Here is a 117,549-nt window from a genome sequence, read left to right as displayed (position 1 = left end):
GGGCCCCCCCGCTTCCCCCGCCCCCCCCCCCTTTCGGTCGGGCGAACGGAGGCGGGGGAAATCGGGCAGCGCCTCCCGGCCGGAGCGCGGCGCAACCGGAAAGTTTCCCGGGCGGGAGTGCGGCCGCGGTGCGGGGCGGGCGGTCACAGTGGGGTACGGCCCCCGGGGACCCCCGGGGCTGTTTTTTCTTCGTTCTTTTCCCTTCCCGACTTCACGAGGGCTGAAGGTGGTGGTGGTGGGCTTCTGGAGGAGCACGGTGCAGTATGCTTCCCCCCCCCCCCGGGGCGGGGCTGATGTAGGTAAAGGACGTAAAGCTCAAAAAAAAAAAAAAAGAGAAAAATAAAAAAATAAAGGAAAAATTATACCTCGCATACCGATTCTTTGGTAAAGCGCATCCCTGGTTGTTTTGGCAGGGAAATTACTTAAGCTTCTAAGTCTTTTCATCCTGTTTTTAATTAAAAATGTGCCCACGCTAACAGGTACCCCTTGCTGGCAGGCTGGGTGCTGTGGCCCACCCCAGATAAAGTTGTCAGATCGGGGTTCAGGTTTGTAATTCAGGTCTGACCTGCGACTGGCTAATCGCGAGTGCCTCTCGACTCTGGTTCCTATGTTAACGTCTCCCATGGTTGGTTTTTTTAACAGTGCATGTGGCCCTCTGCATGTATCAGGGTTATTCCGTGAATTTCATGTAGCATTTGACTCAGAGGGGTCTTGTTCTTTTGTGACTTTAAAACTTGAATGCTGGCCGAACCTCGGCAAGAATTTGAAGCGTTCTTTAGCTGAACAGCGTTTCTTCCCCTTGCTGTGAAGCAATGTTTGTTTCTGAGGAACATACCGCTACTGTTGTAGCAGCTCAACGTAGGAGAGTCAGACTTCTCTTTCATGAACTGCGGTAGTGGCCTTTGTAAAAACAAATTTTCATGGCCTAACCACGCGTGGTTTGTATCATCGGGAGTTCAGGCTGGTAACTTAATATGGAGGAATTTGAAAGGGCTCACTGGGTAGGAGCGAATGAAGAATTTCTGTTTGAAAGTACTTGTTTTGCCACTGCTTTTTAGGAACCTGAAGCAGTTAGCACCACATAGGTGATGTTAATGGTACTGTGTTTCCATTTTTAGGATTATAACTTCTGAAGTAAAATAATGTTGTTGCTTTGTAGAAATACTGATTTCACAACTCTGGAAATTGAAATCCTCTGTCTGACCCAAGTCAGCCTAAGCAGTTAAGCAGATCGCGTTGTCTTTGTAACTGACTTGCTTCTGGAGACTTTGACAGAAGATGTCACTTTCGGGAACAGTGAATAAGTGTAGAGATAGAAGGCACCTGTACCGAGAAGATCAAGACTGTAATTAGCAAATATTTTTATATAGGCCATGAAACAGATACAGACTCGTTATGATGTTAACTCTCATTGCTGTCGTTCTGTCATTGCAACGTTCGCTGTTGTATTGGCCTTTTACTGCTACCAGATGACATTTCTGATTGCTGTTGTCGTATAATGATCCACAAAATCTCTTTTGCTGTATTTTTCCAAAACCAACAGCAGAGTTACTCCTTGGTTGTCTGGATGGTCCTTTTTATTACATCCTTGCTACTGAATATACGATAAATTCAAAACTTCAGCCTTTGGCTTGTTACTGCAGTGGAAAGGGAACTTATTATCTCCCCTTCCTCTCTTTTCTTCTATAGTTTCCTGGCTAGCTGTGTGGGAGCATAAGGAAAGGTATTTGCTCTCTTATGTGTCACCTCGCATCTACTGTCAGCTAAAGAAGAGGGACAAGGTCAGCGGTGTCTGCTTCTTTTCCAGCCTTTGTTTTTTGTACCTTGTGTTGCTGTTGGCTTTGCAGAGCTCATGGCTTTCCTCAGTAGAAGCTGCAACAGTAGCAACTCAAAAAGCAATGCCCAGATAGCTTTGTTTGCTGGTCATGGTCTTGAGCAGCAGCGAAACTACCCAGAGTATCTGTGTTTTTCATGCTCCTTGAGCATAAAAGCTGCTTCCAGACTCATGGAGACAGGTGCTGTATCAATTTACTTGCTGCAGGTTTGAAATCAAAACCAAGGCATCTTTGAATCTGAAGCGTACGTTCTAGAAAATGTTTCCCGTTTGCATCGGACTGATGGTTTCTAAGCTGTGGATATTCCCCCCACCCCCCTGCTCTGTGTTTTGAGGAAGGGGGATTGCTGGTGGGGATTTATTAGAGGTGTTTGAAGGAGTTTTTAGATGGCTGAAAACTGGCTGTGAAACCAGATGTTATCGTGTTTCGGTTAGTTTAGTCAGACCCAGGGCAAGGTGCTGGGCGCTCGTCGCTGGACACCCTGCTTCCCTGAAGTAGGTCATCTGGCTTGTTGAAGAGGAGGAGAGTTGAGGCGCTCTGCAGGAAAGCTGCCTTCTACTTCTACTGAAATAATAAACTTAAAGGCAATACACTTTGTCCTTGTATTTACTAGGTATACAGAATGTCGCAGAACAATAGTTTCCACAGAGTGAAAGTCAAGAATCCTTATTAGTTCCTGGAGTGGAAGACCTTCAGAGAGAACCGGGGTGGTGTTTGTAATGTGGGAAGTAGCATTGTTTCTTCCTCCTAAAGCGTAGAAATGAGGCCTGTGCTGTTCGTTTAACCCATGCACCGTTGTTCAGCCTTCTGAAAAAGGTACTGCATGAGATCCTGGTGACTTACACCTTTTGAAAAATGACTTTTCTGTTTGTTTTGCTTTGCAAATTTATGAATGTCGGCCCAGGAATCCTAAGCTCATTTCTGTTTTAGGTAGTTCCATTTAAATTTTTCTTGCTGATTCATTTAGGCCCATTAGTTTCCTCATAATAACGTAGTCGTCGGTGTTCTGCCCAATTAAACCGTTGCTCTGTTCAGTGGTGGGTAAAGTAATTCTTTCAAGTGTTGAGTTGTTTTTTTTCTTGGAGTAATCTTTTTTTCCCCATCATAAGGATTCTTAATTGTTTCATAAATGCTAATGAAATGAGTAAATTGGAAGTGCATTGAAATATGAAATACACATTCTTATATTCCATTAAATATATGTGACACAACAAATGAATTTGTTTCTCACTGTTAATGAAGTGAGTTCATATTTTAAACCCAGCATAAATAACTTTGTGTGCAGTGGGGTGGCCTGGCAGTGTATGTTTTTAAGCTTTAATATGAGTATTGTAAATTTTAAGAATGCAGGTGCAGAGGAATAAATCTTGATTAGAGAATAGCAACCCATTGCATTTTAAATTACTGCAGCTATGCACAATAACCCAGTGTCAGTAAAGTTTTAGAAATACTCGTGCTAAAAAAACCATCTGTTAGAGTGGAAGCTCAGGTATGCTTGTATAGCCAGTATTTGTTCAAAGTTGTAGAAACAAACTTTGTGGCTTAGAGGCTTTTTTCCTCTGTAGGTTTGTTGTGCTGGATTTGGTCCGGATCTCATTAACAAGTATTAATATGGTGACATGTAACTAATATTGATTATTCTGTGAAGTAGACTGTGGGGTGAACATGCTGGGACTCTTGGTAGATGCCTGAATTCTCAAAAATGTTGCTTCTCTTACAATCATGACAGAATACAGATGCAAAATAAAATGCAATACAGGTGTGTTTTCAATTTAGGCTGGAGAAACTTGATCTAGTTTTCCTCAGCTCATCTAAGTTACTAACTGCAGAGTACACACAACTGTAGAAATAGGTGCAAAAACAGGTAGTGAGATACACCACAGATAGAGTATACCTGAAATTTTATTAGCTAAAACTGGTATATTTAGTATGTTTACAAAATCAGGTAGTAAACTTCTTGGGCAACCTCCTTTTTTTAAAAATTTTTTTTTAAATCAAATGAAATATAAACTTTGTTTCCAAGAAGATTTTTTAATTAAAAAAAAACCACAAACAAACCCCAAAATATGGTTACATGGTAACTCATTACTGTTGTGTTTCAGCAGGTTGTGCTCTTTTGATAGGTAGAGTGCTTTCTTCTTCTGTCGCTCCAGCGGGTATCTAACCTGTGGTCTTTGGAAGCGATGTGGATAGCGTTTGCTGTGTCAGGGCTGGACTCTTTAGCCAAAATGGATCAATAACCAAAAATAAATGAGCAGGCCTTCAGATTATTACTTCTTTCGAAAAAAGGCAGATTTTAGCCTTCCGAGCCATTTAAAGTTTCTGAGTTCTAGAAGTGATCAGAGTATTTGTGGGAGCCTTAATAAGGAGAAGTGACAGTGGTGTGGAAGTGGGTACCAAAGTTTAGCAAGAGGCTAGAGGCTGCGAATGCTCTTCCTGACACAGGTGAACTGGGTCATGTCCTCTTATGGTGTGAGAAGCTGCTTTTAGCTGAGTGCTGTCTCTTGGCTGTCTTTCCCTACGGGTTACACTGGATCAGCTCCATGTGAATACAGAGGAGCCATCAGACCCTGCAGGAGAATGGGAGGAGGGTTAGCAAAAGCAGGTGCTTTTCTGCTTATGTTGGGATGAGATTCTGGTTCTGCTAGCAGTGCAGCATTTAGGAAAAAAAACCAAACCAAAACCCAAAAAACCCCAACTTTTTATTTTTAAGAAAATAAAAGTAAGCTGTTTAAAAAAACCTAGGCTATTTCTCTCCTGATGTAACTATACTGTCCTTATTTATATTATTTTTAAAAAGTCATTAAACACTGTTTTAGAATCTTTCTTTCAAAATGAGAATAGAGGCTTGCAGGGTGGGAAGATTTAGAAAGGGAATGCATTAAGCACACAAAGTATAAGTTAAATATATTGGGATTTTCTAACTTGTCTTTCTTGTCAAATTTAAGTTGGCTGAAATAATCCTTTTTGTATACCAATTAAGTCTTTAGTTAACTATACAGTAAAACAAAGCAGTTCATGAGTAGTCCCTTCAGAGGTTTAGGGGAGAAGAGGAGCACTAAATCCTGTTAAAACTTCCTCTAAGTATGGAGAGTTAAATTGGTGTATTACTCTGAATTTCTTTAGGGCATTCTGAACTAATAAAACAATTCAAGGAACAGCAATAAATTAAGCCTCCTGTTTAGCAAACTGTGCCACTGATACCAGAGGAGAGGAGTCCCAAGCATCGATCGGACTGACCTCTTGGTTTTAATGGAATAGGAACACCCTCAGCATAGCACGGCTGCAAGGTTTTTCCTTCCTGTTGTTGCAGTAGCAGCGTATTCATCACACTCGTTTTCTCCCGCATCCATTGTGTGTTGGGCTTGGCTCCCAGTGCTGACCTGGGCTACCACTGTTCCAAGGGAGTTGACTTCTTAGTTGACACCCTAATGATATTTCGGATGACGATGAGGAAAGTATTTTTCAACCTTTTAATGCAGAAGGAGAGATACGTGGCTGTATGATGTGTTCTTGGGCTGAATTTTGATAGCTGTCATGACAACAAATCACACATTCATTTCCCTGAATGGATGGTGTCCCTCCAGACACACACAGAACGTTATCAAATTTGACAGATCTTGAATGATGACATGTCAAGGATTCTGGATTCCACCACAGGAGACTTGGGCTGCTGCAAATGCACGTTGCCGCCTGGCTTAGCAAAACTTACTTCAGGCTTTTTCTTGGTTTTGAGTTCAGGTGGAAAAACAAATGCCCTTTGGGTTTTTGTTTGTTTTGTTTTAAACAGATTTAGTGTGTGTTGAAAATTTAATTGGTAACTTTAGATTGAAAGTTTGCTTGCTAGATTGGTAGAAGAAAAAAAAAAGGTGTTTGGAATTGATCCAGCCACTTAAAAGGTGTGTATGATTTAGATGCTTTCAGTGTTTTTAGTAAGAACTTCAGCAAAACCAGAAGGACAAGTGTTGAGTATTTTTTAGGTCGGAAGTGAGCGCTTTATTCACTGATTTTTCATTCTGTGTTAGTGCTATCGGTTGGTGATGATACAAACACCCCATGCTAGTTCTGCTGTGGAGTGCAGGGACGGGAGCTGACACCTGTGTATATGGGCTGCGAACAGGGGCAGTGGCACAGATGGTTTGTTTGGCTTATTTTTAGCCTTGGCTGTTGTTTATTTGTAAAGTTGCAATTTCAGTTGGACAGCTGTTTCTGGTTTAACCAGACTGCAGAAGTCTTGTAAAGTTGGATAAAAACCTGTAAATACTGATTTTTTTTTTTCTTTTTTTTTTTTGTGTGTTTTGTATGGGAATGTTGTGCTGGGTTATGGTCCTTGAGTATCTAGCATTCTGGTAACTTTGACTTGGATGATCTGCGAACAGCAGTTTTACATGAGTGGGGTTGTATTTAATTATTTATTTATAGTTGTTAGTTATTTTTTGTTAGCAGTACTGTCTGGCTATACCTGTAACGTAAGTTAATTAAAAATTGGTACCATTTAGCTGCTGGAAAAAAGGTACCGTGTTTGTATCTTTAATTAGTCCTTTCTACCAGAACTCCTTGAAATCCTGTGCACGTAGCAACTTTGGAAATGCAAGTTAAGACGTAGTGTTTTTCCCAGTGAGTATTGAAATTTTGTAAAAGTCCCTGCTATTTTTGCAGCTTTGTGGTTTTAATTAAGAATGTTTTTGTTCCAGTTGTAAAAGAAATTGGGTATGGTATATCTTGCTTAAATGTGTTTTCCTTTTAATCATTGCGTGTTGAATACGAAAATATGTAGATGGCATTTATAGACGTATATTTCCACATCAAAAAAAGAGCGTAAGCCATTTAGAATATAAACATTGAGCTTCACCTTTCCTGTCTTTCAGAAAAAAGATTAAAAGAAAAATTGATGATCAATCTCCTTCCTTTAGACTTTCAGGTCTGTAGGCAGTCTTTCTGCTAGTGCTGCAGGGATAATATAGAAATAATTATATTGTGGACTATTCATAAATTCACACTGTTTTGAATTCCATTTAATTCAAATAGAGAAAGAAATTAATGCTAATATCCAAAATAATTAATGCTATAATAAAGGATCTGCCTTCCACTTGACACTGAATGACTTATGTTTCGTTACATCAGAAGACTTAAATCATTTTGAGCATTCAATATTAAAATTCTAGTTCATGAATATTAGAAATTTAATCAGATATCTCAGTAAGGACTGTGTAGATTGTATTGGGTTTAAACACTGGTAATAATAAAGCTTTGTGTTTAGCACAAGTATCAAAATATGACACATCGTTTTTATTGAGCTCTGAGGCTCTTAAGGGATGCATGGGGAATCGTAATGAACTGAAATGTTATAGACCTCCTATGACAGAAAACTATTAAAGTCTCTGTAATGTTGTTATTGCGGCGATGTGTGTCTTCTGCTGTTAGTCCTGTCTTGTAATACTGATGGTTGTATTCCTTTAGGATCTTTTCCGGTTCTGCTGACAGGAGATCCTGGATATTTATTTTGCTCAGATATTCCTTTTGCTGCTCTGGAACGTCAGGAAGATGCAACGTTGCGGCTTTGCCAAAATGTTCATTCTTTGTCTTGTATCCCAGCTTTTCCCACTGTTGCTGTGGCCCTGTGAAAATGCGAGCATGTGCTTAGTACCGCTAGTGGTCCTATTGGAACGAACATCTCTTATTTACGAAACATGAAGCTGAGCCATAAGTATGTCTTTTCAAGACAAGAACCACAATTACATTGCAGGTCAACTCTTTTTTAGTTATACATTCTTTAACTTGTCATGACATGTATGTTAAATTGCATGTTGAACTTCTGCCTGCAGTGTCACATAGCCAGCTTACTTTTACAGACAGACTTTGCACCTATACATTGTGTATTACGTTACTCTATCAGCAGTCCCATAGTGTCAGTGGGACTGCTAGTAGTTTAGCGTTGTTTAATGAATGATAATACTTGAGATGTTAAAGAACAGGGATGGATCAGGCAGTGCTTGGTATAATGCCTGCTTAAGTTGATGGAAAAAGGAGGTTAGTTCCTCATGGGGGAAAACAAGGAATGGTTTAGTTTGGTGTTTAATTTTAAAATACGGAAACCTAGAATTTAAAACAGAAAACCAGACTGTATGGAAGCAGAAAATTAAAATGCGATGCAGGAAAAGCCCTTAAATGCATTGAGGGTTATAATATCTGTTTTGGAGGAATCGAGGTTTGAAGATAAGTGTATTAATGCAGATCACCGAAATAAACAATTTTTAAAACTCTTCCCCCCCCCCATTTTAACTATAATAAATTGTTTAGCAATGCAACTAGACTTAGTTTCAATCTTCTATGATAAAAGTCATTTCAGCTTGCCCTTATGATTTATCTGTTCTGTTCTTTGATTTTTTTCTTCTTTCTGAATGGATAATTTTAGCGGTTAAGTAGTTGGTCATTTGGATTCCTTTGAGATAACATAAGTGACATACTCATGGTTAAAAGAAGATACCATACATAACTGCAATCTGAATTAATGGACATTGCCTTACTCTTCTGCAGCAATGGCATGCATACCATTACTGAGTGTACACAGCGTTAGAAGCAGCTTGGTATTCAGTAGATTATACTGTGCTTGCTAAGGAGGTAGTAAAATTTTAAATGCTTCATTCTTCAAAGATAGCAATCCTGAGTCTTATGTCAGTGAATTGTGAATGCAGGTGAGCCAAGGTGGAGTTACACTAGAGAGAAGGTAATTTTTCTGATGGTTGAGGTAGAGCACCTGTTGCTATACTATCAAGTCACTTCAGTTACAGAAAAACCTGGGAGGAGTCCATATGTATATATAGACCATAGATCAGCAAGATAATAATCAACTAACTTGTGCTCATACAGCCTTTTTCTTGTTGATTGTGTAGAGAACAGCTTGGCATTGCTAATTCCAGGTGCATTTGGCAGGTTAGAAATCGTTTTACAATGCCTGAACCGAACGTGTTTGGCAAAGGAGCTGGTAAGGATGAGGGAAGAGCTGGTGTCCCCCAGGTCTCCCATGCTCCACAGATACGTGGGGAGGGGTTGATAAAAGTGTAGGGCAGGGCTTCTAAACTGTGAGCAGCTCAAAACCCAGGAAAACGAAATGCGGTATCAAACAGCTCCAATCATGTCCCCTGGTTGGCTCTCATCCCAGCCAGGTGGGGGGAAAAAAATAAAAAAAAATAATCAGGTGTTGCCTTTCAAGCCCCAACCCTCAGGCAGCGCCCATCCTGCCTGCAGGTGAGTCCCTGCTCTGTCTGCCTGGGCAGTGCTGGCAGCAGGCAGCTGTGACCTCCCTCTGCCACCCCGCTGGTCCATCCTGCCTGCCCTGCCTGCTGCCTGCCCTGCCTGCTGCCTGCCTGGCAGCAGCCCTCGGCTCTCATTTCTGCTGGCTTCTGCCCCGTTTTTCTGGGACCAGCTTTTTGAATGGAAGCGATGTGCCCACCTTGCAAGACGCCGTGCCTGGTGTTAAGCAGGCAGGTTTCAGCGGGTTAAATTGCTGACACCGTCCTAAAATTGTGGTGCCTACTAGATGTAAGAAAACCCCAACAAACCCAACCCCCCAAAACCCCATCAACAATCCAAAACCCAGTAAGAATACTTGCCCCTGGTATCAATGTAATTCATAGTTTTGGTGGTTGTGTAGATGCACCTCTAGATTTTCTTAGGGAAATACCATTTTATTTTACAAAGTCTTAAATATTTGATCTTCATTCTAGAAAAACTTTAATTTAGTTGGCGCATACATTGATTGTCATGTTATCTAAGCAGATGGCGATCACCTCTGCTTTGTGGCTTTTTTAGTCTTTTTCCTCCTTTTCTGTTTTGCAGTGTTTTGTACATAGGATTGGGAATGGCCTTGATTGTGAGTGGATGTGTCTTTGTGTTGTCTGTAATCCATTCATATGGCAGAAATATTTCAGCAAATTAAAAAGAAAATTAGATAAAACTAAAAACCCCTGTATCCTGTCTAGCATGATTATGCTCATTTGGGAATAAAATGAGCAAGATTTGACTGAAATATTGCAGTTAAAAATGATGTTCAAAAATACAGTTGATGATGTTTCTGAAATGAGGACAGATTATCCACACTTGCGGACCCTCGCATAGAACATGTCTGCATAATTGTTTTAAACTTTCTTCTTCCATGACTACGTTCTGGCATTGCATTAGGGTATTGGTGTGGGCTCCCACATGTTTCAGTCAATAAATGTCTTTCACTAAATGAAAAGAAGCATTTTCACACAGAGAAAAGTCGTGAGCGAATGTTTTACATTGTTTTTGTATCATTTTCAGTACAGTTGTTTTAAAATATTGTAAATTTACGGAAGGCTAAAATGAAGGTGTGTAACCATCCTGTGGAGAAGTCTTTATGTTCCTGCAGCTTCTGTGTGAGAGTGATCATCATACATTGTCTTGAATCATGCCCTTGCTCTAATCTCTCTTTCAAAGCATCCGAATCTGCCTCCTTCCCCCCGTTTCCCTTCTGCTCTCTTTGCAGTACCAGGGGGCACTGGTCATTGCTGTAGAAATACATGTCTTCTTATTAATTCACTTTTTCCAAGCGACTTAGAGGCTGTCAGGTAGCTGAATGGCATCCAGCCGCTGCGTTATGAAGCCCCTTGTCTAACGGTCTGCTCTTTAAAGTTGCTGTGGAGGCTATTACTCATGTATTTTTCATGTTGAAAGAGTCTTTCCATTAAATTAACAGCTGTGAATAGGATTTGGATGGAGATGTTTTTGTTCTTGTTTTGTTGGCTCACTATTCTAAGCATGTAGTTGCATGAAATAAGGTTGTTTGCTTTATCTGCTCAGGCTGGGAGTAAGTACACGGTGCCTTACAGGTTATTCTGTTGAATATCATGTTTTCTTTTTCTGCCTACGTACGTATATGCCTGCAACCTGGTATTTGGGAATTACTCATTAAATCTGAACTTAATTTTTGAATACCACTGTAGTCTAAATTGGGGTAGGATTTACCAGCGTGAGCTGGCTTTGGACTAACATGAATTGTATGAAAATAGCACTGTACTTTTCTTCCCTATGCAGCATCTTCCTCCTGCTTGCCCACTCTTTAGCATGGGAGAGCTGCCCTAGTGCGAAGTATGTGATGAGGTCCTGCGCTGGATCTCGGTGTGATAGGGAGCTGGGGGACAGCAGAAGCAATCTAACTTTTCTGTTTCCCAATAGCTGGATATTCTCTTCTTAGTAATACTTCTCCAGAGCATTGCTGTTATGAAAAGTCTCTGTTCTTCTGTGCTGAAACGTAGCCTGGGGTTTTCGGCTTGCAGATGTGTGTGTAATATGATTTGTGACAACCACTGATTCTGAGGCTTTTATATGCAACGCCAGTCTGAAACTTTTAAATTTCTAAGGGTAGGTAAAGGAGAGTGAGTTGGGGAATAGAAATCGTGAGTTTAAGGAGAGTTGGACAAGGGATGCGTGATTTACAGCTAGTAGTATTGAATATGTATGTAGCTTTTTTGGAAGAAGAATGTTTATTTGGGCATGCTTCTAAGATTGTTTTTTAAAGTTGATTCTTTGCTTTTGCTGCAAAGTGGACATAATGGAGGTTGCTGAGTCATTGACCCTTGTAATCAACAATTTATATATCTTCAGCTTGTTTAGCTTCATACTAAGAAGCAGTAGAAAAGTGATTTTTATATGAAATCACTAGGTGAATAAACTTGTTCACCAAGGAAGGGCTTTAATTTTTCTCTGTTACGTCTAATTTTTTATCATTATGTGTGGACCTACAGAATATGCTCAGCTGAGATTGATCACTGGTGTGTGAAATGACCAAATTATAACAATGGAGAGTTTTCTGAGGTGGGTAATATATTTTCATATGTAGCTTCCAGCAATGAGTTTAATACACTGAAGGCCACATTTTCAATGCTTCTGTTATTGAAATGTAGTGCTCTGATCGTTTTTCTGCTGAACTTCAATTTAGAGCTTCATCTGGAAAACATCCAAGGAAAAAAGCATCAAAGCAAAATAATAAGAATTGTCTAGGAATGCAGGAAGATCTTTAAGTATAAAATTAAAATGTGCAGCAAGAGCTTGAAAAAGTGCATAGAACACCTTAAAGGCTAAATCTGTAAGTAAGAAAGGAAAATAGCTTTACTGGCACGTACCTTAAAGTTGTAATACTTTGCTAACCTTGGGTACAGGAAGTAAACTTCTATGTTCTTACTGTTTATAGCTTCATTTCCCATCTTGAATCTCTTGGCTTTGCTTTGGCTAAAGGATTGTTACCATTTTATTGATAGATCCCCAAGGAGTATATTACCACCTGCAGAGCTCTGCTTTGGTCCTCTGCTTCACTTCAAAGCCACCAGGCGAATTCTTCCAAATATTTAATCAACTGAGTTGTTACACTCAAGCTACTTACGAATATGTTTAGTTTACTTTTCTGAGGCTTAGATTTTGGATTTTGGCAAGAAAAACACATATGTGAAGAAGAAAACTGTGATTAAAAGAAGTGTATGTATAGTTGAGAATCAGTTCTTCTGTCTCTTCAGCGTTTTAGTTGTGACAATGTGAGAATTGCTATTGTAGATACTTTTGTCCATCTAAGGTAGTTTGTTAGGATTTGGGCAAATCCTAGATTGCTATCCTAGATCTAGCTACGCTAGTATCTGGTCATTGGCAGTGCCTGTTCACTTTTGCTTCAAAGGAAGGAAATCCTACAGACTAAAACCCTGTTTTAACAGGAAGACAATTATCTACCTGCTGTATAGGATTACTATACGAATGTATTCATTAAATGTTAATACTACAATCAAACCTTTCTTAACATTATTTTGTAAAACTTTGTCTGCTATCCTTATGTAGTTACTTCAGAGAGTCTTAGTACAGACAATTACTGCTGACTTACTGTCTTAGCAGGAGGTAACTGGTGACGACAGGGGTAAAACGTGGGGTTGCAGCTACATAGGTGTTCCTATATGGGCACATAGAGTTACAGCTATTACTGTTGCCAGTGTAGTAGTAGCAGTGGGAGGATGATAGAGTGTGTGTAACTTCAATAGCTGTTTTTCTGTTTTCTAGACCTAGATTTAAGAATATGATAAAAGTTGAATTTCAGACTGATGGCCAATGTTTTCTTGTAAGAATAATTAAAGAAGAAATTTCTTCTGAATTATCCAGGAATACCTCCATCTATCACACGGAAGTCATTCCCTCGCTTAGGCTTCCCATGTGGGATTTTTGTTTCTTTGCAGTAGGTCTGGACCTGTCAAACACAGACTTGTGTTCTTGGATTGTTCTGGCAGCATCACCAAGTGGTTTCCATGCAACCTGCAAAACATACAGAAAGTTCTGTAAAGTACAGATTTTGTAGGGTTTTTGTTTGTTTTTATTCTGCCTTGCAATGAATATTAAAATGTTCAGGAAATTTAGTGCACTTTATTTGTCTGCTGGGCACAGTAAAATTTTGCTGTAGCATGTGAAAGCAGCTTTTCATCCCACCCACAAGCTCAGTGTATGTAAAAAACCCAGGTATTGGCTGGAGATCTGCTCATCAACCTAAATCTTAGCAGACATGGGGATTTTCCTTACCTCTTTGTTACAGAGGACTCTTCTCCTTGCTTTAGTTTCTACACTGTCTTTCCAGCTCAGCCCACACGTTTTTCTTGCTTTTCTAGGAATAGCTTCCCTAGGTGGCAACACCAGTGGCTGGCGGCTCTGTGCTTGTTAAGCCTGGGGAAAAAGCCGTGGCTTTCTCGAAGCCCACTGCCTCTAGCAGAATGAGCAGATACGCTGTCATCATTAGGAGATGTGACTGGCAGATACGCAGTAGTCTTGTCACTGGATGGCTGAAACACTCATCAGCTGGAGCAGCTGAATGGATTCTGGTCTTGGATGAACATGATTGATTAGTATAGTGGAACAATGTCTGTGCTATGTTAAATATCCCAGTTGCTGCTGCCGTAAGTTTTTTTTTGTGGTGGGGTTTTTTTTAGGTGCTTGCAAGTATTCTCTCCCAGTTAGGGTGAAAATGGTCTTGATTTTCTTCCTTATATCTAGAAACCTTGCAGTAGGTCTGGATTAGACTCTGATTACAGAATCACCTGTACTTTCTTGCAGTCTTTCCGCTCACCTCCCCATGCTGGATAAATTGTATACATACACTGTCTTGAAAACAAATTTTGCTATGGAATATGCACACAGGAAGTTCTTCAGAGACTCTAGGATCCAACCCTCTGGAGTAAGATTTTTCTTGATTTCTGTGTGTGTTTCAAAATAAAGTACTACCCCCAAAGCAGTTCTTGTCAACAGAGTTACTACTTGCTGTTAATTTTTGTCCTTGGGGTAAAAAGATGTGTGCTAAGATAATTTAGTTTCAAGAGGCAACGTGAGGAGAAAGGAGAGGAAGGTAAAACTGAGCATGCCAGCAGAAAGGTGAATTATTCTCTGTTTCTCTTTCTCTGTATCTGTGTCAGAAAAGATCATGTTTTGTGATTCCAGCCTTGGAAGGGGGAAAGAAAAAAAAAAGAGGAAAGTTGTTCTGGTCATGTAATGTCATTTGACTGCTGCTTGCTAATCAACGTTTTCTTTCTTAGAAAAAGAAAAAGGATCATTTCATCACAGACTGCAAATAGTGGGAAGTAGATGACCTTGGAAAGTAGAAATTGTAGTAAAAGGATGAATTAGTTGCTTTCTACCTACAGCACAGGACTTGCTCATTTTGGCAACAGCAAGGTGTTTAGGTCAGCTCCACCCATTTTTTTTTTTTTTTTTTTTTTTTTGAAATCTCAGTCTAATTTACTGAGTTTGGAGACTGTGTTAATATTTCAGCCAGCAGGAGAGCCTTATTTCTTTTTCAGGTTTAAAAAAAAATAAAAATCTGTTTGCTAATTGTTCTGTTTTTTTTTTTTTTAACGTTTCTTCATAATGTGCACCATTAAACTCTGTATGCAGGAATGGGAAGAAGTAATTATTTCTTCTTCAGTTGGATCACACTGAAATAGCCATAAAACTCTTGATCCTGATTCACCGCTGTTTTGCAGCTTGTAAATCATTTATTTTGTGCTCCAAGTACAACGTGTTTGTGTAATTCTAGTATTGATGTTGATGTATTATTTCTACTTCAGTCTCACTTAAGGCAATTGTAAATAACTTTACAGAGTTGCAAAACAGTAGGGAAATGAGCCTCCACAAGCTAAGACATCAGATTTATTTTCTGGGGCAAATGAAGAGGTTCTTTGAAGCCTGATCAAAGCCCAGGCTCTCTAGTTGCATGTAGTATAAAGTTGGTGGCGTTTGAGCAGAACCTGTTGGCTTCAGGAGCTCTCTCCTTTATTTTTTTTTTTTTTTTTTTTTTTTTTTTTTGGGGCTTTATATCTTTGGAACCCATATTCAACATATTTCTGGAAATGACAAATGCACTGCCATATGGCACGCCAGATTTCAAGCCACTCCGAGGTGCATGTGTGAATTTTAGAGTGCCTGGAAGAAATGAATGAAAACCACATTCTCAATTTTATCTATTGCTGAGCTCTGTAGGCAGAGGAGGGGGGGAAGCTTTGAAGTAAATCCTGCTGGAGGGATTGCATGCTTATTTCTGAGCTTCTGTCCTAATGCAGCAAGGTGTAGATGTAATTTATGTTTCAAAATACGCACTAATTTCAGCAGGTCTGTCCGTTTACGTGCCACTGTGTTTGTTCTGGGAGATGCTAAGAAATACTGAGCATCCTTTTGCTGCTGGCAACTCTGTTACCATTTTCAATCCTTCATTTCCAACCCTTTTTGTGCCTAACCCTCTCTCTCTCAGGCTTTAATGCCTGAACTTAATTCTTAAGTATTGTTGAACTGTTATTTTTATATATGCTGTGTCTCCTTAAAAGGTTCTGTATTGATTGTACTTCATGTGCAGATTTCCTAAGCTTTTGTTGGTTAGTAAAAGCTGAGGAAGCATTACTGGAGATATTTGTACCAGGGTTATTTTTAATCCTGGAGACTCTATGAAAACTTTCTAAATGCAGAAAAGATGTTTGGGGAACTTGTGTCAGGTTTTGGTTAGAAAAAACATCTCCTTGCAAAGGGTAAAGTAATAAGGTAGTTCCTTATTAAGGTTAGTTGTGTTCATGTAAGCTTACACAGATTCTGTGAGTTTTCTTCAGAATCAAAGAATGAATTTTGAAATTTTCTTCATACAGAAAGAGGGGGGAAAAAAACTTACTTGTGACATACATAATTTGAGTGATTAGTAGTTGCTTAACTGGTAGAATTTGTTAAAATTAATTCTGTCTTCCTGTAGCAATAAGAGAGAGTTCACAGGGGAAATCATGTTACTCTACTAAATCATTTCCCTAAATTTTTCTTTTTAAAAGTGTTGTACCTTGATACGGTAATTGTTCATAACCGCTTCCAACCCACAGCCCTTATGCTCTTTGATTCATATGAAACCCCAAGGCTTTTGATAAGGTCGTGAGTTTCCTCCATGTTAGATTATCTCCGTAGTTCAGTTGAACTTGCCGTGTACCCATTAATTGCTGTTTCTGACCTTGAATGAAAGCGTGTGTTGTGCACTCCAGTTGCAATAAAAATGTGACAGCGAAGGGATGGTATTCAGTGATGTAAAGCAGCAGTTTTACATGTGTTTATAATTACCGACATTTCTGATGTTCTTAGTCACACAGCCTTCTGGTGGAAAAATGTTTTCCTTCCTCCTGGAAAACACCGATTCATTAGGCCACTCTTAATTAATAAATCAGTTTGGCGAGGATGGATCTTCTGGTGAGAGTCAATCACCAGCGGCAGGCAGGAGGGCCAGGAGCTGCACTTGGGATCTGGATGTGTGCGTTCCTGCTCTGAGCTATGGGGCAGCTCTCCCCTGTTAGAAATCATGGTCAGGAACATGAACGGGCACAGGGTGGGGGGTTCCTGATGCTGAGAGCATGTTCTTTTGTGGGGGGCAATGAGTAACTGTCTGAAGATTCAGGGAGATTTCTAGGAGGGGAAGACTATATCTTTTTTTTTTTTTTTTTTTTTTGAAATCCATCTTCAAATGATCTTCCTCTTTCTGAGACAAGGGATTTTTTTTTAATAATTTAAGTAAACTTCTTTTTTAACAGAATCTCAGTTGATATCTGTACTCCACTTAAAGACTTCCGGAGTATAAATAAAAAACCCCTAGGACATTGTTCTTTGCTCTTGAAATTCTGTAATACCGTATGTAGCAGTAAGCATGTACTCAATGTAATGTTTATTTGTGATCAAGGATTTGGCATTTCTGAAATCCAACTTCTGTTTTTTTTGGTAGGAATAAAATAAAAGACACTTCAGAGTTTTTAGCTTTACCTGTTTTCCACAGAAAACAACTTTTAGGCATAGCGTTCTGTGTCAGAATGGTAACATGCTTCTCAAATTTCCGTCCGTATAGAAACTGGTTTTGAAATGTTTTAAGAGGAGTATTAGTGGATTTGTTAGGCCTCTTTCTTCATATCTTCATTTGAAAACTCTTGTCCCACTTTCTCTAGAAATGCTGTGTGTATTCACACCTTTAAAGAAACTTTGGAAGGAAACTTTGAAGAATCACAAAATGAACACGTAGTCAGACATTTAAAGAATCCCTGTACGCTGAACCTTTTCATCTGGTGTCTTTGACTTGGGTCAGAATTAACAACAAAAATCTCCGCAATTCTTCCCGTTCCAAAAGACTGGTTCAAATTCACTGGGATTTTATTTTAGCTTTCAGGATTAGAGTTTAAGCTGTCAAATACAAAACCTTAACTAAAACCTGAGATCTTTTGGTGAGTACTCAGTGTAGATGGTCTGTTTCCCTTATTGTTTATAAATTTCCTTAAATTTATTATCTCTGAAATTTCAGTGTATCAGCCTAGGTGCAGACATCCTATTATCAGCCAACCCTTATTTTCTGTCAAATGGTTCTGAATACTTTAAAAAAATCTGTTAGAACTGATGGTTTGTCATCAGCTTAATTAAGAAAACTAAACTCTGCATAGCTCTTGTGTGTGTATTTTTCCTTCCCTGTCTGTGCAGCGAATTGCTAATTGTGTAAAATCTTTCTGCATCTCTCTGTTTTTCCTCTTACGTTTTGGCTGCTCTTGTCCTGTTTCTTCCTCTGCTTTTGCAGTGCTCAACCTTCTCAGGTGAGTTATCACACCAGCCTCCTGCTCCATATTGTGCGCAAGGCATGGAGTCTTTACCAGCCGCTTACTAAAAGACTACATCTGCTATCCAAGCTCTCCTTTTGAAGACACCAGTGAGGGGCAATTTGGCACATGTTTCTGCAATAAAATTAAGTTGTGATTGTATGCCCATCCAAGCTTTAATCTAGATATTGCAGGTAATGGCAGTAATGAAGATGTGATAGTGTGGTCTAGCAACCAGGATATATCCCTGGTAGATTTGTACTCTCGTTTACATGTTGGTACTGTTTGGAGAAGCTCTGTACACCTGAAGCAGAACTCATGCTGTCCTCAGGCCATCAATTTACACATACTTTTAGTTCTGCAAGTTTTCTTTGAAACCATAGGTGTGTGGGGTGGTTTTTTGTTTTGTTTTGGGTGGTGTTTTTGGTTGGTTTTTGTTTTTTTTGTTTTAGGGAAGAATTGTTTCGTAACATTTGGTGGTAATTAGCCTGAGTCAGTCTTTTGAGCTGTGGGGGAAATCCTGCCCTGCGGAGAATTACAGAAGTCCTGTGGTTGATTTTTGAGGACCCCACAGTCTCATTCTGTTTTCCAGTAAAGCTTTTCTATAGGTACACAAGATGCCTTCAGAGTTTGCGGATGTGTGTGTATTAGTCTGATGGCTCATTCTTTAATTTGACATCATAAATTTGACTGAGTAACATGTGCCAAGAACTTTTTAAAGCTGGTGTTTATGTCGGATTACCTACTCTTCTGCTTGCCAGCGTAACTCTTCTTCAAGTAGCAGGTCCAGGCAGTCCTCTTGCCTCGCAGCTCTGGGGAGAGCACTGATGGGAAAGAGAAGGTTTTTGCCTGTGGGTATATCAAAAGGCTGGAAGAAGAAACAATACCACCCTCCTTTGAGGTGATCCTTCCTGCAAGAATCTGAAGCTTTATTCAAACAGGAGGCGTTTTCGCTCTGTGATGGCTTTGAGTTTGGTTCTCAGACCCAGTGTGCTCATTTGAAGCTACCATCAGGTTGTATTCTGCAGAAAAGAGGAGTCATGTTTCTGTGGTGAAGCCAGCCAGCTTTTTTAGGTGGCAAAGACAAAATTGACTTCTGAAACTTAAGTTATGCAAAGTGTGTAACATTTAGCTTTGCAGTTTATAAGTGCAACACTCTGTTCTTCAGAACTGCATTAGTGATCAGTAATAGGCATAGAAGCCCATGCTAGGGCATTTTGGTTGGTATGTGCTCTGGAGGGTCGCTTTTTTTCGTGTCCTCTGTTTCCCTTGGCGTCTCACAAAGTGAGACAGTAATCTGTAATAAAAATAAGTAGACCCAAGTTGCTTTGTTCCATGTGTATTTTGAAATGCTGAATATTGATTGACCTGTCTTGAGCTCATTAATGCCCATCATCAGCAGGAAGGGTAAGGTAATTCTAGTCAAACAAGTAAGCTTACACATGTGAAGTTGCTACAAGTTAGGAAAATGTAAGGTGAGAATTGTTTTTTGGCAAAGGAATGAATTAATGGTGTACCCCATAAGGGGCAGAACCAGTACTAGATGATGCATCATGCTTTTTGTCCTTGGTATTGCTTCACTGTGGTATGTTTATTTCTGACTGTTGGACCATCACCAGAATTTTGAATCCTGTTTGCACAGGATGTCTGTTCCTGGACTGTTTTTTTTTTTTTTTCTGTAATTTTTTTGCTACCATATGTCAAATGTGCTAAGAACTTCGAGCTTGTTGAACTGCTTTCTTAAGGTACCTAGTGCTTCTAAAAATACAGTAGCTATAATTTAAGCACTTGATATGTTTGTAGTCTGTATTTAGGCTCCAGTTTTGAAAATTCTTCATTTTTACTGGGAACCGTTACTTTATATTTGTCAAGAAGAAAGGATTTGTGGCATCTGTGATATCGCTGTTTTAAATGGAAGGTTGCTGTAACTGATTTTTTGAAGAAAAATTGTGTGTAAGCTTTAGCAATCGACAGTGGGTTTCTGAGACTGTTACTCTTAGGTTTCATGGAAATAGGCTTTGTGTTCTGAAGCATGTGGGATGTTTGTGCTCTTTTGCAGCTCGAGAGGTGTAACTTCCCTAGAGGATAAGTTCTTGCTGTAGGAACCGTATTTGCCATCATAACCTACTGAAAGGAATGGTGAAATACAATGAAAGCAAATATAATTAAAATCCTGTAGAAAGGAGGAGAAATCGTTCTGCCTCCTTGAAGGTAAACCAGAATTTTCAAAATTGTTTAAGTTTACTAGTACAGTTTAGTGTTTTCAGTTCTTTATTAGCTTTAAAAACTAAGAGGTGATACTCTTAGCTTCATTTTCAGGCAAAGACATTTGGATCATGAAGCTGGCATCTTCATATTTTTGTAAGCGAAGCTTATGTTCCTTGAAGTCTGTTATATTGCTCAAAGTTGCAGGCAGAGTTAATTCAGGGTCTGTGGTCTTTGGCTTTTGTTGTTCCCTAATGTGGCCTGCTCATGGTTTTAGATATAAGATGAAGATAAACAGGAAAGACTTAAATGGGAGCAAAAGATAGACAAAGCACTGGTGAAGGCGTTTTAAAGAGCATGCAGAAGGAGCCCATGGAAATACACTAGAAAAGACCATGTGATTGAGTAATATGCATGGAAAAATGCCTCTGCCTTTTGATTCCTTTTCTAGCAAAAGGGAAAAACAATCAGTAATGTTACTGTCTTTATAATCTCTGCACAGAAAAAGCTTTGGCCCAAATCTTCTCATTCTAATTGCAGAATTGGAGCACAAACCTTGAAATGACTTAATTACTCTCCCTTCCCCCCATCAACATCCTCTCTCCCTCAACCTGGAACTTACCTATTTCTCATGGTTTTACTGACTATTGGTAGTAGGCATGTAAAGGACAAAAATTAATAAAATTATAAATAAATTTGTTTAATGGGATGACTGAAGTATTTGAAGTTCTTGAAACTTTGAACCTTTCTGTCCTAACAAGAAAGTGTCTGGGGACTGTGTTTGAAAGTGGACAGCATATGTTTTCCTGGCTTTTGTGCTTTAACAACAGACCATGTGTTTAAATGTCAGCATGACATTTTGATTTCTAGCCTGCATGAGGAAGATGATTTAGTCGGGTCAGCTATTAAGAAACGGCTATTCAACAAGGCTCTTATGCATCCTTCAGAGAAAGCTTTGACTGCGGCGACTGTTTACTACAAATGAGGGATTTTTTTGTTTGTTTTCTTTGGGTTTTTTTGCATTCCCAAAAGAAAGGCCAGTCCTGGACATCTGTAAACAGTAGTCGCTGGGTAGTGACACAAGCTTGGGAAATATTGTAATGAAGGTAGCGGGGACATGATTATAATATATGCATAAATTAACTCCACTGAAGTGGTGAGGTATTCAGAGCTTCTGAAAGTTGTGCAAATTTACTTTGCAGTATTTAGCAATGATAGGTTTTTTTATATCCAGATAGGATGAGAGCTTACTGAAAAAGGCCATCATCTTTTTAGTACCCTTCAGGCTGGTGGGGTTTTCTTTCACTCTCCCCTCCCTGCTTCCCAACCTGATGTTACCCTATGTCAAAGGGTTCCTTGCCTGGAAATTTACCCCCCCCCCCCAAAAAAAAAAAACCCCCAAAAACCAAACCCAACTGTGACACTTTTGGGAGTTAAATGTTGAATTCACTAGGTGGTGGTTGGTAGGGTTTGCATGTGCTTTTAAGCACTGAGCACCAGGACAAACTTCAGTGCTACAAGCAGAAGGCTCAGGTGTTTGAGAAGCATGAAATAGCGATGGCCAACTGGCTTCTTCAAGGGACAGTGGGAAGAAGGAGCATTTCCCAAGTATCCCTGAAACGCCTGGCAGAGAAAGAGAAAATTCAGAGCTACCTTCCTTGTAAATGAAATTTTATTAAGCTGTGATTGCCATCTATGTCATACTGTAAAGATGGTTGAAAAACGTGCTGATGCTCATTTCGTTTAGTTTATTGTCATACCGTATGGGATTTAAATGAGACCTAATAGAGTAGTAATTGGATTTGCAGTGCCTGTGTGACATAAAGGAGGATTCATGGTACTGTGTTCAGTGCGTTCCAGAGAGCAAATGCAAAAATGAAATCTCTTCTAATAAAGAACTGGCAACAAATGGATTCCTTGTATATATTCTTAAACTTAAAAAGAAAAAAAAATGAAGCTGAAGAAATTTGTTCTAGGCTTTGCCAGAACGTTTCTGGCAGCCTCGTTGACTACATGGTTCAATTGGAAGCTATTTTAAATAAACTGTGCGTATTTTCATTGTAAGAAAACACTCACAGTAAAGTATATTATTATCAAGTTTAGTTAAAATTATTTTGTCTGATATTTTAAGTTATGCTTTAACATCAGAAAATGTGGTGGGTTACTGATTTGAATTTGGTCCAAACTGGTAATATCCAAAATTGCTGGCTTGCAAAGGGATCTCTATGCATGCCTTTAGAAATGATTTTGAGATTAAATGCACTGAGCGGGTGAAGATGGTAGCTGGTCTTCATTGGTACTGCTTTGAATTAAGGCTACCTGGAGTTCTGGAGTGCAACCCTGCATTTGCGTATTACCCATTTCTTTGAATTTCTCTTTGAATTAGCTGTACTCTTTAGGCCAAAAATGCTTCTTATTTTCAGACTTTTCTGAATATCCCTAATGACTGTGCTCAGGAAAAAAAAAACCAAAACAAACCAACAACCCAACAGCAAGAAAAAACCCCCACCTCTAACTGTGTGAGTCTTGGTGTAAGAAGCACAGCCTGGAATGTGCAATCCTAAATATAGGCCCATTCATAATGAATGCTTTACTCTCTCCAGAATTTGATAGTGTGTTGATAGCAGAAGCACTCACAATATGTGTACAGTGAGTTATATCCTTCCCTTTGAAAGTGTTCTCTCCAGTGTACGGACAGATTGGGGTTAGAAACTTGTCTGAGCCTGCTATTTTTCATCATCATTCACTTATATTTATTTAAAGGTTTATTTATCTATTCGTAATAGAGATAAACATTTCTAGTTAGAATGTAGTTACTAACCAATACATATTACTTCAGTTATTTGGCACATGCAGTTTTTTCTTCAGTTTTGTAGCAGTCTCTTGAATAGTTTCATTTAAAAAACAGATAAATTTATCTGTAGCTTCAAAAGCAGTTACTTTAATATGCCTGCAAAGAAAGAAAACAACGATCCTTGTATTCTTTTCTTTGTTGAATTAAAAGGCTATTTTTCCCCCCACCTTGATTGTTGTCTTGTTTTAAAACCACAAATAAGCAGAATCTTGTGGCCAGGTTCAGCAAACTGAATTTGCCACATAATTAAGCAGTTACACAGACACTTCCAAGGCAAAAGGGAAACCAGTGGTTACGATGGTTTAAGGAAGGAAGCAAAAGCAGCAAGAAATAATACTCTTGAATGAAAAGCCCTGAATACCATTTGTCACTGCTGCCTAATATTTAAGTGAGGGAGAATATTATTTTCTTTTTTGTAGGTTTTAGATAAATTTAGTTTGTACTTCTAGGAAGTTGGCGTGTTCTACTACTGCTGTTAATATTTTGTCGGGAAAAAGAAGTTTTGGAAAAACCAAAGCGGTAGCGGAGGATGTAGAGGTAAACAGAAATCTTTTTAATTACTGGAGTCAATACATCTTTTTTTGAAGAAGTGAATGTGGAAGCTATTATCTTGGGGGGCAAATTTCGACAAGATAATTGGCTTTAACCTTTTGCCAGATGTGTAACAGTTCTTTTTCCCCTTTCCCTTGTGTCCAGATAAATGTCATGCCTTTAGGATTTTGTTCCCTTGTTCTGGTTTCAAGTGTGGAGCTGCTTATGTAGCTAATCTGCACTTAAAATTATTTCCACTTCTAACCCCAGTAGGACTCTCTTTTGGGGTATTCAGAAAGAATTGACATAATTGGATTTCTGCCCAGATACTGTATTTAGATAGCTTTGGAGATGTCATTAATTTGACAGCTGCCATAGGAAATCTTTGTTTTGACTATTGTTACAGGGCCTGCAATGTTTCTATTGCATTTTCATTTGTAGTCTGCCACTGAATTGGTGTGATTAAAATGAGTAGAATAAGACACCATCAAATGTGTACAAGACATGAAAGGGAGAAAATCAGTTCTGAAAACCTCAGAAGGTAGGCTGTTGCCAAATTTTATTTGGGTATTACGAGATTTTGGAATATCTAGTTATCTTTCAAACAGCAATAATAGCAGCGCCTGTGGCTAGGGCTGCTGTATGCTGTTGTGGAACCAAACCTGTGTTAACATTTCACTTCTTGTTGTCAACCCAAAGCAAAGTTTATGGGGCAGTTCAGGCAAAAACTACTTCAACAGTTTCTGGTGATTAACTTGGAAGAAAAAGGAGGTGTTTTGGGGGTCTCTCTGTTCTTGGGAAGTAGCAATCCTGGCAACTCAGGCGTTGGTTCCTTTTTGTGGATCTGAGGAACCTAGCAGTTTTGTTTCGACCTGCACATTGAAGGTGCTGACTTTAGGGACTGCCATTCTGCCATGTCCAAAGAGGACGGTCGCGGTACCACACATCACTGACTAGCATTTACTACCTACCAAGTCCTGTAGGAACCAAAGCTACTTCCAAGTTCTAAGTGTTTGTCTTCCACTTACCTTTGGGTCTTAGTTGTGAACCCCTCGTTGTGGTAGTTTTGTACTTGAACTGCATGAAGCTTGTTGTTTTTCTTCAGTGGGGTCATCAGAGGAGACTCAGAAAAACTTTAAATCTGGAATGCTGGTTTTTCCCAGCCTTTGATATACAAATATGTTGGGACAAAAATGTCTTGCTCCTCCCAGGGAAGATCATTTCCATTAGTGCATTACTGAATACTAACACCAGGTACCATTTGAGCATATTCCAGTTTTGGTAAGGGATTTTGTGTTGTGGTCATTGCTTTTTTCCCCTCCCTCAATTTTACTAATGGGTTCCAGTTTATGTTTGTGTGAGTTTGCAGCCCTGTGCTTTTCAACACTGTAAATGAAATACCAAGTTTGAGTAAACAGTAAATCTATCTACTCTTTCTGCTGGTGGTGGTTGAGAGAAATTTTTTCAACTTGCTCCCTCAGCTGAAGTCATTATAGATTTCTTCACATGAGGGCCAAGATGCCTGGACTTCTTCCTACCATCCCTTCGATATGAAATGGCTCTCATTTATGCTGACAGTACTTCAGATGCAGTTTGCCTGAACGGAATAGGGCAGAGCTTGCTTACTCTTCAGAATAAGATTACTCTACTTGGACAGTAATGCCTACAGCATCTTTTTATACCCGGTAGCTGTGCTCCTGGAGGCAGGGTAAAACCCAGAAACACCCTGAGCAAACAGGCTCAGGCACAGGGAGCGATCGCTGCAGCTGTTGGTGATGACAGCTTTTACAGCACGTGGGGAGTGCCCAGACCAGGTCTTGTTCTATTGGCGTAACATATCAAGTTGCCACTTGGCAGTTTGAGAGTTATCAAGAAGTTTCTGACAATGTTTTCCTCGAAGACGTCAGTCAGGATCTGCTCTGTGCATTTCATCCAACTCCTTCTATCTGCCTGGTGGTTTCAAAGACAACCACGGACCTTGACCTATCCCTCTTAAAATCACCTTATCCTTATATTTTAGCACTGAGACAGTAGTGGCACTATTATTTCAAATTCAGACAATGCTGTGTTGAATGTATGCATAGGAAAGATTTTCTTTGGACTAAGAAAGAATGATTAATTTACCAGAACAGGAGGTCTAATAAGGATTGCAGCCAGCCTTTAACTTTGAATTGCCAGTGGGCTAAGTCTGCCTTACTTGACTCCTCTACTGTATTAGTGATCTGTAGCCGCTGTTACAGCCCATTTTCTGTTACATCTCACTCCAAAGCAAATCTTCTCTAACTGCGTAGATGTGAGATTTATTTGCTTATTTTAAACATTAGTCTCCCTAGCCAAGAGTGGTAACCAGGCGTCTCTGCCTAGTGTTTTTCTGAGAGTGAGTTAGTGTTGCATCCTTCTATGGTAGCTAATTCATCGGAATCTGTGGGTTTCACTTCTTTTCCAGTGGGGGTGTGCTTTTTCAGTAATTTACACGTGCAGATTACTAGATTACTGTAAAGAGTATATTAATAAGCTGTTTGTAGTCATCTTTCACAGCCCTGAAATTCACAAGTACTGAATTAAAAGCTCTGACTCTAGTAGAGAGGTTTGGAAGAACCGATATGGTTTGGTGGGTCGTATATGTCTTTATGTAAAACATTTTAATGGCAAAGATGCAATAGGAAAAATAGATTTGTGAAGGAGCTGCTTGGGCTGATGAGTTGTTAACCACTTGGGTCCTCAAAGATTCTGAGCTGATTTTACTTAATGGAAAAGACTGTCATTGTGCAGTTTTTACAAACAATAAAGTATCAATCAGAAAAAGGCTAAAGTTCCACTGGAATGCATTATTAAACTGTATATACAAAATACTAATTTCTAAAGTGCTGAAGAAAGTTATCCAACTATAAATGCTAGGATGTTTCTAAAAATGAAATCTGCAATTTGAATGACAAGGTATCCTGCTAAGGAAACCAAAATAATTATCTCACGTTCAAACCATGGCCTGAGAAGCTTGCTTAGTTAAGCACTACATAAGGTTGAAGTCTAATCCTTTCCTTTCCTTAAAGATAATGTGAGACAAAGTTTAAGAACAGCCTTGGTAAGTATAATTCTGTTTCTGCTTATCTATCTGCAATTATAATTGGTAATTCAGGTCTTTCAGCATACATTTGTAAGGGTTCTTGAGGTGCTTAGAGCTGTCCTAAGCATAAATCAAGAAAGACCTTTGTTGCTTCTCCTGTGTGGGCTTTAGGGATATTTATGCGTGCGCTTACATAGCCAGCTGGTAAACCCTTAAATAAGGAAAATTGGAAAGATTGTGAGTTCCTATTCTGTATTGTAAATGGAAAAGAAAAAATAAGGGAACTGAGATAAAATGGAGTTTGAACTACTTCACCTTTCACAGATGGCTCTTGAATATGAATGCTTAAAAAACCTGGGGCTGTTTTGGTGGCACAGTACCTTTGTTGTGAGCCTCCTTCAGCTTTTGGAGACTGGACACAGCTTGCATTTATTTTGATGCTTGATTATCAGTCTGAAAAACAGGTGTGTGGGTTTTTTGTTTATTTTTGAGACTGCAGTATTACATGTCCTCTCAAAGAGTTTGTCCCCCTTGCTGGGGGCAGGCTTCCCGGCTTCCCATTCATGATTTCTCTGCTCTGCTTTGTGGGTTTTTTCTTTTTCTCATTCAGGGACTGCCCTGGAAGTGTTTGCAGCTCAGCATAATCTAATTTGAATTAGGTCAGTATCAGTAAGTATCAAGATGGAAAATCCTGCTTAAGCCAAGAATTAAAAAATTTGCATATCACAGTGAGTTTAGGTAGTAATTTGGTATCAGTATTAGGTTTTTTAATAGCTCAGACTTTTGGGGGAAACTTCTAGCTGAGAGAATGTAAGAAGCATGTGATTCCTCTTAAGAAAGTAGCGTAAATCTGTACAATATATATAGTAGAATTCTTAGCAGATGCAGTCACGAACAGATGTAACTCTCCTCATTATTTCCAGTTTAAAAAGATGCTAGTCATGCATGTATTTGGATTGCAACTACAGAGGAAGCTGACAACGGAAGTTGGTTTCTGAAATACAGTATTTATTTTAAATGTTGATATTATTTAGAGAATCAACTACTTGTGTTTCATGAGTAGATTGGGAGTTGGTGGTTGTGCAAGTAGACATAAAAAATGTTCTTGTTTTTTGATAAACGTATCGTATATACACCAGAGCCTCCAGGGGATATGCATTTGACTGCAGGAGTTAAATGGGAATACAGGTCAGCATAGCCTCTTTCATTGCATGTCGTTAAAGTGTGAGCCATTGCACACTTTCTCTAGCTGTGTTCTTCTCCCTACCTCTCCCTCTGAGTATATAAAAGAAAAAAAAAAGTTGTTTGAGTGAGCAGTGATACATGTCTGATCGCTTTCTCTTTGATACAGACAGCGTGGTCGGGAGGTGTACTACAGCTCTCACATGCCAGATAGGAGCGCAGGGAAGATACACAACCTCCTGCCCGTGCACTGTTCAGAAGAGAACTGAATTTTGTAGGCTAACTCTTACAGCCTCTGGTGATGGCTCCAGACCTGGACCGCTTAAAAAAAGCCCATTTAAACACAGAAGTTTGTCTTTGCTTCAGGAGCTAGGCTCATTTTCACAGCTGGCATACAGGCTTAAATCTTTTCCAGCGTTTTAAGAATCTGGCAGTCTTTTCTGCATGCAAGGCAGTGAACCTGTTCTTGTGCCCCATTTCACTTGCTTCCTTGCAGTTAAGGAACTGCAATCTTAAGAGAAGAAAAGCGTAGATGTGTAGAGTATATAGCATGAAAGGATTTTAATTTTCTTGTTTTCAGATTGTTATACCCATTGTAATGCAACATTGCAGTTTGCTGCCTTTTTGAAACCTTAAGTACAATGCGAATCCAGTTCTTTGTGTTTCCTGCCAATGTTTCATTAGTTTTTAAAATGTAGTATTCAATGGATGCCTTGACTTACCCAAGTTAAAGAATAGTTGTGTATTTTAACATTACCATTTTCTTAGCTTTAGGAGAAGGTAATATTAAGTGAGTTCGATGAGGATATATATGACTAGGAGGTTAAAATACTAAGCATGTACTAGAGTCTTGAATAAACTTGGTGGATTTCTTTTTCCTTTAAGCAAATTCAGGCACTGAGCTTTTGAGTGCTTAGGCTGATCTGTCTGCTGCTCCGTGGAACTGGATTGTGCTTGCCCAATTGTCTGCATAGTTAAAATATTTTGAACATAGCCTATTTTGATGTAACTTCATTTGAAATATCTGCCTAATGGAGAAGTCTTAATGGAATACTTTAATAGCCCAAAGTGGTTACCTGCAATTGCTCCAGTGTATTTCAGGCAATTACAAAGGAAGGCAATATTTAATGTTGGGAGTGGAGCTAGATGGTGTAATGAACTGGCAGATTGCCAGCATGATCTTCTCCAGAGGAGAATTTGTATTAATGTGATGCTTTTCACTTGTTATCCAGAAGGTCACCAGTAATATGTCAATTGTTGAATTTTATCATAGTTATCGAAGTCACTTGAATGCCTTACCATTGGAGTTGAAATTCCCACTCTGTGCAATACAGGTTTATGGTTGGGTCATTCTTGTGTATTAGCATATTAAGTATCAAAGAGATTATTTTAGCTATTTCATGTCAGAATTTAAATAGGAGGTGGTTGGGTGTTGGGAAGAAAGCCTGAGAGAATTGTTATTGAAATAGTCATTGTAAGGCTGAATCTGGATTTTAGCCATGGGGATAAAGAAAATGGGGCACATTAGAGCTATTAGTGAAAGGAAAGGTGGTTAATAACTTTGGATGTTACTCGTAATCATTACAAGACTGCTAATTTATTCTTAAGGTTGTAATCTTTAAAGATTATACAGTTAAAGATAAAGTGCTTATTATATTGTTACTGATATTTATCTTCTGGTGCTTGTTGGCAAGGATCAAGTTCAAACTTATTTCTGACTATTCAAAAGTGCTTTTCACTGTGGGATGTGTATAGTCCTTGTGTTCGGAAGGCCTTGATGGAGAAAACAAATGAGAGCAACTGAGGTTGCTGTTCAGACATAGACAAATTTGTCTTTCTGCCTTGCATGTTTGTAATCACATGTTCATCCAATTCCTACACTCTGCCATTCCTGCTCCTTGTCATCTTCTGTTCCTTTGCTCTGGGCTCACGGTAAGCATAGGACCTGAAGGCAGTCGTGAGTGGTAAGGAACCGTGGCATTTTGGATGCAGCAGGGCTGACGTTACTGCAGTAGTATTGTTATTAAGATTGAGATAATGACAAATGGACATCACACTAGATGGTACTGAAGTGATGGGCGCTGGTGATACCATGGGACACGACTGTCCAGCTCTGTGCCTCTGTTTGCCTTAAAGCCTTTCAAAAAAGTTGTTGACTTCATTTCCCAAGTTTTCTAATGTTATGCCAGTTTGTCTTTTGGATGGACGTTAAGTGTTTGCCATGTGTGCCTCAAGACTTTTGAAGGCTGATGGAGAGCATTTTATACTCTCAAAGTTTTTAACTATTCATTCCCCAGCCTGGCTTTGCTATCAAATACAGCTGTCTAGAGTCCTGGCTGGTAGGACACAGCAGCAGAACCAGAAAAACCCACCTACGGTGCAAACGCTTTGCCTGGGAGTGATAGTCCCAAACCCTAACCACTGTTTCCATTTACTGCCCTTTGAGAAGAAAGATCTTAAACTTCTGTAACTGAAAGATTGTTTCAAGGAACATATTAAGTGAATTATTTGCGGTCCAGGTTTCCATCCTGAGTTTGAGTCACCCTGCAAGTCATGACGTTTTGCAAGCAAAGCTTTGGGCCGTGGTGGGGTGTGATGGAAATTGGTTACTCTGCTGGGAAAGTCACTCTCAGTGTGACTCTTAGCAAAAAAACTTCCTCTGGCTCTTCCATAGCAAAGTGAAGATTTTTACCGGGAGAAAAATAGAAAAGAAGTTCATAATGCAGTGGAATTGAGCCCAGAGAGGACAGAAACCAGTCTTGCATCTTGCACTCGTTAGCGCGTTAGATTAACAGAGATTCATTTCAATCAAAGTGTTGATAGGAATGAGGTTTTCTTGTGAGTTTTCTTCCTTTGACTCTGCACTATCACCATTAATGTTCTGAGCTACTTTTAATGTATGTTAATTGAACTGGGAAAGTAAAAACCATTCTTGCTGTACAGAAGGAACTTAGCATTATTATATTGAGATAAACACGGCTCGTGTTTAGATGGAATTTGGACTCTTATTTTGCCCAATTTAGTCTCCAGTTGACTAACACATACGAGGTTAGTTTTTCAGGTACTGACAATTAACAGTACTGTTTTTCAGCTCACTTTCAAACCCAAGTTCTATATGCAAACGTGCATTTGTGAAGGTGGAAGCAGTAATTGAGAGAGGTGTTGGTTTTTTCTTTAAGGAACAAAACAAAACAAAAAAAACCCCAAACAAAATCAGAAGCTTGGTACAGTACTTCAGTGGTGGGTGGTAATGGGCAGTAGATGATTTGTGAGGTAGGAAGGGGAAAGATAGTACTGTTCCGAAGATCTTGTAACAAAAAATGAAGTGACTTTTATTTTCTCATTTTTTCCCCTTATTATTAAAAATGTTCTTGTATTATTGACAGGAGGAAAACATGTACTACAAAATACTCACCCAGTAGGAAAATAGATCTGCCCTGCTTCTGGGTTTTAATGTTGCTTCATTTGTTAAAGTAGCTTTCCCATTTACTTGATATCTGTCCTATAATTTCAAATACAGAGCAGTTTTCAGTGAGAACACAGTTAAGGTCTGTAACTGGGCAGGAAAATTGATAGAGCAAAGTGTGGTTGCCCATGGTCTGTGTCTGCAGAAAGCTGAAAACCCAGGTCGGACGGTGGGGCAGCAGGCGTTCCAGCCAGCAGCCTGGCAGAGAAAGGGGTAGGTCACCTTCCAGTCCCGTCTGTCCTCTGCTTTCATAGGCATATCTTCGTTCAGGTGATGAACTGGATCAGGAGGCTCTTCTGGTTGAATAACACTGCCTCATGATTTGCCTTCCTCTGTTTATTTCTTTATTTTTCCTTGTGTGTTTTTCAGGAGGGCTGGCAATGCTCTGGCTTCCCTTGCAGCTGCTGGGGAGCAAGGGGTGAGCAGCTGGGGAGCTGAGGGGCAGGGATTCGCTCGTCCTTTATCCCCTAACAATATGTTTATGCTTAAATGTTTGTCAAACTGTGGTTTTAGTTACTCCACTTATTAACGGGTAGAAGTCTAAATCTCACTTTTAAACATCTGTGTAAGGTATTTATTATACCTTTGTCAATATACTTCCCCCCCCCCTTCATTATGATGTGTGGGATCATTGGATGAATTGCTCTTTTTAATTGAATTTCTTCATAGGATGCTTTTGTAGAGTGGCAACTGGTTGGAATCTGTTCAGAGAAGACTTTGAACAGAAACATTTGTGCATGAGTGGCCTCAGGTTGAGTAGGAGTTGTGATAGATCATCCTTACGAGCTAGGGGCTGCAGTGCAGGAAGACGCTCAGAATTTTTTCCTTCTCTTTGAATTGGATCTTAATGGGTTTACGCTGCCTGAATTTGTCAGACATCCTATGGAGTTAGAAGCGTCATTAAAAAACAGAAACAAATGTTTAAAGACTTTGAAGTCCCTTCTGAAAGGTTCCTTTTGCGGCTAGGAATACTTAACAGAAGAATGGATGCTGGGAGGGACTGCTGGAGGCTTGTGCTGTCCAGCTCCCAGCAGGGCTAAGGCTGAGGCCATGTCCCGGAGAATTTGAGACTCTCCCGGGAGAAAGGTCCATCTCTTCTCAGGGGGCATGTGGCTGTGCTTAGCCACCCTTGTGGCTTCTTTACATCCAGCCAGAATATCCCTTAATGGAGTTCTCCAGCCCTATGCCCAGTTTCACCGCCTCTGTCAGAGCTCTCTTGTTGGGTCAGTATCGCTATTGGACACGATAGTAATCCAGCTGGATTCCAAATCCAACTGCGTGTGACTGCGTCCTGGGTGGAAATAGTCATGTCCCCAAAACTGCTGGCTATGCTTTTGCTGATGTACTTCAGGTTTCCACGTGCAACAGCATTTCTCTTTTCTTAGGAAGTATGGGCAAGTTAAACTGACTAACGTAAAAGTGAAGGAAACAGTAAATAATGGTGCTTTTTAGAACATAATCTTTCTAAAACTGGGCTGAATTTTTAATTCCATTTCTTGACTGGTTTATCTCTGTACTGTAATGGCTGGGTTTATAGTTAATTTCTTTCCTAGATGGTTTTGATTGTCTGTGTATTCACATGGAGAAAAGTTAAGTATGAAGATGGATTCTATTTATGCTGAACAGGTGGCTCAAGTTGGAGCCATTCTGCGTGCTCTTCAGCATCTCTGAGGAGATCTTGGTAGTATGAAAACTAAATTACCTAGCTGAAGGTCTTCTAAGTTTAGTGCTGAAACTAAAATAAGTGTTGTTTGTTGTTTCAGATAGTGGTGTACATAACTTCGTTGGAGAGTCCTGCCTTTCACTGCCTGGATCCTTTTAACAGTGTGCCAAAGGTGAGTGGTTCAAGTTCAGTGGTTATTTTCGTAACTAAAGATAATGAGTGAACTGGATGTATTGCTTGGTTTTTGCTTCTGTGCAGTGTAGTACTTGCGATTTTTCTTTTTTAAACTGGACGGATGATTAAATAGCAAGTCTTTTTCCTTCAGCGATCTGAGACAAATCAGTTTTAGCTCTTACTTGCAGAAAAAGACAAGAAAAAAGGATATGCTCAGACTATTAATTAAGCACCAGATATTGCTACCACTGCTTTTTGGCTCCTGTCTCCCTTTACCTACTGCTTTGACTTGGGACGTTTTCCCTTGAAGGTGCTGTAGGCAGGATATGGTGGTGTGGGAGGTATAGAGGAGTAGCAGCCATCCATAGCCTGTGGTGGAGCAGGCTTAATATTATTCTTTGATTGAAATCTAAAAACTAAGTAATAGCTTTTAAAGCACTGAGAGGAAAGGAGGTTTGGGTTTTCTGTGGGAGTAGAATAGAACTGCATTCAGTATATATAGAGTATCTTCCTGGGCTGGCTCTGAAGACCTGAAGTAACCTAATGAAGCTGATGTTTTCCATAGGATTCATTTTGTGGTAGAGTCTGGCTATCTTTTTTCTGTTAATTCATGTACCCTGTTGTCTGTTTCTAGTATCTGTAGTTATCTCTGTGGCTTAGCAGAGATTTATTAACAGAAGCTTTTAATAAAAGGAAACCTTGTTACAACTGTACCAAAAAATAAAAGCAAAAAGACAGAACACTGAAAGAACTTTCAGCATTGTAGTGGCTGCAGACTGAACAGAAAACTGGAATCTTAGTTTCATTCATTACTTCACCAGGTGGATTTATTATTTCTTACTCCAATTCTCTGTTTATAAAATAAAAGTAATGTTACCTTCTTCAGAAGGAAGTTATGAAGGCTCATTATTGACATTTTGGAGCCTTTAAATGGAAAGCAATGTATGAAGTCCTTGTGTGCCTTGATATTTGTTGTGAGTTCTGTTAAATACTTGTTCAATGAAGTGTTATTAGATGTTGAAATTAGACTTAATTTGTTTAATAAAGTGCAGGTGAACCAGTTAGAATTAAAAATGCAACCCAGTCTTAAGTATAACATCTACATACGTTTTTGCAAATTATTCAGTTTCCTTCAAACTGACAAGGAAATTCTGAAGTACTAGAATAGAAACTCTGAGATGCTACAATTGGCTCTTGCACTACATTTTCAAATTATCTGATATATGTCTTTAAGTGTAATGGACGAATTTATAACCCTGGCCTTTCCAACAGATCAGAGTATAGCCAATGATTCATCAGACTGTAGACTTAATCATAGTAAAATTATTCTATTTTTTCTACTGAAATTTGTACTCAAAATTAAGCTTGTATTTTACTGACTATGTCCCAGATTTTGCATTGAGTTCAAATGTGTAATATAAAAGTCTTTAGAGTTTTATCTTTGGAATCTCTTTCTTGTCATCTTTTATAATAGTTTTCAGTTAAATGTTCAGTGAAAATAATTTTTAAAAAAATCCACTTATTTGTTCAAGGAAATAGGTGTTTGGAATCTGAGTTATAGATTTTGAGTCATCTTTATTTGTTGAACTTATTTCTGTGATATTTGGCTTATTAATTTTTTCTTCTACTCTTTAAAAGAAGAAGGGGGGAGGGGAGCCAAATATGCCCAAAGTGAAGGTGTTTACAGCAGGTGAAGGTTTTCTATACTTCCCAAAAAGGCAATAAATAGATAATAGCTCACTGAAGGGAGGAGAGGAAGAACTCCTTGGACATCTCAGTTGACAGGGGGTGTAGGAGCCTGTCTTTTTTTTTTTTTTTTCCTTCTCTTCTTTTAAAGTGTGGGTACCCAGAATACTTGCTGTGTCCAATGAGACAATACTTAATTTCAGTAACAAAATTAAATCTAACTTCTGTATTAGTATTTTATGTCTTTTTCCATCCTTTGTGTGCATGTTTCTGATGGACTATGTTCAACTTGGTAAAGATGTGATTCTGCAAAACAGGGAGCATTCTAATGCCTTTCCTGAAAGGAAATGAATGCATAGGTGTATGCTCAGTAAAGCCTACACTTGAAATGCTTTGTTGAACCAGAACATAGTAAACCATTTGCCCTTTGAAAATGAAATGCAATTGACAACAGAGTAAATATTCACAAATTACACTCAAAATATTCTTAAACTTCACTGAACTGCAGACGATAATGTGTCATTATAGGATTTTGTTGAGTCAGAACTACAGTGTAATTAGTATGTGGTTGTCAAGATCTGCCAGCTCATCTTTTATCTAGCTGGGCAAGCTGGCTTTTTTCAGTTGTTTGTTTTTGTTTCTCTCTCTCTCTCTCTCTGAAGAGAACTATATGGAAAGAACCCTTTTTTAAAAAAGAAAAGATCTGTCATTTCTGCAATTAAATTAGTATGAAGTTCCAGATAAAGCCTAATGTTCTGGCAATTTATTGCAATCATTCAGTTGTTGCAAATCCGAAACTATCCGGAAAGCATTTAACCTATTTTAGAACAACATGTTGTATGTAGTGGTATTCTGTACTTTTGAACTGGTTCCTCATTCACTTGCGGTCTTTGAATCAAAAAATAAATTTCATCTTGTATTTTCATAATAGAATATTTTAAAAAGTGATTGCAATATTAATACGTGCCTTGAGCAGTTCTTTTTTGTATTTTAGATAAAATCTTCTGGGAAGTGTTCTTTAATAGTATAATTTTTTGAGACTTCATACACCTTTATGGAATGTACTGTTTGGTTCTTCAGGGATACGTCTGTACTTATCAGGAGCAACAGGTACAAGCAAAGTTATCAGTGTCCTAGTACTCAGCAGATCTGCCAAAATGCGATCAGATGTCAATGGCTGCAGTACCACAACGTTTGGTGGAAAGCCCATTCTGTAAAGGTACTCGGAACAACTGTGAGGCTAATGCACTCCTCGTGTTGTGAGACTGGGGACCTGCTCACAGCTTCTGAAAGACTGATCTTCCTCATTTAAAGGAAAAAGCACCACAGACATTTCAATTTGATGGAACTGTCTGCGATGCTGTACCAAAATAGTTCTTGGTATTTTTCTATGGATCAGCATATTTGTAGTTGTTGATTTTTGAGGAGTTTAAACCCAAGGAAAACAATCCCTGTTCTTAGTGTTTTGTATGAGATAGTTATGGGAAATTTTGATTCTGACAGTAATTAAGAGAATGAAAGGTATGTACTGAATGTACTGAGTGGATGTCTGGATTCCTTTCCCTTAAGAAAAAAATGTTTCCTGTAATTACATCAATTATCCCAGGTGCCTAAAGTGTTGCTTTTAAGCCTTCGAATGCAACTTTAGCATTACTTAAATATATTTACAGACATTTAGTATAATAAATGAATTTGTAGAATACTGCCCATTATGCTGTGCTAGTGGCAGAATACTTTCTAACCTGTAATTGTGGACGGTAGGGAGAACACTTTTATCCCATCCTACGCCCCCATAACCACAGGTATACACCCCACCCCTCCAATAAATTGATCTTCCCTGAATTACATAATTTTAGTACTTTCTCTTTTGGATTTTTTTACATTTTTTCTATTTCTATTTGTAGTAATTGTAGTTCTTCACATGAAAATACAGGCATGCTCTTACTTACTAATAATATAAAACTAGATTATTAAGAATCACTTGTCTATAATTTTTTTTCCAGCTTTGATAGCTTCAGGCGCAACTCAGGTTTGTGGGTATCAATGGTACCTGCTATGGCCCACAAATGGCCTTTGCAGTATACTTTAACTGCAATCCCTATGGAGTCCTCATCAGAGGACACTGTACAGCTCTTTCATCAATACGTGAAAATTCAGTTCAGTAAAAATAAAACAATGACCACGTTTTTCCTGGTGGAAGTAGTTTTGTGGTTTGATAGCTAATGTGGACTTTGTCTGTCTTCTCATCCAGCATGTTAGTTTTTCTGAGCCAAAAAAAGCTTTGCCTGCTGAAAAGCATCTAGCATGTTGCTCATGAATATAGCTATTAGTTAAACTGTGTGAATAAAATAGATATATATGAGTAGGCTAAGGTTAAGCTTGTGCCCCAGTATATTCGTGAACTGAGTACAGAACACTCGGCGACCAACCTTGGTGTCTTGATGAGTGTTCAGAGGAATGCCACTGGCAGAACTGGTTACTGAGCCCGTATTTCTGTGGCTTCTAAATAAACATATCCCTGCATTACACCAGTTTCAGTTAGATTTGAATATGCACTGCACTTCTGAGGGACAACTGATGTGGCCAAGAATATGATCTTGAGAAACTCTTCAGGGTAGCTCACGTAGTTAAGCTACATCACAGGGAGGTTGTCCCAAGATGCTGAACGCGTTCATGCCTTAGGTGAGTGTTGTACGTGGAGGCATACGTTGGGGAAAGTCAGCTTGAGGTTTTTGGGATGCGGGGATGGGGAGCAGTCTCTGCGCCAGCACTGTGCAGTGTGATAGGGCCGTATCGGTGCGGGGCCAGGTCAGTGATCCCAAACCCTCCCGACGGAGGAAGCAGATTAGCGGCTGAGGCCACAGTCACCGAGTTGCTCCAAGATCTAACTGCCCCATAAAGGAGCTGTTGTCATCTCCTGCTTGCAGATGCCTCCTTGGGCTTCTGAGGGGTGCCGTCCCTGTTCCGTAGCTCTTTGGGGCTGGCTGCTTGAGCTGGTGCTTTGCAGGAGCAGGTACACAGCCAGTGGTGTAGGTCACTTAAAAAGTCTGTTGAAGGCTTGTTCCTCCATTTGATAACAGCTGGAAGGCAGTTCTTCTGGTGTGGAGGCTTTGAGGGAACTTTAAACGCTTCATTGTTCGTGTTGGAATTGGTGTGTAGTAGAAATACAGCTAAAGCCGTAAATGTGTGTATTTTCAGTAGTTCTGTTAACGTATTCCATACAACATCATATTCAAATGGTATGTGTTACATCAAATGTATTATGGTATTAAAAAACAGTTCGGCTTGCTGAAATACTGCCTTTTAATGCATGGGAAGACACTGTACACGCAGTTCATCTCATTTCGTATCTGGCGAACTATTTTGCGTGTGTTACCCACGGGCATTCTGGATAAATGCTGAAATTGGTGAATTTCACAGAACAGAAAATGTTTAAAGGTTAGTGTGGTATATTTGCTGTGGAATTCTGTTTCTAATAATTCGGTTAATTAATCTTGGATTACAATTACTGTTTGCACTGTAGTAACAAAGCTCGAATTGTACTAAGCAGAGAGGACTGAGAAAATGAGCTTGTCCTGTTTTTTATTTTTTTTAAGCCAGTAGTAACACAAAGCACAGAATACCATGTGTACAGATACAAATGTTTTACAGTCTATTTTTCTTTCCCTGACTTTGAGAGTCTCACTTTAAGACATCACAGCCTCCTTGGAGTCTCCTGGGTTTAACCCCTGCTTTCCTTTGTGCTCTCTTTTCACACCTTTTTGTTTCAGGGTTCCCCTGCAGCTCTCATCTTATCCCTCCTTATTTTGGAGGCTGTTGTCTGTGTCAGCTGCTTTTAGTTGTTCCCCATAATAGAGCCTCTGTGCAGCTTATTTTCTACCTGCTCCATCACTCTCTCCCCCCGCTAACCCCTTTCTTTTAAATGATCCTACTCCTGCTTTTTGATTCAGCAGCTGTATGCATAATCCTTCCAGCAGGTCCCCTGCTACTGTCATTGCTACTCACACTGTTCTTTTTCATCACTAGTTTGAGCACTTGTGTTTCTTTTTAGCATGTCTTTTCCTTGCGACCGCTTGTTCCACCTCTTCCTACTAACCTTTACAATTTACCCGTAGCCTGATATTTTTTTTAATGTGAAATACAGACATCTGAACAGACATGTTCCTATATACAAGTTAAATATCTGCCCCTCATGGCAGCTGGCTGTGGCGGGTGATGTCAGAGAGATCCTTTCCCTGAAGCAGCAGGCAGTTGGGGGATCTGGATTTTCCCAAGAGGCTGATTTTGAGTTCTCCATCTTGCACCAAAATCAGTAGCTCTTTGTCTGTCACTTGGCACGTTCTCTGATAAGCTGGGTTGTCTCATACCATTAGTTCTCAAGTTATCACATACCAGCCCCAAAAATGCTGTTGAACGAGGGTTAGACCTCTCTTCATATTTGATCTCTGAATTTGTTTTTCAAGATTAAACAGTCAGAGTATTAGTTTTCCTTTCTTAGTTCTCCCTGAAGATTACTGAATGGCATTTGCTGCCAGCCCTGGATTTGTATAAGATCTGGAAAGGTCTGTTCCATTATTGCTAGAGAGAGTGCTGGTTTATGATGATGGAAGATCAGCGTGCCTGGTGAGCTAAAGTATTTATCTCAAAAGAAAAGGGTGTGACATCCTTTGGGTTTACTTAAGTGTTTTGACTAGAACTACAAACCTCCTCTCTGTGTGTGTGTGTGTATATATATGTTTATAAAACTGGTTTTGAAAGTAGCTCCCAAGCAAGGTTTTGACAGTTGTGCTCCTTAGAGAATTGAATTTACTGTCAGAGGGATAATGGAAACTTGCATTCTCAACTGCTGACTTGCGCTTCAGGCACTCATTGGATGCGTGGCTGCTATAACATACTTTCTGACTGCAGTAAGTTACTGAAACTTCAGGAAGTCTTGACCTGTGAGCTGTAAGCCTTCTCCCGTGATACCGGTAACACATCATCGTGTGGCCAAAACGGGGGTGTCCCGTATGTGTGCTGGGCTTATGTCCAGTGGTGTGAGGAGAGGCTGCTGCTGTGTACTCTTCAGCAAAGAAGGTGTTGCAGCAGAGACATCGGTAGGTGGTTGTGACTTGCTCGCTGGCTGCGCTTTAGGAGGAGCGGAGGAAAATGACGGCACTAAGCAGGTCACTGGTCAGACTGAGGATTCTGTTCTGTAAGTGGTGACTGGGCATCTCTTCATCCTGAGTCAGTACCCTGACTAATTCTGCAGAATCCTTAAAAATAAGAGAAACAAAAACTGTGAGGTCAGCATCTGATGCAATGACACAGTCCTGCTTACCTTTATGGAACTAAAGCTTGATTTCAGGGTTGAGTTTTTTAACTACGCACTAGAGGAGTAGGAACGAGGCATCAAGTAACACTTCAGTCCCAGACCTGTTCCTCAGAACTTAATTTTCAACTAGAAGCTTAAGAACAGGAACAAATAAAATAAAAAAGCTTGGTATTAGCCACTTGAAGCATTCAGAGGTTCTGTGATGTAGGAAAGGAAAAGGGATCTCTTCTGTAAGTTCTCCCTGAGGTCCAGGGGGAGAGGGGATGCATGTGTCTTCCCCCTTCTCCCTATTCTTTTCCCGACCTTGAGGTAATCTATGAATTTTTATATACTTGCTCCTACTTTTGATGAGTCAAGGGATTGTAACTTGCTGCTCCTTTCATATACTGCTCCACAGCTCCCAGTATTTGTGGATGAATTTTCTTTAGAAAGCCTTTTTCATTAAGGCTTGATGCAGATTTGATAACACTATTGGCTTCTCTTCTGTTGTAATATAAATTTTTAAATTTGTATTAATCTAGAAGGAACGAGAACTCTGGGGCTAAACTTCCAAATTTCAGACCTGTGGTTTTGAACCTGTTTTTCCTTTATTTCGTCTTTGTTCTAGCACAGATATTAATCCCCACAGTCTCTCTCCATGTTTGGAAATTATTTGGCTACTTTTAATTCCCTTTCACATTTGTTGATGCGTTTTATTGTTATCTGGTGGGAGTAAGGAAGAAAATGTGTCCATGTGTGTGTGAGGATAGAACATCTTCATCAGTGTAAGAGTACATAACATTTCTGTATGAAAGGGAATGTGATATAGCAGCCAAAGCCAAATGTTTAATTTTCAACTGATTTGTTTATTGCAGGGAGATTTTTATTCAGAAAAGTGAGCTGTGAAGAAGTTTCTGGCAGAAGATAAAACAGTAGGAGGAGATTTAGAGGAGTTTGGAAAGATTCCGTTTTGTTCAGGCACTGGAGCTGAGAGTAGGAATAAAGGAAGATAAGAGTCCGGCATCGCTAGGCAATGTTGGTCTCTATTGAATGTATATTTTGCTCATAGAGACGTAGACTCTTCTAATTGCTTATTCTTGGGTTTTGGTAGCTGTTTCTATGGAAAAAGTCAGATATTCCTAGTCTTTATCCAGTAAAAGTTTACTTTCAGAAGCTTACCTTTTTGAGCAGCAGTGGAAAATCATGTTGGGGTAATAGTAGTGGAACAACTTTTTAGGTTGTCTGTGTAAGCAGTCTTAGAGCAGCTGACACCAGAACAGCAAGGTGAGAGTTCAGAATAAGGAGCATCTTCCTAACATGCTTACAGCAGCCTGCATTCTCTGGAGCACGGCTGGCAGAAGGGTTTCAGTAAATCCCCTTTCATCCGTTTCCCCCTTCAGTGAATGGTGTTTCTCTCTTGGTTTTGCGTCCCTCCCCTTCGACTGAGGGTTTAACAATGGCTGGCTGCTGTAGTTGTGTGGCAGAGCACTCGCAAGTACTATTTTTTAGAAGAGGACCTCATCTGAACGGGAGGAAGATACATAAGAAATAATTTGATTGAAATATATGAATGCTGCCAACATTCCAGACCAAAAATGCAGTCTTGACTTTAGATTTAAAGCATTTTTAAGAGCTACAGGACAGGTCGTTTTGAAACCTGTTTTATTTGGAAAAGCGTGAGGGATAGCTTCCCCTGCACTTGTGTTTTGGGAGCAGTAAGAGAGGATTCCTGTCTTGACTCTGAAGAGCTGTCAGATGGAAGGAGAACAGATAACTTTAGGGGGAGACTGGGGGGATGGCCCTTTCTTGCCTGGGCTGATACTTTCCCAGTTGTACAGCATTAGCACAGCAGTCAGTCTGACTGACAAGAGACTTGTGAAGCTGCAGCATTTACTCATGTCTCATACGAGGTCCAAGAGTGTCTCTTTATTTAAATTGTGCTTTCTCTTGGTACGTGTTCCTATCAGGAAATTAAAAGTAGATAGCTTTCCGAGTAACTATCTTGTGGTCCAGTCTTCTTCAGGAAGATGTACAGATCTATACGGGAATAAATATAAGAGTACTAGCTGTTTCTTAATGAAATCTAACACTGTATCTTTTAAGCTGCCTCTTTGGCTATATACATAAGCACAGAATCAAGAATGTTATCTTGCATCCGGTGATTATTTTTACCTGTACTATTCAAAGACTCTGCTTCTAGAAAGTAGCTTTTTCCGTGAGAAAGTCTCCTAGATATGACAAATAGATGTTCAGTAACTCCAAATTCAGGTAAAAATCTGTGGAACTGTGTGTGCCTGAGAGTTAAATTGAGAAGCATCTTAATACTTTTTTTGTGCTGCTATATGCACCTTTTTATATTGGACAAAAGTTCTGGTCCAGGTGATAAAAAAATAATAAAAGAAATCCAGAAGTCCAAGAATTTATTTAGTATTTGAAATGACAGTAAACTGGAAAGCTCACGGCAACAGTCTGAACAGGGCCTGTAAGTTACCTAGGGCTCTGTGAGCTAGAAAGTTAAAAATTGTTTTAATATACGTATTTTTCACATTTTCCTACTGTCATGAGGTAGATTGAACGGGTTTTTTTGTAAAGCAATTGATAAATTGCTTAAGACTATAAACTGAACATTGTCTAGAAATGGACAATGTACTCTTTTTCTTTAAACAGCTTTGGTTGGGAATAAATGTGTTTTTGAACTGAACAAACATCTCTTCCTCTTTCTAGTTAAAAAGCGAATATATGATTTTTCTGTTGGGGAACAGAAGGTCAGCAGTTCAATTTTATTTTCAGCATTTTATAGACAGTTTAAAGTGAAATCCCTTGAAAAGTAGGTAGCAGTGTTTCAAGGGATTAGCAGTAAAACATAGCAATCCACAGTGATTCTGAGCTTTGTCCTTCTGTGCGAGATCAAGGTTAAACTTCTTATGTCTGAGGACTGTTCTTTGTTTATACAATACATAAATGTACTAACACTTCCAGTGAAGTGTAATTCCTGCAGTCCATTGAATGTTTGAGCTAGGGGAAAAGAAGCAGCAATGGAAGCAAATCATTCAAATGCCTTTTTTTTTTTTTTTTTTATCTTGAAAGAAATTCAAGGATGTCTCCTTTATAAAATTTCATGGTGTTCACCCTATCTTGAGTGGCTGGCTGTTTTAATTTCAAGGTGAGAAGGAAGGTTTATTGACAGTGAGTATGAAAATGCACAAACAGCGGTACACTTAATTTGTTCTTCCGCAGAGCATGTTTCACCAGTCTATCATACAGATAATATTACCTAAATGTCCTCTCAGTAGAGTGTCTGGATTTTTTTTTCTATGATCTTGTGTGCTTGGCTCCCTCCTTACCCCCTTTTTATAAGGGACTGTGGAGGGGTTGGTAGGTGTAAAATGATTTCTAATTTTGTCTTGCGTAGACACCTAACATAGGTTGTATTCTTCCTGGACTTTCCTCTCTCTTCTAACTTGTTTGGTTTTTTTTTATTTTCATGTATTTCCAAAAGCATAGGTAAGCTTAAATAAGTTGTCTGCTGGGAGGAGTGGAGATACAACAGTCCAGAGCAACACCAACAAACATTAAGCTTATCTGTGTCTCTGACTTAGCAGAAACACCCGTAAACCAACGCAGAGGAGGTGTGGCCGTTAATCACTGCTGCTGTTGTAGAGGCAAGATGAGGTCTCTTTTCCCGAAAGTTTCCTTTTGTGCAGTTGAGCTGTTTATTAGCAGCATGGCTTTTCTGAAACTGCTTCTAAAAGAAATCAAGAAAAGATGAGCTGACGCTCTTTTTCTGACCCTCTTGCTGTATTTGTCTAAATGTGAGGCAACCTTTGGGGTTCTGTTTTGTTTACTCAGCGGCTGAGAAACAGGCCAAAAAAGCTGCCTCCTCCCTGTTTGTCTCATGCCGTTTGCAGCCAAAGGGTCTGAAAATGTCCTCTCTGCACAGTCTGGCTTTTACCATTGCTGTCCAGAACATGGAAAACCATCGGTCTTGATGGCAGTGCCTTCAAAACAAAGCAACCAGCAGCTTTTTGCCCTAATAGTGGAAAAAGTCACTGCAGATCGGGTCAGCCGCAGTGGTTGCATCTGCGTAGGCTGCTGATGGAGGCAGAAGAACCTGCAGCTGCTGCCGGCACCTGCCTGAGCCCTGCCTGCTGGTGGAGCTTGCAGCAACAGATGCAGGAGAGGGAGGTTGAGGGCAGATGGTACGAGCATGGGGGGGCTAAAGGCTGGAGGAAGGAAGGGGTTGGTAGGAAGGGATGTTAGCTGGCTGTCTGCGGTCAGAGTTGCTTTATATTCAAGACATTTTTTTTTAAACTCTTTTTTGACAGACTAAAACCAGCGATGATGACTTAATAATTCATGTTCCTTGTGTTTTCTGATAAATATGTAATAAAAGGGCATGAAAAGACGCGATTTTGTATAGTCTTCAAGGTATGGGGAAATACCTTCTTCCAAAAATACCATCTGGGTTGGATGAAGCACTAATAAGATCATCTAACTACAAAAACCCCCTCTTGGTTTTTTTGCCTGGTCTCTATAAGGTTGCCGGTACTGTCTGTTAATCTTTGTCTTGCTTTCCAAATGAAATAAAAGTACAAATTTCTCAAAAACGCCCCCACCCCCAAACAAGCTGAAATATGTTTGTTTGGGTTTTTTAATCCCTTAAGGTTGTCCTTAGCCAATTTCTTAATGGTCTTCCCACGTTTATGGAAAGACTTGAGCCAGGTTTTTATTATAACTGTGTTGGTGACCATACTCAGCTTCAGCTTAGCTAAAGACCTATTAGAGTGTTTTCTCTGTAATTTCTATTACTAACATTATCTATCTTTTAAGCACAGGTAAGTTATAAGGCTCCTAACTAGTATTGCAAAACTGTAACATATGTTGCTTTTTGCTGTAGAATACCAGCTTTTTGTCCTTTGAAATAGAATTTTCAATTTAAATCATCTGTCAGAAGCTAAAAATGAACACTGCCTACTTTATATCAGGCATGCTGTTCCAAAAACGGTATAGAAATATCCTCTTCTTTTTAAGTTAGACATCAAAAGATTTAAAAAAACTTAGCTTCCCGAAACAGCAGAGTGCTTATCACATAAACAGGAAAGATAGTACTTCGTATTATATGTTTTAAAAACTGTCCCATTGATTAAGCATCTGTATCTTGAACTGCCCCAGACCAGGAAATTTTGTGGCGTAGCAGTACTACTAATGAAATTTAAAAAATAGGGAATTGGGAAGGTTAGCTTCTATGAAGGTCACAACATGGAACGGTGTATATCGTATAAAATTACGGTGGTATTGCATGAATTAATAGAAGGCCAGAACTTGGTTTTGTGTTCTTTTAGTGCTGCAGCAGCCTACCTTGTAATAGCCTGGATGGCTTTCTCTTTTCTACCACTAGAGATGTAGCAGGCTAAAGTATCTGCTAGTTTCTCATATAAATGTTAGCAATTTTATTCTTACCTAATAATATTGTCCAGAGTCTTACTGTTGTGACAGCATTGTGTCCTCTTCTTGCAACTTCAACTTTTTCCGAGACCGTATACCTCAAAATTACGAAGCTGTATTGGTCTGAATAATGGGCAATTGTGACTGTGAGGTGACTTTGGCTTACAAGAAAGGAGGAAAGATGTGAGCTGGGGGATTGACCTCGCTGCGTTCGTTGTGCTTGGCAATCTCTACCTTCAAGGGCATCCCCACTGGTGCTACACCTTCCTGCTGGAGTGGGGCTTGGAGAGCTGGAAAGGTCCTAAGCATCACCTGCAGCCATCAGAGATGGTCATCACTAAGGCTCTGGGCTGCACACAAAACATAGGTGGCAGGAGATGCAGACTCTGTGATTAAAACTATTTCTTTTCCTTAAATGGTAAGCTTGCATTTGAAAAGATCATCTGAAGCAGTCCCTGCTTTTTTCATCAGGGCAGACTGATTCGTGTGAACATTCATGAAAACACTGGGTGGGAAATTTTTTTTACAAACATCCTTTTATATGTTATTATATAAACATATATAAAGTGAGATTTCTTTTTTTGTTGAATGGTAAAGTGCTGTACCGACTTCTTAGCAGGAAGGATGTATTTCTGGGTGTTTATAATCTGTATTCTCCTTTATTTCTTTGTGCATCTTTTAAAAAGACTTCTAAGCCACTTACAAGACAAAAAACAAGCTTGGCTTTTGTGCTTTGTTAGAGCTGTGCAGAAATTCGTTACCACTAAACTAGTCTTGAGGTTTCCTGTTTGCAGTTGTTCTGTAGCACAAGATACAAGGTGCCAGAGTGTAGCTGCAGTTGTATTAGAGATTGGGATATCAGATATGTTGTGGGGCCGAGAGAAGCAAACATTGCTTAGAAGCTGTCGGAGGCATCCGGTTGAAGAAACAAAACCCCAAACCTTGCAGCATTGTGCCCTGAAACAGTGGCAGGTGATACAGAGGGGGAGAGGGTGTGAGGTGTGCAGGGGCAGCCTGTTCGATAGCGTCAAGATGAAGTTATTTAGTAGAGTTCTAAACTACTGGTTAATTAAGACTGATCCTTCACTTTTTTTGAAGATATACAGCCTGCTTATATTTTAGCAAGAAGTATCGTGTAGAAGTGGGCCCGCGGCAGGGCAGTCCTGCATGTGATTAACTGTTTTACCGGGCTGTATCACCCTCACAGTTTTATCTATAATTATTCTTTCCCCCCCCAAGTGACTCATAAGGAAACCGAGTACTTTTGCACCTAAGAACAGATGTCTCAGGACCTGCCAGAATGGCTCACGGTGTCTGCTGAGCCTGCCTTTGAAGTCAGCCCTGCGGCTGGACCTGTCCTTCGGCTGGTTGTTCGTCTGTCCAGCATGGCTGTGGGCTTGGGTAGATGGGTAGACCTAAATTGGGAGCTCAAATGAAGTGAAAAATGTACTGAAAAATAGTTTCTTCATGCCTAGCTTCCTTAAAAGCCTTTTGATAAGTACTAATTGCACCTCCATAATCTTCTGGTATACTGTGTGGAGTTTTTTGGGGGGGGGTCCTTTGTCTGTTTCCTTTATTTTTCTTTAGGATTAGAGTTCATCTGACTGCTTGGTGGTGTTATCAAGGATCGTCCAATTTATGCTTTCAAATTAGTGGCACAGCTGCAACTCTCCAGAACTTCTTCATTGCTCTAAATTTTTGTCAGAGTTGACACTAAAACTGTAAAAGCTTTGTGCATGGTTCTGCTATCTTGGGGTGCATTTGAAGATTAAAAGTGTTTAATTTCTCGTATTGTTTTCATACCCTAGTTAATGACAGAGAAGAAAATGGTTGTCATTGTAAAATAATCCCATAGTGTAGAAATAAGTGTTAAACATTTTTTCCTACATCATGTGCAGGAAACTTTATGCTCTATCTAATTCTGTACTTATTCTATTGCTAATATTTAATTTATTCCAGATGCAGTTTAATAACTTTTTATAGTTCTTAATGAGCTGAACTGCAGTTTTTTCATAGTTTCAGTTGCATTTCTTGACTTGAGCTTGTTGCTATCAGTTTTTCCTTTTCAACTGACCAGGGAGAGGGGACACAGAAAACTTCCAGAGCTTTTTACCTCACTTTTTAAACAGAATATACTTTTAACCATATAATACTTCTTTCATAAATGCTAAATTGTGAGAGTAGGTTGGGAAATGTAATAAAACATTCCTCCTTTGCAGTGGATCCATTTATTTATATCTTTGTTCACGTTTATTCTTTACAGCTTCCACTCATGCTTGTTTTCAGCTTTGGAAAACTGACCCTCCTAAATTACCAACAGCAGCTTCTATTGATTGTGATTGTGTCTTCAGTTTGCACATCAAAGTAAATTAGATAATAATCACTTGCACTTACTCAGCTATCACTTTTAGTGCTGTAGTCAATGCATCCTAATGAGACCTAATAGTGAAATACCCCAAATTAATTGTAAAACTTGTGTTAAAACAGTCAGCAATTTTAGGCAGCCCAGGTATCAGTTTGGCATCTCAGAACTGCATAGCAAGATGATGAATGTTTGATCACTATAGCTATTTGGTTAACTTCCTTTAAAAGAGGGGGGGAGTATTCTTACAATAATTTTTGGTGCAGTGACCTCTTTCCAAAGAAATGTGTCCCTTGGGATGGATTGACACACATTATATGCAATATTAAAGTGTTAAACTGCAGCAGCAGTTAGACAAGGTGGCCTTTATGTGATCCATCTCCATTTGTCTAAGCACCAGCAAATAGCCCATGTAACAAAGCATGGAAGGGTTTTTACTGGTTTTAACAAAGGGCTGCGATTTGCCATAATTTGGGTCAGCTTGCTTACTCTTTCTAAACCACTGCATTTTGAGATTTTCTTGTAGCAATCATTCGAAATATATTTTGCTTGGTTTAGGTTAACTTTGGCCTTTGCAAGAAGGAGATGATATTTTCCTGTTTTTTCAGACATACATACTTTAATTGCCAAAAGTGCTGCGTTCTACTGGAAATTGCTAAAAGTATGTCCAAAAGGTGTATTCTTTTTCACAAATTTTCATTTGAATTCACATTTCTGTTCTTTTTAATGCATTCTGAGTTCTGTCTTTGAGTTTGGTGCTTTATTGATCCCCAAGAACCGAGTGAAACAATCTCAAATGTAGAAATGCTTTTTTGAAATCTTTCTATGTGTCGAAACTGTTCATCCAGGCTGATTTAGAAAGACCTAACCACACATGCAACAAAGAGAACAACTGTAAGTGAAAACAAAGCTTCAAACCTCCTGAAACAGTAGGCAGACTAACCAGAGATTGCATCTTCATAAATAAGAAAGCTTCAGATTTAGAATGCGCTTCAGATGAAGTGATCCAATACAAGTTATTTTATTAATTACAGAATACAGTAAGCACATCCGCTTACTATGAAAGAGGCCTTGATGGAAAGAGACTTTTTTTTATTTTTTCACAGCTGTGATACCTTAGAGGACCAAATACTGCCTATTTGCTGTAGCTTACAAAAGATCAACCAAGTGGACACCACCAGATAGCTGGCCCACCAGCAAGATGTGCTGGAGGGTTCCAAACCCATTTTGATTCAGAGTTTGGGGGCAGGAGAAGGAGAGAGGTTGTTCAGCCTCAAATCTTAGAGAAAACTGTGATACGTCATTAGTTAGCTTTTCATTCTCCCAAGACAATTAACTCAAGACATAATTACTATACAATATTATGTAATGTTGCATAGCAATTACGTGTTTTAATGTACATCAGTGTCATGTAAAAGCCTCTGTATCAATTTAGTGCCTTTCTTTCAGTGTGTCTTAGGAGGGCATCCATTTCCAGAACAGTCTGTTACATCAATTGTCACTTCCTATTAATAGAATTTTTGCTTGTTCCCTTGGTGAGGGATTAAATTTCAAGCATTACTGTCAGTCATTTTTCAGCCATGTTCCTTTTTGCAAAATAAATTGTGAACAAGGAGAGCAACCGCTTCCTTTCTCACTGCATCTTTAAAGCTCAACCATACCTCCTCCTGTTTGCACTATACTAACTGTGTATCCCTGATGTAACCCTGAGCCTTCCTCCTGAAGGCAAGAAAAGATGCTGCTTTTCTGCCCTTTGGGCCAGGGCACTAAACTAGTGGGAGTGCTAACTTGTTTCAGTCTATAGGAGAAGATTCCAGTTCAGGTGGCATGCTGGAATGGATCCTTTCTTATTTATCATTGTGGGAGAAACACATTAGACCTATATGGTGGGGGGAGGAAATCCAGGCTTGGTAAAAGATAATGAGATCTGTGTAACAATTATATATAGTTTGATATTTGAAATAACATCGAATGAGCAAATCTTTCACATGAAAAATCACTAGCAGATTTAAAAGTTTGTGGGAGCAAATTCTCTTCAGATCCTCTACATTTTATTTTCCATAACCTCGAATACTGCTTGCATGGTTCAGTTTTAAGTTTTTAGTTGGTTCAAAACAGCAGGTGGTTGTTTGTCTTTGTTTTCTTTCTAACATTGCTAAATTCTTGAATCATTGATAGTTTATTGAACATAACCTTTTCCCTTCTGGACTTTTTTCTGATAAAGGCTTTGCAGGAGCTACAGTACTAGACATTCCACTAATGTCTGCCTTAGGGTTAGCTAATGTTCCTCACCTGTCTGAGCAGGCTTTCAGTACCGTCTTCTTTTAACTGACTTTACCTTGGCTGGGTTTTTGTTCACTGCCTTCCTAGCTGGGCAGATTTTTCAGGTTTTCCCTCTCTCCCAAGGATGTTTTTGTGTGGGAAAATTTTCAGGTGTGTTTCTGCAGAAGGGCAGCTGCCACTGAAGACAGGACTCCTCTGCTAACAAAACCTAAACTGGAGGGAAGAAACAAAAGCTGCTGAAAATACCTGAGCTCAATCTAAACTAATTAGTTGTAACATTTCAGCAAATACAATGTTGGTAAAATAAATTAGTTTACTACCACTGCTAGCAATGAAGGAAATGCTGGGTTAAAAGGGGTTGGAAGCGTGGATCGGTCACATAGCTAGTGTAAGAATTACCTGTTGAAGGTCTGGGATGTGGAGTTTTGTTTGTTGGCTCATTTAGTGTGGTGTCTTTTGTTTTGGGTTGTTTGGGTTTTTTTGTTTGTTTGTTTAAAAACTGCGAATGGAAGTTGGATTGTCATAAAAGTAAAGCAAATGACCGCTTGATATGGTAAGCTAAAAACTAAGGCCGTACATATACTTTTGAAGTGAAGCAATCTTGTACTGAGAAATGACTGTGTTGTATTTGATAAATTTACAGTTCCTTGCATAGGTATTTCAAAGCTTTTCACTGGTGCTTTTTAAAGTGGGGGGTGTTGTCCTGTTGGGTATGAGGAGAAGACTGCATGTCAGCGCTAGGACTTCTGAGCTTTTTGAGGAGGAACATTCCAGAATGTTGTACACTCTTAGCAGTAATGGACTTTCATTTTCTTGATGTGAAAGAGTCTCATGTTAACATTAGAATCTATGGGGACTGTGGTATATTTTGTTGCACAGTCTATAAGCAGTATACTGAAGAAATTTCACGTTTTGAGTGCATGTCAAGTTTTTATGGGACACTCGCCTGTTTTGGAAGGCTGTATTACTGTTTTTTCCTTATGTTTTTCCCCAGATCTAGATATGTCCTTTACTTCTAATCTTTTGTTTGGCACACAGCTGTGCTGCAGAAGCATTTCAAAACTATTAATTCTACAGCCCCCCTTCTGGGGAACAAATGTGTCCTTATTCACATATGAGAAAATCTTAGCTCTGCAAATGTCACAGGAAGAACCTTATTGTCCTTGATGGAGCCAGTCTAATGATGTAACCATAAGAAAGTAATTTTAAAAACTTTAATACTAGTTCCCCAAATTTAAAACCAACCAACCAAAAAACAAACAAAAAGAACCCCCCACCATACAAAAAAACCCCAAACCCAGATCTGTCCCCCCCGCCCCAAACTAAAAAACCAGCACAACCAAGCTCTTCAACACACATGCATGCAGTTTTAAATGGACAAATGCTCAGCTGCAATTATATGATGCATTTTGACTCTTTATAAATCCTGTCCCCACTTGGGTAGGAGTGCTTTTGCCATTAAACATTCAGCAAAACCTGGAGTGCTTTACTGAAATGGGTTCTGCATGAGCATGCCACTTGAGAAACTTGGCTTTCTACACTTCTGCCAAAATTGCATCATGCAAGGGGTCTGCTTGTGAAATGACATTGTTTCTCAGGCAGAGTGGCAGTTTTACACCTCAACAATAACTGGAATTGTAGAAATTGGGTGGCTTGGGGCTCCCTGAGTGATTTTTCGGAGGACTGTGTAGTTGACGTCGTCAGCCCTGACGTGTGGTCTTTTCCTGTGCTTCCGTCCTTGCCCCAATACCTTGGAGAAACACTTGGCAACTCTTACAACAGGAGCCAATTCAGTTATTTATTTTTTGTTGCTTCAGAGGGATAAGAAGAGTTTAATAGTTTTCCATCAGTCACTAGTCAAATATTACACCTAATTTGTTTTTTTATTATTAATATACAGTAATATTGATAGATAATTTTAACTTGCCTGTGTTGTGAAAATAACTTTTTTTTAGAAGTGGAGCCTGTGTGTGGCAGCATCAGCCAACTGCATTGATGGTGTCCTATTTCTTCATGTTCTCCATGTCCCCAGGAATAGTAAGAATTGACCATTTTACAATTGCTGAGATAAAATAAACTGATCTAAATTGGAGAGAGAGATTATATTGACAACGCCGGCCTCCAGAACGTGCTTGATTGCAGTCCCCCTGTGGCTACATCAGCTTATCGACCTGTAGGCTATCTGTCCATTTTATGTGAGTCAGAAACCAGGGCAGTTTATTGGAGGCTGTGGTCCAAAGCTCAGGCTCTCCTATGTCATTGTCAGACGGGATTATTATTTTAGGGGAGAAAAAAAAAATTGTTGAAGGGTATGGTGGCTTATTTCTTGTAAAATCCTCAATTCCACCTGCATAAGTCACTGGCTGTTTGAACTCTAAGGGTGGTGTTTCTTCTCAATTGTTCAAAACATCATAACTTCTTTTTGAATTAATCTTGGAGCTCTCAGCTGTGCAAACACGCATTTGAATAATGTTTTAATTGTTGTATGTTCCTTTGTGTTTTCTAATTGGAAAATGAGAATTTAAACCTGTTGATTTCAGCTTCAGATTTTCAAAAATGTCATCCTACCTTGGCCATGAGCGGTGACGTTGTTGGTGCTTTCCAGAACTTTGCTGTCAAATAGTTTAGCAACCATAGCTCAACCCTATGTGATGCTCTCCTGGAAACAAAAATGATGATAAGAGGAGGCTGTTAAATTGTAATAGAGTCCACTGTTGTGTCTTATGATTATAGGTTAACTTTAAATAAGGGAAACACTTCTTTTCCTTTGAAAGAGTAGACTGCTGGGCTGTCTAGCATGTAGTTTTCACATCTTGTACTGTAGCTAAAGGGAGAAAGTGTGTGTGTGTGTTTACAGACTGCAGAAGGAACCTCTCTGAATACAGGTGATATGCTGAACAGAATTTCTGAATGAGGTTTGGTGGTTTTTTTTTTTAATTACCTTTTTGTCCCATAAACTATTAGGTATCAAAGTTCATAGGGTTGTGGACTGCTAAGAACTAGGCAACAAAGTCAAATAATGTTCAAAAGATCCTTGGACATTAATAGTTTGAAGTACTCTGGGACCTGTTTCTACTAATCTGTAAGTTAAAGGAAATCTACAGCTTTTACTTTTTAAAAAAAATAATCTGCTACATTGATTTTAAATATATTATCACCTCCCACTCTCTCCCGTCCTCCTCCACTTCCCTCTCCCCCAAAAACTCCCAGCAGCGGTTAGAAAATTTTAGGTAACTTCTCAGAATTTAGAGGATAAAATCAACATATTTTTGTTGGCATTGTGATATGTTTGAATGTCAGTGGTACTGGCATGGGAGTTTTGTCTTCCTTGTACACTATTGTCCTCCCTCACATTGTTCCCAGTAATTACTGGGATGCGTAGGAAAACGTGGAGGCACACAGCTGTCTTTATGCGGCTGACAAATAGCTTTGGGAAAGATCGTTCTTGTTACAGGTAAGTAAAAAAAGACAACTCATTCAGTCTTAACAGAACTCTGGATAAGTTTCGGGTAGGGAAGAAAAGCAATGCAATCGAGGGAAGTGCAGTGGGTGCTCTTCACCCCACTGTCTCGTGCCCAGCACAGGACTGCGGTGAGCTGGGATCTTCCTGGGAGCAAAGTGGGAGCGAAGTCTTCTAAAATGCAGTCTTGTGCTGCCTGTGCAAAACATTGTGAACAAAGGCTAACTAAAGACAGTACCCTCTTCTTGATCGCAAATTTCCCTGCTGAGTTACATTACTTGAAGTATTTTTAACTTCCTATTAAAAAAAGATGGATAACTTTGTTTAATGTATTATTTTTAAGTTTTCTGCATTTAGTATGAAGATGAGGAACTAGGGCAGAAGGAAAATATATTTTTTGAATGCTGCTATTTTTTTTTTTCTCAGATCAGAACTTTGAATGGCAGATGTAGGATAGTTTTATAATGCTACATGCAAAAACTAAATGGGTTTTATAAATTAGCTTTTGTTAACATATTTCTGAATAATATTTGATATACATTCAGGGGAAGTGAATGTAATACATTATGACTAGAATTTGCTATCAAGGTGTTGTCATGTTTCAGTGGCAGAAAAAGCAAGAAAGGTCAATATGACTTCCCTTATTTTTGAAAGAGGCATTCCAATCTGTGAGGTGTTTCTCTGTATGGCTTTCTCATTTTTCCCTACCCTTCTATTTCAGAAGAACTCAAAGAAAAAAATTGAGTAAGAGTTACATGATATAACTTACTGATGAGCGTGTTTTAATATTTTGTTGCAGAAGGACTCCATGAAAGATGACAGAAGAAGTTATTGTTATTGCAAAGTGGGATTACACTGCACAGCAGGACCAAGAACTTGACATCAAGAAAAATGAGCGTCTTTGGCTATTAGATGATTCCAAGACATGGTGGAGGGTAAGAAACGCGGCCAACAAAACGGGATACGTGCCATCAAATTATGTGGAGCGAAAAAACAGCTTGAAGAAAGGTTCTCTGGTTAAAAATCTAAAAGACACGTTGGGTAAGTCCTTTTGTATTTTGGAAGAACTTTAGTAGACTTGATGGGTTTCAGATTGGGAATTTAATGTTTGTATAAATATTTTTTTTAACATGCTTGTTTGGATTTTCTTAATCCTTAGTTTGAGGTGACATGGTGGGGGAGGGAGGGAGAGTGTGGGGGGAGAATCATGTGGAAAAATCTGTAACGGGTTTTCTCGTATCACATCCAGGAGAATAAGATGTTGGTTTTGTTCCAGTTTGTCAGAGATTGTATGTTTTCAGTGGCTGAAGAATTGTGTTTTCATTGAGATACCAAATGCTGAATCCTCTCCTCACATGCCAAGTCCTCTTGCTCAGAAATAGGATGTAAACTGTATTGTTCAGTGTAGCTATCACAGCAAAGCTAAACCACTTTATGAATGGGATTATATGATGTGGCTATGTGCAATGTCAGGGGTTAAGTTTCTGTGGTCTGAGATGTTCCTTCTGCTTCCAAGTCCTTCGTATGTACTCTGTTTTATACTTGCACATAAATTCTTCACAACAGTATATCATATATAAAAAATAATATACCTTTGAAAAATTTTGAGTGTATTTTGAATAAATGTATTTGGAAGTCAGGTGAAATTAATTCTTTTTTCTTTATTTTTGCAATTACTTTTAGTGACTGCTTAAATTACTTAAAAATAAAGGGCTTTGCATATGGCTAGGAGATGTTAAATAGTGATAAGTGATCATTTTATGTATAGAGGCCAAAACCCCCCTACTAGTGGTATTTTAGGATATAGTGAATAAAACAGAAACAGATATGCACCTGGAGGTGTTTTGAGGTTATTTTTTGCTTGTGTTTTGGTTTTTACCTGTGAAGTCTTACATAGGGAAAACTTACTCTGTTGCAAGCAAAAAAGTTTGCTTAAAAATAAAATGGCAATAGCTCTTATAGGTTTATTGCAGGCGTCCTCTGCTAGTGTTGTGTCTAACAGGTTAGACTTCTTGGTCACTTCTTCATTACTGTATCCTCCACTGCTGAGCTGCCATAAAGTATGTGGAAATTGAGGACTGCAGGATGGGTGGCAAGCAAATAAGGTTATCAAAAGATTTACCATGGTAATATTTAAAACCATAGGCCTCTCTACAGATACTCTTGGAATATACTCATTACAGTGCCAGCAAATGTGATTATGCCTTTTCAAAGATTTGTATAAAGAATAAGCTCCAACATCAATTAACTAGTTAAAATCAAAATCGCAGTTGTGACTTTAAGCTCCTTTTATATGGATTTATGTTGTTTAAAAATATATATTTATGCATAGCCTAAAAGCTACTTTATGAAAGGATTGCATTTCTGTTGTGATAATGTATCAAGTGTTTGTGTAAAATGTGGACAGTATTTACTTGATGTAAACAAACACATTTTTATTTATATCCAACAGAAAAGTGTTTAAGTGAAAGAATAGAGACGTGTCCTAGCATATATGCATGTTTACCTCCTTGATCTTAACAAAGCTGCATGCTGCAGGGTGCTTCGCTTCACTGTGGTGGCGACCGATGAAACGGTGTGAGAGCAAAGCTTGGTGGTTTCATGGCCGAGCCTTTGCTAGTGTTCCATCTTCTAAACCTCAGCCCTTTGCACGCATGTACACAGGTTTTTAAGTTCTGAAGGACCGTTATTACAATCTACTGATTCCCCCGTACCTTTTCTAATAGTTTTCTCTGTGTGTTGTTTGTTCAGCTGAGGCAGAAAATACCACGTGGCAGAGCTTAGCTTTTTCTTTTGCAGTGACCACACGTGCCTGCTAAGCGTACAAAGCACCTCTCATGCTCTTTTATGCTCGTACATCCTGTGACAGTAAGAAACTGCCTAAGCCATACCTAACCCAGAAATTGGCTCAGGATATTCTTAACACCCCCTCAGCTAAACTATATAGTCTTTAAGCCATGTTTGTCTGGCTGTACAGTAATTTCCCATTCAGAACAAGGAGAGCATGTGTCCTTTAGAGGATCCTTTGTTCTGAGCGGCCATCAAGAATGCAATTCTTGGGTGGTTTTTTTTTTTTTTTTAAACAAAGGCTTGCAAATTGCAAGGCTGATGTTTGATCTAGTGAAACAGCTTTTGAAAGTTTTGCTGCACCCAGTGAAACAAGTTCTTAAGTTCTCTTTAAAGAAGTATGTCTAATGTCTCATCAAACATGCCTCTCCTAAGATCACAAGAAAATTCACATTAAAATACCCGCTAACCTAGCACAGGTGGGAATGGCGGTCACGAGTATTAGTCCTTAAACCAAATCTGTTTCTGACTTTGATCTTGAAGCTATTACCAAAATATCAGGTGCTGAACTAAAAAAAAAAAAGTCATTTAATAATCAGTCAATAATTAATCGTAAGTTTTGTGAAATCTCAGGAGGAAAACAGCAGGCTCTAAGTTGCTTCCAGTGATAAAACTAGTGGGCTTTAAAGAGAGGGATGGTCCCTCTGATGTACCTGGACCCACCTTTCATACTTGTGGTGCTCCAGCAAACGGTTGCTCCCATGGAGATGCACTTTTCCCTACCTGTACCTTAATCAATTAGGTTTCCTTGTGTTCAAACATATTTCATCTGAAAGCATTGTTATCGTACAAATGATGTAGTGTATTGTCTGTGTGATTGCCCGTAGCTATCTGCCACTCTTATGCTTATCCACAGTAATTACTGGTGGTTGATTTATACTTACTTCCAGATATTCAATCAATATGAAGAGTGCCAGCCATAGTTCAAATTGTGGCAGACCCTATAAAGAGCTATTACTATTTAATTAATAGTCCCTATAGCTGGCTGTTGAAGATGCATCATCTAGATAGTTCTTAATCCATGTAGCCTGTGTTCTAATGAAAGTTTATGGCACCAGTTAATACATTGGTGTCCCGTTCATAAAAAGCCAAATATACCACGGAAGTTTACTACCTTTTATAAAGTTGCCTTTATCAGGAAAACTTCTAATCTCATCAGAGAATGACGTAATTCCTGTTTGATGCTGAAAACTAATTTTCCTGGAACTCTGTTGACTGTCATTAATTGAATCTCAGCCCTTGAATACTTTATTAATAGAATCCCATCAGCTTTACTGTTTGGCTTGGTGTTGGTGGAAGGTTAATGGGCATGTGGGTACCTAGAACACGCAGCTTGATGGTTTAAAACTTCAGCCTGTTTTCAGCAATGTCTTAAGGCTTCTAGATTTTCCATTGTATTTCAGTGTTTTTGGAAAAGAATATCAGCAAATAAAACGTGTTCAGAGCCAGCTCTTTTAAACGTGTTTTAAACACATTTTGAAATGTGTTGCTGAATTTTTAGCATATGTTCATTAAATCGATTACTTGTGGAGAGAAACAGCTCACCTCAAATCTCAGATGACCCCCAGTAATTTCTGAAGAGATACTTTCAGATCATACTACGTCTTTTTAAAAAACAATATCCTGTTCTGCACCATTCACTTTGTCTTTCCCCTTCTAAGGGCTTACTCTGTTCTACTGTATCTTCTTTTAGTCCTGTCATGAGGGAAATTTTCCAGAACTTTTAGCTTTCCTTAAGTGACTTGGAGACATTTTGAGACTTGTAATTTTTCTGTTGATGGCTGTCTGTTTTTCTGTTTGATATACACTACTTCTGTGTTCTTAAATCTCTTTCTTGAGTGAATTCTAATGGATACTTAGCTACAATGGCCTGGGTTTAATTATGGAAATGTGGTATATAGGCCACCTATTAAGTATTTTAAATGATTCATCTTCTCATTCCCTTTTTTGTCTTAACTGAGTGATACTGTGAGTAAAAAGTTAATGGCAATTTAGGCATTTCAAATTACTGTCTTCTGTTTGCTCATATTGAATGAAATCTGGTAATTATTACTATTCTTAAGGCAAAAGCCAGCTTCCAGGCCTGTGATTAAAATTTCATCTTCATTCATCATAATGAAGTTTAAAATAGTTTCCTTGTACAGTATTTCTTTTGTGGGGAGGGTATTTTTTATGCATTTCGATTAAGCCTTACTGAGCAACAGACCTCCAGCATGCATCTTCCAAACTGTAATTTTCTGTAATGCAATTCTTCCCATGCACGGGGGGTGGGAAGGAATTCCCGTACCCATTTGGATGGATGGAACGGGTGTTTGCCAGCACCACCCCCAGAGCTGCCTCTGAGCACGGCTCCATGGGTTTCCTCTTCTGCAGCAAAGATGATCTATGCTGGCTGGCTCATCTCTGTCACGCTGAACATAAACCTTATCTGAAGGAAGTAAAAATAATTATGAAATCAGTTGTTTGTGTAAGCAAAATAAAACTTCTGCATTTTTTCCATCCCTTTGCAAGTCATTTTCCTGGCAGCAGCACAACTCCCCAGGCAGCAACGTGCCACGGGTGACTGATGCGCGTGATCCAGCAGCAGGGTGCCATTTTCATGGGAATCCATGATTTTCTGAACGTTGCTGCTTTTGCTTCACAACCAGCACTGCATAAATGGGGATTTCTTAAAGGTGTCCAGTCTTGCTCCCTTTAGTGAACAACCGCATAAGAAACCTTGAAGACATTTCCACTCAGTGTGGGTTTTTGAACGGATGCCCAGCAAAAGAAAGAAGGTTTATTAAAAGGTATTGAAAGAGAGATTGGACACCAAGAATACAGGAGATAGGTTTACAAAACGCGTGGGAACAATCGAAACACTAGAGATGAGTGTTGGCAATGATGGCAAATAACAGTATCTTGATAACATTTCACAGAGATCTTTAAGTTGCACGAGGGACTCTTCAAATGACTTCTTTATTAAGCATCTGTAAGTTGGCAAAACATTTCAGTAACTTCTTAGTTTTAAATCGCTCAGTGTGCCAGCTCTTCACGTGGAAAGTAAGAACCGCCAAGTGAGGTGTAAGTACAGAAATGAGTCCTTACTTGCATCACTGTTGCTAGTATGTTATTTCAGAAGTGTTGTGAGCGTCCAGGAGTATTTCCTGTGTTTGTCAGCCTCCACCGTGTCTACCTGGGTCAATCTGTAGATCTGTGCAGCAGTTCCTGTGTGCTGTATTTACTGTCGCTTCCAGGAATCAACAGGTTTACACCTCTTCCCTTCTCCCCTCGTTATTTTTATTTATTTATATGAAAAGGTTTGGGGTTTTGTTGTGTTTGTTTTTTGGTTTGGTTTTGGTTTTTATTTTTTCACATTTATAACTTCACATTTTCCCATTTGAGAGCTACTTAATACCACTTTCACCATGCCTTTCTGGAAATTGCTGGGGAAGTTAGCTCTCTTTTTCATTAGTCAGTCACTGCTTAGTAACAAGCAGAAATGTGGAATAGATCATTTTTTAATGCAATGTTTTCTTTAGCATTAGAAAACACTGTTGGTTAAGAGGTTTGATGTACTTCCTTTTTAGATACAAATATTTCAACTCAAATTTAAACTATTACCATCATAGTTCTGCATAACATGGTCATGAAATCTCATTCTCCAAATAAGTAATCAATCTTTAACTTCTGGTGTGTGGGTTAGTGGTCTTTATTTTTTATTTTGCTTTTGAGGATTTTTTTCTTTTTTAAAATATCTTAGTGGCCCGATTTCAGTAGTTCTGACTTGGTATGTCTAGTAGATTTAATTGTACAAGGTGGTATTTTGACATTCATCAAATCGCTTCTAAATCTTGTCTTTAGTAATCAAATTTCAATACTCGAGTCTTTCACTGGTGAAAGTTACTTATATGACTTTGATTGTTGTGGGTTTTAACTGAACTTTTTCCAGTTCTTCAGCACTAGTTTTTTAAAAGCGTAATCATGAGAAGCATACACAGTCTTTCTGGCACAGTCGTAGCTATAAATAGAGTCTTTCGTACTCTTTGCTTGATCAAGTTGTGTTTATCAGCAAACTGCCTTAGCCATATTAGCTTCAAAATCACAGAAAACACATAAAATCGGTAATATGACCAAGTACTAGTTTGAAAATATTTCTATTAGTTCTTAATTAGTTGTTTTCCATTTTAGTATTTTCTGGACACCACGTGGGTGTAAAATTTACTACAGGATGAAAGAATGGTGGAAATAAGAATAAATATGCTATCATTGTATAATAAGTACACTGTTGTATAGCACAGCCTCTTAAGCTTTGTAGAGCTCATGTTAATAAAAACAGAGCTGCCTTGTAAGACAAACAGCAGTTATTTTAATCTCTTTAGAACTTGGAGTTCCCAAGGTTGTTGGACTTCCTTGTCACAGACCTGTAAGAAATGCTAGTTTTTCCACTCAAGAGCAGGCATTTAATAAATTTGATGTAAAAAAAAAAAACAAACCAACCTTCAGAACTTTCTACAGTATGTAGCTACTTGTCAAATTATTTATCATATATAAAGATTTCTAAGAAGGAATGATACAAAGTCTTTCATTTAGCCAGATATCTCCAGTTGAAATTAGCAGTAAAATCCCCTTGATAGGAATTCAACACAAAAAAAGTATTTTTCCTGTGTCTTTGTTGCTTTGAAGCTTTCTAGCTTGTCAGAAAATGTGGGCATAACAGTAGTGGCACGTCTGTCGTGTCTCTTGGAGGACTGGATGAGGCTAAGCTGTCTGTACTGGCACTTTTAAGCAGTCGATATACAGGAATTTAAGTTCGTCTTTACAGAGAGGAAGTAGTTGAAGTTTTTACATGAAGCACAAATTCTTGCTCAGTTGCCTAGAATCTGTGTGTTAAAATAGCTTATGCTATGGTTGAATTTGTTCAGCAAAAGCACTTTCCCTGCTGCACTGCATCCTCCTTTTTTAGTTGCATTGCTCAAAGTAAGCATGTTTGTTTGTGGGACAGCATGGCAACAGTGGTGACTCTTCACCGGTGATGAAACTGAGGAACGTGGTTTTGGGGTAGTGAGAGAAGCTGATGGGAGCTCTGTTTAGGTGTGGTGTCTTTGGTGGTTTTAAAAAAAAAAAGAAAAAAAGCTGGAACAGTTGCATTTCTTTCATCTTCACAGTAATGATAGATCGGTCTGGTTGCATGGATTCCTGTCAATAGATGCTGCGAAAGGAGAAATGGGAGATGCTCACAATGATTTCAAAGCACAGGGAAGAGATTTCTTCCATTCCCCATTAGAACATGTGGAGTTAGGAGCTGGCAGTGCTAATACCATTGGAGTGGTAGCAGATGATTTGTATAATAAGGAATTCAAATGCTTTGCTACTTTCTGGAAATATATCTGCCTCATGATCATCATAAAAACCTAGACTTAGCTTAAGCGACTATTTTCAGTTCATTGATGGTCTTTGAAGATCTAGAGGCATATTCAATAGCAGTAGCTCTGCATATGGAAAATGATACAAGAAGATATTGCTGACGCAGTAGGGTCTGCTATCTCACTATCAATTTGATATATACATAATGGCAGAAGAATATATTAATTTTGAAGTAGTGTTACTATTATGGGTGTTAAAATAGTTACCCAGAATGCAAAACAAATTCACAAATTTATGGTTATGGACCTATTGTATGCCTGTAAAAATCTAAATAACTTTCTGCATATCAACTATGTCCAGTGAAAGTAGCATTAAAGGAATTGAAGTCTCCACTTTGTGTAACTAAAATCAGACATTCTAAAAAATACCGTGTTATAATTTCTAAAGGAATGTGTGCTTAAGAAGGAAAAAAATCTGAAATTGCAGAACAGACTAATGCAAAAAAACCCAACAACAAACCACCCCGCCAAACCCCAAAACAAAATAAAACACAAACTTCATGCTTTTTTGTTACCTGCAGCAAAAGGACTTGAAAGCAAAAAAAATTGGTAAATGTTCTGGAGAACTCAAGGTACGGAGTAATGCTTCTTTTACTGCTTGATAAAAGACTTTCTTTGCCGGATGTATGCATCAGGCCCTTTATCTGATCCAAGGTGAAAAGCCAAAAGCAGCAGTGAAAGCAGAACCTGCAGCTTGTTGCGGTGCCCCTGAGCTCCAGTGCTGGCTGGTGATGGGAGCAGAAGTTTGCTCTTTTTTTTTCAGTTTACACTTGCATGTATTATATTCTGCTGAAAGTTTGTCTTACGTGAATTATTTATTGAGGTGGATTATTTAAAGGATCTGCTGCTTCAGGAGTTTGAAACAAACATATAATGGAAGCCATGATGTGTCCTACCTTTCAGCAGATTTTTCTAATACAGTGGTCACAGTAAAATGTTTCAAGGCTGAAGGCATAAAGAAATCTTGCTGGTTTTAGTCCACATTGAGTGAATAAATTTGTTCTTTATGTTGTAATAGAAGTTTTGTGCCTCCCCCCCTCCCCGTGCAGTTTATGTGTGTGCTTGGAGGTACAATTTGACATTTACAGATTGCAGAACGAGCCTTTATTTTAGTCATAATTATGTTCTGAAAAGATAAAAGGATCGCCTTAACTCAGTGTGGCTGCGTGTACTGGTGTCTTTGGTGGTATTACTTCCCTCAGCTGTCACCTTTGAGGACCCTTGGTTTTGCCCCTCTCTGAGCCAGCTATGTTTCAACGAGTAATTGTGTTTGGCCTTAGAGCAAGCCCAAAAATTAGCTCCCAAGGTAGTTTCATTGTTCCCTATTAAAGAGAGTCACCCCATTGCCGGTAGCTCTTCCTACACCCTGTTCCAGCTGTGGAGGCAGAGCCTTTTGCTCTCTTAGTGTTAAAAGTTTGTGTCTGAACCCTCAACTCTTTTGATGTTTCATTTTTTCCATAGAATAAAATCCTTTAAGCGATCTGCTAATGATGTCTCTTCTTCTGAGGCAGTGACTAAATAGAGTACCTTTTTTTTTTCCAAGTAGCATCGTACTGGATTTCTTGCATTGTGTCTCCTTCTGTCTTCCCTTCCCGCAGGTTCCTGGGAAGACCAAAGTCCGCTGAAGCACCAGAACTGGGGCCGCAGCGTGGATCACCGCATTGCACCCTTCTGCTGCCTGGGTTGGACCCTTCCCGTAAACGTGTGCTTATGGGGGATGCGGTGACCACGGTTCTCCGGAAAACGTGGCCTCTGCGTGCTCTGCGTACTGTCTTCTCCGTTAGCTTCACGTCCTAGCACGTGAGGATGGCAGCAGAGAAGAAGCAGTCCACAGTAGCTGATTTTGAGGTCTTGCGTATACCTTGTTTGGTGTGTATAGCTGGGTCACCCTTCTAAAAACCAATAGCCTGTCTGTGTAGTCTTGGGGACATCATTTGCCAAAGAATTCCAGTGACTCAGAGGATGAGATTTTTCTATATTAAAGTGACAGCGGCTGCTCTTTCTACTGTCTTAGCATCGTAGGGGAATTCTTCTCATTTAGGTGTGGGTATTTCCTCTAGTATGCATCCCTAAATAATTCTTTCAGTATTACTGGATCTCTCTTTTCTTGAGGCCTTGGGCTGTCTTAACATTTAATCTTCCAGTGTCTTTCAGAGTATTAATTTGTTTCTTTTTCTCTGCGTGGTCCCACTTGGGTTCCATTGCTTTTTGTTTCTCGGGTATTTTGAAGACCTGAACAATAGGTGGCCATCCTGGGACATGTTTTCATACTATGCCAACAAAATTTCTAAATTAGCATTCACACCAAAAAAAAAAATGGGCTTTATCTTAGAATGTACAAGAGAAGATTTCCTTCCTTCTTCTGAGTCTCAGAAATGTTATGTGGAGTGCGTCCATAAAGCAGGAATCAAGATGTGTGCAGTGTATGCAGACTCCCAGCATAAACCTGCTACATGAGAGAAAATACCTACCTCTGTTATTTTTCAGGAGGAGGGTTCCAGTGGCAGAGATGGCTTTCTTGGAGAGTCACTTCAGTGCTGAACATGGTTTTTTACTGACAAGTAGTTTTTGTGGTCATAGCAAACTGATTTGGACAGACACTGCTCTTAACGTGAATGGGTGGTCAGGTTGGCGAGGTGGACGTTCAGGCATGCTGTTTCTACTAGGTGACTATTTGTAGCTGTATTTTGGACCAGAAAATTGATCTAGGACTTTGGCTGTAGAATGTCTAAACTATATGCGATCATTGCCATCGCTTCTATTTAGCAGTCTTTGGGACCTTGTAAATGAAAGAAAATGGAAAGTGAGAGAAAAAAGAAAGGGAAAATGTATTTTGATGTAGTGAAAATGCCGTTGTTCTTGTACACGGGTTATACCAATTTACAAATCTGTAAGATATTTTTTTAATTGTTCATTCAGGAAGTTGTTCTCCAGAATGGGAGCTGAATTTATTACTATATTACTTAATAATTCATTCTTGAGTTTTAATCTACAGAATAAATTTTTTTAGTTTGCGTGTGAGTTGTGGGGTTTTGTGTTTTGGCCGTGAGGGCCAAACCTCAGAGGAGACGGGCTGTTTTGTTAAAGGAGTCATTTTCCCCTGTTACTTCTCCTTCAGTGATGGGGAGGTCTGGTGTTGTGTGCGAAGTTGCAAATAACCTGAGAGCCCTTGATTAGTGAAGCTATGGGCATTGCAATTCAGAGAGGAAGTTAAGAAAGAAAAGGTGGTATTTACTTTGCTTTCCTTTCCTTTCCTAAAAGAAGCTCTGAATAAAATTGCAGTATCTATGACAGGCTTCTAAGGAGTTCTGAGGTTTCCAAAGAAAAAAGTAATAAACATCTTGGATTTTGTTGTAAGATGGTATTTAATGTTTGAAAACATTAGTATAGTATAGCATTGTCATTCTGACCTTGTGGTAGAATTACTAAGGATTTACATCATGCTTGGTGTTGGTATGAGCCAACTGGAATAAAACGCTATAACCTCAAAGACTATCTGACCATGTTACATTACGGGGGGACTATCTTGAGCTTTTTGATGCTGAGAGATTGTCCTTTAGTCTTCTAATGCGTTTCTTTGAATTGAGGGGCTGCATAATTACTCCTTTGTAATTCATCTGTTCAGGTTTGGGCTTGATGATCTAAACTTCAGTCTGTATTTGTAACACCTCTTAAGCCTTTCATTTTCATGTACAGAATTGAGAGCAAATTTGAGCAAACAAGAAGTGAAAAGACAAAGTTAATACTATAATTGCCTGTATCCAAAATAGAGTCATTCCTTCTCAGTTATCTGGAAGAGTGTTTAAATTGAAGGGTCATCATCTTACATTCAGGGTAGTCTACTATGTACGTGCAGTTTTGGGTTTTTGGGTTTTTTTTGTTTTTTTAAATAAAAAATTGAGTGGGTTCATGTTAGCAAGTTGGATTTGTATCCTTAGCTGTCCCGTGCACCTCTTTTACTTAATATAAATGTGAGATAGCTAAATAGAAGTCGTCTTTCCATCAAATGCTGGAGGAGGAGGGGGAACATAAGCTGTTGTATACTTACTAAGGGACAGGAGCATGTATTGGGGTAGACAGTGGGGAGCACCTCATGCATACTAGGGGTTTCTTTGTCAATAGTCTGTTAGTGCTTGTGAAGGAGAGGCAAAATGGGATAGCTTTCCTTCTCTACATCAAGGGAACAGAAAGCACTGGGAAGTCCTACAGGGCTGGGGGGGTACCTTCTCCCCATACCATATAGATCTGTTCTTAGAACGATAGGTAGTCCTCGTTATTTTTTCTTATCAGGGCATCCTACAGTATCAAGAGAGCATCAGTAGTAAGATTACAAAGTAGGTGGAAATGATCTCTGTTTGAAAGCAAAGACTGTGTATTTAAAGCAAGCTGTCTTCAATTTAAATTTGTAGACAGAATTTGGAACCATAGATCTTAAGAAACCCCATTCATTTTATATGCCTTCTCTTTGAGACTAGCGCAGCTATTTTCCTATTCCATAGAGGATTTAAAATCCCAAGGCCATTTTGAGTTTGCCTAGTAAGACTTCATCAACTTCACTTTTTGCACTGGGGTAAGAACATACGCGAGTTGGTTGATGGAAGCCTTCGGATCGTGTGTTTGATGCCTTTGGAAAACTCTGTCCACATATGTCCCTGTAGTACATCTTTCATTTTAACCTCTTGCTCTAAAACACTCTAGGTACAGGAAATGCCTTATCTAGTACTGGAATTTGAATGTACCTTTCCTGATAAGAGATAGGCATGTTTAACACAGTCCAAATTACAAGAATTAATGCAGTAGTTGTTTTTAATACAGTTGTTGAGTTGATTTCTTTATGGAAGCCTCCATACCAAATAGTGTTTGATGTATGGGAAACTTTGACACTACTTTTTCTTGTGTTTGAAAAACATAGTGATAAAGCAGACTGGTTGTTGAAATGTCAGAATTTCTGATTTGTTCTACTGTGGCTTTTTTTGATATTGAGCTTCTTAAAGAAGATACAAAAAGTCATTAATAGAGCTGTAAGGTTTCATTTCTGTATCACAAATGCAGTTAAAGATTTCTAGGATTTATAGCAGTGTCCTTTAAAGAGTGCTGTTGATGGAGATGTTTCTTCTAAAATACTGACTATCCCATGGATCTTGGCCTTTGAACATTCGCTTGGAAACTGGACATGTAGGTGGAGGGGGAGAAGAAGGGGTGGGAGGTTGCAGACTGAAAATGTGCAGAAATGTTTGAGTTTTCTTTCTGTGTAACAGAAGAAACTTCAGTCTGCCAAATTCCTTTTTAATAAAGAAGCAAAGACAAGTTAATTTAAAATTATAATAATAATAATAAATAACATAAAGCTAAATGAACGTCTGATCTGGACATTCCAGCTGTCAAGAAGTTATGTGTTCGTCTCTGTATTGGGTGAATGAATTACTTAATTTACATTGGTTTATGTTTTTTTCTTAAGAATTTTCCTGAAAAGTTAATTACTTCCTTTTTAATACTTTTTTTTAAGAAAACACTGTACTCTTTGCATACTTATTAACTGTATGCATTAATATGCAATATAATTCAGAGCCTTAGTATTAGGCGATGAATAATTTATTTGGTAAACAGAGAAGGATCATTTTTTTTAACTGCATATGTGTGAAGCCAGATGGAATTGCAATTCTATTAAAATGCACAGGAATAATCATTATTTTAAGTATCTTAAATATAAATTGGCTAAAATGTTAAATAAATGTTACCTCTAAATAAACTTGCTTGTTCCTGCTGCATCTTACATAAAACACTTGATTAGTAAATTGAATGAGAATGTCTGGTTACCTTGTCTCTGAAGATTTTTAGAACTAGGAGAGCTGTTCTGTAAAATTTGGTTTTGTATTTGGGGGAGCTAAAACATATTTCCATCTCAGCTGAAATTGATTTCTTTAGGTTTTTATATAAGTCACTAAACTTAACAGAAATTATTTTGAGAATACTTTTTCCTAACTTTTTCAGAGATGACTATTCAGTACTTGAACAAGCTCTTGCTCTAGGTATTTATACTAGGAGTTCTCCTAGCTCATTTGTTTGACTTCCTTAAATTTATCAGCCTCAAACTTGTTTTGCTTGAATGTTTCAGCTGTTTAATGGAACTTGTCTTAATAGATTATAGTAGTCTTAAATTTTTCAGCTCTGGAGTGCCTGGTTTCAAATTGAATTACAATGGGTTCATTTTTGAAGAAGAAAAACATTATTTTAAAAATCTGATTAAAATGAAAATATTTTCATAAAAAATGTACTGTACTTATGCTCTTTGTGGTGGCTTCTATGATCATTCTTTTTAACCATAAAGCAAGTAGTACTGTTTAAAGCATTTTACTCTAGAAGGAGGGTACACAAATTGAGATGCATTAAAATTTGTATGAAAAATTTTACAAGTAACTGCTTTGTTGTTGCTTTGGTTGGTTTGGTTTTTTGGTTTTTTTTTTTAATTCAGAGAAGCATGACCAGTAATGTAAAGAAATTTCAGTTACTGGGTAATTTGTAATGCCAATGAAAGATCTTTTTTAATTATTCTTTCCCCTAAATAATTTTTCAAATACTCATTCATGTTATGTTTAAAACCCGTGCTTTGACAGTTTGTGTGAGAGTTGTGGCAGCATGGATAAGATTTAAGGTAGAAGCTGAAGGAACCGTCTCCCGGAATTTTCTCCCTTTTTCCTCCTCTTTCCAATACCTTTGGTTTTATGTGTTAGTCACTTTGATACGGAATAGCTGCGAAGTCAAGCGCTGCAGTTGAGTGTCGTGCTGGAAGGCATTGCAAACTGGGAAGCCGGGCGAGGGTGTTATGCCATGCAAGGAAGGAGGTGCTCAGCCCCGCAAACCACAACCTCACCGCTGCGGCACTCCTGCGGACCCATCGAAATCAGCCCGGTGTTGCGTTTGTCCTGCTAAAATCATGCCGGTTAGGCAGCTTTTGACAGAACTGTGGATCATGGGTCGATTTTTTTTTTTTTTTTTTTTTTTTTTTTAACGTGACTGCAGAGCAAGTCTCTTTAGGGAAGGCATGGATGGTTTGGGCAACTTTGGGGCTGGTGGGGATCCACGAGGTGGGAAGGCAAGGATCCTCACTAGCCCTGCCTGCCTTCCCCAGTGGGCAGAGCATCACGTTTCTGTTTCTGGAAGACTTTAAAAAATAAAAACAAATAGAAAATTTAGTTTAGAGAGAGAAAAATTAAATATACCAATTTTTACCCACCTTTGGTTTTGACTGTACATAAGCGTGCTTTTAATTCAGCTTTAGTATCAGTCCCTGTGTTTTGACTAGGTCAAATAATTTAGTCTTTTAATTGAGAAAAAGCTTGTTGTATTTGTAAATACACTGTGAAAGAAAGTAGCTGGCAGTATTTGATGTACTATTAATTCAAGATATCAGTTTGATGACCCTTACCATATTTGAGGTAACTTTTTGCTGATTTACAGCTTTGTAATAATAGATAATAACTGATGGAAGACTAATTTCAAAAATGAAAGGTTGAATACATGATACAAAAATCAGTTCTGACTTGTTATGAAAAAGAATCTATTACAATATGTAAATATAGCAATAAAAGAAAATATATTAAAAGTTGATTTTCTAATTGCCACAGGGAGAGGGAAGGTAACGGTATTCTCAGTAGCATTTGTTATTATATTTCCAGCTGTATATTTAGGCTTAAAACTAGCTACTTCAAAAGTGATAGAGGATATTTGAAGGATACCATTTAGTAGAAATTTAGTAGTTTCCAAGAGCTCAGTTGTATTGGGGCAGTTTTTTGTTGGTTTTGCAGTGTTTTTTGTAGTTTAAAGGTCACTTACTTGGGGGGGCGGGGGCGGTGTTCTTCCTTAATTGCTCTCGGTATTTTAATGAGAAGTTGTTGGAGGCTTCTTAAGCAGTTGTATCTGGCATATTTAGTGGCATGGTCTCTTTCGTTGAGTTCTGGATTGAGGAATTCTGCATTCAAAATTTAGTGTGTTGCCTTTATGATTTCTCAAAACAATACAGTTTTCTTGTATTGCACCTTTTTTCTGAAAGGCCTTTTTTTTGTGTCCTGTGAATGTGATTTGATGCACAAGTAAGCTACAGAAAATATTTTTGCTCATGATTTACGTATTAAAATCAGAAAAGGTTTTAGAAAAGGTAGGTTGGGAGAATTCAGATGACACTAGTTTCACTTGCCAACGATTTTTCAGAAATTGGCTTTGGGTATTGACTGACCTTTTTTTATATACAGAAAATGGGAGAATGGAAAAGTCAGTAATCTGAGGTATCAAACTTAATCCTTTGGAAAAGAAATGCAACTGGTTTTAGTCTATTTAAAGTTAAGCGACAAACAAGATGTAATAAATTTAGGGAGCAGCCTTGGGAGGGAGATGCTAGACAATTTGACTGCAAATATCTTCAGTGTTTAGTGCATGTTATTCTTAAATAGAACTTAATAAAATAAATATGAGTACGGATAAGCCCGCGGAGATGCATTATACAGCCATGTCAGTGAATCTTCTTTCACCTCTGGGGATGAGCAAAAGCAGTTAAAATACAAAATGTGGTCACTCATCAGTTTCAGGCAAGGACACCAGCTTGCAGGAGCATGGAAAGACTCATTAAATAAGTCTTCCTAAAATCAGGAAGATAACCTGTTTTGTAAATGGGCCTTTTCTAGTAAAGGTAGTATGTAATACAAACCATAATTAGCAAATGGAATATGAATTTAGTGGCAGCAAAATCCCTTTTTATACAAGTATTATGTATGTATTTGATAAAGTATGTATCAAGATAAAGTTTTAATTAAACTTGTTTCTCCTAGGCACCAATTTTCATAAAGATCGTGGCTACACAGCCTTGTTTCAGTGCCTTCGCTGAAGGAAGATAAATTGGTTTTAGCAGGAGAAGGCTGGGCAGTCAGGCCGTCTGTGCTGTCTGACGGGCGGCCGAGCTTTGGGCCAGGAGCGTAGCCAGCATGGCAGAAGACATAGGTAGGGGTAGGGGAACTGGCACTATCAGGGTGTCAGGCCAAAAGGGAGTGACCAGAAGGAAATTCCACTTTGGGGTTTCCTGGGGGAGCTTAAGGAATGCGAGGTGGGAAGGCTGGGAGTGCTGCAGGGAGAGGGCATTGGAGGTACGAGCTGGAGGGGCTGTGGGTACAATGGGAAGGCCGTCACGGGGACAAGCTGGTAACGAAAGGGTGTGAAGTTGGGGTTTGCACAATGGGGACTTAAGAGACAGGAAGCAAATTCATAGGAAACTGGTCTTCCTTCAGCCTGCTGCTCGCAAAACAGGCTATTCTTTAGAGCTGCAACTGAGCGAGGAAAGGAAGAGGGCATGGAATAATGCGGGAGGCACGTTTCTGAGTCTCCCTAGGACTAACCTCAGGGCCAGCGGATTTCTTTCACTGCGGAGAGGAGGAGGATTTGCAGTGGATCCCTTCTCTGGAAATGATGCTAACCAGTTTTTTTAATCTCAGCAATATATCCACCTAAAAATTAAACCTCCTCACCTCATTTGGCAACTTGTTTGTAAGAATGAAAATGAGCTGGCTTAGCGTGGGTCAGCTGTAGATCGTCAACAGTGTTATTTCCAATGAGATGCCATCACATAAACCAGGCTTTCTGCTGCTTTGCAGTGCATTGCTCCCACTGTTTTCCCCTCACTTGAAAGCTGATCCATTGCTTTAGATTTTAGTTGTATTACAAAGGATTACGGCTTCAGGTGAACTGTAACCAATAAGTCAGAATGGGAAAATACAGTTGTATCTCACTAGTAGATAAGTTTTCATAAAAACAAAGACAATAAAAATGCCAAAATAATGACTGCCATTACAAGTATATTTGACTCTCCCAAATGTGACTCCCAAAGTGCTTGGATGTTTTCCATGAAATTCATTACATGGGTCTCATTCCATTTGGACATAAGAATAGGGATACCCTTACAAATCATAGTAAGCGAACATTTCTGTTAGTAGCGAGTAATGGCAGCATTTACTCTTCCAGAGATGACTCATGTAGATTGTACTTTTTTTTCAATGGAGTTCTGATTTTGTCATAGATGCATATGAAGTTTATAATCGTGCTTAGTTTATTCTTGCTTAGCTCTGACCAGCCACCCTACGAAATTATATTTTTAGACTTGTTTCCTAAGGAAATGAAGCTTGCAGTAGTCATGCTGTCACAGTCAGCTGTCATCGTCCATCCATCTGTCCACCCTTGATAACTCAGCCAATTTTAAGCAAACTTGACAGACTGGCAGAGATAAGCTAACTACTTTTCTCCAGCTTGGTGCCTGGGAGGGTCATTGTTGGTGTCCCTCACTGGAGGAGAAGCCAGAGCAATTCCAGCTCTTTGCTCGGTCCAAGCGGGGCTGAAGGACAGCGGGGCGCTGGGCACGGTGCTTGGCTGGCCAGCCCAACAAAGGTAGGGAGGGCAACACCAGGGGACATGGAGTATACTTTGAGGGCAGTTTGGAGATCGCACTGGGGAGCTGGAGGTATGAGAAGGACGTGGGGGATGCGAAAGCAGTCATATGGTAAGGGGGTTTATTGTGGATCCTGCAGGAGATGGGGGAGGCAGAGGAGGAATAGTGCGGCAGGAGGTGTAAGGAGAAAAACAGGAACAGATTTCCTTCGTTCTGCTCACGGAACAACTTGCTTCCTTTTCTGTCATAGACGCAGTTATGAATGTTGTAGCCTCACAGAAAAAATGAGTGTTAGATAATGTTGTGCATGCCCTTTGCTGTGCTTGGCTGCGGATGGGTCCTGCATAGTCACTTACCTTGCTCAAACCAGCTGGAAAGAGAGTCTTTGGTGCATGTCACTGGTATTGCAAAAGGCTAATCATTACCATGCTATTGGCCTTAAAAAGTTTTGTTACATTAAATGTTAAGCTTAAACTGAAGAGCTCTGACTGCCTTTATTGATAAAGAAAAACAAGTGAAGTTTCTGTTGTTTGGGGTTTTTTTTCTTCTGTGTTGTTATGGTTTGTGTTGAATGGGGAGGATAGAAAGGAACATTTTAAATGTCAGACGCAGCACTGGAAAGTTTGTGGAAAAAGATGCAACTTGAAACTCCAAGTGAAAGAGTGCTTGGATGACAACCTTTTGCTAAATGTTTAGACACCTTTATTGGAATTCAGAAATTTTTTTTCACCTGTTTGTCAACAATTTCTTCTCTAGATACTTCAGTTTATGGCATTCTCTTATCACACTACATCCCCATAGCTCACAGTTATCTCTGTGCTCTGATTTTCAACTAGTTTTCTCCTGGCTACCTACTTCATCATCTGCTGGGTTTTTTTATTTTATTCGTTCTGCTGCTGTAATTCCAAGAAGTGGTGCTGCAGATCTCCGTTACAAAGCACATCAAAACCTAAGCTTTTAATCTGGAAGGTTCAGTCTCAGTGTAGGGCTTTATGTAGAATGAATCTATTGAAATAAAATTGCTTGTTTTCCATGAAGTTATACAAGTAATTTCCCCCCTTTCCTAACAGAAAAACCCTTAAGTTGTGTTTGTTTCTATCACCCTAATTTAATGCTCCTAAGTTCTGATACATCCTTGTCTTTTGGTTGCACATGATCTCTAAACTGATGAAAATTTCCAGTCTTGGCAGACATCAGAGGCTGGCCAGCTTCTGATTAGCACTTGCTTGGACATTCTTTTCCTGCGATTGTCTCCCCTAGTACAATAAGCTGCTCTCCCTCTTTTTGCCTGAAAGTGCAGCCGCTGGCTGTCGGCTGAAATGATGTAGTTAGAATGACATTAGGATGTAAGCAGGCTCCAGCAGGAAGCAAGGAGCTGCTGGGGAAGGTCAGGAAACACTTTAGGATCATTGGAATTTTCTGCTGTCTTCTGAGACCTTAAACATGTATTAATTAATGTATTCAACCCTTCTAGTTAGCAATCCCTGCGTGGTCGTGTGTGCGCTCTTTGTGCCGTACAGCTAACCCTGTGAAATAAACCAGGTAGTTTTGCACTGAACAAACAGTTTTGCAGAAGATATTAATTGTGTATGCATGTACATATTTATGTATATATGTATTAAAAAATGAACACACTTTTCAGCAGTGGAGTGGTCAGATTAAATAGTCCTGAATTGTTAAAAATGAAATAGCACGCATCATCTTCTATCAGGTTATTTGAAGAAACAAAAGCAAAGTCCTATTTTTTTTTTTTTTTCCCCATTCAGTCTGCCATAATCAGTGTGTACTCACTGTGTCTCAAGTGAAGCTCTTACCTGCCAGCAAGGCTCTAGGAACACGGAGAAAAGTACAAAAGCTCCTGTTTCTGTGTTGGTTTTTGCTTTCTGTCCCCTGCATGACATTTTGGATGTTGCTTGGTTTGTGCTAAACTGAGACTTCAGCTTTTGTTTTCTTTTCAGAACTTTTGTAAGTGAATTTCACAAGAGAGGGCTACTTGTTCACTTTATCTTTCTGTTTATATATCAGCTTCAGCAGTCCTTGCTGTGAAGGTTTGAAAAGTACACCAAGTGTGTTGTGCAGTTTTTCTGCCGTATTTAAACAGACATTAGCATGGTTCCTCTAATTAAGAAAATTTTAAAAAAGTTATGTATTTAATGTTATTCTTGTTTCTTCTCTACATTGTATTTCATGCTATACTTAAAGCCACGACAGTACATCAGAATTTGCGTATTACAGAGGAATGTATGCAAATGGTCTTCCTCACAGTCAGGTTTACACTTTTGTAGTATGTGATGAAATGTAGATGAAAGAGGTGTGGATTTCAAAAAGGGGCTTGCAGTTGGAAGGAGTTGTAGCTGTAGCTGCCTGGGGACTGACTGAAGAATGAAGAGAGCAAAATGTAATCTGCAGTGAAACTTAAGCTTCTGTTGCTGTGCTATTTATTTTTGTAGATTTTCTTTCATCTTTTGCTTGAGCCAAATTAAAGTCATCACTAAAATTAAAAGGCATGATCATTTGGCTGGATTTTTAAGAGACAGAACAGCAAGCTGTGCAACCGTTCCAGTGATTCGCTGTTCTCCTGGTGAAGAAACCACTGGTTTTAAGTGTGTTAAAACTGTGGTACTTCTGGAAGGGAAGAGAGCCATTGTAATGCACATTGCCCCTTACCTGATGCTGCATTAAAGGTGTTACTGTTTCCTGACTATGCGGTGTTACAGAAGAGATCTCCGTTTAGCAGTGTTGTTAAAGTGACGGAGGGGCATGCCACCAAATCCAGTGTTTGCAGTCTGGGGACGAGCATTCCGAATGACCACTTTACGTTTCTCTCTTTAACAGGTTTGGGAAAAACCAAGAGAAAGACGAGCGCGAGAGACGCCTCACCCACTCCTAGCACGGACGCAGAATACCCATCCAACGGCAGCAGCGCCGACCGGATTTATGATCTTAACATTCCAGCCTACGTGAAATTTGCCTATGTCGCGGAGAGGGAGGATGAACTGTCCCTCGTTAAAGGATCCCGAGTGATTGTCATGGAGAAGTGCAGCGACGGCTGGTGGAGAGGTAGCTACAATGGACAGATTGGCTGGTTTCCTTCGAACTATGTGGTAGAGGAGGTTGAGGAGGCAACTGCAGATTCACCCAGCTTTCTCAGCTTAAGGAAAGGTGCTTCCATGAGTAACGGCCAGGGCACCAAAGTACTCCACGTTGTTCAGACACTGTATCCATTCAGCTCCGTCACAGAAGAAGAGCTCAATTTTGAAAAAGGGGAAACGATGGAAGTCATTGAAAAGCCAGAAAACGACCCAGAATGGTGGAAATGTAAAAATTCCAGAGGGCAAATTGGTCTTGTTCCTAAAAACTATGTAGTAATCATTAGCGATGGTCCTACCATTAACACTTCCCATCCGCCTCAGATAAGCTACACGGGACCATCTTCCACCGGACGGTTTGCTGGAAGAGAATGGTATTACGGGAATGTTACCCGACACCAAGCAGAATGTGCCCTGAACGAAAGGGGAGTGGAAGGAGACTTCCTTGTTAGAGATAGTGAATCTTCGGTAAGTGGTACTCAGCCCGGCAGGCCTTGTCATACCCGATGCTTGGGTTAGCAGGCATGACAGTTAATAGCTTCCCTCTCTGTAGTAAAGGGCTTTTCACCCTTAAAGAAGCAAGCAACGCTTTGGCCTTACCAGCCGATACGCTTACTGCTTGCAAGAATCGGTCTGTTACTGAAACGCAGTGATATTTACACTGAAATTTAGCAGCTGTGGTCTGTATTATCCAGGGGGTTTTAATTAGTGGACAAGCAAGGAAATATTTCAGGCTTCAGTTTGACTTTTCAGGCATTCCTCATATGCAATCCTCCTTAAATTTACAGCGCTACAAGATAAAATAACTCTTGTGAATTGCAAATTTGGTTATTAATTTGATTTTAAAGCTAATTTCAAATGGGATCTTTGCATTGGTCAGTTTTGTTCTGCTTTTAATTGAATAATAACATAGGTTCTTTAAACTATGGGTTAAAATCCCATTTTAATGTATTTCTGCTCTACTTAGATTATTTAGGTTGTAATAAGGGAAACTTATTATTGTATCTAACTGTTAAGATTATGATACACAACAGAGAGGGTCAAGTCAGCAGCTCATATGCTTTGTAAATTGAGCCTTGATGACATCAGAGGGATACGAGTAGTGCTGATTAGGGATCATTGTGATTCTGAAAGTTCAAATTTAAAATTACACTGAGAGGCCTTTCATGTATGCTAAGGCCAGAGGATTTATAGTCAGAGCACTCAAAATTTAATTAACCCTTGACTGTGATTTTGAAAAGGTGACAGATTTTAATAATCCCTTAATATATCTTTCAAAAGGTACCAAAAAAAAAAAAATCTGAATTTGTGATTAGGGCTTTTCTGCATTTATTGTTTCAACTGTAGAGCCATTTCATGAAAACACGTTGTTTAGTAGATGTCTCCATCTAAGTATTTTGTTGCTTCATGTATAAAAATTAAAAAATAATGTAGTTACATTAGCTCAGTCTTCTAATTTGAGCATACGGTACTACTAAAATAAGTATACCTTATACAGCTACGGACATCTATCTCTATGCCGTATTTGTATTGGGTTTCACTGTGCCCGTATTATGGGCTATCTTCGTTTACAGCGTAGGTTGTGAATAAAAACTAAAGCAGTGTCAGCAGCATACAGTTTGAACCATAATATGGTTTTTAAGACTACTTGATTCTGATGTCTTTAGAAGGCTGTACTGATTGCATATATCACTTCTGGTTAGAACTTGTGATATTCTTTATCATAATTGTATGTAAACTGGGGGAAAACTGTTCCTATATACTATTCCTCGTGTAAATTATTTTAGTAATTAGTTGGTAGTAGGTGTTGGCATGGCTGCATGCTGGAAAACAAAGAATTTGCTTTAAGTAAACGGGAGGATTAAGCTTGAGCTCAAATCTGGAAGTAAAGATCCTTTTAGCTCACGATACTTTTTTGGAAGTATGTTTCACATTTCATTTGCTGATTCTGTTCTTCCAAAGTTGCAATTTCAGCTACTCAGAAGAGGTCATAGAGTGAAGTCAAAATCAGAGGTAGTATTGAGGCAGATTCATTAGGTAGTGCATACTAAAGGATACTCTTTAGTGGACAAGCAACTAAATATTTCAGGCTTTTCGTGTATTCCTCATATGTAATACTTAAATTTGGGGTTGGCTGGCATGTTGGCTCTTGGTGAGGGAGATGAACAGAGGCTTCTAGTGACAACAACAACAGGTGAAAGACAAGGAAATTGTTAAATGTGTAGGATTTTCTAAATCCAAATAAAACTTTGCATTCTAATTTTTGGAAAACAGTAGTAATTTTTTTTTATTATTATTGAAGTTAGGACTCTTGCTATTCCCTGAAATTTTTACATCATATGTAACATTATTGACAAAATACAATTCTGTAATAGTCCCAGATTTTTTTTTTTCTGCATACAGTATTGTCTGATTAAATTTCAGGCATCTTTCCATGATGAATTTGCTCTGTAGAAGACATGGTAGCTGTCAGACTACCCTTCCTTTGAAGTTCTCTGTCATTGAATTGCTATTTCTGCTCTTAGTAATCTGCTCTGTAATCACTAAATGAAGGCAAATGCAAATAAACTACAGGAGAACAGGAAGAAAAATAGAGATTAAATAAAAATAAACCAGAGGAGAACAGGAAGAAAAATAGAGATTTAGAAAACATTTCTGACTTAGAGAGGCTGAGAGGAATCAAGTTTGTTTAGTCAACAGAAGAAAAGGCCGAGGTTGGGCATGCAGTCTTCTAAAATGTAGAAAGCCACGAGAGGATTATGGTAATCATTAAATTACAGTAGTTCAGCTGTCTCTTCAAGGGTAGCATCCTGTCTTCCAGGGGCAGGCGGGTATCGTGGATGCAGTATACCCTTGGTGTGTCCATCCAGTAGGTAGAAGCTCACTTTCAGATTTGGATGCTGCATTTTCTTCTGTCTTTTGGGAAAGTGCCAGAAGGACAGTTTGAAAATTAATACATTACTTAAAATAAGAAAATGCGCAGCCATTTCTCAGCGCACGTCATGTCACAGTGACCACCGTGCTATGGCTCGTTTCTTTGCTCTTAAGAGTCTAACCTCTGGAGTAAACAAATTTTCTTGAAAAGACACAGTAACCTTTTAATTTAATATGACATCATAATACTAAAGACGCTTGTATTCAAAGCAGTTTCAAATTTGCTGCCTGCATTGTTGCTGGGGAAATTGTTGCTTGTGGAGCACAAAAAGATTCATTCAGAGTGTGGTCTTCAAGTTGTTTCTAGCATCTAACACTTACTGGAATCCCAGAAAACTTGCTCCATTCACATTACAGCAAGCTTTTTCACACACGCAAAAAAAAATGTGCTGAATTGAGGAACTTACGGCTTTTTTTTTTTTTCTTTTTCTAATCTTGATCCGGTCTTGCAGATCCTGTATTTGAGGGGGTTTTTTTGAGCAATGAGAATAACTGTAACTGAACATGTAAATGCTTCCTTTGTCTTGGTACTACTTGAGAGTTTTAGTTTTTATTAGGTTTAAAGAAATATTTTACTACATCTCAAACTTTTGCCTACCCTAATCTTTATATATCATACCATCATGTAATTTGTTTATGTATGTGAATTACAAAAGCATTGGGCCACGCTGTGGCTAAAAGTCACCAGGAGTGTCTGCACGATCGGAGCAAAGGATCTTGATTAGAGAGACCAGACTGAACCGAGCAAAGTTGTCAGCTCTCTGGTTTGCTCGTCTTTCCACCAAACCAGCAGTTCCCATTACATTGTGTTATGAACCCACCTATTAAAGCTGTAGTTGCAGGGGTTATTCCTTTCTAAAAAGGCCCATAGATAAAACTCTGAGTCATCCTGCTAATCCTGTGCCTGATTTTTGACCTGTTTTAGGGTTTTCTATAGACTTTCATCACCATAGTTACGAAAAGTCATCTGTGTAAAAGTTTTCCTTAGATTTGCATTTTGGTCTTGTTACTGAGCTATGAAAAGCTCTCCTTGGATAGATGAAGGTTTGTATTTTGTATTCACTTGATGAGACTGCCATGTTTCTCCATTTCAAATTTTAGTAGCTACAAGATTTTACAGTGTTTCTCTAGATTTAACTTACCAGATGTTTGTCTCACAGCTAGATTGCTTTAGCCAAAAACATTCTCCTCAGATACATTTGGATCTAAGGGATGCTGCCATAGTGGAGAATATCCCGAGATGAACTCTGTCAGGTAGCTAGGAGCCTGATTATCTTCATTAATTACGAAATACTATTATTAGAACCATAAACTTGTTTGAACCATTTAAGCCTATAGTTTATGTAACAGGCACAGTTACCTACTGGTAACATTTTTGCCAACTCTATTATTCCCAGGTAATGTGGCCTCAGTTTTGGAGATGTAAAGGAGGAGACTGAAGTGGAACATACCTAGTTAGAAATAACTGCTCGATTTGTTCTTTCTGTTACAGGCTGCTCTGTCGATTGAAAACTGAAGTTTGTTGTCTCATTTAAGTAACACTCCTGAACAAATAATGCAGATTTAATCTATGCAGTCTCTGTACAGCCACTTCTTACCCTTTTTGAATTGCAGGCTCTTAGCGGTCAGATTTTTGTTCTCTCTGTGTGGTACCTACCCCAAGACAAACAAGTCTTGGCTGACACCGTTGGCCTGGGTTGGGCAGGTGATCGTCATGCTTTGAAGATCTAAGGTTCCACTGGGGAGAGAAGCAAATTTGGAAGGAAGAGGGTTTTTTTTGTTCAGATTCACCCTGGGAAACAAGTGTGCTTGCTAGCGCTGTAGCTAACAGGAACCAGCAATAGGCTGTGGCTGGTGACGAGGGAGGGCAACCACAGCTCGCTGCTGAGCAGGTCCCCTGCTGCAGGCACCCCGAGACTTCAAAGGGAGCTTCCATCAGGACTCGCAGTCCCCTCGCGCTCGGCTGCGAGCGGGTGCAAAACAGTCGATTCGACAAACGCCGCTGTTTCATAACCCTATGATGTCTTCTCGCGAAGCAGAGATGTTTTTCTCAGGCCAGCTCTATTTGTTAGCATGAGTGATCTATGCAATTTCTTGGACGATTTCAGGAGCAATTATTTATTGGGAAGTAATGGCTACCTTCTGCCAATAGTGTCACAGCTATCAAATTATAGTAACCGATCCTAAATGGGGTTGCAGGCTATATAGTATTAAGATGATACTGAGGATTGTAGGTGCGACTGGATTTGTGTCAGTCCTTTAAGGTCACATTTAGCTTCTGTGCTCTTTGTCCAGCGATAGTGGCAGCAGAGGGAGGAGGCACAGGTTGAGAGTTTGTATGCTTTTTGAGGTGCTAATTCTGTGGCATTCAGGGTTTTCCATTTTTTCCTGGGGTTTTAATCCTGAAAGTGTTGGATAGAAGCAATGAAATGTGGCAACGGTTAAAAAACTGAGTCATTATCATGTTCTGTGACATATTGTGATTGATGAGTACAGTGGAGAGGAGGAGGAAGTTTATCTTTAAAAACAGGCTTAAGAAGTATCCTAGTGCTTTATTTTAAATGGAAGAATAGAAATCTTATTAGAGCTGTATTTGATGATCAGTGGAGCTAATTCATGTTTCTGACCTGCGTAATGTTGATTTTGGAACATGGTGAACATTACATAGAGGAAGGTATTTGTTTATATCCAAATGAGGTGGAAGGGGTAGAAAAAGGAATTTTTAATCCTCCCAGATGGTTCTGTCCAGCCTGCCCTTAGACTTTTGAGCTATGACTTTTTTTGGCTGGGTGACTGAGTAGGAGGAGGAGTGAGGGAAAGCCTGGGTGTGGAGGTGGAAGGAGTTGGGGAGCTTCAGGGCAGGCTCACAGGTGGGAGCTCGAAGGGTCTAGAACAGTTTGAAGAGTGAGTGCATGAGAATATCTTCCATGGAGAAAGGGCATTGCCAACTGGAACTGGATTGAAAGGAAAAACAGTAAGTTACAGGATCAGTAAAAGGCTTTCAGAGGGAGTTATTTTTCCCAATGTTGCCATTTATGATAAAATTGTCTTGTTTCATTCTCAAATGGAGTTTGTAAAGAGGGAACTTTCTTTCCCGGTTTCACTTGTTTTCCCTTATATTGCTTTATAACTTGTCTTCATGGTAGTTTTCCATCTTTTTGAAAATACAGTGATGTTCCTGACCAAATAAGTAAAATTAAAAGAACATCTTCCTACCTGTTGTCTTCCACATGCTGTAAGCACCAGCTGGCTTATGGTCATCTTAGTCATAAGCAGGAGTTAAAATAAAGGAATCTGAAACAATTCAAAGAAGTACTACACCTGGTCTGAAGAGCTGTAGATGCATAACAGCTAATCTTCAATTTTCTGTCTTAGGAATTAATTTAACTTCAGATTTAGGTCTTCACAATTATGGCAGTACAGAAATATTCACAGGTTCCTTGCCATGAAGCTATGCTCTGTAATTCTGTTGCAGAATCATCAGCTCCTCTATACATTTCAGGGATTAAAGCTTACTTCTGATGTGCCCTTATTTGGTGTATGTGAGGCTTTTATTCCTGGAAAAGTTAGTGTGCAAACATCCAAATGTAGCAATTAATTTAAGAGGGAGAAAGGAGAAAAATTGGCCAGCAGTTGAAACAAAATAGCTTAAACAGTAAATAAAATAAACAGACTTGGAGCAAATCCAAGGAGGACAGCAGGGAACCAATTCAAGCTGCATCGAACCAGCATACTTTGAAATGGAATGTTTAAGAGCAGTAGTTTATCTAGAGATTTTTTTTTTTAATAGTCTTTTTAACCATTTTGCATGTTTGTTAGAGTGGGAAAGAACCAAAATAAAAACAAATGCAAGTCCAGTTGCTTTCGCTGTTTGTTCTTGAATCCTGTAGAAGTTACTATGCTGAGGCCAATAAAGGGTTTCAGGATTCTTGCAACAGCTGTTTGAGCTCTTCCATCTCTTTGCACCGGATGATGGCTCTCAAAAGAGTTAGATCAGCCTTTCCGTTGTGTGTGTGGGGGGGGTGTTGGGGTTTTTTTTTCTTTAATTAGATCAGATCACGAAAAGAATAAACTTTGTAACATATTCTGGAGAAAATAAGCGATAATAATGTCTTTTATTTATGCATCAATCTAATTAGCAGCTCTAAGGTTGGGAAGAATGGACAATAGTTCAGGAGAACGCTCATTCATTAGAGTTATAATTAAAATGGCAGGAAAAGTATTTAATGTATTGTGTAGATCACCTCACAAAGATCTAAGTCTGGCCAGTGCCTGGGACATAGGACAGTAGATCAGAGGTCTAAGACCTATTCCAGCACCTCTGTGTGTCATTAGCACATCCTTTCTGGTCTAAAGATAACAATTCTTAGCAGATACAAGGAGCGATGAAAACTCATAATTTTGGCATGCTGAAAACAACTGTGCTTTGCCAGAAAACATTAACATTTTGTTGAGCTTGAAGTGATTATTTCACTTATTTTTAAACCTTTGTCATAACATCTTTTCCTGTTCCTAAAACAACAAAAAAAAGTGTTTGGTTCAGATTATGAACTTATAAATGGTAAGTTCTTCTGTTTTAAATGAAGGCCTTTTGCTTACTGGTTTTCGTTTGCCATAGGCATCACCCATGGAAGCAGCAGAACTTAGTCAGCAAGGCTTGATGTTGTTTTTCGAATCCTGAGCAGCTAGTCCGTACGTGCTCCCCTCAACTGAAGAGACCCTACAGACTTACCTGGCAGCCTGTGGTTAGAGCACAGCGATCAGCTCACTGCCCAGAGCCCGTACCCTAAATTTCTCCTCCGTGAGCCCAGGGTCCCGGAGCTTCTGCAGAGCTTCGTTGGTGCAGGCTTGTGCTTCGTTACCGTTTAATGGCTGCCCCTTCTTAGGGCTATGGAGATGTCCATTGAAACGGGTCCTAGGCCTGCGTGGTTATGGCTGCTGGAGGGTTTGTCCACGCTGCGTTCGGGCTCTGAACCACAGCGCGGTGTTGGTGCAACTGGGTTAGCTTTAACCCAGGGAGGTAGGTGTTGAAAATAGGTCACTCTTGGTGTGAGTTCTCTGCAGCCTTGTTTGCGATGCTCCTGAGGCAGGGGTTTCATATCAGAGCTGGCTGGCCTAAAATAGCAGTTTTTGAACCTGGAGCTGGGGACAGATGACCAGGCATGAAACTTATCTTGGGTGGAGCACTGGAAACCCCAAAGATACGCTCTTACGCACATTTATTTCCATCCCTTTCCCCCACCCTCCCCAGTCCTCTCCTCTTGGTGGTCACGGGGGGTGTTGCCTGTGTTTTGAGCCGGTGGCTTTGGAGCTGCTCAGAGCCCGAGGCAGCCTTCCTGATGGAGCCTGCGCTGACCCGGCCAAGGCCCGGTGACACTGGATTATAGGTGGAAGGAGTAATTCTCCTATGGGTGTTAGGTAAAAACAATGTTTAAAGAAGTGATGCTTGTGGATCTGGAAATCAGTGGCTCGAGGTAGAAGGGGGTTAGCCCAGAGGTGTGGGGAGCTGGCTGCTGGCTTGAGCAGTGCAAAAGGGGAAGAGCTGCTGCCCAAAACTTGAGGAGCAAGTCTGGGGAGTTGGGCCAGAGCCAGATCGATGGGCATGGCAGGAGCTTTGTTTGCTGCAGACAGGGCAGATGGAGTTGGAAGGGAAGGCGGAGAGGGCATCGGTATTAAAACAACTGAGGGGGAGATGCAAGGGATGAGATTTTGGGGATGGGCAGAACGTGGGGGATGTGTGGGGCAGAGACCCACATCACTGCAGGAAAAAAGACAGCGTGCCTGAGAAAACGCTGTCCTTCGGTTTCCTTGGGTAGGTACTCGGTGTGTATCTGACCCCCCAAGCGCAGTGTAGAGGGCTCCGGAGGCTGTGGTTTCTTGAACCGAAGTCTGGTGACACAAGTAACGTCCGAGGGCTCTCAGTTCTCTGCTGTGCCACAGCTCTGCTCGTGGTTGTTCGTAAGGCGATGCTGTGAACCAAATAGTCCCTTGTGGGTTTTGTTTAGCCTGGATGAGTTCAGGTTCACAGCGCTGGCTTGACCACAGCAGCAGCGTGGCGGCGGGGAGGACCGAGGGACTGCACGAAGGCCGTGTCTGAAGTCTAGCACATGCCTCCAGCGGTTTCTGCCTGAAGCCATGCCTTCAGCGGGCAGAGACCCTGCAGCAGTACCTCCAGAGTCTCATCAGGTGTTACTTATCTCCATTAAGTGCTTGCTACAAACTCTGGTGTGCGCTTTTTATTTTTTATTATTCCATTTTCCCACTGGCCAGCAACACCAGCCTCCAGCCTCCTCTGGCGGGGCAAAGCCTATACTCCAATCTCTACAGTCGGCCAGCAGCGGTCAATGGCTAGAGATGGAGTTCAGCTGGAAGCGAGGGACAGTGTGTCCTTTCTACCCTCCCTACGGCAGCATGTGGCGCAAAAAGCGGAATGGTCTCGTCCCAGCTGTTTGGATGACAGCACTGTCTTCGTTAAAGCAACCAATCGCCAAGACGAAAAGACTTATCATGTGAAATTTTTCTGTCCTGAATAACGTAGTGTTTAAATTTTGTGTTTTGTGGGTGGTAGTTTGATGGCGAGATTTGTACTGTGTTTTTATTCTATAGCTTTATTTTTTTTTACAAAAAAGCTGTACTTAATAGGAGAAATTATTCCCCATACGTGGTAAGAAGGTAAAAGGTGAATGTGAATTTTGTCTTTTGCAATGCAAAGCAAGAACAGCCCTCTAGTGGTGGTCACGGCTCTAAAAAAAGCCATACAGGCAATTTTCTTCATCTCACCCAAGCAATATTGCAATAATTGCTTTCTCCAGGACTCTCTGGCAAGGAAACCATAGAGGATGAAAGTTTTTCCCTTCTCCTTGACATTCTCGTGCTTCTAGACTGAGTAGCTAAGATAATATTTGCAATTTAGTCATGTAATTGGCAACTTCAGACTGTGCATCTGGGGAGCTTTCACTTAACTGTCTTAACTGTGCACGTTAATAATGATGGCAATTATTTATTGAATAATAGACTATTGGGTTTCTTAAGTAGCTAAAGCACCGAGCTGTGGAACAAAGACTAGCATAAATTACCATCAACTATGTGACACAGTTTGTTCCTGAAACCACAAAATTACGCCTTCATTTTGTTCACTTTTATGTAATTCTTTTTTTTTTCTTTCTGAATTCTTCTCAACAGCCCAGTGACTTCTCGGTATCTCTAAAGGCGTCGGGGAAGAACAAACATTTCAAGGTGCAGCTCGTGGACAATGTCTATTGTATTGGGCAGCGTCGCTTTAATACTATGGATGAGTTGGTGGAACACTACAAAAAGGCTCCCATCTTCACCAGTGAACACGGGGAAAAGCTATATCTTGTGAAAGCACTTCAGTGACGTTGAAGATGGACTTGGCCACCTGGGCCTCTTATAATTTACAAGCCTTAGGTCCTAAATTCACTTTTATAGAGCAGAGCAATATCTGAAGCAGGCTTAAGGAATAGGCTCTTTCTGAAGTGTTTGCTCTGTCTGTTGCTGTTGTCCTTTTTTTTTTGTTTGCCTCTTTTTGTGTTCCAGTTCTGTTAATCTCCAACCACCTCTCTTCAGGTTGAGAGTTTCCCTTGGGTGGCCGTGGCGAGCACTCACCTTCCCGGCTGAGTTCAAAACTCCCCTCTCCTGTGTACGTTTACATAGTTAGCTCAGATCAAGGAGGGGCGTTTTCAATTCAAACCAGTGTTAATCTGTTCAGATTGCTCACGCAGGCAGAACTCTCCGTTCAGAGACATCGGGCACAGTTTGAATGCACTGAAGCTGCAGCTACTTAAGTGAGAGAGTAGACATAACAGTTGTGGCTGTGAGTTCTGTAGCTATATTGCTTACCGAGTAGTATATTACAAAAACTCCTAGTTCCTAGAAGCACTCTTTACACTGTACTCTGCTATTACATTGCCTCTCTGACTCTTTGTAAAGAGTACACTAATTAAAAGCATTTTGTAATAGTACTTCTTAAACTACTATGGTAAGATTGTAGTAAAAGAAAACTATCTAGTGTATTTTGGTCTGTAATTGCAACAAAGAGAAATTTTATTTGAAAGTTGATTACTAGAGAAAGAATCATTGAATTGTAAAGGCTGAATGTTTTGGTAATCTACAACCAAATGTGCCATCCACATAATGCTTTTTCCTCTTGCCCTTCTGCTTGTTTGAATTAAACGATTATGTATTTAATTCTCAAAGTAATATGTATCTGTAGCTGATTGTTGACACTAATACAGAAGATTAATAAAAACTGATCTTGGGATGGGGTGGGGTGGGCTACCAACACTATATATATATTTGCTTTACAGAAAGAAATCTTCGGGTTTTACAGAGGATGGTGTGGTTGGTAGGAAGAGACACAGAGAATGTTTATGAAGAAAATGCATTTTTCTCTTTTCTTTACATTTAAACTCCTTTATGGTTTAAATATACAGTCTTTAGATGGCACATTCCTGAGATTGAAGAAGGGATCGTGAGATCTCAAAATCTTGCATACTCAGTTTTTTGGATATTGTAATAAAAAAGGTATTATGTCATGATGGAGTACTGGATTTATCCTTGGGTGGTAGTCCTGGTGTTGCTTTAGCAAGGTGAAATAGAGTGAATAATGAATTTGTTTGTCTTGGAATTCGTGTGGCCTAAAAAGAAAACTTCTGCGACTGCAGAGAACAGTTTGATATGAGGCAGTGTCTAATGAGCTCTGTGTTACCTGTTTCTGTGATAAGTAAGTCTGTTCATAGCTTTAATGAAAACTGCAAGACGGAGCTGTTTCCTGGTACCTTTTTGCTATTAAAACATGTTCCTTACCTATTCTGTATTTCAGCCAGTGGTAGTACAGCTACTTCTGTGCATAACTCCAGTGTAGGTTAAGCAGACACCAGCGCTGTCTGACTTGCTTTGGTGTAAATCATACCACTACCGGGAAACTGCACCGCTACATCTGCAAATTAATTGCAGTCTTGCTCAGACCCAAGAGGCAAGTACAGTTTTTGAAGCTCTACACACATACTGTTTTCCCACCACTCTTGAAATCTTATTTCTTGTAAGGTCATCTGAATTTGATGTTTTGAATTACAGAATTACCTGTATTTGAATTAACTAACAACTGTATTTTTCTGTATGTGCATTAACATACAGTTAACTGGGCAGTGACACTTCTGCTTGGTCCAGCTTAATGAAGGAAAGCAGTGATTCAGAGCGATACAGAATGGTCATGCATTATCCTGAAGAGCACCTACCCATGACTGTCTTCTAAGAATATAGAAGCTTTCCTTAAGAAGTTGGTGAGAAGTACCAGTTGTTTACAATCTACCTACAGAAGGACTCCACAGTGGGCTGCTGCTTAAACTTCATGAATGAATTCTGCAGAGAATGTCATTTTTTGCCTTCTAATACCTAGTTCGTTCTTTAGGTGAATCTAAGTATGTACTGAGTATGGCAGCGACGTTAAAGTCAGCTATATGTTGTATGAGCATTTTCAGGTTTGACTGAATTGCTTTTCAGTCTCATTGATTCTTTGTAGTATTTGGAAAAATGATATATAGGAATGGTTTTCCTTTTCAGTAAACTGATTACTGCAATTACTCTTTCATGCCCCTTGTTCATATTTCTGAAATGTTCCCCATGTTTCCTCTTCTAAGAGCCTTCGTATGCCTCTTTTGATCCTTTTTTTCACTTTTTTTTTTTCAATAGCCCCTTTTTACAAGGTCTGTTAGTTCCTAACCCCTTTCTAGCCTTGGTAGCTTAGAACCAATACAAATAGATGTTTAAGTGAAGTTTTTACCATATACTTTATATCATAATGGATTTATCAGTTTAATTTTTTTGTGTGTGTTACCTCATCCTCTGTAAACAGCTTCTGTGTATTGAGGTGTGAATTGTTAAAGTATTTTGCTTTGGAAGCAGTTAGTTAATTTACAACCAAGCAGTGTGAATGACTAGCTTGAGGTTTGGGTGGTTTTTTTGTTTTGGTTTGGTTTTTTTTGTTTTTTGGGGTTTTTTTGAAACAAGCCTCATCTTGGTTTTGCCCACACTTTATTTAATCAACGTGCTCTCCATTCAACAGGCTCATTAATAGTTCTTCAGTTCTTCCTGTCTTTAAGATAAGTTTCTGCAAGTTTTGCTGCATTTTTGACCTCATTTGCTGGATTGGGCCTAAGCATTAACAATCTTAAGTACTAACTGCTTAATAAAGGTGCAATAGACACGGATTTTATTTTTATTTTCCTATTTTATATGTACCTTTCTATCTTTTGACAAAACCTCACCCTTATTTTTTGACTACTTAAAGCCTCTTTGTCAAAGCTTGGGGTTGGGGGGAGGGGGGAGAGGTTTAAGATGAGAGCAATTGTGGTGACCTGAGTTTCTTCACCTGCAGTTTTCATTAAAGGCTCAAATAATTTCTGATGGAGTAGAAGTGGTGATTTTTCTTTATGGTATTCAGTCTGGCTTTTCCCATCATATCTGCTTTGTATAGGTGTGTAAGTTGTACTTCTAAGTATTATTCCTGTATGGCTGTTAATGTTTTCTTGCCTTGCTGATGTTTACATAAGAATGTAAATGAGTTGCCTGAATCCATAGCAGTTGCTGTACTTTCCATGCAATGGCAGGAATTTGAGATCCATGGTTTTACTTTTAGCTCCAGGAGCTTGTTGACAAGCTCCCTCTTCCAGTTATCTCGACCGTTTGTGGTATCACCGAATAGCCCTACCTTGAGTAGGCACAAAAAGATGGTCAGAATCCTGTCACTTCTGAACCTGCACATCATAGCCTATCTGTTCTGTAGCACTCCTTTCCTGAGGATGTTTTATTTCAAGGATGCTGTGGTAGCTGTTCTTCATAAATATCTACAGTGTAGTCCTTGGTCCCAGCTTTTATGCTGTTCAGTCTTATGAAAGTATGTGTGTATGTGACATTTTCCAAGGGGTGGGGAGACTAGTGTTACACCAGCCACTCCAGGGTGGTGTACAGCCCCATGCCAACTGGGAGCTGCTGCTCTTTGCACAAACACCTACACTGCCACGCTACTGCTACTGACGGTGGTGGTATTTGGCCAAAATCGTTGGAGAACTTCAAGGCTTACACTGATCTGCAGGTAAATGCTCGCAAGCTTCTGCACAGGTCCTGGGCAGCTGCTAGCTAGATCCAAATGGGAAGAAGCATGAACCCATGGCATGGTGCTGAGTCTCAGCCTGAGAGTCTTGCAGAGGAGTACAGCAGAAACACTGAATACAGGTGTGCAGTGTTATCTGTCAGCAAAATAACTGCACGGTTGGGTACCAGGTAGCCATGGCTAACCTGATCTAGTATTGAGGGTAGTCACCTATTAGGTGGGGACAAATTATTAGAGGATTAATCTAAGAGTGAACCAAGAGCATACCAGGTAAACTCACGTGGATCTGCTGTATTATAAAAGCAAAGGGTTTGCTTAGGCTTTGCTTTTGGGGAGAGAATAGGCAATAGAGACGTGCGGTTGGGTAATTAACGTGAATGTGGACTATATGAATGGACTGTACAGTCCCACTCTTGAATGATTCTGTTTAGTGTTCTCTATTCAGATATTTGTTGTCTCATAAATTTATATGAAATCCTTAAAATTTACAGCTGTTCTTTCAAGCCTTTATTGTAGCTTTTCATTACTGCGAAGTTTGCTGCCTGGTTTAATGGTTTCACTAAGGGGAAATAGAGATCTTCCACATTTAGAATGATAACTTCTGTTGTAACAGAAAGTTGAACTACTTTTAAAATACCACTATGCAATTTTAATTATAAAAATGAGTCAGATTTTGCCTAAGTTATAAATCAAAAACTAGAATAGGGGTCACACTTCTTTTGGATTAGGTTTGGCAATTTACATGGCAAAAGCTACAAATAACTGTAAGGGCTTTTGTTCTTTCTTGGTATTAAACTAGTTTAATTCAGTGATTTAGAGGTGAATGAAACCTGTGCAATCTCCAGAATCTGAATCTGATGAGTTCTGTTTTCTTACTCCAGTGGGATGGGATGACTCATTTTTAAATGGAAACTTGTTAACATATTTATACTGACTAGCTGTGAAAGGTGTATTGCTAAAGTAACTCTCAGCTCTTAAAATGCACTAGGAACCATGAATCTTTCTATTCCTTTCTCTTCAGTACATCCAAAATTCAGTGCCTTTTTTAAGAAGTGGAAAAGTGTAAACCAGCAAGCGTACAGGGTGCACAGTCCTGAATAGTGTTATAAATCACCTGGACCATGTGAATTAACGGTTTTGGAGTAAAAGGAGGATGCAGGTAAACGCTGCTGTTCATTCACTAACTGCTCCTAGGTGGAATAGGCTTTTAAGTAACAAGTACATCAGTTGTGCAATACCACTCTAGAAAGTATACTGCAATTGCAACCCAAATGTGCACCAACTTTAGTATATGAGAACAATGCCTAGTATGTGTATGTTCCTGTGCTGCTGTCTTGCAAAAGCAATAGCTTATTGTCTTTTTCTCTATTTTAGGTGGGTATTCATATCTATAGCTGTTGGAAAATCCAACACACAGAATGTTTTTTGACCTAAATCGACTTAACGTGAAATATAACCTATATATAATACACTTAAAACGATAATATTTTCTGGTCCTTTGCATGCCACTGGAACCCTATGCTACTTTTGTATTTTAAAATGCAAGTTTTTCTGGCATATTCTTAGTGTTTCTTGTTAGAAAATATATTGTCTCCCCTGTTATTGGAAATATCTACCCAAGCTCATACGGAAGCTGACTAACAGAAGTGGCATGTAACCATTGATAGATTAGGCAAGTTTTTCCTTGCATTTTCTTTCATATGTGGTAATGTTAAATGGTTTAGGAGTGGGAGGTTTAAAAAAAAAAAAAAGAAAAGAAAAAAAGAAAAGAAAAAAAGAAGACTCTTTAACTTGACAGATTATCATCAGCAGTGGGAGTCCACAGTTATGAGGAAAAAGTAACAGGTAAGAAATGTTCTTTTCTGTTCTCTTAAGTGAATTTGGTTTGGCATTTAGCTTGATACCATATGGCACTAGTGCCTGAACTATTACAAAGGTTAACAATGCTGACTTGGTCCAGCTTAATGAAGGAATGGATAGATAAAATTGTAAATCTCAATGGCCTACTCTAGAAAATAGTAGTAATCTTCAAAAGGGGCGAACTATGATTTTGGGGATTTTTTTTGTTGTTGTTGGGTTTTTATCTTTTTATTTTTGAAAGAAGACTTCAAAAGAGGTGTCTTGCTCCAGTTTTCAAGCCAAATTTTGCTTCTGAGCTTCTTCCTGAGAAGCACTTCTTTGGGTGTGAGCCAGGCCACAGAGAATATGTTAACTGGACTTATTCTCCCAGCTGTAATTGAAACTGGTGGTGAATAATGGGTTACTTTTTTTTTTTTTTTAATTTTGATCTCCATTAGATTGGATACATACATCTATATGGTAATTAATTAGTGGGTTCTGTGGGTTACTGACTTAGCTTTTTTACCTGGGTTTAACTGTCAAGTTAAAATAAGCTTGATGATTTTTTTTTTTTTTGTTCCTTTTTATGTCACAGAACCAGTAGTGCATTCAGTGCAATTATAATTTGTAATGCAAAGAAGCCCTTCAGTTGTGGGCAGCTGGTATGTTTGGAATACTAAGTCCATAGATGATGATGATAATGCAGCCATAAAAAATCGTGGGTAAGGGCACCAGCAGACAGGCAGAGAGAACAGGCTCCTGGGATCATGAAGCAAGTATCCGATGGTTTCTCTCTGGAGAATTAGAATGCTTATTTTCATTTGAATACGCCTAGCTAATTTGTAAAAGTGAAACTTAACTCTTTTTTGGTGTACAGTCTATTTATTCAGAAGTAAACTCCGGGAATTATCACTGCAGGAGGGAAAGTGGATGTCGAGGCCCTAAGAAAAGTGAAGGGTACTGGTGTTTGTGGCAGCTTTCCCACTGAAAATCCTTCCAGGTTTTTATCCCAGTGAAAAGTGGGATACTCCTCCGTGTTACTTGGTTTCGCTCTGGCGTCAGCCTGACTTTGTGCTGGCATAACCTGTCTCCACTGAAGACAGGATAACTGTGATTATGGTAGAAGAGATTTCCATAATGTAGTCAAGGCGCTTGGGCTAAGCACAGAGTTCAAGGTGAAGAGAAGAGAGCAAGTTGTTGAATGAGTGTTCACCAGTAATGGATGGGTGCCATAGAGAACTCTTTTAATCCAGTTATTTTTGTCCTTTGCCTTTACAAATTCAGCAGTGGGTGCTGACATTCATTATCAGTGTTTGATGTTCTGTGTTAATAAGGCACAGAGTTGTTTTTTGTGCTAACAGGCAACTTTGATCAGATGTGCCACTTCTCTGGCTGTGAAATCATTCTGCTATGAAATTCAGGATGGTTTAAGAGAAGTTATTACATTTCTTTTCAGCTGACATTTCTGATGTGGTATATAGCACACCTACGTTGCCAGTCCTCTGATGCTCTTTGGTGTAACCTCTTCTGGAAAAATGAGAAGTCTGAGCATGTTTCAAAAGTTAGCAATCTCAGCTCAGTCCTTTGCCATGTGGCGAGTGTTAGATTACCAATCATGGGCCCCTTGATGGCAATATCGTGTTTTTTTTACGGTGGTCTTTGAGACTTGTGTCCCTAAATGAACATCAGATTTGTCTTTTTTCTTTCTTCTTTTTTTTTCTTTCCTTTTTGTTTTTTCCTCCACCTTTTCCTCAGAAATGCACATGCATCTGTCTTTGGCAGTCCTGTTACTTCCCGGAAAGTCTCCTTGGCCGCTGTTCTGAAACTTTGTGGGCCATTTAGAAGAGCGTTTCCATCCAGTATTGGCTTAATGGGAAATAATACCCTTCTTGATGAATTGCATGATCCGGGGGCAGGGGGGAATAAGAACCAAAGGTGCTTTCCTACTTTATGCTAGTTCTTGGAAGCACTTTGTGCTAATGGAATGAACTCTGGCCATGCTTTAGAAAAGAAACAAAAAAAGGGAACAGGTTACAGTTCTGGTTTAAATCAAATCACTCTGTAAATTCTTGCAAATCATTTTAAAACTGTAAGAATGGAGGAGCTCGTTATATAACGCAATGCCAGGAACTACTTTAGTTACCGATGGAAGGAGGAGACTGCTTTTCTCAGCATTAGCAGAAAGTTAATTCTGCAATACTCATTGAATTTTTGAAAAGCCAACCCAACCACCTTCAGAAACATACCCAAAACCAAGCTGTGCTTACTAAATACAGTTCTGAACCTTTGAGGATAAGGCACCACACAGTCATCTAGCTTGAATTTTTGTTATTTTTCTGTTAACTGCAACGATTTTACTTTCATGATGACTCAGATGAATGAATTTTTCTTGTGTGTTTTCTAGCACAGTTGCACGTGGTCTAGCATCACTTCCATTCAATCCGGTTGAGTTTCCAGGAATCCTGCTTGTCCTGCGTGTTGTTCTTCTGTGCTGCTTTCCTGCCCCATTTGCTCTTGGGTTTCCTACTCTGCCTTTTCTCTTTTCCTCCTCTGTTTTCTCTTGTGCCGTAAAGCCTCTCAAGTTTTTCAGCTCCTTCTTCCTTTCTTCAGTTGTGTCTGCTCTCCCTCCATTTTCAACCTTTAATATTTAGAGCCTACCTAATGAACAGGAAAAATTGCTGTACTCCACATTTGTCCCTTTTACATCCAGGTTGCAGAGAAGCAGGCCCCCTTCCCCGGGAAGAGCTGTATTTGTGCTGTAGGCACTGCAAGGAACAGGCCATCAAGCGACTGTATTGCTCGAGCAAACCTGTTCCTATCATTCACAGAGGTGGTTCGCTGGATGATATAATCCCAGCCTAAATCAGCAGCTTGAATTTAGGGCTTCAGTGCATGTGTTCTCACTGCTGAAGGCTTCGTGCTCAAACTGGCTAAGCAGCTGCGACTGAAATGGAGAGGGGAAAATGACATGGTCACCATTTCCGCATATTTACCCCAAATATCACTCAGCGTGCTCCTCAAAACAGGGGCAGGGAAATTCTTATGTTGGTATTTGGGGGTGGTTGCCTACCCATCCTTTCCTGCTTGCCGAAGTTTCTTCTCCTCGACCTACTGGATGGTATTTTCCAGTACTGAAGAGAGAAAATACCAAGGATTCCTCCAAGAGAGGAAGGCTGACATAGTGGAGATGTTATGCTGGCATATAACTATAACACTGTGTTGTAGCTGTAAATGACAGTTTGTACTGTTTATTGGGACTGTTATAATTATGGGGTCTGCTATAAATCTTTGTTCAAAAACCCGATACTGTAAACAAAGCCCTTTAATTAAAAAAGAAAAAGCAAAAAACAAAACCAGCCCAGCCCACGTACAAAAGGAAGGAACAGCTCAAACTGAAGAGAGCAGCCAAAATAATTGCTGGGTACTGTACAATGATGATGGAGAGCAGACAAAAGCATACACCAAGGAGCCATGGAAATGAAGCATCATAAAAGGACTGGTGACAGATAACATTATTAGGAGCGCGCTCGCCCACACGAATGTGATGATACACATGTTGGCATCAGTGAGCAGGAGGGAAGTTCAAAACGATTGCACAAGGCATTTGCTAAGGGACCAGGCTCAGCAGGCCCAGGCTGGAGGAACTTCAGTTTCGTTCTGAAGCAGTTCTTGCTTTTTCTCTTGAGATGCAGACTGGCTATAAACAGCAGTGGGCTTGAATAAGCAGTCAGCCTCTGCTTCTGCGGTAGGAAATGAAGACATCCAAGAAGTCCCCTTTGTCCCGGGTAGATGTGTGTGTGTACGTGTTTACTTTCCCTCCATTTAAAGGATTTCTTCAAATTTGATTTGTTCCAGAACTAACTCACTTATCCTTTCAGAATCAGTGCACACATTTCTCTAGCAGGGTGTTCACTGGGGAAAGCTTTGATTACATTTGAGCATGAGTGCTGACTTGTCCTAGACTGCACATGGGTGACTAATCCTTGATGAGCTCAGTGCTCTCTGGAGGGAGCACCAATGTTTGAACAATTTTAGTTGTGCCCATGATTGCATTAAAAGTCCTCGACTCTTCCACCTTCCCTGCCACACTGATTGCTTGGGGACGCATATCCCTTTGGCTTCTGCAGTTGTTTTGCAGCCCTGGTACTTGTTCAAATTGATTCCAAGTTTAAGTCTGATACTTGGAAAAAAACCCTGGAGTCTGCTTCTCCTCACACCAGCCTTTCCCATTGAATATGAAAAATGGCTGCACTTGTGTAGCTGTACAGAAGCCAGCCAGAGAACCTGGTGACATGTCCACTGCCATAACCAGATGAACGTGTTGCCCGCCATCAGCATCCAGAAAATAAAGGATTGCTCCATCACCAGTGGAAGAGCAGTATGAGGCTCTATGTCGAGCCTATGTCATTCCACGTCCATATGGATATGAGTTGGATCAGGAGCTGATAATGTGTAAAACTCGAGGAGGAGAGGTAAAACATGGTGCGTGTCAGTTCTGAATTGGCTCTTTTCAATGTAGAGGTCTTAATGGCTGTGCTGGCCCTCCTATAACCGTACAGTTGTAATAGTTGGCTTACCGGTACGCATACGTCAGGGCGATGCAAGGCCTGAAAAGCGCCGAAATTCCCTGTGGTGTTTCTGTTTCTAAAGCAGGAGAACACAGCTGTTGCAAAAGCAGTGGATCTGGACTGCAATGCACCTTTCTTGTTAGTGGTATTGACTGATGCAGTCTCTTTGCTGGTTCCCCATCAGTTCTTGCGGGGCGTCCTGACTTCTGGATGGGACCCGTGTCCTCCCAGGTGGGATGGATAGAAGTGAGTTTGGAACTTTTAGCATGGTGCTCGGAACTAATCCTTCCCTGGCCTCTGGACTGCTGTGCTTCCCGGTGATGAAAACCACATCCATCATTTACTGGCCTGAAAAAGAAAGCGGAGATGTTTTCCCAAAAGCTTGGATCTGAGTCAGCAGAAACGAGAAAGAACAGTCTTTTGAACTTAAGCTATGATAAATTGTGATTTAGACAGCTAGAGATTTGCATGCTCATCTAAGATGACAGATAGCCAGGTACTGCAAAAATAGGAAGAGTTAATGAAGATACTTCTTTCTCTGAATGTCGTTCACCCTTCCTGCAAGCCTCAGCCTTTCCAGCCCATAGGGAAATTTGACAGTGCTTCCTCCCCTCCTAATTTCTTGCCCTAGAACTCAGGAAACTGGCCAGTCTTGGTACTGCCTTCTGGTAAATGCTTACAATTTATACTTGCCACATGTGTTGAATATACAGACTTGTTAACACACTTGAGCAAGATTCTTGTGTAATTATGCAAGCACAGACACAAAATGGCTGACCCTCAGTGATGCTGCCTGCACTGGGTAAGTGCACATGTACCTCTGCATATATATATGTTTTAACATTTTTCTTTTAGGTGTTAGAATGTGATAGCGCTTACTTAATTTATTACGTGTTTTTGTAGACTTGGTCCTTTGTGTACATGGCTGCTTTCCATAACTAGATACTGCATGCAGATTCATATCCTTTATCTGGCACCCTGATTGTCACTTTGATAATGTTTTGGTTTTTAATGGGCAGTGGCCATGAACTGAGACGCAGAAAGACAAAATCATTTGCAAAGAGCCTCATAATGTTATGCAATAACCACAAAGAGTATCAACATTTACTTTGCATGTTTTCTAAGGGCTTATAGCAAAGCAGGCTGAAATTTAATGAAAAGATCAAAGTGACTAGACTTGGCTTTGGCTCAAACTCTAATACAATTCATTTCTTACTGACTTTTGTTTGATATCAGAAAGTATTAAGGCACTTACCCTTATGATTTTAAGAGGCCTAATTTTAGAGGATCGAGGGGATCAGAAGAGTTAACTTCTGTTCCAGAGCAGCTGACTCAAGTATACATCTGTGTTTTCTAAACTATCATAGGCAAAGCATATTTACTTTACCAATCTTGCAAAAAGGATAGAAAGTGGAGGTAGTGCCAAATCTGCAAAGAAAATGTCATATGAAAGAGGATTTCATGCTTACTTTGGTATCAACTATTGCACTGTTCTTTAACTGAACCTGATTTCCTAGGTTTTTTGCTATAGAATCACTATAGCTTTTCCAAGATTTTCTGGTTATTAAAATTCAGCCCTCCAACTCCAGAGCTCCCTTTCCTAATGTTATTTTATCCTAGCTAGAAGAAAGTGGTTTAAGCGATAGATATATATTTTAATGGACAAAACCTTCCTACTATTAAAAATTAACAGAACATTATACTGCTTCTGGACTTAGAAACCTCAGGTTGGAGAAGAAAAGGATGCTGTTGCTTTTTCTTATTTGTTTTATTTCACCTTTTGAATAATGTTCTGGCTCCCCAAGGACACTACGGTATTACTGTGCCTGTGCTCTTGGACCTTACGTTCCCATCCCACAGGGATTTTGCACGTTTTGTTCATGTACAATAAGCCAGCATGAATAAACTAAAGAAATATGCTTTCCCTCAGTCTTCTGCAATTCCAGAGCAGTCACCTGGCATATTCCCAGTTTGGGGACTTGTTTTCAAGATAGTCACTTGTTGCGTCATTGTAGTGAAAACTTTATCAATATGTGAATGAGCTCAAAGGGCAGATTATGAATGGTTGTTTTCAATTCCTTCATCTCGTGGGCTTTGATGTTTATCTTTGCGATGGCATAGTGATACAACACAAACCTTAGCTTAAGTTAGGCAGTTTGTTCTGCTTGGGTTCTCTCTGTTTCAGCTTCTCAGTCCTTGCTGTTTAGTGATGTTCCTTTCTTCTCTACTGGCTGGAGCTGGCTGGATTCACAAGCTTAATATTGCAGTAATTACTCTGGAATTCATTATAAGATGTTTGGTATCAGAGCTTGGCTACTTAAAGAGAAGAGCAGCGAGTTTCCAGGCAGGGATCGGGTTCTGACAACTGCTTGCAGAAGGATTTAGCAAGGTTACACCTGTTTATCTGCTGTGTGCTGGCCTTTTTTTCTTTCCCTTGCTGCCATTTTCCCACGTCTTCAGTGATTCACAGCCTCCTACACTGCAGTCCACTGGGACTGCCAGAGATGACTTTGTTATTAGATGATGTTTCTTGGATGACCCAAGTTTCCCTTGTAATCTGACTCCATCAAGCGGATGGTGTTAGGCCTTTGGGACTTTTGGGAACGGCTTGCATTGCACACACTTAAGGGAACCTTGTTCGAAGTGACCTAAAAGCTCAAAAGTCTCAAAGCAATCACCAGTTTTCAGTTCTGGGCCCCAAAACGTGAGTCAGTGAAGTGCCCGAGCTCTTTTGAGCGAGTCCGCTTGCTGTGTGCTCAGCTCTCCTCGCCTCTCCTCCAGTCCGAAGCTCCTCTGTGCGACCAGGGTCACGATCCCGCGTGGATGTGGGGCACCCGTGTCAAATGGGCGTCTGTACTGCCCCGACGCTTCCACTGTGGTGCCTTTCTCTTGTATCTGTCTGCTTAGCCTGTGAGATTTCTCGATCACGCATTGAACTAGAAGCACAACGTGCTTATGAGACACCATTAAAAAGCCGCTACGGAATTCTGCTTATCTCGGATGTGTGAAAGTCCGCCTTCCTGACAGAGTGGTATGTTTCCATTTTCTGTTTATAAGAATGGTAACAAATCACAAAATGTAACAAGATTACTTCTGCACACTGTATATGCTCTTTGCAGACCACCCCCCCACCCCAAAAAAATAGAGGCAATTACAAAAAGGAATTAGAAAAACAAATGATGTGTGTTTTCTGCCGCCGGCTTGTTAGAGCTCCCATTTCTTCCGCATGCTTTGCAGCACTGAGAAATACAAACACAGCTAGTCTCTTCCTTTTCTAGAATTGCTTAGACAGTGTATCCCTCTGCTACTCAAATTCCTTGCCAGAGTTGCCAAGTGGCAAATCTCACTAGTGAATGGACATTCATTCACTTGAAATTGCATTGGCACTGCAAAACTGTTTCCTATAGGTCACTGATTTGCTGTCATTCAGGTGATTAGCGTTGTTATTAATCATTTATTTTTGCTGTTGATCTGAGCCACACTTTAGTGTCTGAAGAAGGGTGCAGAGGATATTCAATATAAATCTGAACTGTGCCATTTGCGCTTAAGGTACATGTCGTAAAGATGCCAGGGAATTAATTCCCTCGCTGCTTCTGCCACAAATGGGATTTAATGCGAGCTGATGAAACTTCAGCTGATGTTCAGTGTTTTATTGTGTGTCAGGCAATCCCAGAAACTTTCTCCATGAGGGCTGTGCATGCTGTTGACTGATGAAATATTTCACCCACTTCAACAGTGGGAGGTGGTTTAATTAAAGAGAACAGGTAGCACGTACTATATCAAACACCTTAATTCTGAAAACTTGGAAATGAGAATTAATAGATTCATGCAGAAGCATGCTTACAGGGGATTAATGACTTTTGTTAAGCTGGTAATCATTCATTTCCATTTGAATACATTGCTCTGAGAATACACTTGGGATCTAAAAAATTAAAAAACGGGGACGTGGGCTTGAGGGTGGGAAGGCCAGGACCAAAATGTGTTTGTTTCCCTCCAGTGGCACGGAATTAAAAGCCCTTGGCTGATGCTTCAGGTAACTAACTGTGACTGTGGTTTCAGCCCTGGACGTGGCCCTGCAGCTTTCTGCTCAGTTCTCAAGCATGCTGTAATACCGAGGATAGGGCTTAAAGCGAGCAGTAAAAATAAAGGTGTGAAGCGTTAAGACAAGCCCTATTTCATGCCAGTGGTTGGGCAGAAACACAGTGAAGGTTTGCATGATGTTCCCATGGGCTTCAGTGTCATCCAGCTCTCGCTGACATCCAGAGTCCTCCCGCAGGCTCGGAGACTTGGATCGGATCTAGTTCACCCGGATTATCAGCGCAACCTCTTTTCTTGTGCCTTGCTTCATCCAGGATAAAAGAAACTGCCTCCCAGTTCCGGGACTGGGGTTTAAAACAAATGGGCAGTAGTAGGAGATGTAAGCAAGCCCTTTTTAAGGAGGTGCCCTGTAGAATGGTATTTGAAGAAAAACTGAGCGTGGGGTAGAACAAGAGAAAGCCGAGGTAGCCAAGCGTGGGGTTTTGATGTGGTAAGAAGGACGGGGGGTGACAGGGAAGATCCGGAGGAGGGATGAGTCTCCACCGATACTCGCACAGAAAGGGAAGAGCATTAACTCAGATCTATTGATTGGCATCGGTACAAAAGTAATACTTTTCCCTTAAGCACAACTGTGCTGTCACAGCTGTTTGCTTACTAATGTCTCCTCCCAACACAAGACATTACCTTAATGCGGAGAGGTTGCCGTAAGCTGCAGGCATAACTGAGGCCGTGCCATATTCTCAACCACAGTTATGCACATTTTTTTTTTCTAGTGTATTTTTACATCTGTATTTTTTTTCCTCCTGAATGCTTCTGTTGATATTCAGACTTCCTCAATAGTTACAGCTCACATTAAATGGTAGGAAGAGGGAAGAGTAGAAACCTCCATGATCGTGATGGGAGACTTCTTTCCCCCACTCTTGCAAAATGGTTACCAGCAGCAATCGAAATCAACATGGGAGATAAGAGGAAGACACACAAAAAAAGCACGTGAGGGGTTAAAAAGACAATGTAAGTGGCTGTAGAACAACATCTTCCTCTCTCAAATAAAATACTGTCATCCACTAACCATCTATCTCAGTCCTCATTAAAGTTAGCGGGAGCCTTTCCATTAACTTAAAAGGATATTGGATCAGCCCCAGATCCAACGTGCTGGGTGTAACGGGCACAGTCTTTAAGCTCAGAGGTGAGCGGAAGGAATTTTATGTCTGAAGAGTTTGTGTGAAATCCCAACCCTCTTGAATCCAATGGTGAAACTACCATTAACTTCATTAGCGCTGAGATTTTGCCACTAGGATCAGCATGAGGTGAAATCAATGTGGTGAGAGACGGCGGGATGTTTGACAACAGAGATGCTAGCTATGTTTTATCCACGGCTGGAATGCCTGAGCGTAAACTATTTTCGCTGTTAAAAGTTTCATGCTGCCATTTCAGCGGCAATAGGAGTGAATGGAGCCCGATCGCAGCTGCCTGTCTCGTACGGAGAGAAATTCTGGTGTGGCATCTGGCATGGGCTTTCCTTCCAAAAACGCTGCCTCGGGAGTTTTCCAGTTTATCCAGAGGTGGCTGTATCTAATAGGCAGTGGATAAGTGGAATATAGTACACTTCTATCCAGCAGCAGACACCATGCCCATAATCTGTACCTAGGTGGAAGAAAGCATAAAGCAAGAGTTAAAATAGAAATAAGGAGTTTGGAAGAAAAGAAGCTTCTAAGAAAGTAATGAGCTGTACCCATCCAGCTGTGCTATCTGCAGGGAAATGATGTATTTTTGAATTGGAAGGAGATGTGTATGTGTAAGAAGGAGGAAAAAATGATTGAAAACACATGTGAATGGAAAGGATTTTCACCAAACTCTCCCCCAATCTGAAAAGAAAGCTGTCCATTATAATAATTGCAATGCAAGCCCCAGAAATATGCTGCAATGTGAGGCCAGATCCCTCCCTGGAGGGCTTGCAGGCAGAGATGAATATAAAAAGAAGGCACAGGAGTTCAGGGGTAGGTCAATGCAATGATTTCAGTTTTTAAGCAACTAGTACAGGATTTTCTAGAAAGGGCTGAAAATCTATTTCCCTTAAGCGGTTGGAGTTGAAGTCTGAAAGCCAAGGGCTCTTAAAACCCCAGTTGCTTTCAAAAATGTTTGTGGTTATCGATATCTAATCCTGTCCTGCTTCCCAACCTTGGGCTGCCTTTGAAGTATCGCTACCGAGAGCTGCTCTGCCCTCCTCCTCTGCTCCCTAAGCAGGCTCCAAAATGGAAGAAGGGTTTGTTGTAAGCATGTGATTCACCTTTTATTTCTACGTGTTGTTGACTGGTATTAGCAGTACCTTCCTTAAAAGAGCTGGGGATGATAACAAGGTGACGCTTAATTGAGATCCCTCAAATAAGAAGCCACTGGCTTTATGCTCCCTCCCAAAGATCTTTGTCCTTGGGGAGAACACGTAGACCCAGATACTCCATTGTAGTGCCTGGGCTTAGACGGGCTGCCTGTGAGTCTGACTTCTCCTGGGGTTAAATGGTTCATCCCTTCAAATACTATTTTATCGGTAATGCCAGTGTGTCGTTCGTGTAGAGAATCATTAAAAGGGGAACACTTTTTCCTCTCTCCTTCTCTGTGTGGTAACGCTAAGTGTGGTCCCCTGTGCTCCCCCCCCCCCAAATCCATTTCTCTTTCTGGAGTATCCGGAGCGCATGACTTCATCTGCTTGATTATCTCGAGCCTTGGGAACGCTGGCTTTGTCTCCGAAACCACCAGAATGTGCTGAGCAAACACCGCTCCTAGTCAGGCTGCATCAGGGTCGGCAGTTAAAGCCTCCTATGCAAGAAAACTTCCTAGGAGCTGCTTTTCGATGAGATCATCTTTAATGATATGGGGTTGTCTTATTTGGTGAACTGGACTGAACACGAGGGCAGTATTACGGCCAAATAAAAGAGCTGTTGTTTCCGAATGTTTTTGTAGCTTTCTAGGATTGCGTTTTTGCACAAAAGTGGGCATTCATTCTTCGTTACATTGCAGTTTCATCTTTCATACTGACAGCGTGGCTTCTGTCATTAGAAGCGGTTCCAGTAAATTCTGCAGTGGAGTTTTAAAACGTTGTTGGGGAGGAGGTGTTTTTTCTCTGAGAGGGATGAGGAGCTGCATATTTGATGATGCAAACTTTTCCTTAAGCAGATCTACGTTGTTCACTCAAGTCTGGCTGGCTATAGACCGTTGCTGTTCTTGTGCATCGAGCAGCTAGAGTAAGCTGAAGCAGTGGAAAGGGAAGGATTGCTAACAGGCATTTAATGGGGGCCAGTCCACAAAAACTCCTGGGGTGTGAGTGCAGGAGCTCTCCCTGCAACATCTCCAGCTTGTTGAAGGGGATATTTGCTGCCACAGCTGTTCTGATGTGCTGTCTGCTGAAAGAAACAACAGGAAATTAGGATGGGTTAGATATTACTGGGATGCTAAGGAGAGGTATTATGTTTCTGATAATATCTAGGCTATGCAAATGCGATCTTTACGATCTGCAAATATCTCCTCCTGCCCTCCATGAGGAAGAGAAGTTTTTACACCTTGCTCAAAACTTCACAGAAGGTCAAGCTGCAGCGTTACGTTGGCAGAAGCAATCCAACAGAGAGGGGGGTGGTGTGTGGAAAAAACACAGATAACTTGTGTACCCCGACCCCCAGCCTGCGAGAGGGAGGCACATATTAACATCTTGAATTTCCTCCTTGGATATTCCAGAAGCGTGGGCCTGCCACTCTTTGTACACGGCAGAGGCAAATAATGCAGATGGCAATTACAGCTGCTGTTCAAATCTTAGTCAAGCATGTGCTTATTAGTCTGAACAGTGTCAAGGTCCCAGCTTTCTCCCTGTCAGGCAGTCCAACCCCTGCAGGTTTAGGAGCTGGCAGTGCATGGGAGGACATTTGCTGGTTTCTGTCACTGTTCTTGCGATGTGTGTGAAGTTGTGCGTTACCCTGGTGTTACGGTGATTGCTTCCAGCACGGCTTTTTGGGGGGAATAAATCAGTCTGGTCAAATTAGGAAGTGATCCAAGGTCTTGCTCGTAACCCACGTTAAGTAGAACAAAGCTTTTACTTTATCCTAGTTTAGAAGAGGTATAACTCTCCTTGGCATGAAGCTCTCTATACTCCCTCCTAGTCCAATGGGCAAGCATCAAAGAAGTTGTTATAGTTCAGCCAGAAATGCTTAAAGATTTTCTAGAAGAGAAGTTATTCTTATGGAGCTCAGAGGATAAGCTCGTCCTGAGCTGAAACCAGCTTCCAGGATATTTTCAGGTGGCAGCTTTGAATGTTCAGCCTAGAGACTGGCTCGGTTTTGGTGGTTTCTGTTGGGATTGGTGTTCAAGCCAGTGCTAATGCACGAGTTTTGCATGGCCTAGCAAATGGAAGATGTAGCTCTATCACAGAAGATGAAATTCAAGTATTTTCCATTGAGACAGCAGGTAGAGAAGGTTACACAGGACAGCTGCTGCCTCTGAACATTTTAGAATCATTAAATCCAAGAAATTCGTATCCGAGAATTTTTAAAGAGCTGGAGAGAGGAGCTCTGTTGACCTCTATATGTTGCTTTTTAGTCAGTAAGTGGGAAAAAAAGCATATTGTTAACATGCTCTGAAAATGGAGTGGTGGTGGTAAGTATAGGTCTGTCAGCTTGACATTGGTCCAAGGCAAAATAATGCAACAACTGAATAGGACTCCTTTAATAACAAATTAAGGGAGGGCCACCTCATTAATGTCTATCTACCTGAGCCTAAGGAAAATGGACCTCGTCAAATCAGCTTGATGTATTTTACTTTACCAAGATTACAAACTTGCCTGATAAAAGGTGCGGTAGTCTTCTGAGCGGGCCTCCTTCACATCTTGATCCAGAGACAAAATGAACAATGTCCAAGAGAAAATGGTTTTGACGCTGACAGACCTCCAAATGGAGATGGATGGAGGGAATCATCGCTGAGCCGGTGCGTGTATAGAGGGGTTCCTCGGGGATCGTTTGCTGGCCTTTCGCTATTTAACACTTGTATCAGTAGCTTGCTAGAAAACATATAATCATTACTGATAAAGTTTGCAGATGTGCGTGCAGACTGGAGGCTGCTGAGGTGATGAATAAGTCAGCTCACTGGCAGAGCCACCTGCATTATTTGATAAACTGGGAGAATGTAAGAAACGCTCATTTATTATTTGCCAGTACAGGGGCTTGTATTTAGAGCTCAGGACAGCAGGTCTCGCGGGGGCCTGAGGCTTCGGTCCTGCGGAGCAGCGACTGAGAGGCCCCGACGGATGGAAAAAGGAGTTTAAATCCTGATACTCTGCCAGGGTGCGGGGTTTGATGAGGCACCTTTGTGGATGTGGAAGGAAACATCAGAAAACTAATCTCGGTATTGGTAAAAGGAAGTGGGCTGTTTACAAAGGCACTGTACGTTGGATAAAGTCCACTTTTGTGCAGAGGGCCAGCACAGATGATACAAAGCCTTAGAATGAAATTTTCGTCTCGGGCTGCCTTTCAGCGCAGGGCTGGAGTTTACCCTTTGAGCCTCTGTATGTAATTGTGCTACATAAGGATTTAAATTCTGTATTTACTGTTTTCCTGGCAAACATTTAGGTAAATGTTGCATTAAGTAGACATTTATTTTTAATAACATTGACATTTATCTTGCTTTTCTCCTGACATTTTTAGCATCTTCACAGATATCTGCATAGCTATTTCTGTTCTAAAATTTGCACTAATTAATTGCTTTTCTGTGTATTTATGGGAGCAGCTATCAGCAAAGAGAAAGGGAGGCACTGCAGTTACACATCGTTTGATTAAAGATAAATTGAAATAATTAAAGATGTGGTATTTAACGTAGGAGCTTTAGGGCTGAAAACCAACATCCTGATACCTGCTGAGAAATACCTTACTCCACAAATAATCTCTGTTCTAGTAACTTCTGCCCTGACTAAGGCTAGCATTGGAATGTGGCCCACAGTAATTACTGTTTTGAGACAAAGGGGACGCTTTCTCTTCACCCAGAAATAAATCACTTTGATTGCTCTTCTCCTATGGCAGAGCACTGCATGTATAATTTAAGATGTACAACGCAGCAGTGGAGCCTTTTAGAACTGGATCATCCCAGCAGTCAGCAGCGAGAAAGCTAATGCAAGTGATGGGTGAGCAGATAAACGCCAACAATTTCGAGAGCTGGCTGATGTCAGGGATGCTCCACGGTACTTGTGCAGCTGAGACCACCGTACATCTTTCAGGCACCGGTATCGATCCTTCCAGAGGTGAGACCCAGCTTGCCCAGGTGTGGATGAGCTGCAGGAACGTCTCCGGATTGCTCTTTGGGGGATTGCCTGAGCGCTGAGCGGAGCTGCAGTTGTGTCAAGCAAACCAGTCCGTCGTGTCAAGTGCTAATAACGGGAATTAAGTCATTCTGTGAGCACGTTTTGGAAGTATAAACAAGTGTAATTAGTTCGGGGTCTCTTAACAGGCTGGTGTGTGATGACTCTGGAGAGCCTTGGAGAAGCTTTTGGAGTGAGAGGCAAGGGAGAGCATCCCCTTGGAGAGCGGATTTGCTGGAAGCGCGGGGCTTTCTCGTAGCCGTGCGTGGAGCCGCTCCATGCGCAGCCAGGGGTGGCCCCACGAATGCAGGGTTGTTCGTTGAGTTATTATTACCCAGCCGCTTGGGAAGGGTTTCTAAAACCAGCTCTTTTTTATTACTTGGCGAGCACTCAAAACATACAGTCTAAGGCAGAAATTGCTGATGTGCTTGTATGGATTTCCTTTCGATGGTTGTCTCTTCCTTCTTTAGTCTGGGGTCTGAGATACTTTGGGAAGTCTGGGATCTTCCTCCCTCTCTTCCCTGACTCCAGCTCCTCCCCAGGCTGCAAAGTCAGCCTCAGTCTCTCTGTCTCTCATCCTGCTCGTAAGTCTTTAAACCTTTAACCAACACCGCAGCAGAACAGCCCTTTCTCACGGTGCTGCGAAATCACGTCTCGCTCCGCACGCCCGTATTCCAGAACTGGAGGCATGGCAAGAACTGGCAGCCACCCCCTTCTTCCAGGGCTTTCCACCCAAGCGGGCCGTTGTCGGCACTCGCTATCGTCCCTGCTCTGGCTGAGGGGAGAGGAGGACAGTGAGCGCCGAGGTTCTGCCATCACGGAGCAGCTGGTGAGGTGGCATCAGCCAAAGTTGGTGAACCTGGGCTTGATACCGGGTTTTCTCTTCTGGCTCAGCAGAAGGGCTGACTTGGGAAGTTTAGTGAAACGTGTTAAGTAGGCACCCGGCACTTGCCACAGACAAGATTGCTTCATTGTCTCCCCTGTGTTCGTTTGAAAAAGCAAATATATGTATGTAGTTTGCATGTCTAATGCAACTAGAAGAGCCAGAAAAAGACCAAAAAAGCAGGTGGTTCTGTTTCATTTCTGGAGCCATTCTACTTTTGTGTAAAATCAGCATTGTGATTGAGGCATTCTTATTATAATTTTGCAAATACGTGTTTGTAATGTGAGGCATTGCCATGTGGCATTCTTACACCACCACCCCCCCTTTTTTTTCCTTCTTCATAAAATTCTATGCTTTCAGTTCTGAAATAAATTAAAGTTTTGGATTGACAGGTCCAGACGTAGATGCTGTCTGTTCATAAAGCAGGCACTGTACAGTAGCAGAATTAAACTGCCAGTTTAATTTCACTTGAGCACCTCTGATCTGATCCGAAGAAACCTTCATGCCAGCGGAGAAAGTTAGCAATTGTGTTTGCAGTACGAGCATGAACTTTTATGATGCAGAAGTTATGCAGCTGACCGAAGTGAACTGACTGGTGGTATTGCTGCTCTTCCATCCCTGTCCTCACTTACTGGTTATAAACCCCTGCCTCTTTACCCCCGTTCATAGCACGTTTCCTACTTTCTGGATCTGCTGGGCTTCAGTAACATGTTTGCTGAGAAAAATTCCTGTTGCCTAATCTTAAACATGCATTTTTATGCATTTTCATGTTATTTGCATTTTTTAAAAAAAGGGGGAGTAAGCTTGGATCCTAACAGAGAGGCTATTTAAGCGGTGGGTGCAACTTGGAGGCTAAACCAAACCTTTTCCTTTGGAATCACTCCATGGGGGGTGCTGCTTCTGTACAAGTACAAGGTGCCCTTAGTATGTTTGTAATTCAAAATTATTTCCAGCAGTATGAATGCAGATGGAGCCAATAATTGGTGCTTATTTCTAGGCTCTTTCTATCTTCTCATGGCGGGGGGGGAAGTCTTTCTGATGCCCTTTTGAAGCTGAGCATGATGCAAAAATCAGGCAGACCTTTCATCTTCCTCTCTCCTGATACTCACCATCTTCTCTGTTGAAACATGGGGACAGTGGCATGTGTGTAGCATATGGATCAAGATTCCTATGCGGAGACAGTCCACAGCCATCTCTTCTGTGCAGGACCCCGAGAAGGGGCTCATCCCAGCCCCAGCCTATGGAAGGAGCAGTTTCCATGCTGCAGTGCTGGGACGAACAGCCCTCGCCTGCGCCTGTTGCTATCAAAACCCCAGGGAGGTTTCTTTTCCAGAAGCCTAATGGGAGGTGTTTTCAATCTTTTCTAATTGAGTTTTACTCCGAAACAAAATGCCATTTAAAAATCAATGTTCCTCTGCATGCGGCTCTTCTCTCTCACCTCTTTCACAATGATGGAGGCATGGAGCTGAATTACAAGCCCTGCAACAGCTGGGTAACGACTGGCAACAGGGCACATTCGCAGGGGACGAAAACTTGGTCTAGCCTAGGGTGGGTAGGGAAAACCATCTCCTGTAAGGAAATCTGGCGGCTCAAACAGACCGGCACGGTTTCTCTGTCCCCCATCCCGACCGCGGTTAGGCACCGGGCCAGCACGCCGGTGGGACTCTCTCCGCACCCATCCTCTCTCTGCCAGGCACAATCTGTCCCTCCGTGTTGGCCGCTGGAAATGTGCGTCGGGGTTATGGAACAAAGGTCTGCCTGTGCAGCTGGTGAAGTGAGAAGCGCTTGCTCTCGGATGGAAACGACAACAGCTTTTATTTTTTTTTAAACTAAATTCTTTATTTGAGTAGGTTAGATGGCAACTGTGCACTGTCTTCAGTGTCATTTAAAATCAAATTAATGGAGTGCACTTGTAAGTCAAGGCATAGGGAGGCAAGTAAATCCTTCCCAAGTCTCAGGGGAGTTGCTTTTTCCCTGCAGCATGTGAGAAGGACTCACATGTGCTTAAAATGTCATGTATCAGTTACAGAGCCCACGCTGCTGTTCAGATGACACCACTGGTAAGCACACAGTTTTCTTCCCTCTCATCATCATCCCCCATTTTATTTTAATAGGAACCGGGCTACACCAGTAGCATAGCAATTGGTTTCACAGGGGTTTCTCATCTGAGGATGATTAGAAAAAAGCTGGGGTTGGATTGACACATGAGAAATCACTAGACTGAGGCTGGAGTGTATAGAGAGCCTGGCCTAACCCATCTGCATTCAAAGCTAATGCTACTCTTGCTTTTTAGGATTAATATCTGGCAGAAATTCAGGCTGGGTGCAGCAATGCTGCAGTTTGCAGCTGGAGGGGGTATTTTTGAGTAACTGCTGCTGGGATTGCCCTCAACCCAAAAGCCTGTTGAAGTCAGCGGTACTCTGCTGAACAGTGATTTCTACTCATTGGCATAAAGTCTAAAAGTCTGGACAGAAAAAACTATCGGTTTCCAGTTCTCCTTGAGCAGATGTTTCTGCCCAGGATAAGTCCCGTCTAGGGGTGGGGATGAATGGAAATTAGTTACAGGGAGTTCCAAGGGAAGGCAAAAATAAAAGCAATTTCATTACAAAGTGTTTACGTTGCAGAAATAACTAAAGAGGTTTGAGCAATAGTGATTTTAGGATGTAAAATAGAGAAATGAAATATTTTATGCATGGAAAAGATTTTTGGTAGATTCTGAATACTGGATTTTATGCTGGAGTAAATTTGTACCATTAGTTCTGTCCAGAAAAATGAGATTTTTGTAATGGAGACAGTAGCCAGACATTGTCTTGTAGAAGTACATGATGAAAGAGGGGCTTTCTCTCACCCTGCATTTACACCCAGAAAATTTTGGGGTTTCCTGTTAGTGCCTTGACCAAAACCCCAAATATTTTTAATGCATGCTCTGAATGCTGCTTTGCACTGTACTGCACAGAGTAGAAGCAGCTGACTGAAATAGACTGATGGGGAAAGCATAAAAATTATTGTACAAAGAGAGATTGTTTAGATATCTTTATTTAGCAAGTGAAGTACGTTGCCAATAGGAAGGAGAAAAATGGAGACTCAGCTGTGTTTACAAAGGCAACAGAAATTTTCCTGATGCGAGGCCAAATTTGATATGAGCTATTAAGTTTGCTTGATTTTTGCAGGGCTAATTCTGAATAGGATTTGAATGTCATGTTTCTGAGCAAGGGCATAAACAACTTACTTTCAGTTCATGTTAGCTTTGCACCCGTGCTTCTAAAAACTGATGCTTGGTCTGGTACTTTCAGACCTGTAACATGGCTGAGATTGCAGCAGGACCTGAAACGTGTTGTGCCCTGAGCCCTCTACGCTTTTGGGAAGAGCTGGGACCCTTGTGGCACCAAAACAGGTTCTTGATTCTAGTGCCAAGTGCATTGTTTTGATCTTGTATTTTTTGTCCTACTCTTCTTCCATCCCAGCAAACGTCTCCCTTGTGGCCTTGATCCAACAAGCCGTTTAACTGCGTGCAGGTGCAAGCACGTGATGGGACCTACTAGCACGTCTCACTGTGTGCTAAACTGCATTTTCAATGAAAAACAAACAGCCTCTGCCAGCCCCAGCCTTTGTTAGTGCCGAGTACGAACATCTTTCCAGAGCACCAAGCTCAGGGTGGCAAACCAGGAATCACCAAATTAGCTACAAGTCCCAACATTGCTCTCTCTGACCTCCAAAGATGGGTATGGCTGCTGGGAATTACCTGCGGCACTTTGGCTTTATCCGTGAGAGCGGTTTTGCTGGGTGCTTGATGTGGCAGCTGGGCAGCATGGCAGGCTGTGCTGGGTCTCGTTGCTCCAGGAACGCAGTCGCCTGAGCACAGGTTGGCTGGTCACACAAGGCCACCCGCAACACTTGCACCATCAGTGATCCACGTTGTGCAAGTTGTCAGTGGCGGGCGCAGGTGGTAGTGTCCTGGAGATTGCCGTCCATGAGACGCTAGAGGAGGGTGAACATTTTTCCACAGGGTTTCCTTTAAATCACATTTTTTCCTGTTACGTAGGCACGGCTGTTAGCTGGTGGCTTCGATACCTGCAAACCTATGTGAGATGTCAAATCTGTCTCTGCCTCCATCCTGCCTCAGATAAGTGCCAGGCATGAGTGCCAGTACATGAGCGTCCTTTCTCATCCCAGTAGGCCACTCATGCTCCTGACCCATCGACCATTAGCTTGAGAGTCTTGCTCCTTGGCCCATTTACTGCTGCAGATGTAGGTGAGAAGTAGCTCTGAAGGGTCTCCTGTATCTCACGCCTGCTCTAATCACTACCCTTTCTCCTTAACAGGAGCCCTTGGCCTTCTCTTTCCCTACTGATTCCTTTCTTCATAATTTTACCTTTCCTATTATGCCCCCATTTCTCCTTAATCCAGTTTTTCTGCCAGGAAGAATTTTTTCAACTTCAAATGCTTTTTTTTTTTTTTCATTTCTTGCTGTACTCAAATTGCAGCACCTCAAAGTGAGCCCTGCCCCTCCCCATCACCTTCTTAGCAGAGCCAGGTTGTAAGAGTGTACCATTACTTTACTTCCTTCCACTCCCTCGTTGAAGGACACATTTAGTAGATATTGTTCAGGGTTTGGGGCTAGTGAACCCTCCCACTGATTCTGTTGAGCAAAAGAGAAAAATTGAAGGCTAGAAATTTTCTTGACCTGCCCAAGCATGTGTCCTGTGACCCATTTGGCTGAAACTCTTGCATGTATGACTGCCCACTGAAGAGCTCGGTTGTTGTGGCAATACCGTGTTGAATCGGCCATGTCCCAGGAGGGACTTACTTGATGCTACTTAAGTGGAAATGTCAACAGGCTTGCAGGTATGAAGTTATGACCAGAATCTGCTCATAAGCAAGGACTGGTAGACTTCTATCCACCTTAAGAAAATGATGGATTTGTCTGAGTATCATATCTTCTGGTTTGCACAGCCAAGAAGCATCAGTCCCATGGAGTTATTTATGGTGTCTACCTCACATCAATGATATTTTCCTCCTTTGGAGCGCTGTGAGCAATCATTGGGTACAGCCAAGTTTGTGAGATTTGGGTGGGAGTTTTATTTCAAAAGACTTCTACATAACATCTAAATAAGGTTTGATTTGAACCCTGAGGAGGAAAATACAACAAATGGACATGATCCAACTCCCACTGACTTAGAGAGAAAAACATCTACTGACATCCCTTGACAAATGGACTTGACTGAGGCTTAACCAAGGACACTAAGCCATGGGCCCAGACGAAGAAGTTCCGGAGAAGTCTTTTTGCAGCCTGTCCTTTCCTTTGGCAGCCCCAAGCTCATGGCAGCTCTAAGCTTTGTTCCTCTCCCAACCCAAACCCTAACCCTAAGCATGGGCTAAGCCATTTTACAGGGACCACAAGCTATAGCAGAAATCAAGAAGCTATCGGGGAGAAATTTTTTTCCAGCCACAACCTGACTGGAGTTTGAGGATTTTCCTTCTCCTAACCCTAAACACTGGCCTTGGCTGGACTATCACCAAGTAGCACAAGCCACACCAATGATGAAGTTTTCAGAGGCAGAATCCTAATGAAGCCAGTCCCTCCTTTTGAGGGAGTTCCTTGGCAGCTCCACATCACGTGGAGCTCTAGGCTTCGACATTGTCCCAAACCTAACCCTAAACCTTGTGTGTGAGCTGAGCATTTGCCAAAGAGACCAAGCCATGGCCAAGATAAAGAAGTTGTGAGGGGAGAAATCTGTTTGCAGCCTCCCCTTTCCTTTGGCAGTGCAGTAACAACCCCATGCCAACTGCAGCTATAGGACCTGTAAGTGTCCTCGCCGTAACCCTAAACTGAGGTGTGGGCTGCTCTGTAGATAAGAACACTTGGCCATGGCTGAGATGAAAAATTTAGCGTGGGGGTAAGTTTTTTGCTGTTCATTCCAGCCTTTTCCAAACCCTTTGCAGACTTGTGCCAGCTGGAGCTCTAGGCTTTGTCCCTCTTCCATCTCTAGCCCTAAAGCCTGAGCACAGCTGATCCTTAGCCAGGCACCCAAAGCGATGGTCCAGATGAAAAAGCCATCAGAGGAGAAATCTTTCTGTGGCCCACACTCCCCTTCAGAAGCCCCTCACCAGTGCCATGCTAACTGGAGCTTTAGGCTTTGTCCCTTTCCCAGTGCTAAACCCAACTCTAACACTGTGCATGGGATGAACCGTTTGCCAAGGACCCGAAGACCAGATCAAGCAGTTGCCAAAGGAATGATCTTTTAGGAGACTGCTACTTCTCTTGGCAGCCTGTAGGAAACACAACATCAACTGAAGCTTCAGGCTTTCTTTCCCTCCTAAAGCAAAATCCTGACTTCGAGTTAACTATAGGTAGGGACAACCAGCCGCGGTCCCGGTGAAGATGTCGGAGGAACAATCTTTCAGGTAACCCATACCTTAACCCTAAGTGTGGAATGAGCCCTGGGCCAAGACCCCCACCCATCATTTAAATAAAAATGTTTTTGGGGAGAACTATTTTTGCTGCCTCCTCCTTACTTTGGCAGCCCCTTGGCAGCCCCATGCTAAGCGGAGCTCCTCTCCCAACTCTCTCTCTGTTTCTGTCCCAACCCTAACCCTACCCCAGACTCTTACCTTAGCTCATTTACAGCCAAAGGCGTGCAGCCATGGCCCAGAGGAAAAAGTTGTCAGGGGATACATTTTTTTTCAGCCTACATATTGCTTTGGCAGTCTAATGCAAACTGGAGCTTTAGGCTTTGTCCCGTTCCCAACCATTAATGTTACTGTAACCTGAGTTTTGACTTTAACTGTATCCCTAAACCAGACTATTCAAGGGATAACTGGGCTGTTCCAGTGCTGAGATGTTGACAAACTCTAGCCTTCCTTCTAGCTGTAGTGACTCACTTTTACTCTCTAAGGCCTGTGTTCCTTTTGACTCTTTTTTTAGTGCCATAGCTAGGCACAGCACAATTAAAGATTATTAACAGCGCCATGTGTTGCTGGTGTGCTTGTGAGCACTATTAAGGGTTCTTCCTCTCTAATTAAAAAAAAAAAAATCCTCTGCCAAGTAGCACTGTTGTGTCTGTGATTAATTAGGGGGAGGATGGAAGACCAGATTACGTCCTTGTGAAATGGGTGCATTTGTCCACTAACCTACATGGACTGGGACGGCGGTGTGATGAAGTGGTGATAACATGGACTCTGGACACCAAGGATCTTCCTGCCTGTTCTGGTGCAGATGAAGCACCGTTCCTCCCCTCCCAAAGACTCTTCCCTGGCATCCAGCTGGGCAGAACAGAAGGATCAAACTGGTTCCTTGTTCTTTTGCATCCGGCTCTTGCTGTTCCTGCCCACGGAGTTGAGAGGAAGACAGTGTGTTTATTTTCAGGTAGTGTCTCCCACCCGTCAGCTGGAGCAAGCCATGGATCCCCGCCATCTGAATCCTGCGAGCAATTTCCCTTTCCTCCTCTTCAACTCTCTGCGCCCATGCTGGCAAGTAACTTCGTAATAATAATAATAATAAAATAAAAGGCTTCCCATATTAGGAGAGATTATTTTCTGTAGCTCCTGGTACAACGTATTCCAGTATTCTTGAGTCACAGGAGTCCAACTGGGGTCTCTAGATCTCTGTTGTGCTTTATTGCTGGGAAGTCTGGGCCGTCCACCCCCAGGGCACGTACAGAAGCCTCAGCACCCATCTGCCCCAGAACTATGGCCACCGTGTCCACATGGGAGGGCTCATAGCATGGGACACTAGCGGGTCATTCTTACACACACCAAAATCACCCCCGTGCCCATAGGTAACTGGGCTGGGGAGGAGTTTGGACCTTTTTGAGGTGGAGCGTGCTGGTAGGCAGGTGCTGTCAGCCCCAGCAGGTCTGCTTAGGAGTTGTCATCCCTGCCAGCTCGTGAGACTTCGGCTTTCCTCCACGCTGTCCTCTGCAACCAGAGAGCTCCTCTCCCGTGCAAGCAAATCACAAAATCTTATGAACCTCTGCAAGCAATGTCATAAATTCCCAGGCTGAAGCTCTGGGGCCGTGAGGGGATACCTATCCTCCTGAATAAAGAGACCCAGGGAGATGGTGTTGGGCAGTCAGATGGAGAAAGCAAGCAGTAAGAGAAATATTTTCCATCAGGAAAAAAAAACGAGCCATGCGCCTGGAAAATGGAACAGTGAACGTTAACGGATCCTCACCCTGTGGTGTGCCTGCTGGTGATTAGTATTTCAGGTGGCCCCAAATGAGGGTTATCTCCTGTAGCTTCTCAGATCCTTAGTACAGCAAGGAAACCTGCTTCTTGAGATCAGCCCAGCTGCACCTAAGGTCGTGAGTCCCTAATCTGAACCACAACTCAAAAGTTTTAGGATCGAATTTAGACCAATGCAATGGAAATCAAGGTAAACCTGTGGCATGTGGAATTGCTTTTTCAGAAGCTTGAGGGTGTGAGGCCAGGAAGGGTGGATGACTCTGAAAGTTGGAGGGAAAATAGAAAGAGTCACTGATAGGAAAGAAAATTGCTGTATTAAGGATTTGCATAGGCAAATACCAGGTCAAGTGCTGATGAATGGTAACTGCCCAAGCCTCGCTCGGATTATTGTGGGGTGGAAAGTAATAGACTATTCCGAGCATCCTCATTCAGCAGGGAGAGCCCTGCTGTGCTTTCACGTGATGCACAAGGGCTTACCTAAATGGTTCTGGTGGTGCTTTCACTCCATCTGTAACAATTAAATCAGGACAGCCCTCTGGCATGGATGTGGCTACACCGATGGGACCTGATTCCCACACGTCTAGCAGAGAAAGCTACGTGGATGTGAACAACTCCAAGCCGATACAGCCATGACCCGCACAGAAGTTTGTACTTTTGTGATGACACTGGCAGTAAATCACAACTCTCTACCCAAAGGTAGAGTAAATCACTAAAAAACCCAAAACAATCCATGTGCCATAGTTTAAAAAAGAAAAGACAAGCTTTGTCTCATTGCATGTTCATCATTCCAGCTCCTTGAAGCCAAGAGCCAGAGGGACATGTGGATCCGCAGATAGCAGAAGAGGGAAAAGGCAGGGTGAGCTAAGGGTGGAAGAGCTGCCCTTGGCACAGCACCACCCCGAAGCCGTCCTGTGCCGTGCCGTGCCCACCGTGGGGCTGTTGTTGCACGATTTAACAGGCAGCGCAAAAGGAGCAGGGTCTAAGGGACGGTTTGACGAGGCTGGAGTTGCCGAAGGGCTCTCCAGCTGTAGGAGACGGTGATGGAGAAGGTGCTGAGGGGAGGAATGAATGGTGGAGCAGGCGCAAGGGTAAAGCAGTTGGCAAGGTACTGGAAAGCAGTAAATCTTCAGCCCTGGCACATATCTGACCATTTCGTTTGCTCGCAAGGTCAATGACGGGGGAGGCTTATTCATCAAACTTTTGTATCCTGAAATGTGCTGCATTTTAGTCGAAATAACACTTTGGAGCAAGATATGTTATTTATTCCCAATCCTTTCACCACAGCCAGAGCACTTTTTCCTGTGATTTAAGTGAATTAACAAGTAGGCTGTGATCTGATGAAGCACTGAATTCTGCAGCAGTGCTACGGGACGGAGTTCCCCTGTCCCTGGGGATGGGGCTGTGCCACCACATCAGAGCTTGAAAGAAGCAGCTAGGGGAAAAAAAAAAAAAATAAAAAGAGCTAAAAAGAGCATTTTTTTAATGGGTGTTGAGGTGGTATGAATGGGCAGGCTGGGGTGAGGGCTTCAGCTGGTCTTGCCACGATGTCATCAAACCTGAGTCAACAGTCATGCAGAGCAGAGAGAAAAAAATGAGGAAGCAGCAAAAATAACAGTTTGCCAACAGTTGTTGTGATGTATTTAGGTTAACAGCATTCGCAAAAACTTACAAAAGATCAAAACCTGTTCACAGGACCAAATTAAGCTGAGGAACATTTTTTCTAGAACAGAAAAGAGGCCGAGTATATTGGATTATGTATCCACCACAAGCAACGTGCCCATTCTCAGTACAGAAATCAGGTGCATGTCCAGAGGTCCTGTTGTCCTGCTGCATTACATTTAATTGTTAGGAAGCTTCTGAAGTGCAGTTTCAGCAGGAGGCATGAAGGATTTTATGACCACCACTCACGCAACAAGCTGAAAACGTGCTTTTACATGATGGTCCATTTTGGTCATAGTGTTTGGGGTGACATTCAGAAGCCCAAGGAAATCTTGTGAGCCTCAGAAAAAGCTGGCTGCATGGAGGTAGATTTTATTCTTCCAGCTGTAAGTGACCATCGCTTCCCATGGTTTCTCTGAGTGGGGTTTGCGTTCGGTGTCGGGGCAGAGCCTTGTTGCACGCCCTGTTCCCCAGCTCGAGGTCCCTTTGCGATGCCTGAGGGGGATGCATGGGATGAAATGCATTTACTAAGCCTTTCTAAAAAGTACAGCAGGAGGAAGAAGAGGGCCCCCTCCCCTCAGAAAG

The 117,549-nt window shown here is 40.6% G+C and overlaps 1 protein-coding gene across 1 annotated transcript; it reads left to right on the top strand.

Moving 5' to 3' along the window:
* The first annotated feature begins 33,028 nt into the window (after positions 1-33,028).
* NCK2 (NCK adaptor protein 2) lies at positions 33,029-86,889 on the top strand. The gene is made up of 4 exons (XM_010575697.1): positions 33,029-33,102; positions 54,433-54,674; positions 75,147-75,868; positions 85,517-86,889. Exons 2-4 carry the CDS (start codon positions 54,449-54,451, stop codon positions 85,709-85,711), a joined length of 1,143 nt encoding a protein of 380 aa, XP_010573999.1. The 5' UTR covers positions 33,029-33,102; positions 54,433-54,448; the 3' UTR covers positions 85,712-86,889.
* The last annotated feature ends 30,660 nt before the right edge of the window (positions 86,890-117,549 follow it).

The sequence above is a fragment of the Haliaeetus leucocephalus genome, unplaced genomic scaffold (genome assembly GCF_000737465.1).
Source record: "Haliaeetus leucocephalus isolate CR32 unplaced genomic scaffold, Haliaeetus_leucocephalus-4.0 Scaffold495, whole genome shotgun sequence".
NCBI classification, from domain to species: Eukaryota; Metazoa; Chordata; class Aves; order Accipitriformes; family Accipitridae; genus Haliaeetus; species Haliaeetus leucocephalus.
The sequence above is the reverse complement of the archived record's forward strand: the minus strand, read 5'-3'. Positions and strand labels throughout refer to the sequence as shown.

Bases quoted from the DNA above. Each gene is read 5' to 3' on its own strand.
- NCK2 (XM_010575697.1), top strand. From the start codon at position 54,449: ATGACAGAAGAAGTTATTGTTATTGCAAAGTGGGATTACACTGCACAG. The intron at 54,675-75,146 runs GTAAGTCCTTTT...TCTCTTTAACAG, and splicing joins AAATCTAAAAGACACGTTGG to GTTTGGGAAAAACCAAGAGA. The intron at 75,869-85,516 runs GTAAGTGGTACT...TCTTCTCAACAG, and splicing joins TTAGAGATAGTGAATCTTCG to CCCAGTGACTTCTCGGTATC.